The sequence below is a fragment of the Saccopteryx bilineata genome, chromosome 2, assembly GCF_036850765.1.
Source record: "Saccopteryx bilineata isolate mSacBil1 chromosome 2, mSacBil1_pri_phased_curated, whole genome shotgun sequence".
NCBI lineage: Eukaryota > Metazoa > Chordata > Mammalia > Chiroptera > Emballonuridae > Saccopteryx > Saccopteryx bilineata.
Genome location: NC_089491.1, coordinates 347,035,487 through 347,176,470, shown reverse-complemented (window position 1 = coordinate 347,176,470; position 140,984 = coordinate 347,035,487). Strand labels below are relative to the sequence as shown.

The following is a 140,984-nucleotide window of genomic DNA, read 5'->3' as shown; positions in this document are numbered from 1 at the left end:
ATGGAAGGGTGAACTTAAGAGCTGAGAGTCAATACATTGATAACTGTTGCACCACGTGACTTGTTTGGCCAACAAGATGTTAGCAGATATGCTACAAGCAGGGACTTGAGATCTACTTGCAGGGTTGGGTTTGCTCTCCACACTTCCACCATTACCATGAGATGCACTTACCCGGGAAGCTGCTCTCCTTCAACCTGTTCCCCGGCATGGAACATGGCTCAACCCTTAGCCCAGCTCCCCAAGAGGAGCCAAGGCCAGTCAGACCTGCAGCTTATAGCTGATTCACCCAGCCAAGCCCAGCCTAGGTCAGCTGACTCACATTCAACCTGCAAACCCAAGGGCATGAGAATAAATGCTTACTGTTGTATGCACAATTTTTGAAGGTTTAACTATACAACATTATTGTGAGTAAGACTGACAAATACTGAAATCGGTATGTCGAAAGGGCTCCTGCATAACAGAAGCCTAAAATACATGTAATAGCTTCATGATGAAGAGGTGGGGGCCAGGGAAGCTGTTGCCGTCAGCTGGGAAATAGCAAGGACATTCTTATTAAGGGTAAGAAAAATGGAGGCTCATGATTATCTGGAAGGCAGCAAGTATACTTGAACTTGTAGAGGTGGGGGAGGCTATTTCAAGGCAAAATGTTGAATGCATGAGCTAGCTATTTGTCACAGGATGCTTTTTGATAAGATACTATGAAAGATTCGAATTCAGAAGAGAATTTACTGGTTTGTAGTCAGAATATAGAAGCAATGTGGATAGCCCAGAAATTAACAGTTGGAAGAAATGAAACCATTCTGTTCAAAATAAAGGTGAAGCCATTGTTATATCATTTTAGGGAAAAGACTAAATCCAGAGCCTTTCAGTAAGACAGCCTCAGACCAAATCAAGCTTTAATGTACTCATAGCTTTGATGTGTTTTATTATGAGCACTAAAAGAATTAAGGTGATGCCAAGTATATCCTCTTAGTTGGACAAAAGTATACGTAGAAAGATTTGGGATGTGGTCTTGCAGAACTGCAATGTGCCCCAAATACTTATAAGTGAACTGGAGGGAGAGCATATGTCAAAAAAGAATTGTGGTTATGGCTTTTGAAACATGGAGTAAAACACATAGGAAACCCACACATTTCTTGAGAGAGTGCTATTGACAAAACGTCAACAGCCCAGACTAAAGGAGACTGAGACTGGGAGGTAGAAAGACCTCTGGGCCTCTAATACTCTACAGGTGGGAAGCAAGTTGAAAAAACTGCTTCACCGCCAAACAGGACAAATTTTCCAATAACCTCTCCAGAAATTGCAAAGGAAGATGATGGGAAAAGAAGACTTCTGAGAGGGTGGAGCCAAGAGCCGCATAAAACAATGGACTGGGAGCCAAGGTCACCAAAGAACATCCCTACTCCAGAAATGCTTATTGTGTGCTACTGACTTTTGAGGTGGTTTTGTTTTTATGTAGCATAATTGTGAAAAGGCTGTCAAATATTGAAATTGGCATCTAGAAGGAGGCTCTGGCTGTACCAAAAGGTAAAGGGGACATGGCACTTTCTTTTGCGTGCCCAGTTTCTATAACTGTGGGTGCTTCCCATTTTTTCCAACCTTAGAATGTAAATGTTGGTTGCAGTAAGTCTGCTCCTGTACCCTCACTGTATTTGGGGTGTGCGAGAGGTAGCTGACTTGTCTTTCAAGTTCCTAGGTCTCTGGAATCAAGAGAAACCTCGCCTGGATCCAATGTAGATCACAAGTTCCTGGTCATTACCTGATTGAGTGAGACTTTGGGGTTTTTGGATAAAGCTGTGTATATTTTGCAAGTAGGAGAGGTGGAGATGATTATGACCAGGAGGGCAGGCCGTGGTAGTTAAACTGTCAGCCCAGTCCTTCACTTATTCTGTCTGTGCCCTTTGCCACAGACTTTTCAGATTCTCCCAAAGTGTAATATGGCTCCCTGCCCTGGATGCAGGGCTTGGTCCTGTGACTCGCTCTGACTGATGGAATGTTAGCACACGTGATACAAGGAGAGGCTTGCACTCCACATGCATAGTTGGGCTTGCCTTCTTGCAGGTCTTCCAATGCCATGAGAAAAGCTTCCCCTGCTTAGCTGCTGCTCCTCCAACCCGACCCCAGAAGGAACCGATGTGGAGCAGATCCAGGTCCAGCTCACTAAGAGGAGCCAACCACAGCTTGAAGCAGGGCCACCAGTTCCTTCCAACCCAGCCTGGACTCGCCAATTGGCATCCATGCTGCTGACCTATGAACGTGAAGGTGAATGCTTACGATCATGTGCACCTGAAGTTTGAGAGGATTTGTTAGGAAGCGTTATTGTGGACATAGCTGAATAATACAGTGTGTCCGTAAAGTCATGGTGCACTTTAGACCGGTCACAGGAAAGCAACGAAAGATGAAAGAAATGTGAAATCTGCACCAAATAAAAGGAAAACTCTCCCAGTTTCATACCTATTCAGTGCAGTTCGATGTGGGCGCACGCACAGATTTTTTAGGGCTTCTTAGGTAGCTATCTCATATAGCCTCTACAGACTCATCACTGACTGATAGCCTACCAGAACGGGGTTTCTCCACCAAACTGCCAGTTTCCTTCAACTGCTTATCCCACCGAGTAATGTTATTCCTATGTGGTGGCGCTTTGTTATAAACGCGCTGATATTCACGTTGCACTTTGGTTACGGATTCTAATTTAGCAAGCCACAGAACACACTGAACTTTCCTCTGTACCGTCCACATCTCAACTGGCATGGCCATGGGCTGCTCCGCTGTATACACGGTGTTACATCATCATCTGCGCATGCGCACATGCTGCCACATCATCCTACAGAAATTGGGAGGGTTTTCCTTTTATTTGGTGCAGATTTCATATTTCTATCATCTAAAAGATCATATTTCTATCATCTTTTGTTGCTTTCCTGTGACCGGTCAAAAGTGCACCATGACTTTACGGACACACTGTATAACCACAATTTTTACACCGTGTCCCCCCTTCCCCTCTTGTACTGCCCACCAGGCACTGGGTGAGGGGAGAGGAAGAGACTTCCATTTATTAAAAAAATTCGAGGCCCTGGTCGGTTGGCTCAGCGGTAGAGCGTCGGCCTGGCGTGCGGGGGACCCAGGTTCGATTCCCGGCCAGGGCACATAGGAGAAGCGCCCATTTGCTTCTCCACCCCTCCCTTCCTCTCTGTCTCTCTCTTCCCCTCCCGCAGCCAAGGCTCCATTGGAGCAAAGATGGCCCGGGCGCTGGGGATGGCTCCTTGGCCTCTGCCCCAGGCGCTAGAGTGGCTCTGGTCGTGGCAGAGCGACCCCCCGGAGGGGCAGAGCATCGCCCCCTGGGGGGCAGAGCATCGCCCCTGGTGGGCGTGCCGGGTGGATCCCGGTCGGGCGCATGCGGGAGTCTGTCTGACTGTCTCTCCCCATTTCCAGCTTCAGAAGAATACAAAAAAAAAAAATTATAAAAAAAAAATTCGAGTTGTGCTTACAGAGTCAAAAATTGCCTATTAGACCAGGGAGGGCTGTCTAAGGAATGCAGGATGAACTTATGACCCGAAGAGTGGTCTCTAGACAATTGTTGATGGGTCTGCTTGTTTCCATAGGCTGGTTAGGAATAAACAGAATTTACAGTATGTTATGGAATCCTTGGGTGTGGCCACACTGGTGAAATAGGTTAAGGAGGACTCTTAGTTAGGCATGGGAGTATAGCTCAGGGGAAGAGCATTTATTTGACTGCAGATCAAGAGGACCCCAGTTCAAGTCTGGGTGCCCCCTGCTGGCAGCTTGTTTTATTGCTGAACACAGATAAATAAGGACCTTCTTGATTTAACTTCCTACTTCCAAGTGACCTTCATCACCACTCTTCCCTGGTCTGTCAGTTTCCTCAACGTAACTTCTGGTATCTGGCACAAGACATCACGCTGTCCTTAATGATCTGTGTGTTTCAGAGGTTTTTAATTAAGTGTTTACATTGTGAAGGAATGAATCAGACGATACCCAATATGCGTCAGAATTACTGGTGACCTTACTAAAAATACAGATTAAAATTTTGTCTTAGTAAGACTGAGAAGGAGCCTAGGGACTTTGGTTTTTTATTCTTTTTTGGGGGGGCACACTCCCCAGCTAGCCTCATCCTAACATCCAGTGATTCCAAGGTTGGAATATTATTTTGAAATTTACAATAGAAACAACAGTCTGGTGGTAAATACCCATAATTTTCAAGCTAGAGCCTTCAGCCCAGGAAGGGGGGGGAGGTCGGGTGCTGGGCTGTAGGCAGAGACAGTGACCGGGTGTGTAGAGGCAGAAAACACGGGAGAGGTGAGGAAGGCACAGGCACAACAGTGGTGACAGCTCGGCTCGTGAGCGTTAACTCGGCTCACTGCGTTACACAACACTAGTTGTTTCTGCATGAAGTGTTTGAGTGATGACGTAGAGGTCCCTGGTTCGAGTCCGGATGCCCCCTGAACTTGGTGGGAAGAGCGGCTGGGTGGGTCAGGCCATTTTCCCACCCCTGCAGCCATATGTGACCTCTCCAGACCAGCCTTCAGCCCTGACAGTCCCACTGTGTCTCACTTCTCTTTGCTGAGTGTTTCTTTTGTGTTGTGTTCCTCTTCCTTCCCCCAAAACCGTTGAACCCTTTTTGATTTGAGGATTCCCCCGTTGTGTGAGCCCTGGCGATGGCTCTGCTGGCTGCCACAGATGCCAAAATGGAAGATTACTTTCTCTCTCCGTCTTGCTGGCATTCTTAGGCAAACAAGTGCCCCGGACCCAGACAACTCTTAGAGACTGAGTGACCCAAATTCCAGGGTCTGGCATCGTCCAGTGGCTCCCTAACCAGTGTACATTGTCTGAGAGCCTGGGGCTCCCTTGGGTCATCCCGCTTCATGAGGCTGCATCTCCAACCTTTCCTTCAGTACCATGAGCTCCCTGACACCAGACAATGACTGTCTCATCTTTTCCAGTAGACAGAACCAGTTCCTGTGTCCGCAGCAAAGTACCTGGGCTTCTGCAACAACTGGAATGCTGTGTAGGCAAAGGACCTTAAAGGAGAGGCAGTGGGTGTGGGCTTGGCTTTCGCCCCTATTTGGGATGGAAGAGAGTGGAAACCCAGCTGATTCTTCGGGGCTGAGAATCTGGGAACTCCAGGCGCTCCGTGTAAAGTGACTGAGGTGCTGATCACGTAGATGCTCCTGGCCACCTGGATGGGAGGCAGTTTATTCATGTGGGAGGCATTCAGTGGATCATTGTGGCTGGCCTCCGTTCTGATTGGCCGATGTCTGTGCCACAGCCGTTGTTAAATATTTTGAGTATCATCATTTCTTCTTGGAATAAAGTTCCCAAAGCTTTCCCAGACAAACTGTTGTTATAGAACAGGACAAAGGACCAACCCAGTCTGACAGCATGGGGCAGCTCAGAGACATACAGCGGAAAGCTCAAGTGTCTACAGGTTCTCTGACAAAGATGGAAGTGGGCAGACTTCCCTGTGACCGCTGAATGACAGATTGTTGGGGAACAAAGGTGGAATTGTCAAACTGCAGTCCCAGTTGGGCTCGCAGTTCCCCCATCTCTTGTGTGAATGGCCACTCCAATGACAGCCACTCCAGTGAAATCACAGAGGGTGTCAGGACAGGTCCTCCAATGTGATAGAAAAGTTGCTACATGTTACTTTTACCTTAGTCTTTATTGGGAGTTTTTTCTGTCACCCAGGTAATAGGAGCAGGGATGATAAAATTCTTAGATGCGAAATGTCTCCCTGAGTAGTCAGGTAGAACGTGGGGAGTGGTGATTAGTTGCCAAGTTCTACCTACATGTTTACATGTTCTTATACTTGTAGTAATCCCCAAAGGTGAGAGAATAAGTGATTTTCATGCTGGTGTGCCAGCCAGAGACAGGAGGCTTCTGGGCGCTCAGATGAGGGGTCAGTGGGAAAGGGGAGGGAGCTGACAGGTGAGTCAGCCAGGACAGGACATGGGCTGACTGGGAATAATAAACAGAAACGTCTAGGTTACTGGGAGATCCCTCCCAGGGGAGGCCCCACTCATGAAACCCTGTCAATTAGAAAGCAGTTGGAGGCAGGCGCTGGCTCAGGGGAAGGCACTGTGACTGCAGGTACTGAGGTCTGTGGTCCAAATTCCCTGGTCCTATGAACTTGTCTCGTTCAGTACCAGATGTGGGGTAGGTGCTGAGGTCTGCGGTCCAAATTCCCTGGTCCTATGAACTTGTCTCGTTCAGTACCAGATGTGGGGTAGGTGCTGAGGTCTGCGGTCCAAATTCCCTGGTCCTATGAACTTGTCTCGTTCAGTACCAGATGTGGGGTAGAAGCCATGCAGGTCATTTGCTCGGAAGGTCTGTCTCCTCTGGCCCAGGGAGGGTGCAGGAGTGGGAGTAGGAGGCAGCCAAGGATGGTGGGCCAGGTCGTGCCTGCTCCCAGGGCTGGGGGCCGGGGGTGGGAAGAGCCCACAAGCATCCCTGTGGGATCTGGCTCCAACCCTGTTATTAATCAGGTGTGTGTGCGTCAGCATGTCTCTTCATTATGGCCTCTTTTCCAGTCCAAAACATGGGGCACCACGCTAAATTGGAGGTTCCTAGTTCAGACTCTCCACTGCGATCATCAGACAAGCTTGTTACAATGGAGCCCCTTGGCCCCACACCCACTCTCTGGTTCAGGGGACTGACTAGGCCTGTGAGTTTCATATCCGTGAGAGCACACTCGACCCTCATAACCTCTCACAGCAGGTGCAGCCCAGCCAGGGTCACCCACAGGCCTTCCGTTGACACAGCTTTACTCAGCAGTCCTTGGCCATGGATGGTGGGCTGCAGGCGGAGGGTTGTGCAGAAGTCGGTGGCAAGCAGGAGCGCCTTTGTGCTGGGCAAGCGGGCCTCATGGACGGACCAGACAGAGGGCTGGCTCAGTGTCGGGAGTTCTGTGTATAGTTAGAGTCCAAGTCCTCGTTAGACAACAAGGAGAGGGGCTTTTAAGGACAGATATTCCTTACCTGTTATTTTTTTAGTTTTCACTGATTTGGGGGTGTGCTTCCAGCTCTCTTTCCCTCTCTGGAGCCCAGATTTTGCACGCAGGAGGGAAAACAGACAAAGAGGGGTCAGATCAGTCCTCTCCTCCACCATCTCCTGCACTCTCTCAGTCCCTGCCCTGTTCACAGAGCCTCCTGGAAGCCTATGCTCCCCCAGGCTGAGGCCCAGGCAGGGCAGGGTGTGGGCTGGAGAGTCTGGAACAGGCCCCAGTGGGAACTCTAGGACTGGGGACATGGAGCCCCAGTCCAAGCCTCTGGCCTGCGGCCCAGTGTGCCTAGCTCAGAAGGCCAAGCAGCCTCCCCATTACAGGGGCACACGGTCCACCTGCTCCTGTGTGATAGCCCAGGTAAAGCTCTGGAGCACAGGGCAGGAGATGGAGACACACCAAGCCCTCTGTGCCCAGACAGGAGCAGGGATCTGTGCCTTGTACACTTTAATGTGCACACCAGTCACCTGAGGGAGAATCTTTAAATTTAGATTGATCTGCACTTCCTGAGGAGTTGTGGATCAAAGGTTGAATGGCTTCATCTTTTTTTCTCCAGGAGTTCTGCCTGAGGGGGAACCAGGCATAAAGGACCCACTGTGATTAAAAGTGAAATTGGGCAGGGGGCACCCGGATTTGAACCGGGGACCTCTTGATCTGCAGTCAAATGCTCTACCCCTGAGCTATACCCCCTCACCTGGAGGAGGAGTATAATTAATACCTTTTACCTGTATAGTCACACACAGGCCTGGTTGGGATGGCCTGCCCAATCTCTGGACTCCAGCCTCCCTCCTGGCAGGGACCAGCCCTTCTCCCCCCATCACTTCTCTATGCGCCTGGCTGAGAACGCCCTGGTAGCCTTGTTGACTTTGACAGATGGGGAGACCTTTAAAATCATCCAGGTAACCCTCTCTGTCAGTTACAGTTATTGAACATGTACTGCATGTCAGGCATACTGGGATGGGGACCTAGCTCTGACCGGGGACCGAGCCTGCCCTTGCACTGAAAGACGGCTCAGAGCCCATGTCGGAAGTTCTATTTAATGACATAGGAGAATGTTCATGATAATTCATCAAGTGCAAAGGCAAATTGAAAAACAGTGTGTCAGAGGAAGTCTAGATGATTTTAGCTTCTTAGGTGCTTTTATTTATTTATCTTTCAGCTTTTCAATCTTGAGCTTGTTGCCTTTGTAAAAAAAAAAAAAAAAAAAAGAAAAGTGTGTTGCCCCACCAGTTAACTCAGTTACAGTGTTGTCCTGAAACACCAAGTCTGCAGGTTCGATCCCCAGTCAGTGGCAGTGAGGTACAAAGAAAAGAAAACAAAACAAATAAAACAGTGCCAGTCCAAAGTGAATCGGAAAAGGTACTCCTGAAAGACCGAGCCGAGACTGAGAATGAACGTGACAGATGGTCAGGGAAGCCTTCCACAGGAGCAGCGGCAGAGAGGCGGAGCAGATGGAGAGGGGTGGGGGAGAGGGGGTGCTGTCCTGGGAGCCTTCCAAGAGCCTCGTGATAGGTGGGTCCCCCCCACCCACGTGCTGCTGCTATGCTGCGCACTGCAGTCACATCACATCACCATAATGGCCACGCCCTGTGCCTACAGGGCTCCTTGCATAGAGTGAGGGGGCCAATAAGTATATGAGCGTGTAAAAAATGTGCAAGCGAGGCCTGGCCAGTTGGCTCAGCAGAAGAGCATTAGCCAGGCATATGGAAGTCCTGGGTTCAATTCCCCCCAGGGCACATAGGAGAAGTGCCCATCTGCTTCTCCACCCTTCCCCCCTCTCCTTTCTTCTATCTCTCTCTTCCCCTCCTGCAGCCAAGGCTCCACTGGAGCAAGGTTGACCTGGGCACTGAGGATGGCTCTGTGGCCTCCGCCTCAGTTGCTTGAATGGCTCCGGTTGTAACAGAGCAACGCCCCAGATGGGCAGAGCATCGCCCCCTGGTGGGCATGCCTGGTGGATCTTGGTCAGGCGCATGTGGGAGTCTGTCTCTGCCTCCCTGCTTCTCACTTCAGAAAAGTTAAAAAAACAAAAACAAAAACATTTGAGCAAAAGAAGAGAGGCTGTGCCTGACCAGGCAGTGGCTCAGTGGATGGAGCCTCGGACTGGGATGCAGAGGACCCACGTTCGAGACCCCGAGGTCGCCAGCTTGAGCAGAGGGTCATCTGTTTGAGTAAAACTCACCAGCTTGGACCCAAGGTCGCTGACTTGAGCAAGGTGCTGCTCGGTCTGCTGAGGGCCCACAGTCAGGGCACATATGAGAAAGCAATCAATGAACAACTAAGGTGTCGCAATGAAAAACTGATGATCGATGCTTCTCATCTCCCTCCGTTCCTGTCTGTCTCTCCCTATCTGTCCCTCTCTCTGACTCTCTCTCTCTCTGTCTCTGTAAAAAAGAAGAAGAAGGAGGAGGGGCGGGGGGAGGAGGAGAAGGAAAAAAAGAAGAAGAAAGGCTGTAACTGACAGAACGAGATCCCAGGAAAAGCAGAGTAGAAAGACTTCTTTCATCTTATAGGCTGGAGGGGGTGCAGGCAGCATCAGGATGCTGAGTGACCTCACAGCCGATGGCCTTGGTCTTCTCAGTCAAGTGAGAAACAGGTCTTCTAAAGAGAAGGAAGGAAGCAGGGTGGCACTCACTACTTGAGAAGCAGGGCAGAATTTGCCTCAGATACTGTGTGGGCAATGCAGAAGAGGTGAATTAGAAAGGAAAGGAGTCACTGCTCCTTAGCAGAGATCTGCCAGTTGAGGTCAGACTGGCACAGGCTTGCAATGGGACCATTGCCTGGCTCCACAAATGACATCAGCAAACACTGGCAACCCTAGAGCAAAGATGGAGAAAGTCAGTGGTGTTGCGTATCCACAGAAGTGGAAGGACGCTGTGAAGAAGGCAGACGGAACACAGGCAAAGACCACACAGGGACTAGAATCGTGGTTTAGAGGCAGAGGAGAGTCGCGGGGTCTATATTGGGTCAGTAGGCAGGAGAGCCACAGCAGTTCTGGGAGCGCAGAAACACAGAACAGGTCAAAGTGATCAAGGTCCAAATGAGCATGATGTACAGTTTCAGTAACAGTAAAGACAAAATGAGGTGAAAACGAGAAGAGGCATCAGAGAGGACTTCTCAGATCTAAGACCTTGAGAGGGAATAGTTCTGAGTTATGGTCCAGTTTGGGTTGTGTGGTGGTGTAGACTTGGCCACGAGTGCAGAGCACACAAAAGAACAAAGGCTCAAAACGAAACAGAAACAAGCACATAAACCAGAAGTTTTCTTCTCTCTCATGTAAAGGGCCATGCTTAGATGGTCCTGGTTTGGCATCTGTCCCACCTGGTCTGGACCTGATTCCTTCTTCCTGGTCGTTCCAGCCTATTTGGTTTTCATTCCAAAGGTGTCCCCGTGGTCCCACATCTCCCAATTTAGCATAGTGTCTATCTCCTAGCCAGCAGGAAAGGGGAAGAGAAAAGACATCCTCTCCCTTTAAGAATACCCATCCCTCTCACCTACATCTCACTGGCCAGAGCGCACTTGGCCTCACTCCAAGGGAGTCTGGGAAATGTAGTTTTTCTTCTGCAAAGCCATGTCTGCAGCTAACCACGAAAAAGACAGAATGGACACTGGGGGAAACACTATAAAGAGACTTCACCATGCCTCTTTATAGCTGCCATGGGGTGCTATAAACCTGGGGTGGAATCTGTGAACACCATTAGAGCCAACGTGGAAACCTCACCAGGTATGAGCACTGGAAAGGTCATTACTGTGATATTGACACGACGAAAACTTGAGGAGGCAAGGGAAATATGATTGTTAGCCTGGTTCTAAAATCTTCCACTGAGCCTGGGGAGTCCCAGGTATGGCCACCTACATCAAGGAGGAGAGCACGGTGTACGGAGATGCAGACTGCTTTGAAGGAGGAGAGTTGAGGGATGGTTGAGGACCTGGACCTAGAAGGGGCGAAGTGAAGGATACAGAACAGGAAAGGGGAGAGGGTGCCCTCTCTGGAGGGGGAATGAAGGCATAGGGCCATCTTCAGGGGACTGCTGTAAAAAGGGGCATTAAGAGGAATGGTGGAGGCCCTGGCTGGTTGGCTCAGCGGTAGAGCGTCGGCCTAGCGTGCGGAGGACCTGGGTTCGATTCCCGGCCAGGGCACATAGGAGAAGCGCCCATTTTGCTTCTCCACCCCTCCGCCATGCTTTCCTCTCTGTCTCTCTCTTCCCCTCCCGCAGCCAAGGCTCCATTGGAGCAGGGATGGCCCGGGCGCTGGGGATGGCTCTGTGGCCTCTGCCTCAGGCGCTAGAGTGGCTCTGGTCGCAGCATGGCGACGCCCAGGATGGGCAGAGCATCGCCCCCTGGTGGGCAGAGCGTCGCCCCTGGTGGGTGTGCCGGGTGGATCCCGGTCGGGCGCATGCGGGAGTCTGTCTGACTGTCTCTCCCTGTTTCCAGCTTCAGAAAAATGCAAAAAAAAAAAAGAAGAAGAAGAAAGAGGAATGGTGGAGGACAAAGGAACTGTCCCCCAGTGAGCCCCCAGGGGGTTCCACAGCTGCAGGGCTGGAAGGATTGGGTTGCAGCACCTGAAGTAGTAAGGAGGAAGCAAGATGGAGGCTGCCACTCAAGAGGTCATTTTCAATATCAAAAGGTGTCCGTGGGGAAGGGGAGGGCAGGGACAGGTAAAGGGCAAGCCACCAGGTTCTGAGCCAAAGTTCCATAAGCCAAAGTTCCGAGTGTTTATGAAACTGGAATAACAAAAACCACCTCTTTGGGGAAAAAGTTCTAACTTAAAAATTTGCATCTCTTGTCAACCAAAAGCTTTACCAAAGGGGAAACTGAAGCACATCTCTGAAGATAAAAGAAGTTTTGTTTTTTCAGACACGTATGTCATATGCTGATAAGAGAACTCAGAGGATACCATATATTTATAACCTGGGGGAAAGGCTATCTGCCAGCCTATCTCGTTAGTCTCCAGGAAGACCCGACCTGCCTGTGCTTTGTCTTAAGTGGTTGTTTCTTTCAATGCTTAAAAGATTTAAGACTTGCTGGTTGTCAAATAGTTTTATTGTAAGAACCTGTTCTTAACCTATCTGAAATATAAACTCTTGGGTTTTTGTTTTGTTTTGTTTTAATAAACCTGAAGGATCATGCAATGTATTTTAGGTAGTTGTGAGAGAGGTTATAAAAGATTAGGGATACTAAAACTATGAATTGTACTTCTGCATTACATGCTGTCTCTCTGAACCCATACTGATTCTGAGATTGTCCACCAGATGCTCAGCTCTTTGTTCCCCACACCCTAGGAAGCCATCACATTCTTCAGTTTTGAGAAGGTTGATAACATTCACTGATTCCTTCTGCAGAAGTTCACTTCTAAAGTTCGAGTGAGGCACAACATTGTCTTTAATAGTTACACAGCCCAAGGTTAGACCGAAACAGGTTGATTGCTCACCTTGTGCACACTCCCAGCCCCACGAGGGGTTTGGCCGGGAAATAGACCTATTCCAGCCCGTCTCAGGCAGAAGACCTAGACTGAGAAGGAGAAATTAAGGAAACTAAGACATGCTAAAACAGCAACTGTGCCTGGAAGATGCTGTTCAGGTCAAGTTACAAATGATGGACACATAGGATGAATAAGAGGAAGTCCAGGACACAAGGTGCTGGGCACACGGAGTGGGATGAGGTAACCTGGGTCTGAGAGGGTCCCCAGGAAGCTCTAAAGCTGGCTCTCAGCTCAGATGTTGTCCAGGAGGCCTGGGGGAGCTTACACTAAATCTGGGATCCGCCCCAGACATTCTGATTTAACTGGTCTGGGGTGGGGCCTGGGAAATGGCACTTTTTTATCAACTCTTCTAGTGATGCTAATTTATATTTGGATTTCAGATCCACTGACTACCGCATTGATGTTTCACCATTTGCTGGTTCAAAAAAAAAAAAAAATCTTTACAGTGATGTCTAATGAGGAAGAAGAAATTGAAATCCAGCACCAATTTAAAAGGTCAAAATTAAGAAGAAATAAGGGGGCACCTGACCAGAGGTGGCACAGTGGATAGAAAGTCCACCCAGAACACTGATGTTGGTAGTTCGAAACCCCAGGTCACTGGCTTGAGCCCAAGGTAACAGGTTCCATCCCTGGTCAAGGCACGCATGAGAAGCAACCAATCACAACTATGTGGAGCAACAAGTTGATGTGTCTCTCTCTCCCTTTCTCTCTCTCTCCCTACCTCTCCCTCTCTCTTATCTTCCCTCTCAATCTCTCTCTCTAAAAAAAAAAGTGTAAAAATATATATGTATAAATAGGGGGCACCCAGATTTGAACTGGGGACCTCTTGATCTGCAGTCAAATGCTCTACCCCTGAGCTATACCCCCTCCTGCTATGGTATACCTTAATTAATACTTTTCATCTCTACAGCCACACCCAGACTACCTATAAATTTATGAGTTGCCACTTCAGGATGGACTGCTCTTGGGAGTTTCCAGGCCTGCCTCAGAGAAAACTCATCAACCTGCTGTACAACAGGAGACAGGCTCCCTCCTCCAAGGGCCTACAACCTGTGACCTGGCCCACTGTCCCTGGGTGTGGGCAGCACACATTGCCTTCAGCAGACACTCCCAAAAACATGCAGTTCAGTTAAAGGAGGACTCACACAGCCTCACCTGTTCATTTACCTGAGGACAGATCTGCAGCTAAGAGTAACAGCTGACATTGGAGTACTAGCTATTGTTCAAAGTGCTTTAAATTCTCTCTCACACAAAATCTCTGAGCTGGTACTATTATTATCCCCCTTTTTATAAATGCCGAAACTGAGGCACAAGAGAGATTGAGTAGTTTATCCAAGCTGACACTCTCTAACCCACCCCAGCAGGCATCTGGGAGGCTCTGACACTTGGAGTCAAAACCTGATGTTCCTGGGAAGTTTGCGGTGCTCAAGGTATGCTGGGAACAACCCATCTGCACAACTCCAGTTCTGCTGGCATTTAGTGCGTCCATCGGTGTGACTGGACTGCCACCCTGCCGCCATCCTCAGCCTCCAGAAATGCAGCTCAGCACTCAGCCAGCCTGAGACCAGTCACCATTTATTCTCGGCTGGAAACAAGGACTGGGAGGTGGGCTGTGAGGGGAGGTGGGAAGGTTATTCAAAACTGCACATAAATAAGGGGGCACCTGGATTTGAACCAGGGACCTCTTGATCTGCAGTCAAATGCTCTACCCCTGAGCTATACCCCCTCAGATGTTAGTGTAACCTAATGGATACCTTTCATCTGTGTGGTAACCCTCAGCTCTGCAAAATTGTTACTGCTCTACTCCAGGACTGACTTTTTAGAAGCTGCCAAACCAGCTCATAATAAGACACCTTCCCTCAGCTCTGCAGCTTACTAGGCATCAGTCCCCAGGTGGAGTCATCAGAGAGGAGAAAATGAGAGAAGCTGCCTGAAGGAACCCCAGATCCATTTCCCATTGCCTTTTTGTTTTAGCCCAAGAGGTGGCCGACCATTTCCAAAACTACCCACTGATCAAGACTCCCAGCCCTCCGCCTTACTTCCTTCAGTGAAGGCAGAAATGGGCTCTAATGCCAACAGTGTCATGGAGCTCCGGTCGTTGGGGTTTGTAGGAGCAATGCTGCACACTCCCTCTCTCCTGTTAGGATAGCTAAGCCTGGCTTTTGCCTCTGAGGTGGAAGCAAGCATGTGAGAGAGCTCTGGACATGGAGAACCCAGTTCCCCAGAGGGAAATGTCGACCTTGAATGAAGAAGAACCTGGGTGGGATGTGTCTCCCTCTGTAGGTCTGCCCACCACTCAACTGTGCCAGACTGTTTTGGTGGGAAGGTGAAGGTTATCATTTAGGGTTCCATTTACTGTTTGTTCCTGCCAAGTACAGCTCTCTTCTGCTGCCCTGGAAAAGCCTGGAAGAATTCTGCATGAGAGTACCTGCCTCCTCTTTGAGGACCCAACAGGTTGAAGAAATGAGATGCATATGGAAGGAGATGATTGGCGCAGATTAAAGGAAGCTAGAATATCAGCAATAGAGTAGGGGGCACCCGGATTTGAACCGGGGACCTCTTGATCTGCAGTCAAATGCTCTACCCCTGAGCTATACCCCCTTACCTGGTGTGTATGCCTAATTAAATGCCTTTACACTTGAGTTGCAACACCTTCATCTGGGCACTGAAATTTCTATGAATCTTTAGAAGGTTCTGGAGATGTGAAAAATGTGCCTTATAGCAAAATTATTCAATACCATTCGGCCCCTGGAAACCTCCTCTGCTCACAATTTTTTAGTCTCATCTTTCTTAGTATCATTTTATTTTATTTTATTAGTATTGTTTTAAAGGCACCTGTTTGGAAACTCATTGCTAGGACCTGGACTGTCCCCTCCTTCCTTCTTCCCCTGGCAAATTTCATCTTTAAACTTGCCCTGCGCAGCCCCCGCAGCCCCGCCTCCTCCCCCACGTCATTGGCTGGATTAGGGGCTTCGTAGCCTACCTTCTCTGCTCTGTTTCCCTCCCACCAAAGCTGCTTGGCTTTCTGCAGTGTCTTCACTGAACCCAGGAAGCCCTAACAAATTATTTGAATAATTTGGCCTGAGAGGTCATAACCCCCATTCTGGGTCCCAGGAAGCCACCCAGCTGTCCCAAGAGACCTTGGACCAGAAGGTTAGCATAGCTGGAGCAGAAGGAACCATGCGGAGGAACCACGACCAGGGATTCCTCTCCCGGGTGAAGGCTGGCCGGACACACGGCCCTGCAGACCTCGAAAATTAACCGAGCACTTTCCAACTGGCAGGGACATGGGAAGGCATCACCGAAAGAACTCAAAAGGCCACGTGGATCCCAATGGGCAGAGAAAAGACCTGCCCAAAGGGGCACATGAGGCCTACTGGCCCTGTCCATCAACAGTAGTGCAGCCACCAGGTACCTAGCTGAGGACCTTCGGATGTGGTAGCCCACAGAGCGGTAACTCTCCATCAGCTTTTTTACCATCCCCTTCGTGGTCCCACACCAGCACCAGATGTGCTTGGCTTCCCAGATTCCCGTGTCTCTGGCTTTTCACCACCTTGCCATGCTTTGGGAAGGCTGCTTAGTGACTGTTATCTGGTCCTCCAACTCCCCCTTCTGGACTGGTACTTCTCCCAGCTCATGATAGTGCAAGGTCTTATTTCTGTAACTCCTTCATTGAAACGTTCTCGGTGACAAGACTGCTCTGGTTGAACACAGACTGGCACATCCAGCCAGGTTCATTTCATTACCTTTTCCATTTGTGTATGAAACATACAAAAATTCACAAATCATAAGTGACCAGCTTTGCAACTACTAAAAAAATTAATATGCCTGTGTAACCCCACATCCAGATCAAGAAATGGAACATCGCTCAGAGGCGGATGGAGATGTGATAAGAGGCAGAGTAGGGAATGGCTCCTCTCTGTGTGTTCACATTTCTGTAGCCTCAACCTTCGCATCACTTTAATGTTTTACATTTCCAAAAATAAAGCAACAAGTATGAGGACATGAACATAAAAGTAAATATAAACAAAAACCCTAAAGTTGCCCTGGTCCGTTGGCTCAGTGGTAGAGCGTCGGCCTGGCATGCAGAAGTCCCGGGCTCGATTCCCGGCCAGGGCACAAAGGAGAAGCGCCCATCTGCTTCTCCCCCTCCCCCTCTCCTTCCTCTCTGTCTCTCTCTTCCCCTCCCGCAGCTGAGGCTCCATTGGAGCAAAGATGGCCCGGGCGCTGGGATGGCTAGAGTGGCTCTGGTCCGAACAGAGCGACGCCCCCGGAGGGGCAGAGCATCGCCCCCTGGTGGGCAAAGCGTCACCCCCTGGTGGGCGTGCCGGGTGGATCCCGGTCTGATGCATACGGGAGTCTGTCTGTCTCTCCCCATTTCTGGCTTCAGAAAAATACAGAAGAAAAAAAGCCCCTAAAGTTGATAACAGGACTCCAGAGAAGAAAACACCCTCAGTGGTATTTATTCTAAGGGGAGGGGGGTAAAGAGATTTTGAGGGTTTTTTTTTTTGGTATTTTTCTGCAGCTAGAAACGGGGAGAGACAGCCAGACAGACTCCCGCATGCGCCTGACCGGAATCCACCCAGCACGCCCACCAGGGGCAACGCTCTGCCCACCAGGGGGCGATGCTCTGCCCATCCTGGGCGTCGCCATGTTGCGACCAGAGCCACTCTAGCGCCTGGGACAGAGGCCAAGGAGCCATCCCCAGCGCCCGGGCCATCTTTGCTCCAATGGAGCCTTGGCTGCGGGAGGGGAAGAGAGAAACCGAGACCAAGGGGGGGGGGTGGAGAAGCAAATGGGCGCTTCTCCTATGTGCCCTGGCTGGGAATCGAACCCGGGTCCCCCGCACGCCAGGCCAACGCTCTACCGCTGAGCCAACGGGCCAGGGCGAGATTTTGAGTTTTATGAGAGATTGAATTTAGTAAGTTGTTTCATATAATTTTTTAAAACTTTTTTTTTTTTTGTATTTTTCTGAAGTGAGAAGCTGGGAGGCAGAGACAGACTCACCCATGCGCCTGACCGGGATCCACCCGGCACGCCCACTAGGGGGCGATGCTCTGCCCCTCTGGGGCATTGCTATGCTGCAACCCGAGCCATTCTAGTGCCTGAGGCAGAGGCCATATCGCCATCCTCAGCACCCAGGCCAACTTTGCTCCCATGGAGCCTTGGCTGTGGGAGGGGAAGAGAGAGATAGAAAGAAAGGAGAGGGGGAGGGGTGGAGAAGCAGATGGGCGCTTCTCCTGTGTGCCCTGGCCAGGAATCAAACTGACACTCTACCATGGAGCCAACTGGCCAGGGCCAAACCTATTTTTTGAGTAAATGAGTAGCTATATTGATATTTTGGGGAACCAGGGTTCTCACTGAGACAGGAAATATAAATATGGAATGTAGAGAAGGCAAAGAATGTGGAGTTGGACTGGAATCATAAGTAGCTGTATGAATACACGCGCACTATCACACACATGCGTGCACATTTCCTAACTCTGTCCTCTGATAGGGGCTAGAAGCAACAACTCAGTTGCAATGAGCACTTCTAACGCCCATTCAATGGTTACCAAATACCATTAAAAGGAACCAGGGACTCTTGAAGAAATCGCTGATTCCCGGGTAGAGCAAGAAACCTAAACGATGAACATTCCTCGTCCAGAAAGTGCTCAAAATCTGATGGGGACCTGCCCATCAGCCTGAAGAGGCTCACCACTAGCTAACTTTGGGACAACTTGGGAGAACAAAGAAAGATAAGAATTGTTATAGAATTCTTTATATAACATTAGGTTAAAGAATCCATGAATCTACATTAATAAGTTGGGTGTTTTTTTTAATTTTAGGTGGAGAAAGGGAAGCTCTTCTTTCCAAAGAAGTCAACTAGTAAATGGAAACGGAATGATAGAAATATAAAATCATCATATAACTATCATTGTAAAAAATTATGTAGGTAAGAATCATTCATGGATGCTAAATGTGTTCAGTGAAAATTCTTGGGGAAGGGGTACAGAAAAATCGGCCCAACGCCACTTTAATTGAATAATCACATACAACTTCGTCAATAGTAGAAGAGACTTGACTACCCAGCACTGAGAAGGACGTAACAGCAGTCATCTTGCTAGAATGTTGAACTTTAAATAACAAGGAAACCTTCTGACAACTCCTTTTCTCCCAAAGTAGCCACTCTCCTCAACTTTTTATTTTTCACTCTCAACTTTTAACACACATTTGTTGGCCTATTTTTTAATGCTTTCTCCCAATGTTCTGTTTGTGAGATCCAGCCAGTTGTGAGTACGTGGAACAGAGTTTATTCTTATATTTTTATTTATTAAGCTTTGAGGCTCTGTGACATGTTACCTCCTTCCAGAGATCTACTTTTCTATCCAGCCGGCAGGCAGGGTAGGAGCTGAGCTCAGTCTGGGAATGATATGATCTCAAACTGTACTTCAGTACTTATGAAGCTGGTCTAGCCCTACAAGGGTCCAAACTGAAGGTCTGGCATGTTTATTGTGGCCACTTTTTGGCAGTGGTGGCTCCAATATTTGTCCCCTCACGATGACTCACCTGGACTTTTGTGCTTACTTCTTGGCATCTGCCTCCCTCCTCTTAAAGCAACCATTTGTAGGTCTTCGAGGAATCTTTCCAAATGTCTGTTCCATTTTGTACTCTCTGCTGAGAACCTGTCAGTTACTCTCCTGTTCCCAAGTCAATGGTTTTCAGAGTGTGCCCTGTGAAAAGTCTTCAGAGACCTCCCCTGGAGATGCAGAAGAGGTCAAGTTCTGGAGGGGCTTGGGAAACCCCGCCACCCCCTTGTCCAGGCAGAGCACTTCCCCACTGATCTGACTTCTATTCTGCACTTCTCAGGTTTTCATGGGAAGAAAGGGGTTTGTAGCTAAAATTATTTGACAGCCCTTGACTTATAAATAGAACCCAAATTATGAACATGACATGAAGGATGATGTGTGCTCTGACCTTAATCTTCTCACCACTATCCCTATCCCATGATCAGCCACCACTGTAACCATAATGAACTTCTCGTCAATTCTCTACGCATGGCCTCCCACTCCCCCACACTGGAGACGTTCTGATTTCTGTCTGGCATGTCCCTTGCCCCACCCTGTCTGCCCAGCAAACCCCTGCTGACCCCTCACTGTTCAGTTCAGGTCATGTGTTTTAAGAAGCCTTCCTGACTCCCAGGTGAGACTCCTTCCGTCTGCTGAATGTCGTGCTCATACCCTCCCCGTACCCTTGTTGGTTTGCACAACCATCTCGCAATGGACAGTGAACTCCTCAAAGCAGCGACGACGTCTTTCACCACTGGGTTAACCCTGCACTGTTTTTGTTGAATAAATCGCCTTACAATGCTTGTTTTCCTAGGACAGTTATAATTTCAGCTACTCTCTTTTGTCCAGATGAATCTATAAATTGTCCCAGATTTTTCTCTATTTGGGGTCCAAATTATATCTTCCAGACTATCTCTTAGCACCAATAAGGGAACTTTATTATATTAAAAACCCTGGGTTTTTGTTTAGAAAACATGGTTACCTTGATTATATATTCTTCATGGCCATCACCAGGCTGAGGAGCTGGTAGGCATTCGGCAGGGACTTGTTGACTAATTTCTATGGCATTTTGTCCCTAGCTGAGCTAAAAGGGACTCAATGTTTCTATAAAATATTCCAATTTCATCTGACTTGCCTTCAATGTGACTGGTCTCTCCCACCCTGAAAGCCATAGGCAGTACTGTATTCATCACAAGTTCATCAAAAATTGATGACTCAAGGGTCAGCCTTATGAAACTTCAAAATCACTTGTAACTATGAGTCAGACTCTGAGTAATCAGCTTGTTTCTATTATAATGAATAATGTCATTGCCATGTTCAGCACAGTGAGTGTTCCTGAATGTACATGATGAGAAATCTAATTTTTGTAACTAAAACATTATTTTCAAAAACTGCAGAAAAGTTAGTTGTGGTCAGATTCAATAACTTTAGTTACTGAGTTTTTAAAAATAAACCTAAAGCAAACTTTGATGCTTGCTTTATATGCTGGGTTTTTCCACATCGGAGTTTGCTAGAAGTAAGACCCACCTAGGAATCTCTATTCCTCATGTATGCTTGCTCAAGGTGACCTCACTTCTGCCCCAGAGGGCCCAGGCCCAGAGCCTTCCCCTCTGCTGAGGGAGCCCTAATGCCCTGGAGCTCAATCCTTCATTCCTGAGGCTCAAAGCTCAGATCTCAGGTGAAGTTCATGGGCCCAGGGATGGGTCACTCTCTGAACTGCTGTCAGTCACAGACACTCTCAGTTTAGACAAGTTTTGACATCAGAACTAAGGCTATGGAAAGCCATCATGGATCCCCAGGGCATGGAAACTTCCTCCATACATCTGCCACATGGCCACCTTGCCATGGCTCTCTAAAGCCACATCAGGAGCTTCCCTGCAGGTTGGCTGAAGGTGATGTCATCCCAGTGGAAATCAGACTAAGGCATGGAACCCCCAGCATGGAGACCTGGGGGGAGGGGGCAGCAAAAGGGGGATCTTGAAGCATCAAACAGTCAACTTTTTTCCTAAGTCAAAACAACCTTTTAAAATGTAAACAAGCATGGAAGTATGACAATGGGAGTACAAGATTTACAAGGACCATTGAAGTATGACAACTTCTGGCTTGCTGAGGGCTATTTCAGGCAGTGTCACAGGACACACAGACACTTTTCTCTGTCCTTGAGTGTCTGCGAGTAACTGGTCCACAGCCAGCCGGTCCTAGAGACTTACAGAGTCTCCTGGACAAGAGCTGGAAAAGATGTCACTCCTAAGAGCCAGGGCCTGAAAACCAGCGCCCCCCGGAGCTTCCCCTGGGGGACCTGGGGCTAACCCTGCGGAGGAACCCCAGAGCCACTTCTCATTCCCTATTTGCTGCAGGGTAATGTCTTCTGGGAGCCCGCAGACAGTGCTTTCTTTACCCAGGGTGGGAGGAAGGCTTTTGTGAGGAGTCGGGCTTGAACAGACACCACCTGGAGTCCAGGACACCTGCCCCCATGCCAGGCCAACTTTCACCAAGCCTTGGTACCAGCAGGTTCAGCTGCCGTTACAGTGAACCCCACAGTCGCGGGGCTGATTACAGCAAGGGTCTCATGCTCATGCTATTGCTCATCAATGTTTCCTCCCTCCAGAATGCAGGAAAATAGAACAGCCACTTTCTCAAATATTGCTGGCCACCACAGTAGAGGGAAGAAAATCTTTGGAGGTCCCTAACCTATAATTAAAACCTTACCTTAGAAATGACAGCTCATTGGCCAGACCTATCCAGAAGAGACCAGGAAACACAATCCAGGCATATCCCTCAAGGGAAGCCAACTGGAAAATATCTGGTGAGCAGTAGCAGTGACTGCTGCAGCCTTTTTTTTTTTTTTTTGCATTTTGCATTTTGCATTTTTCTGAAGCTGAAACAGGGAGAGACAGTCAGACAGACTCCCTTATGCGCCCGACCGGGATCCACCCGGCACGCCCACCAGGGGCGAAGCTCTGCCCACCAGGGGGCGATGCTCTGCCCATCCTGGGCGTCGCCATGTTGCAACCAGAGCCACTCTAGCGCCTGAGGCAGAGGCCACAGAGCCATCCCCAGCGCCCGGGCCATCTTTGCTCCAATGGAGCCTTGGCTGCGGGAGGGGAAGAGAGAGACAGAGAGGAAGGTGCGGCGGAGGGGTGGAGAAGCAAATGGGCGCCTATCCTGTGTGCCCTGGCCGGGAATCGAACCCGGGTCCTCCGCACGCTAGGCCGACACTCTACCGCTGAGCCAACTGGCCAGGGCTGCTGCAGCCTTTTTGAAAGGCCTAAACCTTTAGGGCTGTATGCCTGATCCCCAGGGAAAACCTCAGGCCTAAGGGCGCAGCTGGAGAAATGGAGGTTCACGCATACTGCTGGAGCTGCCTGAGGAAGGACCCGCAGGGGCCCCAAGGTAGCTGCCCCTACATCTAAACCAGGGGTTGAGAACCTATGGCTCGCGAGCCAGATGTGGCTCTTTTGATGGCTGCATCTGGCTCGCAGACAAATCTTTAATAAAAAAAAATAACGTTGAAAATAGAAAACATTCTCATGTATTACAATCCATTCATTTCCTACCGCTCATGTTCATGGTTGTGGGTGGCTGGAGCCAATCACAGCTATCCTCCGGGACAACACCAAATTTTTATTGAATAATGCCTCACGTACATGGGTCGTTGTGAGGTCAGGAAGTAAACTTCTCTCCTTTTAATCAAGTAGTCAGCTAGCTAATTGCAGAAACCCTTTTGATGAAGAAGATGGCTAAAATAAAAAAAGAGGAGTATCGTACTTTTCAGCAGGAATGGACAGAGGAATTCACCTTTGTAGAGAGAGCAGTTCTGCAGTGTGTCTAAAATGCAATCATAAAATTGCATCGATGAAACGGTTAAATATAAAGTGGCACTTCAACACACACCATACTACATTTGCATCAAAATATCCAGCGAAGGACAGCAGGAAGAAAGCATGTCAAGAGCTACTGTGCAGAGTGCAAGCTAGTCAGCAGCAACTCCATGTTTGGACCCAACAAGGTGACTGAAATTCGACTAGCTTTGCTGGTGCTTTAGCAGTTGTGAGAAACAGAAAGCCATTCACAGATGGGGAGTATGCCAAAACATTCATGCTTGATGTTGCCAATGAACTTTTTGACGACTTTTCGGATAAAGACAAGATAATCAAACTAATAAAAGCCATGCCTCTTTTGGCAAGAACTGTTCACGATCGTACCATCATGATAGCAAATCAAATTGAGGCAACACAAGTGAAGGACATAAATGCAGCACCATTCTTTTCTCTCACTTTGGATAAGTCAACAGACGTAAGCCATTTATCCCAGTTCAGTGTGATTGCAAGGTATGCTGTCGGTGACACACTATGTGAGGGAAGTCTAGCTGTTTTGCCTATGAAAAAGACAACAAGAGGGGAGGATTTGTTCGTCTTTCACTGAGTTCACTAAAGAAAAAAATCTACCGATGGATAAACTTATTTCGGTGTGTACTGATGGTGTTCCGTGCATGGTGGGGAAAAACAGAGGATTCATAGCACTTCTTTGTGAACATGAAAAGAGACCCATCCTAAGTTTTCACTGCATCCTACATCAGGAGGCGCTTTGTGCTCAGATGTGTGGCGAGCAGCTTGGTGAGGTGATATCGCTGGTCATTCAGGTGGTCAACTTTATTGTTGCCCGAGCTTTAAATGATCACCAGTTTAAAACACAACTGGGGAGCCGAAATAGCTCAGTTAGGAGAACGTTAGACTGAAGAAAACACTGCTGGATGAAGTTGGGAATGATGATCCTGGTCTGCTTCTGCACAGCAATGTGCATTGGTTGTCAAGAGGGAAGGTGCTCAGCCGTTTTGTAGCTTGTCTGAGTAAAATTCGGACTTTTCTTTTCTTTCTTTTTTTTTTTTTTTGTATTTTTCTGAAGCTGGAAACGGGGAGGCAGTCAGACAGACTCCCTCATGCGCCTGACCGGGATCCACCCGGCACGCCCACCGGTTGGCTCAGCGGTAGAGCGTCGGCCTGGCGTGCAGGGGACCCGGGTTCGATTCCCGGCCAGGGCACATAGGAGAAGCGCCCATTTGCTTCTCCACACCCCCCTCCTTCCTCTCTGTCTCTCTCTTCCCCTCCCGCAGCCGAGGCTCCATTAGAGCAAAGATGGACCGGGCATTGGGGATGGCTCCTTGGCCTCTGCCCCAGGCGCTAGAGTGGCTCTGGTCGTGGCAGAGAGACGCCCCGGAGGGGCAGAGCATCGCCCCCTGGGGGGCAGAGCGTCGCCCCTGGTGGGCGTGCCGGGTGGATCCCGGTCGGGCGCATGCGGGAGTCTGTCTGACTGCCTCCCCATTTCCAGCTTCAGAAAAATACAAAAAAAAAAAGAAAAGAAGAAAATGCAAGGCATTGGAAAGACAGTCATATTCCTTCAACAAGCAGTGTTTGCATTTGAAAACAAGCTGGAACTCTTCATCATCGACACTGAAACAGGTCATTTACTACACTTTGAAAACCTGAGAGAGTTTAAAAATGCATGCACAGCAAGTGACCCTGCTCAACATCTTGATCTCCAGCAGCTAGCAGGCTTCACATCTAATCTCCTGCAGTCATTCAAAGCATGCTTTGGAGAATTTCGTGAGCGCACTCATCTTTTTATGTTCATCACCATCCATACGAGTGTGCAGTGGGCAGCGCTGACCTGAGTTACATCCCCAGTGTCTCCGTCAGAGATTTTGAGCAACAAGCTGCTGACCTGAAGGCCTCAGACATGTGGGTGAATAAGTTCAAGTCACTGAATGAAGATTTGGAAAGACTTGCACGACAGCAGGCAGAGTTGGCGAGCAAACACAAGTAGAGAGAAATGAAAAAACTTTAACTCGCGGACCAGCGGATTGTCAATATTTGGAATGCGCTTCCCGTCACATACCACACACTGCAGTGTGTGAGTATTGCTGTACTGACAATGTTTGGCTCTACATTTGCATGTGAGCAGTCTTTCTCACATCTAAAGAATGTTAAGACCAACCTACGATCACATTTAACGGATGAAAGTCTCAATGCCTGCATGAAGCTTAACCTCACCACGTATCAACCAGACTACAAAGCCATCAGCAAAACCATGCAGCACCAGAAGTCGCATTAATGGTAAGAAGTACTTTATTTATCATTGGTTAGCAACAGCATGTTATTAAAAAGAATTCAGAGTACTTTAAAAGTGTTGGTCTTACATAAAACGCACACATTTACTTGTATTTAGTGTTAAACATATTGTATGGCTCTCATGGAATTACATTTTAAAGTATGTGGCTTTCATGGCTCTCTCAGCCAAAAATGTTTCCAACCCTTCATCTAAACAGTCTCACCTCCTAGGTTGACTCCTGGTCTCAAGTTCACCGACCTACTCCCCAGGCCCATCTGGGTGAGCTGCAGACCCTCAATGACCACCCACTTTAGATTTTTCTAGGAGGGTGAAGGAGGTGGCAGCGGTAGTGGTAACAGACCAGAGGAGAGTGATGAATTCTTGGGAACCACAGTTCATCACACCACATATCACAGAGAGTTAAGATCTGTACAAAGTAATTACTTTATGCTCTGTAAACTTACCCTGTAAACACAGGTGCAGGGAACAGATCTCCCAAAACAGTTTGAATAAAGTGTAGCCCAGACCACAACTCCTGGGGGGAGAATGCATCCGGGGCGACCCCCTTGCTATAGGTTATGCCCAGGCTGAGGAAAACAAGGGCATGTTGAGATCCCGCTGCTAGACCCCTGCTGCTAGACCCGGGGACCCCGCTTAAGTCTGGAGCACGTGGGCCATGTTTCTCTTCAGGAAGGAGCCCCAGGCAGAGGAAACGGAAAGAAAATGCATCCTTGTGACCACGGGGGGGGGGGCCTCCGGGGGGGGGGGGGCCCTCCATATCAGCCGGCTCCTGGCTCCGCTCCACGGTAGGAGATTTTCTAATTTATTTATTTCCCTCGCCTTCTTGTTTAAAAATACCATTCCTGTTATTACAAAACTAGTATAAAATATTATTGTTATTACAAAATTTTTAAATTTGAAAAATTTAGAAAATGTGTTAAAATGGCCCGCGGTCTCACGGTTAAAGAAGACTCCTTGGACTGTGTGCCTCCAAACTTGTCATTTTTATATACATATATTCATTTTAAAAAGTACAAATAGGATCATTCTGGACCGCCGCCTGTAATAATAATTGGAACATCTTCCCATACCAAGTTCTTTACCAAAATAATTTTAAATGATGGCACTGTGTTCCACTGGTCATTCCATTAAAAATATTTATATTTTTAACAGGGTATAGGGAGTTCTGGGTGGCTGCCTTCCAAGGTTTACCGAACTACGTTCCTATTGTTAGGAGGATTTTTTCCTTTTCAAACCAAAGGTAGACGTGAGCTGCAGCTGCCAAATAAGCAACGACACAGTAAGAAGCGCAAATCGCCAAGCAGGATCTAAAGCTGCAGGTGCGACGTGGCGAGTTCCCTGGGGGTATCAAGGGGAGCGGCCGCGGTCACCGGGGCTGTCCGGCTGGTTCCTCGAGCGGAGCGATCGTTCTCGGCCACCGAGCCCTTCGGGTCACGGGACCCAAAGCCCGATCTCTGGCCAGCGGCAGGTCCGGCGTGGGGTCTAGGCAGTGACTCAGCGCGCGCCCGGCCGTTTCCGGGGGGTCGGTGTGGGCGGGGCGGGGCGGGGCTGGCGGGCGCCTGCCGTTCGCCTGTCGGGCTGCAGGTGGGGCTGTGCGGCCGCGCTGCCTCCAGGAAGCCTCACGGGCCTGCGCCGGCTCCCAGGATGCAGTGTGGACCGGCCGGGCGCTGACGGCGGCGGCGCGTCTGGACGGAGCGGCTCGGGCCGGCCAGCGAGGAGCGCGCGCGGCGGACGGAGACGGCCGGCGAGCAGGCGGCGCCTGCGGAGAGGCCGGGGCCGGCTTGCGTGGGGCCGCACGGCGGCAGCGACTTCCTCCGGGCCGGGCCGGCCCGGCCGGACAGCGCAGGGCCATGGCCGAGGCAGCCGCGGCTCCGGTAAGGGCGACTAGCAAGCGCGCACTCGGGGCCCGGACCCAGCACACGGCGCCGCAGGCCCTGGGGAGGAGCTCCGGGGGCTGCGCCGGGCCTCCGGGCCTGGGGCTGCGGCGAGCCGGGCGCGGGGTCCGCCGGGGCCTACGCGCCCGCCGGCCGGGCCCCCCATCCGGGCCGAGCCCGAGCCCGAGCGGGGCGGAACCTGCCGTCCCCGCCCTGGAGGCCGCCCCGCGCCGAGTTCCAGCGGCCCTCCGCGGCTTCCTGCTCCCGCCCCACCCGCGGGCCCCTTCATCGGGGCGCCCCCCACCCTCCCCGCGTCTCCTTTCTCTGCCCACCGCTCTGCCCTGCGTCCGCTACCCCCCAGCTCCCCCCAGCGGCCTGGTGGCACCTGGGAGGTGTCCGAAGCGGCTTGGATTCCGCAGACACCCAGCACCGCGTGCCCAGCTCGCTGGGGTCCAGGCGGAAGACAGCTGCCCCCGTGTGTAGAAACAGGCTCCTCACCAGCCCGGTGAGGCATGATTTTGTCCTCACAGCAAGCCTGGAGGGTAGGTACTCGCTCTCTCGATCGTACAAAAGGAAAACCTGAGGCCTAGAGAAGTTAACTTGCCCAGGATCGCACAGCTAGAAAGTGTGTGAAAAGACACGGCCGCCCTGTGTTCAGGAACACACGGCGTTGGGGGCAGCAGGCAGGTACACAGGCAGTAATAGTGCTAAACAGGCAGAGGTGCGTGCTTCCTGCATGGAGGTAGAAACATGCTTGGGAGGCAAGGGAAGGGAGAGGGCAGGGGCCTATGGCAGCAATCCGCACCCCTCCTGCCTCTGTGATTTGAGCTCTCAGGGAAGGCTAGGATTTCAGGTGCGGAGGACGGTTCGGGCACACAGAGAAACGGCAGTGCCAGCTTGTTCAAGGAACAGAGAAACGTCCTTGCACCTGAAAAAGATGGCTTTGGTCTGGAAGCTGCAGCAGAAGTAGAAGGGGTTTGAACACCTGGGCTTCCTTCCCTGGCAGGATTCTGGGGACAGGCTGCATTGTCCAGCCACCGTTTAGTAAGGAGCTGTATTTGAGCAGAGACAGTTGCCACCTCCCACCAGGTAGTGTGAAGGTCTTTCACAGGACTCCCTGGCCCTATTAAAGTAAGAAAAATTGGGTGCCTCATTGTTTATAAAGCAGGAGTTTACTCAGAGGCCCTTTCCTACAAAATACTCATGGCTGGCAGTCAGGTATACTTGGAGGCTGAATGAGTAGGACTTCAGTGGATGGAGAGCTGGGTGATGAAGTGAAAGGAGCACAAACTCTTGGAGGCTGAGATCACATGGCAGGGACTGACCAGGGGCAGGGAGAAGGTACCAGGCCCGCAATGCCAGCCCAACTGCAATCCCAGCAGCCTCAGGGCAGAATACCTGCCTCTGGAGAGCAGGGGTTTCATACACTTCCAGCTGTTGCAGCTCTGTCTGCCTTCCAGCTCCTATCCTTTGAGATGCAGCCAGAGCCCTTCCTTCTTCAGGTCAGAGGTCATCTGGTCCAGCCTTCCTGCAAACAACCAGATTCTCTGATGCTCCATCCTTGACAGTTTTTTCAGCTCCTGCTAAAACGCTTCCTTCTGTCACTGTTTTCTGAGGTGCCCACCCATGTTCTAGTGCTCGGTGACTTTCTCTAAGTAAGTCCACCCTGGTTTCTAGGGGTCACTTCTTTATTTTGCAAATAGTCACCAACCATTTGTTTAGGACTCATTTCCAGAATGTTATAAGGAACCATGGATACTCAGGCATGCCAGGAAGAGGCATGAATGGTTGGAGCCCCTCTCTGACACTTGGGTGTGACCTTCAGATGTAGGTGTGGGTGTGGTAGGTGATCCAGCCCCTAATGAAAGCCCCCCTTTCCTCAGTGTCTCCAACTGCCGATCATTCAAGCCACCGTGTGAACTTTGCAGAGGCAGGGAAGTCACTGCTGGGGGAAGCACCACGTCCGGGGTGGTTGCTGAACATGCAGAAGTCTAACATAATGACATATGTCTTACTTTCCCTCTCCAGTCTGTAAGGTGTGTCACTGATCCTGGGGTGGCCACAGGAATGTACAAAACCATAATTCTGCCCTCGAGAGGAGAAGTAGGAACAATGAGAGGAAAATGTCAGCATCTCAGGGGGCCTAGGGGACTCATGGTATAGCAAAAAAGTCTAACTCTTGGCTGGTGGAGATTTGCAATAGTGGTGATTTTTTAGTTTGGAGAGGGTGGCGATGGGGGAGGGAACAAAATCAAATTGTCCGGGGTAGGGGGAGTTAGCAATTAGATTTTTGTGTTTATTAAAAAGAGACACAAGCTGCTTTAAAAAAAGAAAAAAGAAAGGAAGCAATTGAGCAACGCTCTTGTTTGTGTCATTTCAGTGAACCAGCTGTTTTTTTTTGCTAGGTCATCATCAGTAGACAGTCCCTGTGTGATTATGATGGGAGTGCTGGTTGGGCTGTAGTAAATCTGCAGTTTACTGTCTCTCTACTAAAATGCCCGGCAGTGCACAGCCACTGTGTTTAGCAGAATGCACGGAGAGCCTGCTGTGGGCATGCGCAGTGCTGAGCAAAGGGGCAGTGCAGCTTTCTGAGGTCACACAGGCTGGTGCAGGAAGTGACTACAGGGCGGTGAATGCAGCCACAGGGGTCTGCACAATGTTCTGTAGAGGCCCAGAGGGACGGCAGCTGCCCATCCTTAGGTGATGTCTACGACCCCCAGAGGAGGTGATTGCTAGGCTGACACCTGGCATGTGGCACAGGGCATCCCCACTTTTCACATAGGGGCTCCCGCCCGCAGCCCAGCTCCACAACACCTAGGGCAGCCGGGCTCCCAGAACACGACTAGTGGAATGATTGATGCCAGTCTTCTCTCTTTGTTTCTGGAAGATTTCTCCCTGGACGATGGCAGCTACCATTCAGGCAATGGAGAGGAAGATCGAATCCCAGGCTGCCCGCTTGCTCTCCCTAGAAGGCCGAACAGGGATGGCTGAGAAGAAGCTGGCCGACTGCGAGAAGACGGCCTTGGAGTTTGGGAACCAGCTGGAGGGCAAGTGGGCCGTGTTGGGGACCCTGCTGCAGGAGTACGGGCTGCTGCAGAGGCGGCTGGAGAACATGGAGAACCTGCTGAGGAACAGGAACTTTTGGGTCCTGCGGCTGCCCCCGGGCAGCAAGGCGGAGGCCCCCAAGGTAACCCGGGCCCCTGCAATGGGACAGCCCGAGGGGCCATGCCTGTAAGTGCGGGTGCACGTGTGTGACACCTGTGGTTCCAGGTGCCCGTGACCTTTGATGACATGACTTTGTTTTTCGGAGCAGGAGTGGGGCAAGCTGGACGAGTGGCAGAAGGAGCTATACAAGCACGTGATGAGGGGCAACTACGAGACGCTGGTCTCCCTGGGTAAGGCCTGGCACGCCTTTCTCAGTTCAGGGTTATTTGGAGAGTCCTCAGGCCTCTCTTTTCACGCCAGTGGGTTTTATTGCAAGTATATATAAGTCACTAGAAACTTGGACTGTGCAAAGAGTTATCTCCAATTCCTAAAACTGAGTGCTGGGTGACTGAGTCGAAAGCTCCCTTCCACCTGGTGAAATTCGTGGGATGCCAGACTGAGGTGGGACGGCCCCTCCCATAACCAGGGCGGAGATGGCTATTTCCATTCTGCTGAGATGTGGCGTGGAGAAGGCTCCTACTACTCAGATCCAGGATATAACCCACCCACGTCTGAGATTATTTACTTTTGCCTTCTCCTGCTGAGCTATGTGGCCTTAACCATGGCAGTCCTCTGGGTGTGCGGGGAGTGTGGGCGGACCGGGCTTCCTGCAGCCAGCACTGCCTTAGTGCTCGACACCTCGCTGCCCCAGACCCTGGGGCTGCCGCCCGCTCCTTGTGTGACACCCCAGAAGGGCTGAGCCATTTCTTCCTGGGCTTACTTCCTCTTGGGGTGTTTCAGTGCGACCCCAGATCCTGAGGCACTAAGGTACCCTTGGTGAGATGGAGCGGGTGCAAGTGTGACGTTCTATTTCAGTTTGCAGAACCGTACCCCTTCTCAAGGTGGAGACAATACCACAGTTTTCTTTATTTTGGGCTAGATGATTCTGTGTTGTGGGGCAGCAGCACCCTGACCTCCAGCCCTCAATCATGACAACCAAAAATGTCTCCCTAGGGACAAAATTGCCTGGGTTGAGAACGCTGCTCTATACCAATCACAGAACTTAGTTTCTTGGCCATTGTTAGTTTTCCAGGCTTCCTGTCCCCAGCCCTGAATGGAACCAAATGGCAAACACTAACCTTTATGTCTTTCCTCAGACTATGCCATCTCCAAGCCCGAAGTCCTCTCCCAGACTGAGCAAGGGAAGGAGCCATGTGGCTGGCGCCGCCCAGCCCCCAAGGTTCCGGATGTTCCTGTGGACCCGAGTCCAGGTGAGGGGCTGGGTAGGGGATGAGGAGACACCAAAAACAGAGGTAAAAGTCCAGAGGTGTGGCCTTCTAAGTTTTGTTTTATAGTTGAGTTATAACCTATCCCCTATTCAGCGAACACTCAGGAATGCTTCCCAGTGTGGAAACAGGCAGCAAACCCAGTCTTTTAGGAAAAAGACAGAGCCAGGGGCACTGAACTGGGGAAGTGAGGGAAGGACATTGATAGGGAAGGCAGGAGTCTATTAAAGACAACATCTTACTCATCCTTAACGTCACGAAGAGTCAGCCTCTCCTCCATCCACGGACCACATCTCACTGAAATTCAGTAGTCACAGAACATGAACTCATTAGCCACTTGTTAACCACACGTTTCACTATGGCTTAGAACCACAGTTTGAATTAAGGTGAATTGGGATACTAGATGTCACTGTGTCAGATTTTCCTGGAGCCAGTCAGCATCTCTGAAAGTTAAGGAAAGGGCTGGTGGACGTATGAGACCTGCCACATGGCCAAAGCAAAGCCCTGAGTGGGTTGTGGGGTAAATGACAGTCTGTCCTTTGAGCAGGGAGACCCGCCGCCGCCTCTTCTGTAAGCCCTGCCTGGTTTCTTTTTCATCCAAACACCTGTTGCTAAAGAATATTACTGTGTGTAACTCAACTCGTGGTGAATGAAATGTTTCTCTGTGTCTGCTGTTTTCTGCGATCAGATACTCACTTTTCCGAGGGCAGACAGTGTTCGGAACCGGGCACATTGCCGTGGTTAGAGCACTCACCAGTTTATGGGCCGAGCACAGTGACAGCTACCGAACAATGTGATGGAAAGAGGGTTATGATACAGGGGCTTGCATGGTGGGCTTATGTGAGCCTCTCTGGTTCCCACACCATCATTAATAAGAGTGAATGGGGCCTGGAAATGGGGTGGCTGCTGGCCAGACCCCCACTGTGCCCTGTTCCCTATGCCCTGCCTGGAGCACATCATCAAGAATTCGTTTGTGGCCTTACTCCCTGTTGTCCCTGTCTCAGGAATCTGGACCACTCTCTCCCTCACCCCCTCTGGGCTCGGTGCAGCCCCTGTCAGACCACGCTTTGTGGAACTCAGGCCTCATGAATACCCCCCAGCCCTCGGGCTTGTCCTCAGTGTCCCTGCCCGCCATTCTTGCTCAGATGAGACTGGATCCCCTGGGGACTCTGCATTTCCTGCAGCCCTCCCCTTCCTCACATCTCTCTGCCAGCCTCCCACCTCCCTAGAAACTCAATCCATGAATCCCATGCTGCCCTCCGCACAGCCTCCTGCAGACCACCCTCGCTCTCACCTCTGAGCCTGCTGTCACCCTAGGCAATGGCAGGCCTCTGCGCACCCTGCCTCTCTGTTCCTTTGCCCCCTGTCCCTCTCCGCCTCCCACCCCGTGGTCATCCCCCTGAATGTTGAAAACGGTCGTACCCCTTTCATCCCCTTGATCCAGCGCACCCTCCCCATCCTGCTGTTCTGGAGGACTGCTACCCTTGTGCCCCAAATTTAGCAGCTCCCCCATCCTCGGCTCCCACAAGCCCCTGAGCCTGCTGCTTTTCACTGCCCGGCTTGGCCGCATTTCCCTCGTGGCCCCGTGTGGTTCTGGGCCACCATCATCACCCTTGCACACACCCTCAAGTCCCTCGCCCCTCTTGTTCATTGTGTTCGCCTGGCAAAACCATAATCCTGGTTAAACCTGTCTGCTGTTCTGCCCTGGCTCCCCAGCGGCCGCACGTGCTCATGTTCCTCCCCTGTGGGCAGGTGTCCCCTTAGTCCACTCAGGAGTAGCCCAGAGGTCGGCCAGCTGTGGCCCACAGGCCTAGTCGCCCACCATCTGTTTTTGTGGCCCATAAGTTTAGAATAGCTTTTATATTGAAGACATTAATTAATTCTGTGTTTTGAAAAATTACATAGATGTCGTCTTTGTCGCTCATTGTCCTGTTTCAGGTTTATCTCTTGTCAATTGCGTAGATGAAATTCAATCCTTTTTGCATGTTCCAAAAGAAGCTATCTTACCGTTTGTCATCCACCCCTCCTCTGAGCTCTCGGTCTCACGCACAGTGCTGCAGTGAACATCCTTGAACACCCCTCTTTGTGTCTCCGTGGGGAATAGACCCAGAGCTGGAATCCTCTACCTCTGCCATGGCCATGTTGCTCTCCCGTGGGCACACGAGCTTGTATTGCTGCCGAGCACTTAGGGAGTACCTGGTTTTTTTACACCTCTGCCCACTTTTCAGAATTAGATGTTTGCCAACCCCATGGAAGTGAAATCATATCCTGTTTTAGTTTGGATTAAAAATTGAGCATTGTCTTCATAGGTTTATTTGGTTTCTCCTGCAATGACATGTCTTTTTCTGTTTTTCTACTGTTGTTTTCTTTTTCTTATTGATTGAGGACTTCTTTCTCTAGGTCCCAGACCTGAACCCTTTCTCTGCATTGCAAGTACCATGTCCCAGTCTGCGGTCTGTCTTTTTTTTTTTTTTTTGTATTTTTCTGAAGCTGGAAACGGGGAGAGACAGTCAGACTGACTCCCACATGCGCCTGACCGGGATCCACCCGGCACGCCCACCAGGGGCGAAGCTCTGCCCACCAGGGGGGTGATGCTCTGCCCCTCCGGGGCGTAGCTCTGCTGTGACCAGAGCCACTCTGGTGCCTGGGGCAGAGGCCAAGGAGCCATCCCCAGCGCCTGGGCCATCTTTGCTCCAATGGAGCCTTGGCTGCGGGAGGGGAAGAGAGAGACAGAGAGGAAGGGGGGTGGGTGGAGAAGCAAATGGGCGCTTCTCCTATGTGCCCTGGCCGGGAATCTAACCTAGGTCCCCCGCACGCCAGGCCGACGCTCTACCGCTGAGCCAACCGGCCAGGGCCAAGCGGTCTGTCTTTTCACCATGAAGTTCTCGCGCAGAAGTTTTCATTTTGGGCAGAGTCAGTATATCAGTCTTTTCTTTTATGAGTTGTGCTTTTGTGTCTTAAGATGACCTTCCCTGCCTCAGCTCAGCTCAGCTCAGAAGGACATCCTCTAGTATTTTCTAATAAAACTTCTAAAGTTTTGCCTTTCTCATTTAAATCTCCAATCCATCTAGAATTAATATTTGTGTAGATTGCAGGGGAGAATTAACCCCTCTCCCCACAAGGATGTCTGATTTTCCAGTCAAGTTTGCTGAATATTCTGTCTTTTCTGCAATGATTTGTGATGCCAGCCCCATCATGTACCAGGTTTCCACAGAGGCATGGGTGGTTTCTGGGCTCTGTCTTCTGTTTCTTGGTCTCTGTCCACCTCTGCACCCCCTTGGACCATTTGAGCTTCCTGGGAAGCCTTGATTCTAGCAGAGCAAGCCTTCCCTACTCACTTTTCAAAACTTTTCTTGGCTCTTCTTGGACCTTTGTTCTATATGAATTTCAGAATCTTCATGTCAAGTTCTTAGAAAATCCTGTAGGAATTTTGTTAGAAATTGCACTTTATAATTTTGTTTCTGGAGAATTACCCTCATTCCAACACTGAGCCCCTCTCTCCATGGGAAGACTTATCTCCTGAAGGCTTCCGTGTGTGCTTTCATAAGTTTTTAGTTTTCTCCTGAGAGTTGTTATTTGTATTGTGAATGGCATTTTTAAATCAATGACATATTTTAAATAGTTATTGCAGGTGAATGGCTCTGCTGTTGGCTTTGTTTAATGAAAGAGCAATTTGCTTAACTCTGCTATAAGGTCTAATGACTTGTCTATTTAGATTATCTTGGATTTTTTTTTTTTTTTTTTTGTATTTTTCTGAAGCTGGAAACGGGGAGGCAGTGCCTGGGGCAAAGGCCAAGGAGCCATCCCCAGCGCCTGGGCCATCTTTTGCTCCAATGGAACCTCAGCTGCGGGAGGGGAAAAGAGAGACAGAGAGGAAGGAGGGGGAGGGGGAGAAGCAGATGGGCGCCTCTCCTGTGTGCCCTGGCCAGGAATCGAACCTGGGACTTCCGCACGCCAGACCAACGCTCTACCACTGAGCCAACTGGCCAGGGCCTCTCTTGGATTTTTTTTATGTGGACAATGGTACCCTCCACAGATAACCCTTTTTAAATGTTTATAACTTTATTTTTCTTGTTTAGCAGTTTGGCTAAGACCTCATCGAACAGAGGTGGTGGTAGCAGGCATCTTTGCTTGTGAGTGCTTCTAGAGTTTCAACAGCAAGGATAATTTTTGCCATAGACTTTTGAATAGCCTGACCTGTGGCAGCGCAGTGAATAAAGTGTCAACCTGGAACACTGAGGTCGCTGGTTCGAAACCCTGGGCTTGCCCAGCCAAGGCACATATAAGAGGCAACTGCTATGAGTTGGTGCCTTCTCTTTCTCTCTCTCTCTCTCTCTCTCCCTCTCTCCTCTCTCTAATATCAGTAAATAAAATCTTTTAAAAAAAACCCACATAAACTTTTGAAGATTCTCTTAAACAGGTTTTCTTCCACTGTTAAAGTTTTTGCAAACAAGTGTCACATTGGATCAACTGGATTTTTTAAAAATATATATTTACTGCACATAACAAACAAAATCACCTACAGAACAAAATTAAGGTAAAGTTTAGAGAAAGACAGTAAGAGCCCATATTCATAACACCCCAGCATAAGAAATAGATCACAGACCCTTTCCAAGACCCCATGGTCCCTCCCTGGACCCATGCTCCTCCTTTCCTCTTACAGATACACAAGAAATTTAGAAACAGATATGATTCATCTCTTGTTTTTCTATGTATGTATTGCTGAATAACGTTTAGTTGTGACTGATTCTGAACTATATATGTGTGTGTGTGAATAAGATCATATCATATATATTCTTCTCTAACTTGCTTTTCTCACTTAACATTATGTTTTTGAAACTCCTCCATGTTGATGTAGTGTAGCGTAGTTCATCCATTGTCCCAACCTTCGCCATGTTAAGTTTTTATATTTTTACGGATGTAACACAATGCATTTATTCCTGTTTTTGATGGACATTTGTTTTATTTCTAACTTTTTTTCTTTTAAGAGCAATGCTTTTGTGAAAATTGTTATGCATGTGTACAAGTTTCTTTAAGTATAGACCCGGGAGTGGAAGTGCTGGGTCGTAGGAAGCACACATGCCCGACTTTTCCAGGTAACTTCCACATGCTCTCTGCAGTGGGGGGGAGGGGGGTACGCTCAGTGCGCAACTGCAGGGCGAGCAGCTCTGCCCACCTCTTCCTCACCTGTGCTGGAAATCCCTTACATTTCCACTCCTCCCCATCGGGTGGGAGTGATACTTTATAAAATTTGTAATTTAAAACGTTCATTTATCCTGATCAATGAGATTGAACATTATATCCTGTTTATGGGCCACTTCTCTTCCAAGAAGTACCTGTTTTATCTTTTTTCCATTTTTCTTTTCAGTTGTCTTCTCTTGACTTGCAGATTTTTACGAGTTCTCTGTATATTCTGAAAATTAGTCTTTTTGTTGGGTGTGTGACTGGCTGATTTCTTCATTTATGGTATGTCTTTAAGAATGGAAGCTTTTAATTTTAATATACTCAGGTTTACTGGTTTTTACCTTCATGGTTTCTCCATCCTAGATCATAAAAATTAAGAAATTTCCCCTCAACTCGAGGTGATAATACACCATCTCATATTTTCTACTAAAAGTTTGCCTTTCATGTTCAAATTGTGAATCCATCTGGAATGGATTTCTGTGGCCGTGGGGGGTTCGGGACCCTGCTTCTCTCTCACGAGCCCCTTGGGTATTTCCCTGTGTTCTTTCAGGACAACTTTGGTAAATGACTTTAAGTTCCATGAGAAGCCAGGTGGGATTGTAGTTGGAATTGCATTCATTCTATTAATCATTTTGGGTTGAATTGGCCCCTTTACTCTAATGAGGCTTCTTGTCTGTGAATATTGTAAGTCACTCCGTTTAGCTCATCTGTAATGCCTCAATGAAGTTTTATAATTTGCTCCTAAAAGGTCCCGTACATTTCCTTGTTGGACATAGTCCTAGGTTCCTCATCGGGGAGTTTGGGAGCAAGGGTTGGACAAGTCTAGTCCTGCCACCCTTTCTCCCTGGGGCAGCTGGCCACCCCTCGGGACAGGCGGTCTGTGCTGCTCTGCTAGGGACAGCCTTCCTGACCATGGTCCAGTGGGTGACTTCCTGATATCAGGGTCAGTATGGGAACCACTTTTCACCCACAGATAAAAGCTGATGCTCTCAATTATCAGTAATAAACATAGTTTACCCTCACCTGCCTTCCTTTTTTTGTTTTACATCTCTTAAAATCTGTGACGGGGTGGGGGGGGTGTAGAAAAGAGTAAGGGGGGATAAATGGTGATGGAAGGAGACTTGGCATCGGGTGGTGAATACAATACAGTGTACAGATGATGGCTTTTAGACTTGTACACCTGAAACCTATATAATTGCATTAACCAGTATCACCCCAATAAATTCAATAAAAAAAGAAAAAGAAGATGTATGACAAAAATAATAGTAATTGATGGGCTCCCTTAAAACCCGAGTAGTGCACAAAAATGCAATTTTCTTCCACTTTTTGAAATTTCTTTCTAGGAATCTTGCTAAAATTTTCATTGATGTTAATAACTTTTCTAATAACTGATGCTTCTCAAATTTCCAAAAGGATATATCATCTATGAGTCATAAGCCTTTTTTGTTTCTTTTCAAATTTTTATGGTTTATTTTTCTTTTGTTTTCTTGTGCTGGCTAAGGACTCCCAGAAAATCCTTAAATAGAAGTGATGATAACAAGTATCCTATTAATTCATGATTTTAAAGAGAACGCTTTTTAAATTTTTACATGGAATATAATATATGCTAAAGGTTTTATCAGTGCCCTTTATCAAGTTAAAGAAATTTTCTATATTTCTAGTTGACTAAATATTTCTAAGGAATAGCTGTTGAATTATTTAGAATGCTCTTTGGATACTTCTTGAGAATATGGTATAATTTTTCTCCTTAATCCTGCTAGTATGGTAAATTATGTTATGGTTTTAGGTTTTTTTGTTTGTTTGTTTTGTTTTGTTTTGTTATGAAGTGAGAGACAGGGAGGCAGAGACAGACTACTTCATGTACCCTGACCAGGATCCACCCCGCAACCCCACTAGGGGGTGATGCTCCACCCATTTCAGGCTGCTGCTCTGCTGCTCAGCAGCCAAGCTATTTTAGCACCTCTGGAGCCATCATCAATGCCCTGGGGGGCCAGCTTTGCTCTAGCCTTTGGAGCCATGGCTGCAGGATGGAAAGAGAGAGAGAAGGGGGAGAGATAGAGAAGCAGATGGTCACTTCTCCTGTGTGCCCTGACTGGGAATCCGATTCAGGACTTCCACACACCAGGCCTATGCTCTACCTTTTGTTATGTTCTAATATTGAACCAACCTTGCAATTGTGGAATAAGCCTTCCTTTGTTAAGACCCTTTACCTACATTGCTGCATTTAGTACTAATTATTTTGTTTAGAATTCCTGAGTCTTTGTATCTCTTCTGGTTTGTAAGTTTACTTTTTTTAGTAAGGGCCCTTGTGGATCAGGTTTGCCTCTACCTGTGCTGGGCCTTCTGGGTTGCCGTAGTTCACAGTCAAGCTTTCTGTGAATTTCTCAGGTTAAGGCCTCTACTGCGTGGGTAGCACGAATTCAGTGTGGGCACGGATTCTGATTTCTATGGGTGGCTTTCCCACCCATGGCCTGGACAAAGAGGGCACCTACCTGACAGGCCCCTCAGATGGAGTTTTCCTAGTCCCCATCTCACAGCTGGGACAGAACCTTATGGGTCCTGGCTTCACGCAGGCAGTTAGTTCAGCTCTGCTCCCGCCTTGCTTGGACACCCAAGCCTCGGCCCCTAAGGGGTATCTTGTCCCAACAATTTCCAGGGTCACTTGAACTCTTAATTTGACTTGGTGTTTTCTCTTTGACTCTCATGTTGAGAATCTTGTATGCCTGCTAAAATATGTGCGTGTGTTTAAGTGAGAGCAAGACCCTCCCGAGGGCAGCTTGGTCCTCCCACGAGCTCAGTGCTGTGTGCACAGTGCCATGCTTTTCCCTGGGGCCCTGCAGACCCTGTTTGACCTCGCTTTCCCTTCCTACCAGGCTCTTGCTGTGCGGCCTTTGTGAGGTCCATTACCTCTGCTGGCTGTGTGCCCCCCCCCCCCGGTGCCGAAGGCCCCTGATGCTCTGTACTCACACACTCTCCCTTCCTTAGGCTCGGGACCCCCGGTTCCTGCCCCTGACCTCTTAATGCAGATCAAGCAGGAGGGTGAGCTCCAGCTGCAGGAGCAGCAGACCCTGGGCGTTGAGGCATGGGCAGCCGGACAGCCAGACATCGGGGAGGAACCCTGGGGTCTCAGCCAGCTGGATTCCGGATCAGGAGACGTCTCTACAGATGCTGCTTCTGGTGAGCAGCTCGGGTGGGGAGCGGGTACCAGGAGTGCGTGGCAGGGACCGGGGCAGGCCGTGAGGAAAGTTCCTGGGAGCCTGCAGTGTGAGAGCTACGGGCCCCCTCGAGCATCTGGCGCGACTAGCTTAGAAGTTTCCCCACCTTAAGATGGGATCTGTGCCAAAGGGAACCTGTGTGCCCCTCTGGGTTTCATGATGCTCTTGTCCTGGTAATTTCTCTGCTCACCTTGGTTAGCCGCACTTCTGTTCCTGTCCCCAGCATTGGGCATTTAAATCATCAGTTGCCTCATATTAAGGAGAGGCTGTATGAAATAAGCCAGCACTGTTGGAGCCTCCTCTTGCCTCCAAGGGGGAGCAAAAGAAAGCTGGGTTCAGGAGTGGTGAGGTCTTTATATTTGTGCAGAAAGCCCAGGGTGGGGTCTCAGTCTGGCCACTCTTCCTGTCCCGTGGGGCTGTGTTCTCTAACCCACAGGCTCTGCTCTCTTCATTGCAGGCGTCCACTCCAACTTCTCAACCACTATTCCCCCCACGTCCTGGCAGGCAGACCTCCCTCCCCACCACCCGTCTTCCGCATGCTCAGACGGGACCCTGAAGCTCAACACAGCAGCCTCCACAGAAGGTATGGGTGGCAGAGAGGGCGGAAAAGGGTCCCGTGTATCCTGGAGGCAGCCTCAGCCCAGGCCTCGTTCTAATTGGCGGACTGCCCTGGCCTTCCAGCCTGCGGGCATTCAGGTGTCTGTGATGTTAGGACTCTACAGTCTGTCTCTTATCCCCGTCCAGATGCTTAGTCTCGGACAGCCTTCCTCGAGTGTGGCCACATTTCTGACTGTTCATTTCTCATGTTAGCCAGTCAGTCCTCATAAATCGGTCCCTTGATAGGATATTCTCCGAACCTGCCTCCTCTCTGGCATGGAAACAACCAAGCCTGGCCAGAAGTGCTTCTTAGATATTAGCACTGCCAGAGATACATGTCCAAAGGCCAGAAGCGGGAAGGAAGCTTCCAAATTTTATATGTTACTTTTCTATTGACTTCTGTTTTGAAGGCCCATCATCTGTTACTTTAATAATTTCTGTTCTATCTTAGCACTCCAAAAATGTGCTGAAAGCCTGGAACCCTGATAAAAAAAAACCTCAACAGGTGAAATTCAAGTACACTTAACATAAAGTCACATTTTTCTGAAGTGAGAAGCAGGGAGGCAGAGAGACAAACTCCTGCATGCACCTGACCGGATCCACCCAGCACACCCACTAGGGGGTGATGCTCTGCCCATCTGGGCTGTTGCTCCATTGCAACTGGAGCCATTCTAGCACCTGAGGCGGAGGCCATGGAGCCGTCCTCAGCGCCTGGGCCAACTTTGCTCCAGTGGAGCCTTGGCTGTGAGAGGGGAAGAAAGAGAGAGAAAGAAAGGAGAGGGGGAAAGGTGGAGAAACAGACAGGCACTTCTGTATGCCCTGGCTGGAAATCAAACCCGGGACTTTTACACACCAAGCCAATGCTCTACCACTGAGCCAACCAACCAGGGCCTGTTTGACTAATATTTTTATCATCAGCGAGCTAGCCACATGAACTGGATGCTTGCTGCGTGCCAAATAGCGTGCAAGGTGCATCAGATACGGTATCTGGTGTAATCTTCACACAGCCCTGTGACCAGGGTGGTCACAGAGGTGCTGTTGGTTAAGAAGTTATCCCGCAGTCCACAGCTGGTCTGTGGGTGCATTCAGTGTCACCTGAGCCCCAGCCCAGTGCCTTTGCCCCTCAGGTACATTGCCCCTGGTGGTCAGAGTTCCTTCCTCAAGATAAATTCTTGATTAACCTTAACAGCCAAAAGTAGAAATGAGCAGATGCGATGGTGGTTTTACTTGTGGGGGTAGTTCTAGAGCAAGAGTCTTCACATAGGGTTTGAAGCAGCGGCATGATCACCCGGGAGTGCCCTGCTGAGCTGGCCCTGCAGCTTGGAGACCAGGGCCCAGCGTTGTTAAAGGGGCTGAGGAGCTACCCAGTGTCCGGGTGAACGTGTCAGGTCTTCGCTCTAAGCGGTCAAGGGGACAGAATGATAGCTAGTCTTTCTGTCTTTCTCAGCAGATGTAAAAATTGTGATAAAAACTGAAGTCCAGGAAGAGGAGGTGGTGGCCACACCAGTGCACCCTACTGACCTAGAGGCCCACGGGACCCTTTTCGGACCAGGCCAAGTCGCTAGGTTTTTCCCTAGTCCTGTGCAGGAAGGCGCCTGGGAGAGCCAGGCCAGCTCCTTCCCCAGCCAGGACCCTGTGCTGGGGCTCAGGGAGCCCGCCCGGCCGGAGCGGGACATGGGGGAGCCCAGCCCTGCCGTGACCCAGGACGAGACCCCGCCAGGGGACTGGCTCCTTGGCGGGGTTCGGTGGGGCTGGAATTTCAGGTGTAAACCTCCTGTGGGCCTGAACCCGAGGACTGGGCCGGAGGGGCTGCCCTACTCATCCCCTGACAACGGAGAGGCGGTGCTGGACCCAGGCCAGGCCCCGAGACCCTTTAGTGATCCCTGTAAATACCCTGGCCGGACCAAAGGCTTCGGCCATAAGCCAGGCCTGAAGAAGCACCCAGCCGCACCCCCAGGGGCACGCCCCTTCACTTGTGCCACTTGCGGGAAGAGCTTCCAGCTACAGGTGAGCCTCAGTGCGCACCAGCGCAGCTGTGGGCTGCCAGATGGGGCAGCGGGGGCTGCAGGGACCTCTCGGGACGGCAGTGCCCTGCGGTGCGGGGAGTGCGGGCGCTGCTTCACGCGGCCGGCCCACCTCATCCGGCACCGCATGCTGCACACGGGGGAGCGGCCCTTCCCCTGCACCGAGTGCGAGAAGCGCTTCACCGAGCGCTCCAAGCTCATCGACCACTATCGAACCCACACGGGCGTGCGGCCCTTCACCTGCACTGTCTGTGGCAAGAGCTTCATCCGCAAGGACCACCTCCGCAAGCACCAGCGCAACCATGCAGCAGGGGCCAAGGGCCCAGCCCGCGGTCAGCCTCTGCCTCCCCTCCCAGCCGGGCCCCCAGACCCCTTCAAGACCCCTGCCTCCAAAGGACCCTTGGCCTCCACAGACCTTGTGACCGACTGGACTTGTGGCCTGAGTGTCCTGGGACCCACCGATGGCGGGGACCTGTGAAGGCGCCCCAGGATGGCCGGGTCTGCCTCTGCCCTCCGACCCCTGCGGGCTGCCAGTGCAGACAGTCCAGTTTCCAGACATCGGGTGGTGGCAGGGGCCGGGCGGAGACTGGGAGACCAAACCCCCAAGTTGCTGAACCCATCACTGGAAGGAGAGAAAATGTCAGCACGGCTCCCACCTCTAAACAAAGTAGAATTCCCCGATTGTAAAACTGAGCATCATAGAATTTTAAGTAATTTAATTACGAAGCTTTTTTTTTTTTTAATTCTTGAAGAAGCTGGAAAATAGTCGTAGGTACCAGTTTAAAGTTTCTAGTGTACCTTTGGTTTCCGGAGCGTGTGTTTATGTGGGCTGTGTCCTTCCCAAGTCTGACGGTGAGTGTGCTGGAAGGTTGGTGGGGCTGGGGACACTGAGGAGGGACCGTGGCCGCCCCTGTCCCCAGTGATATCTAGGCATGGGGTGGTCTTCGCACAGGGTCCTGGGGGCGTTGAGGCCCTGCTATACCCAAGGCTGGGCTGTTCTGGCCTAGGGCTGTAAGCCTCCTGGGAACTGAGGCCCGCCTGGTGCTGGGGAACCCCTACCCCATCTCCACAGGGACAAGGACTTGCCCCGGAGCAGCCAGCACCATTGCCAACTTGCCTCTCCATCTGAGGGTCAGCAGTGCAGCCCTCCTTGTGTTTCCCTTTCAGGCCACTGGCCACCCCGTCAGAAGGGGGCTTGACAGTATCGCCCTATGGTGTGACTCCAGGGCCTCAGAAAAGAGGGTTGTCTGGAAACACAGGGTCAGGGCTGCAGAGGTGAGCAGGCAGGGGTAGTGGGCACTGTCAGCATCTAGGTACCTGCAGAGCCAGGAACAAGGCCTGGCCTGCTGACCCCCCTGGGCTGCCTTCCACTCCAGCAAGATGCTCCTGTGTCCTCTTTGTGTAGCGTGTTTTCATTGAACGCTTGCACATCACATCTCATTTGATTGTTACTGTGACCTTGTGAAACATGCAGGGCAGGTCTTCTTCCATGTTAGAGATGAGGAAATAAATTACTCAAAGGGGACACATCCCAGCCTGGCCCTGCCTGGGCTGTTGAGTGTAGCAGTTGGGAAGAGCCTCAGGTTAGACACAGCTTATCCTCCCAGAACCTCAGTTTGGGGAAAGAAAGCTTGCCATTTTTGCCCTCTTAGAAGATGTGTCCTGCATGCGCATGAGCAAAGGTGTCAGGCCCTGGGCTTTAGTGGACCCAGGCCTCCCTGGTGTGCGCTCCCAGCAGGTCCCAGCTCCCAGCAGGTCCGGATGGCCGAGTGCAGGTGAGGTTTGCTCCTCTGCTGACACCCTAACGGTGGCATCAGACCCGTTGGGCCCCAGCTTCTTGATTCTGCTGCAGTGCTGTCCCGGCCACACAAGTAACCATTCCTGTTTTGTTGAAGCTGCCCCTGGGTCCCTTATCCAAAACGGGTGACTTGTTCCCCCTGCAGAGGAGAGGCCAGGGCTGCTGTTCACTGAGCTCCCCTCCCCCCATATGTACTTTTTGTTAGGCAATAGAATAGTTGAGAAAATTGTTTCTATGTACTGTATATTTTGTACCTGTTTACACCTTTAATTGATATAACTGATATTTTGAAAAACAAATGAAGAGGAAATGCCCCATTAAAATAAAATCTAACCCGCACCGAGGCGGTTTGGTGGATTCTGTTCTTACACCTTCATCTCTGGTGCTGATGCCTCTCTGGCGCTGACCCTCACCCCAAGACTGTGGTCAGCTTTCAGGATCCTCCCTAGACACTTGGTCACCTTGGACCCAGGGAGGCATCAGTCCTTAAAAGCTAGGAGGGGAAGATTCCAGAGAAGTTTGGCTCAGTGGAGGTAAACTGACATTTGGAGGGGAAACCAAAACACTTCTCATGCTCTGCTTCAGATAATCATGGTTTATGTAATTCAGTCTTGCATAATTTGATATGATGCACACGAGGCTAGGAAGGTCAGGATAAAAGTGCAGCACATCAAAGCAAAGTGGGTACAGGGTGTTTTCTCTTTGCATCTTCTGGCTGGGCCATGGCGAGGAAAGGTCGGGTAATGCCCACAAATGTTGGAGTGAGGTCCACCCCCGTGGCATTAGACCCGGGCTGATACCCACATTCTCACCAACCAGAGTTAACAAAGAGTTACCACATTTTTGTCTCTATCACCATCACCCTCTTCCTAGTCCTCGTGCCTTCTCTCACTTCCTCTCACCCGTGTGCCCTGTGTGCAGGACCCTTTTCATGCCAGAAATCTCTACCATGTAGTGGTTCACTAAGTGGACAGCTTGGGAGCTTCAGGATCAGCTGCACTCTCCAAGCCAGAGAACATGGGAGGGGAGGGTTCAGTTTCTGACGACCAGAAGAGGGGTACCGAACACTGCTGCCAAGCTTCTGGGAACCCTGCTCTGAAGTGTCCCACTTAGGCCAAAGCACAGGGGTCCCTTCCTATGTTAGTTTTCTATTGAGGCTGTGACAGGTTATCACAAACCTTGTAGCTTAAGCCAACACAGATTTCTCCTACCATTCTGGAGGCCAGAATGAGTCTCATGGAGCTAATAATACCAAGGTGTTGGCCTGGCTGGGTCCTCTGGAGACTCCTGGGGAGAATGTCTCCTTGTCCCTTTCAATTTGCAGAGGAACCTGCACGTTAGCACAGGACATCGTACCCTTGTGAGGTCAGGCTCCTTCCTGGTCCTCACCTCCAGCTGCTCCTGCATCTCACCCTCCTCCAGGTGAATGGAAGTGCCTGCCCTCCCCTGAGTGCTGTGCTGTCCCATGTCTCTACACATGTTCCTGCTGCACACAGTGTCACATCCCTTCGTCCCCAGCCACCTGGTATACCCCTCAAGGCATGGCTTAGTGTCACCCACCTGCACCCAGTCTCTGCAGGTAAAACTGCCGCCTCCCACGTTTCCCATGACCATTGCTCAGACCCTTATCATTTTGTTGGATCCCCCTCCAACTTTGTGTATATAACATGTTTCTGGGAATGTGTATAGAGGTATATGTATAAAATGAGGCAACTGACTCAGACCACAGGAAGTCTTTATTCCTTCAGAGCTATAAAATGAAGTTCCTGATCTGGCATGATTGTCAAATTCCTTTCAACCCGAGTATTGTATAATTTATATATGAGTATTTAAAAATATTAAAAGCACAATTAGACATTAAATATATACAATTAAATAATTTGTCTTTAAATTTTTTTTTTTCAAAAAGTTTAAAAATGTACATCTTGGCCTGACCTGTGGTGGCGCAGTGGATAAAGCGTCGACCTGGAGACGCTAAGATTGCCGGTTCAAAACCCTGGGCTTCTAAAAAAAAAACAAAAAACCTGGGCTTGCCTGGTCAAGGCACATATGGGAGTTGATGCTTCCTGCTCCTCCCCCCTTCTCTCTCTCTCTCTCTCTCTCCCCCTCTCTGTAATGAATAAATAAAATCTTTAAAAAAAATTTTTAAAAAAATGTACATCTTGTGGATTGTATACCCTGGACATACTCCTGATAGAAACATCTGGAAATTTCAAATGGGATATAATAAACATAAGTATAGAGCTAGGACAGAAAGAATAGAAAAGAAGACGGGGAACCCTCGTGTGCCAAAAATGAAGACAATGAATGCCCACGGCAAGCCTTTGAGCAGATGCTGCCCCTGCTGGGGCTAAGGAAGAGAGCACCCAGCCTTGGGCCCATGAAGGTTAGAAGTTAGAGCTGACACCTCCAGGTGAAGCCCCTTGAAGGCTCCATCTTCAGAATACACACAGTTCAGTAAAAGTGCAACCCAACACCAAAAGATGTCTCCTTCAGAACTAGATGCTGGTGCAGAAGCCCGAGAGGTTTACTGGGGACCAATGCCTTTGAAAGGGAGGAGGAGGAGGAAGTGGGGTTTTGCAGGTGAAGTCTCAGACCAGGGTGCAGATCCAACATCTGTGAAAGGAAAGGAGAGGGAACAGGTATGGGCAGCGGGAACAGAACATGAGAAGGCTGGGCAGTTTCAGCCAATCGGACACAGGGTTCTAGAGCAAATATTGCCTATTAGAGGAGTCTTGTGCTGGGTAGAAACAACCAGGACCTGGAACCCCACCCATTCAAGAAAAATATGGCCATTACTTGAAAGCCAAGGTATTTCCTGAAGGCATTAATAACTGGAACTGTCACTTGACTCCTTGGAGCTTAAGTTCTTAAATAGAGCTAGCTCCAAGTGGTATAACTCCATGGCTACCAGAATGGAAAAAAGCCTACCTGTCTCAGGCTAGGCTCTGGAGGATGGTAGTAGATGGCGCAGTATCTTCCTTGACAATCCCAAACCACAACTATAGCCTCAAGGAGGTTAGGATTCAAATTTACATTACCCACAGGGCTGATAAATGGACATAAATTGAATTTGGGCCAATGGTAGCACTTGAGGTTTCTGGCTGAAGGTAACTCAGAAACAGGAGGGACTCTTCCACAATCCACACCACAAGCCTGGCTCAATATAAGCTCACAAACAGAAACTGCTAAACCCACAAGGAAATAGTCCACCATTAGTGAGAACACAACAAAGAGCAGGATCAAAAATCCAAGAAGCTGAAGTCATGTAAAAATCTTCCAGAACAGAACATAAATAGTTTCATAAGGTATAAAACGAACAAGGCATAACCTGTGGTGGTGCAGTGGATAGAGTGTTGACCTGGAATGCTGGGGTTGCTGATTTGAAACCCTGGGCTTGCTGGGTCAAGGCACATATGAGAAGCAACTAGGAGTTGATGCTTCTCACTCCCCCTCCTCGCCTTTCTCTCTCCTCTCTCTAAAATCAATAAAAAAAAAATTTTAAACTAACTGGTGAAAGAAGCAGCATGGAAAAAAGCGTGGCAAATAAAATCACCAAACCTTAAGATAAATCAAGATACTATTAAAAAATATTTGAAATTTTTTTTTTTCTAAAAATAGTCACTGAAATTCTTATAAAACCTCAATGGACTGTTAAACAGCAGACCTACACACTGCTGAAAAGCGTTAGTTACATGAAAGATGAGAAAAGGAGGCAGAATGAAGGACAGAGAAAAATGACAGATGGAAACATGATACATTAAGAGCATAGCCTAGGAACACCATACAGCGAATCAGATTTTCTCATCTAGAAAGAGATAATTAGGAAATTAGGAGAAAATAAATACTTTAAAAGAATAGATGACAATATTCAAGAAATTATGAAAAACAAAAATAAAAGCCTCAAATTCAAGGGAAAAAGATTGACATCAAAGGAAAAACTATTAGATTGGCAATAGATTTTTTAAAATGTTTATTTTATTGATTTTAGAGAGAGAGAACGAGAGACAGGAGCATCGATCTGTTCCTGTATGTGGTCTGACCAGGGATTGAATCCACAACCTCTGCACTGTGGACAATGCTCTAACCAACTGAGCTATCGGCCAGGGTGACAATAGATTTCTATGATAAAAACAAATAATAATAGAAGTCAGAAGACAGTGGGCTATCATCTACAAAGCAGTGAGGGAAAATAACCTTGATTTTATACCCTGATCAGTTATCATACACAAACAAAACCAAATAAAGACATTTTCAGAAAATAAAAACAGAGTGTACCATTCCCTGAAAAACTACTGAAGACTATCCTTTGGGAAAAAGAAAGAAGGACGTAAGGAGCATGGTCAGCAAAATAATTTAATGAACATGAGTAAATCTTTAACATGCATTGACTTTAAAAGACAATATTAAAGACAAATTTGGGGGATACAAAACAAAGTGGAACTAAAATACTAGACAACAATCTCATGTAAGAAGGATGGAGCATCATGTCAATGGAAGCATCTTACGGTCCTTGTGATTTAAAGGGATGGGCAGAGATATCAATTCATTTAAACTTTGTAACTCAAACGTACATGTTTAAAATGTTCATCATTGTTGCTAAAGGAGCAGAAGCAGAATGGCTCCCAGCAGAAGGAGAAAAGAGGAGTAAAGGAAACGCTGTTAATAGAAGGTAGGAAATGGAGGAAAGAAGCAAAGAAAAGTTATGGTAAATAAAGATCACAAAATAAGACAGAAAAAAAACCCTAGTATATCTACATTCGCCATAAATGGGGAGAATTAAGCTCTCTATTCGAAAGACAAATTGTCAGATTATAAAACTAAGCAAAAATCCAACTCTGTGCTCTGAAGTTTTCGTGAGAATCACTAGGTCATTGTGATGGTTGCACAAGCTCTGAACACACTAAAGCCAATGAACTGTACACTTTAAATGGATGGTTTATATGAGGCAAAATATATCTTGGTAAAGATGCAGTTTATTAAAAGCTGGAAAAGTCAATTCTAGATTAAATACTTAACTGTAAAAAAACTAAATTATACAGGTTTTAGAATAAGATATTGAGAATAAAATTCTTACAGCACTCAGGGAGGGAAGATAACAAACAAAAAAGACAGAAAAAGAAAGTATGATAAAAACTCTTAAAAAAGAAAAGTACTAGATTTGATTATATTTAAATACAAATGTTGGTTTAACACCTACCATGAAAAGTGTTGAGAAGATATGTACAAACAACAGCATATTGTGCATAGTATGACACTTAGAAACATCAAATGTAAGCTAACACCAGCACAACGCAGTGGATAACCTGCTGTAATGTTAATGCACCATAGGTGAAGAGGTAGAATTTATATGAAGTAGGCTGTTAAAAATTAGAAGTGTAGCCTGACCTGTGGTGGCGCAGTGGGTAAATCGTCGACCTGGGATGCTGAGGTCACCGGTTCTAAACCCTGGGCTTGCCCGGTCAAGGCACATATGGGAGTTGATGCTTCCTGCTCCTCCCCACTTTCTCTCTCTCTCTCACTCTCTCTCCTCTCTAAAATGAATAAATAAATTAAAAAAAATTTTTTTTAAAAATTAGAAGTGTATATTATAAAACTTAGGTCCACCATCCTGGCCAGGTAACTCAACCGGTCAGAGCATTGTCCTGATACACACCAAGGTTGCAGGTTCAATCCCCTGTCGGGGCACATCCAAGAATTAACCAATGAAGGCATAAATAAGTTGAACAACAAATCAGTGTTTCTCTCTCTCTCCCACTCTCTAAAATCAATCAATATATATATATTTTTTAAATTAACTAAAAAATCCTTAGGGCAACCATTAAAAATAAGATGTAACTAATAAGTGAATAGTGAAAAAAATAGAATTACTTTAAAAATAATTCAAAAGCAGACAAAAAAGGGGGAAGGTATCATTGAATACTTGGAACACATAGAGAACCACTAGTAAGATGGTAGAGTTAAATGCAATCATACCAGTAATTACATTAAGGGTTTGATGATAAAAATTAATATCCAGAGTGTTTTTTTAAACAAACAAACAGCCTAACCTGTGGTGGCACAGTGGATAAAGAATCGACCTGGGCCTGACCTGTGGTAGCACAGTGGATCAAGCATCGATTTATCGATTTGGAATGCTGAGGTTGCTGGTTCAAAACCCTGGGCTTGCCTGGTCAAGGCACATATGGGAAGGAGTTGATGCTTTCTCCTCCTCCCCCCTTCTCTCTCTCTCTCTCTCTCTCTCCTCTAAAATAAATAAAAATTTAAAAAAATAAAAATAATTTAAGAATCGACCTGGAACTCTGAGGTTGCCGGTTCAAAACCCTGGGCTTGCTGGTTAAGGCACATATGGGAGTTGATGCTTCCTGCTCCTCCCCCTTTCTCTCTCTCTCTCTCTCTCCTCTCTAAAATGAATAAATAAAATAAAATAACTTTATTTTTTTCTGAAGTTGGAAACGGGTAGGCAGTCAGACAGACTCCCGCATGCACCCGACCAGGATCCACCTGGCACACCCACCAGGGGGCGATGCTGTGCCGCAACCAGAGCCATTCTAGCGCCTGAGGCAGAGGCCATAGAGCCACCTCCAGTGCCCGGGCCAACTTTGCTCCAATGGAGCCTTGGCTGCCGGAGGGGAAGAAAGAGACAGAGAGGAAGGAGAGGGGGAGGGGTGGAGAAGCAGATGGACACCTCTCCTGTGTGCCCTGGCCGGGAATCGAACCTGGGACACCTGCACACCAGGCCGACGCTCTACCACTGAGCAACCGGCCACGGCCTAAAGTAACTCTTATAAACCACCATGACTTCGTAACAGAAATGTTGGCAAAGGCTACGAAGAAGAAATTCATAGAGCAGGGATCGGGAATCTTTTTGGCTGAGAGAGCCATGAACGCCACATCTTTTAAAATGTAATTCCGTGAGAGCCATACAACAACCCCTGTACTTTACACATTATCCAGTAAAAATTTGGTGTTGTCCCGGAGGACAGCTGTGATTGGCTCTAGCCACCCACAACCATGAACATGAGCAGTAGGAAATGAATGGATTGTAATACATGAGAATGTTTTATATATATATATATATATATATATATATATATATATTTTTTTTTTTTTTTTTTTTTTAGAGGCAGAGATAGACAGGGACAGACAGACAGGAACAGAGAGAGATGAGAAGCATCAATCATCAGTTTCTCGTTGCGCCTTGCGACTTCTTAGTTGTTCATTGATTGCTTTCTCACACGTGCCTTGACCACGGGCCTTCAGCAGACCGAGTAACCCCCTGCTGGAGCCAGCGACCTTGGGTCCAAGCTGGCGAGCTCTTTGCTCAAGCCAGATGAGCCCGCGCGCGACCTCTGGGGTCTCGAACCTGGGTACTTCCGCATCCCAGTCCGACGCTCTATCCACTGCGCCACCGCCTGGTCAGGCAAGAATGTTTTATATTTTTAACATTATTTTTTTTATTAAAGATTTGTCTGCAAGCCAGATGCAGCCATCAAAAGAGCCACATCTGACTCGCGAGCCATAGGTTCCCAACCCCTGTCATAGAGGAAGAAAACAAATGTCTAGTAAGTATGAAAAGATGTTCAACTTTCTTAATAATCCGGTAAATACAAATGTAGATACCAAGGAAAGGCATGAGCTTACAGTCCTTGTAATGGCTTCTGAATCCATTATCAGTGAGTATTGATGAAAATGTGAAAACAGGGCCCCACACATTGCTGGTGGGAGTGTCACCAGGCACCCTGTTGCTGTTGAGCAGTCTGGTAATCCCAGGGAAGATGGAGGCATTCCTATCACCCAGGGTGCCCTGTCTCAGTGTCTCTGCCAGATCAAGCCCCGCAGGGTACACAGTGAGACACGTGGGCAGATGTTCCACGTAGCAGGTCTGTTTTCATTCCTCTTGAGGGCACGGAAAGTAAACTAGAGTTTACTTATTCAATGAAATACTATATAGTGGTTAAGATGAATGAACCAGACATGCTTGTTTAAAAATGCCTTGTATCTCCAAAACATAATGACAAATGGAAAAAAAAAATTCCAACAGGATATGGACTGGATTGCATCACTCACACAAAATTGTAAAATACTCAAACCAGTGGAATGCAGTGTTTACTGAGAGAGGGTAGGAAAGGCAGCAAGACAAGTGGGAAGTCTGACCTCTGGGAAGGGAAGGGAAGGGAAGGGAAAAGACTGGGTAGAACTGGCCTTATTTTCTATTTTTAAAGAGAGATCTGAGCCAACAGTGCACAGTGTCCTGCTCCTGTTGCCTTCCATGCAGCTCTACCCCTGACCTCTCTGGGGTTCTCATTAGGTGAACAAATATATTCTTCTCCCCTACCCCCCTTTAAGTTAGTTCCAGTTGGATTTTTGTTACTTGTAACCAGGAGGCCTGCCTATACTTTTTCTTTTCTTTCTTCTTTTTCTTTTAAATTTCATTATCAGTACATGCCACCTTGTAGGTAGATATTCCATAATATGTGAGTGAACCTGTCCAGGTGAAGGAGTCGCCAACTCCAAACTTGACAGTGGCTTTGGGGGGAGGGGTGTCTCTCATTGGTAGAGCATTCACACAGGGGACCTACATTGCAGCTTAGGGTAAACAAGTCACTTCCCATTCGGCCTCAGTTTCCTCTCAAATGACGGGTCTGGCCCCTGCTGACCCCAGCCCTCTATGATTCTCGTTCTTCTGTCCTTTTAGGTCACAAACAACACTCGGGCATTTCACAAAAGCACCCAACCCCCTGGCTACCCCTTGGAACCACAGCCCGCTTCCCTGGAACCCGGGCTGCACAGAGCTGGTCACATGAACTGGGGCTGTCTTTGGTGTGACGGGTTTCTTAGATCCCTTTGTGAGCGCAGGTTTGAAAGGGTTCTGGGTTTGAGAGGAGCAGGGGATCTGGCGGGGGAAGGCTGTCGGAGCCAATCAAGCCGCCTCCAGACCCCACCACGTCGCCCCGCTGCGCGCTCGCATTTCTTCGCGGTGCTCCCGCCTCCCCGTCTCGCCCTAGGGTGCCGGGCGGGCGCGGACCCCAGGTGAGAGGCCCGGGGGGCCCGGGGGTGGAAGGCCCGGGCGGTTCGGCCCGGGCTGCACGACGGGCTGGCCCGGGGCTCAGGGCGTGTCCGTCGCCGCCTGGCTGCTCGCTCCACACTGTTTGCTCCTACCGGCTGTAGATGGAGCTGTCTGGGTTCCTGCAGCCTCCGACGAGCCTCGGAGTGTTTCTCTTTAAACGGCCCGAGAGGGACATGCCTCCCAGGATGCAGTTTGTATCAACATGGCAGCTGCGGTGCAGCTCCCCTGCTGAAGCGGCGCCGGGACGGCAGCGCAGCTCGCAGCCGGGGCCGGGGCCGGAGCCGGGGTCGCAGCCGCGGCCGCAGAGGGGCCGCGCGCGGGCCGGGGGCTGGTGCTGAGGGCCGGGGCCCAGCTCGCGGCCGGGGCGCAGCCGGCCGGGCCGCCCGCCGCCACTGCCGCGCGCCCCGCTCCGACGCCGCCGCCGGGCTCGGCCGCTCCGTCTCCGCCCGCCCCGCGCTCCCGGAGCAGACCGGGCCCGACGGCCGCGCGAGCCCGGGCAGGGGAGGCCGGGCGGGCGGGCGGGCGGCGCCTGCGGAGAGGCCGGGGCCGGCCTGCGTGGGGCCGCGCGGCGGCGGCGGCAGCGGCGGCGGCTCGGGGCCGGGCCGGACAGCGCAGGGCCATGGCCGAGGCGGTGAGGGCGGCCCGCGCGCGCACGGACGCGCGGACTCGGGGCCCTGGGGACGGCCTGCGCGTCCCGGGCTCGGCGGCCCGGCCTGGGGTCTCGGTAAGGAACAGAAGCGCTGCGACGTTGGGGACGGGGGGGGGGGGAGGGACGCGCGCCCCTGAGCAGGAGGGGGGGCTGCGGGACGAGCGCGGGGCCGAGGCGCCGTCCGCCGTCCGGGCGAGGCTGCGGGGACGCGCCGGGCCAGGCACGCACGCGGACCGGCGGTAGGCGACGGGGCGGCGCGCCTCGCTCCCCACGGAGCCGGCGCTGCGTCCGTCGGGGTGGTCGCCGCACGTTTTCCGCAGAGCTCGGCCCCGCGGAGCCTCCCGCCGCCGGCGCGCGGCGCTGACGCGGCTCTCCCCATTTCGCAGAGCGGAGACACTGAGGCGCAGACACCTGGCGGCGACCTGCCCCGCCTGCCCCAAGGTCACGTAGCGAGTCGTCCGTGGCTCGGTGCCCGCGTCCCCAGAAACGCCAGCCTCCCGCGCTGCGGCCTGGACGGGGTGGGGGCGGCTGTGGCGGCGGCCTCCCTGGGGGACGGGCCTGGGCCGGGTGCGCGGTGGACGCGGCCCGTCGGGGTGGGGGAGGGGTGGCGGCCGGTGGCGGCCGGGGAGGTGGGGGCCCGGCGCTGGGGAGCAGGTGACCCTCGGGCTTGGCGCCTTGGCCTCCAGCCTCTGCGTGGGGAGGGCCCCAGGACGTACTTATGGCGTCTAGACGGATGGGAACTGGGGAACGGGCTCCCAAGGGCTCAGGGACTTTTGTGTCTCTTCAGTGGGCCATTGAAAAAAAATCTGTGTGAAAATGTCCGCCGTAGAGCTCCTCTCGGAGATGCAGCGGTCGTTCTGGGAGCACTGCTGCATGGGGGTCAGTGCCTCTGAGCCTCAGTTTCCTGTTGTGCCCAGGAAGTGGTCCGGATAGATGGCTTTCTACAGAGCCTATCAGTTCTTTAATAATAGTATTTTTTATTATTATCATTATAGTGAAACTCTTAGGAAAATAGAATAAAGTGGAGATTTTAAAATGTTTAACCTCCAGGCTTAGGTCTGCAGGGCTCTATATAATTCTGGGTGTACCACACTGGGTCATCCATGAAAATGGCACAGCTTTCTTTATAAATCAAATATGCATGGTTATGTATTTTTCTGCTAATGTGGCATGAATCTTGAAGACCCCATTCACTTACCGGCTGTCAGGTAGGGAGATGCAGTGAAATCTTGTAAAATACAGTTCAGAAGAAATCTATTCCCCCTCACAACAGTTGGAGAATATAGCTTATTAATCTTAAATGTAATATTTACATCCTTCTCTTGCGCCACTTCTCTCTGCTGAGGGTGGTGAGAAAACCATTAGGAAATGATAGCAAGGGGATTTTATTTGGGGGCAGGGGAGGGGACATGCTCCTGTGGCCCCTCATCCCTCCATAGTCCTCCAAATCCGGAAATGGAGAGAGACAGCCTAATAATAGCCAGCCAAGAAATGGTATTTTCCCTTGAGCTCTGATTAGACTAGTTTGTAACCATGTCTTATTCTCCTGGCTTTATTTACTGTACTGGAGCTTGTTTTCATTGTTTCGGATAAACCCCTGAATTACTCAGGGAGACTAACTTGGCCCCAGGGGATTTTTCACTTCTTGCTATGAGTTGTAGGCAAATACCCTAATCCCCTCTAAGGATGGGGCCATAATGTGCCTATTATGTTGCATTATGCTAGTAGTCACTTTCCCTATGTCTGGGGTTCCCATCCCAGGGGGGGCCATCCAATCTTGCCCTCACCTGTGAAGAGTTGGGAGGTGGCTTTGTTGTTGAGTCTTCAGGTTTAGGGGTCCACGAACCCCTTGTACATGTTTGCAGAATTTTGTATATGTATGTGCCTGTGTGTGTGTTTAATATTTTATTTATTGGTTTTACTGGGGGTGAAGGGGTGGGGGCAAGAAGTATCAACTCATAGTTGCTTCACTTTAGCTGTTCATTGCTTACTTGTTGCATGCCTGTATGAGCTTTAACTGGGCAAGCCCAGGGCCTTGAACTGGTGACCTCAGCGTTCCAGGTCGACGCTGTTTCCATTGTGCCACCACAGGCCAGGCCCCATGTGCACTTTTTTGAGCAAGAGAATCCATAACTTTCATTGGGTTTTTAAAGGGATTCCAGACCCCAGCTTTAAATGGAAATATCTTTTCAGGCAGGGCCCTCCACCTCCCCCACAATAGAACCTCCCACAGATCTTTGTTTAACCTCCAAGCATCTCAGTTTTAGAGGTAAAAAGAATTCAGCGCACCAACCAGCTGCCTCAGTTGATATATGAGGCCAGGAGGTGACCCACACTGAGCTGAAATTGGGGCGCAGGAGCCAGACCACTTTTGTGGCCTTGTGCAGTTCCTTAGCCTCTCCTGCCTCAGTGTGTATGTGCTGTGTGTGGATAATAATTCTAGTAGTTCCGTTTCGTTGGGTTTCATGAAGAGTAAATGAAATAACCCTTTAAAATGTTTAACACTGTTAGTGGCATACATGCTGAAGAATTGTTAGCTATCTCCTCACTGGCCAGCTGTAGAGCTGTCGGACCATGCTACCGCCACATTGTTTTGCCTGGAAAAAGGTCTTAAATCTTTTATCTTTGGCTTAAAAATGTAATGGTAGTGGCTTAATGAGTAGACCACAAGTTAATGAATAAACGAAGAAGAGAAAGAAGATAATAGAAATGTAAATAGGTCTAGATCGTCTTTGGTAAAAGACTGACGGAACTTCATTATTTACCCTAATAATTTTTTTCTCATAACTCTATAGTTTATATATTATTCATTCTTTCATCAGCCATTTATTGAGCACATACTATGTATCAGATGACACATGGGATATGTTCATTTTCAAATGAAGAAAATGGGAATTTCAGTTCCTTGAAAGATCACTAGAACATGATGCGTAGTAATTGGCATTGAGTAAAATCTGCAGGAAGCCTATGAGGAAGTGGGCGAACATTGTCATGGAAGAGACTCTGTTCAGTTCCAATTAATGCTGTTGCTTGGTTGGATAGGTAAATACAGAACTCGTCATGCAGATGTTGGCCTTCACATCCCTGATGACAAAAGAATTCTCTGAACATGGATGTGTCAAGGTGGGGAACAGGGAGAGGAGTGTGACTAATTGAAATCCCCAAAGGAGTCAGTCTTTGTTTTGGTTCTGGTCCCTTTCAGCGTTGACACGAGTCACAGAAATGGCAAATGTCATCTCTGCTTCTAGCCCTTCGAGGCCTTTTTCCTCACTTGCCACCGCACAAACCATAGGGAGGAACCCAGACCATGCAGTACACCATCTGTCAGGGGACCTCCCGGGGAGTCAGTGAATTGCCATGCCGTGCCTGTCCCAGGGTCTGTCCTCTCTGTGCTTAGAGCCAATGCCAGCTTGGAATGCCCAGACGACCATTTGGCTGCTCCAGTAGGGACTGGGTCCATAGAATATGTGTCAAAGCCAGCCCACACCATAAAGCTCTTTGAGGGGAATTTTATTGATAAGTCAACAGTTTAGCTTTTATCAAAAAGTTGTGGAATTTAAGATCAGTGTGTGTCTTCACTATTGGATAAAGTGAGAGAAAGAAGTCATGGGCACTGTGAATGCCTGGTAATGCAAATCGAAGAAGTTGGGCCACATGACTTACCTGTGAGGTAGGTCTGTGGGTAGCACCAGCCTCCCCCACCCCATCCTCTTCCACTTGTCTGGGGATAGGAACCATGCCTGGCATTGACAATATTCTGCTTGTGGCTCTTCAGAGTTCTCTTTTATTTAATGCTTGAACAACTCAGTGAAGGATCAGGGTATGCCAGATGGCTGTCCTTATTTCATGGATGAGAATGCTGAGAACAGAGGGTTCGAGTGACCGGGCCAGGGCGACACAGGCAGCAATAGGTGTGGACAGGCCTGAGAACCAAGTGTTCTAATTCACAGTCAGCACCCTTTCTCCTCTCTGACGCTACGACTCCTAGGATGGTGCCCATGCAGAGAATATTGTAGAAAAGGAATGGGCTCCATAAAGGGCAGAAGGCAGCATCACTGTATATCTTTTATCTGTTGTTAATAATGCTTTGGTAGTTGATGTCTGAATGAATGCTTGGCTCTCAAGAAAAGATGACTGTCCCCAGAACACATTGCTACCAATACCCTTTTCATGTGGGTGCTTATCTTTGGCGTTTATTTTGCCGGTTGGAGACTGTGGCCCTCACTCCTGCCCTTCTCTTGAACACAGGTCCAGCAGCTGGACATGGAGACCCAGCGCTCATCGCCTCTGTCATTTCCCAGTGTCCTGCAGGAAGAAACTCCACGGCAAGCCCCCGCTGGACTCTCCCAAGAAGCTCTGTTCCAGTCCCGTGTTCTTCCCCCCAAAGAAGTTCCTTCTTTGTCTCCCTCTGGTCCCCGGCAAGGCTCCTTGCCCCTCACTCCCAAGCAAGAGACCTCCAGCAGGATGCCGCACAACCTCCAGAAGGGACCCTCACTCCTGTACTCGGCCACCTCTGAGCAAGAGACGCAGCTCCAGGGCCCCCTGCCTTCCCAGGAAGAGACCCAGTATCCACCCCCAGCTGCTGCCGATCAAGAATTCTCACTTCTCTCTCACTCCACTCACCACCAGGAAGCCCCACTCCACTCCCCTGAAGTTCCCGAGAAGGACCCCCTCAGCCTCTCCCCCACAGTCTCTGAAGCCGACATGGACCCCCTGCTCCAGAGCCCAGTTTCCCAAAAGGAGACCTCCTTCCACGTCTCTTCTGAGGCCCAGAAGGACGCGCCACTCCCGATGGCGGAGATCACCCGCTTGGCCATGTGGGCTGCCGTCCAAGCGGTAGAGAGGAAACTGGAGGCCCAGGCCATGCGGCTGCTGACACTGGAGGGACGGACAGGGACAAACGAAAAAAAGATAGCTGACTGTGAGAAGACGGCCGTGGAGTTTGCGAACCATCTGGAGAGCAAGTGGGTCGTGCTGGGGACCCTGCTGCAGGAGTACGGGCTGCTGCAGAGGCGGCTGGAGAACATGGAGAACCTGCTGAAAAACAGAAATTTCTGGATCCTGCGGCTGCCCCCCGGCAGCAACGGCGAAGTTCCCAAGGTAACCCTGTCCCAACTGGGGCTCCCAAGGAATGATCTGAATTAGAATGTGTTTTAGGAATTTAGTTAAATAGAAAAGAAAGGAGGAAAGCGATGGTTGAGAAGGAAAAAAAAAAACATAACGATATCTGGCTGCCAACATGGATGTGCCACAGTCAAACTCTTCCTCATGTTGATAAGAGCATAGGTTAATAGATGAGGAGAAGGCCCTAGCGCTAGCGCTCGGGGATTTCGAAGGCCGTTCAGTCTGTGATGTCTGAGAGGACAAGAAAGCAGGCCGAAGGTCCAGTGATAGGTACTGAGGCTTTATTTCCCTGCGAGTGTGAGTTAGCGGCTCACGCCTGGGGGAGGGAGACTGCAGAGAAGTATTAGGAGGCTCTGTCAGGCTCAATGTTTTTGTTTTGTTTTTTTTAAATACTTTATTTATTGGTTTTACAGAGACAGGAGAGAAAGGGGAGCATGGAATGGGAAGTATCAACTCATAGTTGCTTCATGTTAGTTGTTCATTGCTTGCTGTTGTATGTGCCTTGACCAGGGAAGCCCAGGGTTTGTTTGTTTTTTTCCTTTCTTTTTTTTTTTTTCTCCTGTATTCCTCTGAAGCTGGAAACGGGGAGAGACAGTCAGACAGACTCCCGCATGCACCCGACCGGGATCCACCCGGCACGCCCACCAGGGGTGAGGCTCTGCCCACCAGGGGGCGATGCTCTGCCCCTCCGGGGCGTCGCTCCATCGCAACCAGAGCCACTCTAGCGCCTGGGGCAGAGGCCAAGGAGCCATCCCCAGTGCCTGGGCCATCTCTGCTCCAATGGAGCCTCGGCTGCGGGAGGGGAAGAGAGACAGAGAGGAAGGAGAGGGGGAGGGGTGGAGAAGCAGATGGGCGCCTCTCCTGTGCGCCCTGGCCAGGAATCGAACCCGGGACCTCTGCATGCCAGGCCGACGCTCCACCACTGAGCCAACCGGCCAGGGCCAAGCCCAGGGTTTTGAACTGGCAACCTTGGCATTCAAGGCCGAAGGTTTATCCACTGCACCACCACCACAGGCCAGGCGGGGCTCAATGTTTTTATCAGTTGCCTTATGAACCATGTTAATGCCAGTTAAAATGTGATCTCAAGAGGGACCCTAAAACAAACTAGAGAACATTGGGTTTTAATATGATTTTCCCGAAGAGTCTATAAGAATCTGCACTGTGGACCAGATTTCTTTCTTTCGTGCCTCTGCACCTTTTCCCAGCCTTTAGAAAAGAACTTGGACTGTGTTCTCTAGGCCAGCCCTTGTCCAATTTTATTGTGTACATGAGTCCCCTGAGGAGCTTACTAAAGGCAGAATCTGATGTAGTGGGTCTAGAGCAGGGGTCCCTACGGCCCGCAGGCCACATGCGGCCCCCTGAGGCCATTTATCCGGCCCCCGCCACACTTCTGGAAGGGTACCTCTTTCATTGGTGGTCAGTGAGAGGAGCATAGTTCCCATTGAAATATTGGTCAGTTTGTTGATTTAAATTTACTTGTTCTTTATTTTAAATATTGTATTTGTTCCCGTTTTGTTTTTTTACTTTAAAATAAGATGTGCAGCCTGACCTGTGGTGGCGCAGTGGATAAAGCATCGACCTGGAATGCTGAGGTCGCCGGTTCGAAACCCTGGGCTTGCCTGGTCAAGGCACATATGGGAGTTGATGCTTCCAGCTCCTCCCCCCTTCTCTCTCTCTCTCTTTCTCTCTCTCTCTCCCTCTCTCTCTCCTCTCTAAAATGAATAAATAAATAAAAAAAAAATTAAAAAAAAAAATAAGATGTGCAGTGTGCATAGGAATTTGTTCATAGTTTTTTTTTTTATAGTCTGGCCCTCCAACGGTCTGAGAGACAGTGAACTGGCCCCCTGTGTAAAAAGTTTGGGGACCCCTGGTCTGGAGCCTGTGTTTCTAGCAAATTCCCTGGTTGCGCTCTTTCTGCTGGTCTGCACACCATGCTTTACCGCAGCGAGGATTATCCTGCTAGAAAGGAGGAGGACCAGGCAAGACAAGGTCCTTACTCTGTGGAGTTGGTTAGGACCAGGGTCCCCAAACTACAGCCCCGCGGGCCACATGCGGCCCCCTGAGGCCACTTATCCAACCCCAGCCGCACTTCTGGAAGGGGCACCTCTTTCATTGGTGGTCAGTGAGAGGAGCATAGTTCCCATTGAAATACTGGTCAGTTTGTTGATTTAAATTTACTTGTTCTTTATTTTAAATATTGTATTTGTTCCCGTTTTGGTTTTTTTTACTTTAAAAAAAGATATGTGCAATGTGCATAGGGATTTGTTCATAGTTTTTTTTATAGTCTGGCCCTCCAATGGTCTGAGGGACAGTGAACTGGCCCCCTGTGTAAAAAGTTTGGGGATCCTTGGTTAGGACAATGGCCTAAGCCTGGCCAGACTCCTTAGTGACACCCCACGACTGTGCTTTTGGGCCTTGCCTACCTGGTCCTAAGGAGAGGTATTTGAGCCAGGCCAGGGCAGGTAAAGGGCCATTTGTTTCGTTGGGACTTGGCAGGCAAGGGCCTGTGACAGCCCTCCTGTGGGTCCCAGCTGAGCTTATTGTGTTCCCTCCAGGTCCCTGTCACGTTCGATGACGTCGCCGTCCATTTCTCAGAGCAGGAGTGGGGGAACCTGTCCGAGTGGCAGAAGGAGCTGTACAAGAACGTGATGAGGGGCAACTACGAGTCTCTGGTTTCCATGGGTAAGGAGAGGGCTTCCCTTGTCGGGGCAGCCTTGACACTGGCTCAAGGTTCACTTGGAACTGTTGGGGTTTCTGAACTCCGGTCCTATGGAGAGTTGAGAGCAAGGGAAACCGAATGTTTGAGAACACCACAGGTTAGAAGAACGCTCTCATATACTGACACACATCGGTGCAGGACCGCTTGTGAAGGGAGGCACCGCTCCATGGAGAAGCCACTGGTCCAAGGGGAGAAGGCGGACTCAGATATCAGGATCTCTGCCTTTATATTATTTTCTCTGTGGACATATTTATACATATTTAAGTTAGTTTGTCCAGCACACTATGAAGCAAGTGTGAAGCACTTGACAAGAATTCTATTTGATAATCATTCCTCTAAATTAGGGAGCTAGGACAGGGGTGGGCACTCCTGTTTCACTGTTGAGGTAACAAACCGAACAGTATCATCTGTTGAGGGCCACATCCCCTAGTTTCCTGTTCCTTCTTGTGTAGAGAGGACGCTGTGACCCAGAGACATCCCAGGTCCCCACCAGGAGGTCACAGTGTCACTAAGATCTCTCTTACCCCAAAGTCTCTTGATTATTTCTGTCTTCATTAAATAGGAGTATTGAAGGATGAAAACCTGGGAAAACTATACTTTTATATGTATCCTTTTTCTCTGATGTGGTGAACTCTTTGGGCACACACAAAAAAGTTTAAAAGTTATTAAATACACTGTTGTATAGAAATGTTGATTCTTGCTTGAATGTTAATTTTATACACACATGTATCTCTTCATAGGGATAACTTTTTATATTTTTTATTTTTTCTTTCCTTTTCTTTCTTTCTTTCTTTTTTTTTGTATTTCTCTGAAGCCGGAAACGGGGAGAGACAGTCAGACAGACTCCCGCATGCGCCCAACCGGGATCCACCCAGCACGCCCACCAGGGGGCGGTGCTCTGCCCACCAGGGGGCGATGCTCTGCCCCTCTGGGGCGTTGCTCCATTGCGACCAGAGCCAGTCTAGCGCCTGGGGCAGAGGCCGAGGAGCCATCCCCAGCACCCGGGCCATCTTTGCTCCAGTGGAGCCTCGGCTGCGGGAGGGGAAGAGAGAGACAGAGAGGAAGGAGAGGGGGAGGGGTGGAGAAGTAGATGGGCGCTTCTCCTGTGTGCCCTGGCTGGGAATCGAACCCGGGACCTCTGCACGCCAGGCCGACGCTCCACCACTGAGCCAACTTGCCAGGGCCTTTTCTTTTCTTTTTGAAGTACATGCATAATTGTGGAAAGTTACCAATTTAGATTTATATAATACAGAGCAGCCCTTGTCCCCCAGAGGCAACCACCATGAACCTGTTGGCCTGTGTGGTTTCTCATATTTTTTGTATGTATACATGCTAACATACACATGATGCTTGCACTTGTGCACACGCAGTTTGTACTTTGCACCAACAGGATAGTTCCCTTATTTTGCCTAACGGTGGGTCTCAGGCAGTTTTCCATGTTGAACCACTGGGCATTTAACCAACAGCAGCTGGAGTCTGTCTTCTGACTGTTGCAGCATTGCCATAAACACCTCTGTGTGTCTGTGCACTTAGGTGATTATTTTAGCTGACGGATTCCCAGAAGTGGGTTTTTGGAGTAGAGGGTGCACATTTACAATAATATCACAGCCATTGCTGTGGCGCCCCCCAGAGGCCGTGTATGTTTATGCAGTGGTGTGTAACAAGGCCTTTTCCCTACACCCTGGCCCCAACTGATGTTCTTCAATTTTAAATAGATGAGTAAACTATGACACCTTGTTATGATTAGTGAACTTGTTTATCTTTTCTTGTGTTTATTGGCCACTTGCATTTCTTCTATGAATTGCGTATTCTTATCTTTGCTTTTTTTAGTAATTGTAGAGACTGTTTATGTGTAATTATGAATATTCACTCTTTGCCTTACATATGACAAATGTGTGCATGTAATAATGTTTCCTCCAAATTTCTTCACCCTTTAACTTTATTTCCAAAGAACTTTAAACGTTTTGAATGTAAGGAAATCTGTCAGTATTTTGTGTTATGACGTGTAGGTTTGATCAGGATTAATTTTGTACTTTATAAAAATTTTAAATGTCTGGTGCCTTTGTCATGAAAACCCTGAGCAACAGGGAGCGACAGGTGACGAAAGGGCCAGTTTGCATTGGTAGCAGCCAGCGCCCCACCACTGGTCCCTGCATGGGAGGATATAGTGCGTGGTTAACACACACATTCGTGTGCACACGCACACATGCATGCACACACACACAGTGGGTCCAAGGAAAAGGGCTAGAGATGTGGCTCCCTTTTTTTCCAACATTGTCAGCCGCCATCAGGGGAGCTAGCTGTTCCTGGTGTCACACTCGCCCAGGTGTGACACCTTTGCAGCATCCGGTGCGACCTCGCCCCATAGTGTGTTTTCTTTCCTTCCTTCTGCCCAGACTATGCAATTTCCAAGCCAGACCTCATGTCCCAGATGGAGCGCGGGGAGAGGCCAACCATGCAGGAGCAGGAAGACTCGGAGGAGGGCGAGCCGCCTGCAGACCCCAGTGCTGGTGAGTGGCTTCCGGGCAGCCTGCAGCTCAGCCCTCTAGATCTCTCAGCGTTATAATCCAGGGTGGGCCCTGGACGGATGTGTCAGCCCGCGTGTGCAAGAAGGTGGTCTATCTGCAGGTGCTGGGACTCCACTGATAAATAGGTCTGCTGTTGGGTTCCTTGTCTCAGTGAGTTCTGAGTGTCACCTCACTCTGCAGGTAACAAAACAATTGAACGGAAGATAATCACTTGTCAGATTGCTTGTGCATGCATGCTGGAGCTGCTGGAGTAGGGCCACGTCTGGGTCCTACCACCGGTCAGTAGGTTAGGGACAGATGTAGACTATACCTGAAACGCCCTCCAGTGTGCAGGACAGTATCTATCTAGATGAGGTGTGAGGTGGAGGCAGCAGAGAGGCGGCAGGTAGGACTGGCTCAGGTGCTGGCTCAAGCATCTGGTGATTTGAATCCCAGCTTGTCTGCTAACTACAGTGTGACTTCAGTTACTCGGCCTCTTTTGGAGGCTTCCTTTTTCTTATCGATTAAAATAGGACTAGTCCTAATATCGAAGGCCTGGTGTGGTGACGAGCTCGTAGCGATGACTAGCTGTGGTCATCCTGCATGGAGTGTTGTCCCTTCCACACCGGCCATTCAGTAGCCTGGACACTTAAGCTGCAGTGCTGTCAGGGTGTGTAGTCTGTTTCGGGAGCTCATAGTTGGGACTTGCCTTTGGACTTGTATTCCTTACCTCTGACAAAGGTCTTCAGTGGAAGGAGATCCTTGTCCTTTGTAGCCAGGCGTCATTAGTGATCGTGGAGGTGGGATAACCCCACCGGGGCCAACAGTCAAGTCTTGTGATGAGGAAACGTCACTGATTCTGGGACCTACAAACTGGCTCCAAAGATGAACCGTATGGAGCGATGTCAGCCCCATGGACTGAGAGCAAAGGGAACTTAGGAAAGAGACAGAACCCAGTGGGACAGTGAATGTGGTATATTTCAAAGGGATTTGGTGCATTACTCTCTGGAGATTTAAATCAAAAGAAGAGGCAGACCCTGACTTTGTCTGGCAGACAAGAAAAGACAGATTGGAGAGTAGATGAGACGGCGGGGGGGGGGGGGGTGTTGTGGCAAACGTGGTGTGGCAAAGATCACAAAGAGTGATCTTTGGTTTGGAGGAAAGTAAGTCTGTATCTGAAAGGTTTGAGTGGTCACATCCAAACACTGGGGCTGCATGGGAATAGGGAATTTCAGAGAAGAAGTGAGGAAGAAGGCTGGCAAGGGGAAAAATGACAATATGGGATAGGTGACTCGTGGTTGAAATCCTAAAATCCAGCCTAATGTCTCAGTGTGGCTTTGAGGTCCAGGTGCTGCTCTCGTAGCATCTGTTTGGGAGGGCTGGAATGAGGCTACCGGTCCCCCTCCTCTGTCCCCTTGTCACACTCTCAGTGCCGATGGGCCTCCCACAGATGGGGGCCGAAATTGAAAAGCAAATAACCCCCACCCACTGGGTTGGTTTGTTCTGGCACACACACACACACGTCCACAGCCAGAGCTTCCGATTGGAGTGGTGGTCTCCCAGAGGCTGCCTTGTGTGCTGGAATGTGCCATTTGTCCCCCTGACCATCTCCAGCCACTTGGAGCCTGAGTCGAGAGGGAGACAGAGGACATGGGAACTGCTGCTCCAGGGCTGCCCTTGAACTCGTACCTGTGCATGAACCAAGGGCCCTGGCCTCTGGAGAGTGGCCATTCTAGGATCTGCAGTCACCGGAGCCCCAAACATGCCCATGGCAACCCATCTGTCTGTGAGTCTTCTCCCTTATGAGGGCAGCTGCAAATCAACCTTGAGCCAGAGCCCCCACTGGTGTGATGCCAAGTGGGGGGACAGTCTAGCAAACTAAGAATGTTCATAGTATTTTTTTTTTTTTGTATTTTTTTGAAGTGAGAAGCAGAGAAGCAGGGAGGTAGAGAGACAGGCTCCTACATGTGCCCTACCGGGATCCACCCGGCATGCCAACTAGGGGGTGATGCTCTGCCATCTGGGCTGTTGCTCTGTGGCCACTGGAGCCATTCTAGCACCTGAGGCAGAGGCCATGGAGCCATCCTCAGCGCCTGGGCCAGCTTTGCTCCAATGGCGCCTTGGCTGCGGGAGGAGAAGAGAGAGAAAGAGGAAGGAGAGGGGGAGGGTGGAGAAGCAGATGGTCGCCTCTCCTGTGTGCCCTGGCTGAGAATCGAACCCGGGACTTCCACATGCTGGGCTGATGCTCTATTGCTGAGCCAACTGGCCAGAGCTTGTGGATAGTATTTCTATCGTTGTTTGCTTAAGGTAGGGATTTCTAAAGTCCATTGGAAATGTTTATAGGAAAGTTAATAAGGTAGAATTGGAAAATGTCAATATGCTATGAAGTCAATGATATAAAGAAAAGAGAAAAAAAATTGAGTGCAGCCATACCAAAATCATATTTCTCAGTGCTTTGCATAATTTTCTGATGTGAGCATGTATTACTTCTTATCTAAAATAATTGTTTAAAAGGAAAAAAAAAGAGCAATGCATGAAGAATGACTTAGATTTGATGATGGCAGATTGAGCCTGTATTATTCCATTCCCCCCAAATCTTTCTAAAATAAGAGTGAAGGGACTTTCGAAAGAATGGACAAGGAGACTGCAGCCACCAGATGGCGGGAGCCTGAAAGCAAGTGGCTGGACGATGACGGATTAAGGAAGTGGCATCCACCCCTGGGCCGGGGGCCGGGGGACTGAGCGGAAATCCGACGTGCTCCCCACCCACCCCACCCATGCTCAGCGCTCAGCAGCTAGTGCCAGAGATGCTGCTTATCTTTAGAAATGGGGTAAAGGTGAGGCTGAAACAGAGGATTCATGGAACATCTTTTAAAGAAACCTTTAAAGGCACGGCCCCCTCCACAGTCTCCCCCAACCCAACCCTGGCATCAGCCTCTCCTGGCCCTAGTAGAGGGCCAAGACTTATTCTCTGGAGAAGGTGAACAGGAAGATCTGTGGATGTGGGCACCAGGCACAATGAGAGTGGGGTACCCTGTTAAGAAGAAGGGAATAAGTGAGAGTTGACATATAGATACTGAGATCTGCAGCCTTCTTCCCTGACTTGACTCCCAAAATGACATCCAGGATTAAAGCCCCAGGGCAGGATACTGTAAGAGTTTTAATCAGGAGAGTTTTGGGACCAGCTAAGTTATTTCCCCATGAAATGACCCTAAGGAATCATCCTACTGGGAGATGCATGGATGGCAATGCACCGAACTTTCGATGCTCTTCTGACGGTACCACTTTAATGTAAATGGACAGTCAAGAACTGCAAGACATTCAGGAAAGGCCTCTGATATACAAAGATAAAAAAAAAAAAAAAAAAAAAAAAGGTAAAAAAATAAATAAATTTGAGCCTAACCAGGCAGTGGCACAGTGGATAGAGTGTTGGACTGGGACGCAGAGGACCCAGGTTTGAAATCCCAAGGTCTCTGGCTTGAGCGCGGGCTCACCAGCTTGAACATGGAGCCGTTGGCTTGAGCATGGGATCATGGACATGAGCCCATGGTCACTGGCTTGAGCCCAAAGGTGTCTGACTTGAAGCCCAAGGTCGCTGGCTTGAGCAAGGGGTCACTCATTCTGCTGTAGCACCTGGTAAAGGCGCATATAAGAAAGCAATCAATGAACAACTAAAGAGCCACAACAAAGAATTGATGCTTCTCATCTCCTTCCCTTCCTGCCTATCTGTCCCTATCTATCCCTCTGACTCTCTGTCTCTGTCAAATTAATTAAATATAATAATAGAAACTGTAAGCTCAGTAGCAGTGTTAAAAGATAACACTGAGCACACATCTCAAAAAATAAAGCAAAAGGGCAAAAAAGAAACCAGAGAAACAATAATAAAATTAAAGGATGGAAGTCCAATGTCCAGAAGATGAGACTATCAGGGGAAAAAAGAATAGCAATACCAGGAAGTAGGGAATTAGCAACAAAATAATTCAAAAAAAATGTTCAGCTATGCCTGAAACAAACACTATATGTCAACAATGTTTGGAAAACAAAAATAATAAAAGTAAAAAATAAAATTTACACTAAACAAATAAAAAATTCCCAGCACCAAAGACATGGTTTTCTGTATTGAAAGCAACCACCAACCGTCCAGGATGATGGATGGAAATAGGCCCACCCTGCAGCTACCACAGCAAGAAATCTCAGAGCCGCTGAGGACAAGGGAGGTTCGGCAAGCTTCTGGAGAGAAAAATATGGTCTACACAGAGGAACAAAAATTAGAATGGCTTCGGACTTTCTAAGCAGTATTGGAAGCTCCACATCAGCAGGGCAGTGCCTTTAAAAATTCTCGTAACTTTTAAAATTGGAAAATATCATCCAACTATTCTAGAACGTGATGGACCCAGCCAGACTAATTAAATACAGGATGCAGCAAAAGTAGGTTTACCGTGGTGAGCACACAAACAGAGTTTATTCTTGTATCATTATGTATTCATTATTGCACTATTTTCCGTGCAAACAGTTGTAGACCTGCTTTTACCCCACCTTGTATGGGAGTGAAATCGAGATAGTTTGAGGTGTTCACCATCTTCCATGCCCCCGTTCTCAAAATGGGGAGGGAAACCCAGGAAGGGTGTTAGGAGCTCCGCACACGAGAGGTGAAGGGAATCCCAGGTGTTGTCGGAGCCCAAGAAGACAGCTGTGCACCTGGAGGCAACCAGACCAGACTGGAGCACCTGAGAAGGTTCCAGAAATTTTTTTCTTCCAGTAGATGAAATTGAGAAATACCTAATATGTCTGCATGTTTTGAGAGGAGAGCTACAGAGCAGGGTTTGAGGGAGAGTTCATAATAATTAATAGTAAGCCACGCAAAAGAAAAAATTACTAGCTCCAGGGAAAAGCAAAAAGCTTTACAGGCATAGAACAATGCTTATAATAAATGGCATTGTTTAATTTTAAATCATATTCACATAATTTACTCATGCCAATATTGATCCAGTCAGAATCACAAACCAAACTGCAAGGATTAGGGATTTGAAAGAAATACCGAATGGACACGGAAAAGCCTAGTCCGCATCTGTAGCTCTTGGAAGTCCATAGATTACACTTAAAACAGAAACTTCAAGGAGTAGCAACATAAGTATGTTACTTAGAACTACACACCTCACTGGGAGAGGGGAGGGGCACAAAGAAAACCAGTTAGAAGGTGACGGAAGACAATTGGACTTTGGGTGATGGGAATGCAGCATAATCAAATGTCAAAATAACCTGGAGATGTTTTCTTTGAACATATGTACCCTGATTTATCAATATCACCTCATTAAAATTAATTTTAAAAAAAGAACTACACACCTCACAAAAATTGGGGAATATTTTACAGCTTCATATTCATTTTGAAATATCCCCTAATTTTTGTGAGCGATATATATAGATGAACAAAAAAAAAACATCCAGAACTAGAAGTGGTTGCCTCTGGGAAGCCGGTCATAAGGGGTTGGGGGTGAGGAGAGCTCTTTAAAAAAAAGTTTGGAAGAACTATTCAGTCCTCTGGCCTGTGTACATGTGTAACTTTTAAAAAAGATTTAAAAAGCTAATATACCGAAATTTTTAAAAATCTAACAGGAAGTGCAACTACGAGAAGGTTGGAGAACTACTAGTCTGAGCTTTCATTTCTTTGCTTCTTGCGGGTAGAGAAAGTTAATGTGGCAACTCTACTTGTTCACTTTCTGATAAAATGTCACCTCAAAAAAGAAAAAAAATACAGAGAGTAAAAGCCCCACATAATTCTCCTGCAAGAGTCAAGTTTATTCCTTCCAATTTGTGTGCAGATAGTAACATGCACGGCCTTAATTTTATAAATACATACTCATTATTTAAAAAATCCAAACAGTGTAGAAGTATATTGTTTGGCAACTTGTTTGTTTCAATATTTCTTTGACATCTTTACATGTTAAAACATATAAATGCATCTTGCTTTTTTTTTTTTAAATAGCAGACTGTAGTATTCTGTGCATTGATTTAATCATTTATTTAAATAAACTCTCATCCTTGCACATTTAGAACATTTATAAGTTTCCGTGCCTTTATTAAAGGTCTTTTATAAGTACATCTTTGTGCACTTGTCTGAAAATTTAATAGACACAGGAAATAAATTAATAGATATTAGCAAATGCCCTTCAAAACAATTGTTCCAGCCCTGGCTGATTGGCTCAGTGGTAGAGCGTCAGCCTGGCGTGCAGGAGCCCCGGGTTCGATTCCCAGCCAGGGCACACAGGAGAAGCGCCCATCTGCTTCTCCACCCCTCCCCCTCTCCTTCCTCTCTGTCTCTCTCTTCCCCTCCCACAGCCAAGGCTCCACTGGAGCAGGTTGGCCGGGCGCTGGGGATGGCTCCGTGGCCTCTGCCTCAGGTACTAGAATGGCTCTGGTTGCAACAGAGCGATGCCCCAGATGGGCAGAGCATCACCCCCTGGTGTACGTGCCGGGTGGATCCCGGTTGGGCGCATGCAGGAGTCTGTCTGACTGCCTCCCCGTTTCCAACTTCAGAAAAATACAAAAAACCAACAACAAAACACAAAAAAACAATTGTTCCAATTTCTACACATTCATCTATGCATGGAACTACCTGCTTTCCCATATCCTTGGCAGTAGTAGTTATTATTTATCTTTTCACCTGTCAAAATGATGGGTAAAAAGGACAATAGTTTGGTATTTTCATTCAGTTTCTCTAGGGGTGGAGTATAGTTTTATACCTTTATAGATCGCTAGTATGTCTTATTTTATGAATTGCCTTCTGCTTATTGTTCTTTTGAACTATTCATCTTTATATTATTGATTTGTAAAAGCTTCTTAAAGGTTAACATAACTCTTTTATGTATGTGAACATGCTTCTGAGTTTATGCTTTACCTTTGTATAGTATTTGTGTGTGGTGTTGCTGTCAAACTTACCAGTAATTTTCTTTATGGTGTCTGGGTTTCACATCAAGCGTGGAAATACTTACTTGGTCCATTTTATTCAGTAAACCTTATGATCACAGATCTTACACCTAGAAGCTTTTCAGAACTCTATAAAAATATTTGAAACCTGGAATAAAATACTTTTTGTTCCAGAAAACAAAAATAAAATTGCAGAATATAAATTATTAAATGATTAACTGTCTACAAATATAATCTTACATCAGCTTCATTAATTATTAAATTCGGTGTTCACAAACATTTAATATTTTTGAAAACAAGTCATGGGACAGATATTTCCCATTTCACAAGAGTTCTTATGAAGAAATGTGATTACAGAGATTAAAAAGCAATCAGAACTTCAATTAAGTTTTCTATAGCCAAACAATATCAAGACAAAGCTATAAAGATTATTTCCAGAAAGTTATGGTTGGTGTGGGTTGGGCACATCAGATCTGTTTGGGTGACTGACCAGCCAGCCTCCAGAGGGAACATCTGAGGTCCTATGTCTTGGAATCTCCTATTCCTCGGCTCAAAGTTAGAAACAACTAACTTTGTTTATTGGGGAAACAACTGGCTTCCCTACTATCTAACAAATGGGAGGTGAAAATATGTAAATAGATGTTTCAAGAGAAAAAGAATTAACTGTCATAGAAAGGAATGGAAGAGTGCTTGGGGTTCAGAGAAGAGCACGCTGTGCTCAGCCGAGAGCATTGTGAGAAGCCTGGTGGTGTGGGGGACATTGGAGTGGGGTCTTGAAGTAGGAGCTGGTGTTGGAAAGCAGTGGTCTCCAAGCTGGGGTATTATCCATGCCCTTGACAGTGCAGAGTCCAAAAGAGACACAACAGATGGCATTGAAGGTTCAATTTCCAGGTCTTTCAGTCCATGTGTTCTCGTTCACAAAACCCATCAGTGAGGGTGCACAGCACATGAGGATCCTTGAAATGCTGGTCCTCATCCCCTATATTCCCCACAATTAAAAGAGAGAGAGCAGGCACCTCCCATCCATCCCTATATCATTACGGAATGTTTCTCTGAAGTATAGGAAGCCCTCTGGGTCACGGAACAAAGGGACAACCCCAGATATTGGGGTACATGACCAGAAATTCATCGCTCTGGGGCCTAGATGGTGAATTCTCTTACAAGTGAGATGTTTTTGCAGTACTTTGCTTTCAACAAAATTGAAAGAGAAACTGAGTTGTCAGCTAATGGGTCCTTAAAAACAGGTTTGTTTTTTTGTTTTGTTTTTTGGATTTTTTTTTGTATTTTCCTGAAGCTGGAAATGGGGAGAGACAGTCAGACAGACTCCCACATGCTCCCGACCGGGATCCACCTGGCATGCCCACCAGGGGGTGACGCTCTGCCCACCAGGGGGTGATGCTTTGCCCCTCCGGGGCGTCGCTCTGTTGCGACCAGAGCCACTCTAGCACCTGGGGCAGAGGCCAAGGAGCCATCCCCAGCGCCCGGGCCATCTTTGCTCCAGTGGAGCCTCGGCTGTGGGAGGGGAAGAGAGAGACAGAGAGGAAGGAGAAGGGGAGGGGTGGAGAAGCAGATGGGCACTTCTCCTGTGTGCCCTGGCCGGGAATCGAACCCGGGACTTCTACACGCCAGGCCGACGCTTTACCACTGAGCCAACCGGCCAGGGCCAAAAACAGTTTTTGATACATTCACCATGCGCTCTGGTACCGTTATAATTCAGAAGTCCAAAGAATGGAGTGATGACTCCATAGCAAAGCTCCTGCTAGCTAGGTACGTATCTGTGTAAATGAGCTTCCCAAGCTTGTATTAGATCAGGGGTAGTCAACCTTTTTATACCTACCACCCACTTTTGTATATCTGTTAGTAGTAAAATTTTCTAACCGCCCACCAGTTCCACAGTAATGGTGATTTATAAAGTAGGGAAGTAACTTTACTTTATAAAATTTATAAAGCAGAGTTACAGCAAGTTAAAGCATATAATAATAATTACCAAGTACTTTATGTAGGATTTTCACTAAGTTTGGCAGAATAAATCAACTTATAAAACAACTTACTATAGTTAAATCTATCTTTTTATTTATACTTTGGTTGCTCCGCTACCGCCCACCATGAAAGCTGGAACGCCCACTAGTGGGCAGTAGGGACTAGGTTGACTACCACTGCATTAGATAAATGAAAAACAGGAAGATTGGATTCGGAACTCTGTCTTGTTCAAACCATGAGAATATTCATTCTCAGGTAAGTGAACTAATTGGAGGAAAAACATCCTTATCCATCCTTGTAAGAGATACATTTCCAAGCAGGTTTTGTTTTTGTTCTTGTTTTCTATCTTGAATTTATCATTCTACAGTAGTAATAACTAAGGGGAACACACGCCCAGGAGGTCTACAGGGGGACTGAACACTTAGAGACCTGTGGTTGTTAGAAATGAAAGCAGAATTAATCTTGCAATTTAAATACACATTTCTGGCCCTGGCCGTTGGCTCAGTGGTAGAACGTTGGCCTGGTGTGCAGGAGTCCCAGGTTTGATTCCCGGCCAGGCACACAGGAGAAGAGCCCATCTGCTTCTCCACCCCTCCCCCTCTCCTTCCTCTCTGTCTCTCTCTTCCCTTCCCACAGCCAAGGCTCCATTGGAGCAAAGTTGGCCCAGGCACTGAGGATGGCTCTATGGCCTCTGCCTCAGGCGCTAGAGTGGCTCTGGTTGCCTCAGAGCGACGCCCCAGATGGACAGAGCATCACCCCCTGGTGGGCATGCCGGGTGGATCCTAGTCGGGCGCATGCGGGAGTCTGTCTGACTGCCTCCCGGTTTCCAACTTCAGAAAAATACAAAAAAACAAAAATAAATAAATAAATACACATTTTTGTGGCTGAGTGGTAGTTGAAGTGATCAGTAAAAGGCTTCTAAGCATGAAAATATGTTCTATGAGGATAAAATTCTGTGGGCAAAGTGGGAATGGAAGTACACATGCAAGGTGGAAAGGAATGGTATAAAAAAATTCAACTATCAAAGAAGATCTAGTAAATAATGGTGGGTTTTTAATTGGTAGGGTTCTTAGATTCCATTGGCGACATTAAAGGGTGATGGAAGAGTTTATTTTAAAATATCAGTATTTACAGTACTCCGGAAATGACATCTTTTTGCCGTTGTTGAAGCATATCACATTTATTCCAAAAGGTGCAAAGGGTCCATAGTTCTAAAAACATATTTTAGGGAGGAGGCGAGCAGCAAAATATATAAGGAGTTTGTCATGAAGATCTTTTCTAATGCTGCAGTCGTGGTGGTTGTGGATTGAGTACAGAGAAGAAAAGGGACACAGCTGGTAGAGCAGAAGTCCAGGGGTAACATGGGCAGAACTAAGGAAGCAAGCAGAGCATTAGGTGAGAAGAGGAGAGAGGACACTGCTTTTCCTGAGACTGGGGAAGGGGGTGGGGTCAAGATGATGACCTTGAGTTAGAGCAGGGGGAAGTCCAAAGGTTATGTGTGGGTAGAGAATTTGGACAGTGAGAAGAGATTGTTGGAGACTCAGCTCTGAGGGACGGTAGCCAGGGTCTACATTTCAGGCTAGGGGAGGGGATGCACCCTGGGAGTATTAAAGCTGCTATATGTTCTGTTTTTTCCTAAATGGGTTGAGCTGGCCAATCAGAGAAGAATTAAAGGGTTGCCAGACATTAGAAAGAACCCATTTGAGGTCATCAGGCATAGTTATGGCATACTTCGTTGGTGCTCTTGCAGCAATGTAGTCCACTAACTGGGGAACAACTAGGGGATTTGGCGGAAGAACAAAGAGGAGGCTTCGCAGGGGCAGGGACCATTGGCTTTGTCCTCTGGTTTTTCTGGTTTCCTTCTCTTTTGGCCATAGCACTGACTAGCTTCTAACATACCGTAGAATTTATTAGTTATGTTTATTGCCTTATGTAAGCTAGATGAGGCAGGGAGCTCTGCTTTGTCCACTGGTGTATCTCAAGCCATTAGAACACCACATAGCACAGAGTTTGTGCTTAGTAAAGAGCTGTTGAGTAAGCGTCCAGTGAATGAACGGATATGTTTATGCATTATACATTTATAATTTCCTTAACTAACAAAGTAATTTTCAGCCTGTTCAGGGGATTTATGTTGACACAACTCAACCAACAGGGAAGAAAATAAAGTAGAACCCCTACCTCACACCATACACAAAACAGATATAAATTTCAGGTGCAGTAAAGACCTAAGGGTACATAATTGAACAATGAAAACCTTGGAATAAAATCTTGGCAACCAGAGGAACCATCTAGAATGGGGGAGACCCTTTTAACTAAGAAAAACCCGCAAGCCGTAAATGGAGAGGGACACATTTGAAAATGTGAAGGAATTTGTGTGATAGAAGGAAACAGAGCCAGCAAAATGATAGATTTGGGGTATTGTTCTCTTGGTGGGCTGGTGGAACTATGAATTCTCTCAGCCTTGTGGAAAAACTGTCTGGTGGCAGTCATCACAATTAAAAATACAGACAGCATTTGACTTTGCAGCCCCAGTCCTGGGACTCTTGTTAAAATAAAACCACAGTTGGCCCTGGCCGTTTGGCTCAGCGGTAGAGCGTCGGCCTAGCATGTGGAGGACCTGGGTTCGATTCCCAGCCAGGGCACACAGGAGAAGTGCCCATTTGCTTCTCCACCCCTCCGCCACGCTTTCCTCTCTGTCTCTCTCTTCCCCTCCTGCAGCCAAGGCTCCATTGGAGCAAAGATGGCCCGGGCGCTGGGGATGGCTCTGTGGCCTCTGCCTCAGGCGCTAGAGTGGTTCTGGTCGCAACATGGCGACGCCCAGGATGGGCAGAGCGTCGCCCCATGGTGGGCGTGCCAGGTGGATCCCGGTCGGGCACATGCGGGAGTCTGTCTGACTGTCTCTCCCTGTTTCCAGCTTCAGAAAAAAGAGAAAAAAAAACAAAAAACCACAGTTTAGTAGTTATAGTTATAATTAAGTAAATGCCTGCTGCAGTATTGTTCACCATGGCAAAAGACTGGGAAGAAAAAGTGAGTGTTGTTGAGTAAGGGACTGGTTGAACACGTTACAGTATCGTCCTCACTGTGCTTTGAATGGGAATGCGTAGCCTCCGACAGAATGGTTGGAAGGGATTTCGACAAGACATATGAGTGAGAAATAGAACATAGAAGACTATGTACAAAGCAATTTTATTTTTTTAAACCAATAATGGCCAGAAGATAAAAACATATCAATGTAAATGTGTTATGGCAAATAATTATATAGCTGTAGAGAAAACACTGAGTTAGTTACAGGAGATACCTGGGCAGGTCACTGCCGTGAAAGGAGAAGTGAGGGGAAAAGGAAGGCAAATTAAAAAGAAAAAAAATACTGCACTAAAGGACAAAAGTGCATGCTATAAATCCATTTATAGAAAACGATGCCTGTGTGGGTGATGACATTTGAAATGACAGCCTACAGACCTATAGGAAAGTTAAAAAAAAGAAGTCAGGGAAGTATGTCCAGAAAACTCTGTCTAATCAACACCAACTCAGTGTTATGTGTCTTTAGGATCTCTAAAATAAGAATTGCTGAAATCAAATTCTCAGGCAGGTGGAATGAACATGTTCTGGGTTCTTCTGTCTCCCTCCTCCCCTTCCCTCCGCCTTCTCTCAGCCCACGATGGCATCGTGATTAAGATCGAGGTGCAGACCAACGACGAGGGCTCCGAGAGCTTGGAGACGCCGGAGCCCCTGATGGGACAGGTGGAGGAGCACGGCTTCCAGGACTCGGAGCTGGGTGACCCATGTGGGGAGCAGCCAGATCTGGACATGCAGGAGCAGGACAACGCGCTGGAGGAGTCCACAGAAGTCTCCGGCGAGTTCAGCGAGCTGAAGCAGATGCTGGTGCAGCAGAGAAACTGCACAGGTCAGTCAGGGCAGGGTCGCTAATGGTCGGACAGGTGTGACGGAACCCCAAGCACGGCCGCAGGTGCAGGTTTCCTGCCTCGGAGTTTATGAGCATCTGTGTCTGGACTAGGGAAGGAGGTAAGACAGCCAAACACTAGGGCAAACAAGGACCTCTCCTTCTACAGGTATGAGAAGGTCAAATCAATGGCCCAAGGTAGTGGCAAAGCTTGAACTTCCTTGTCCTGATGTGTCCTTGAATGTTCTCGTGTCTCACTAGAAGTCTCACCCGACTTGAAGATTTCAACCCTTGGACAGTACATTCTTTTAATGACTATCCTTTTTCTGGTAGAATCTAGCCATCATTTTTCTTTAATTACAAAATCTCAGGGTCACATTCTGAACACCTTGTAAGTGCGAGGAGAACAGTAAGGAAATGGGTTCGCATGGCCTCATCCCAGGACATCTTTTGTGGTCATTTTCAGATGCTGAACCATTCTTACATTCCTGAGAAAAGCCCTTCCTGACCGTCATGGTCTAAGGTCTCTTTGTTTCTTTTCTTCTTTCTCTCTTTTTTTTTTTACTTATTTATTTATATTTTTTGGTGGTCTCGTTCCTAAACACACTGTTAGACCTGGTTAGTGACTATACAGGAGCTTTACAACTACCGTACTTCCCCATATTATAAGACGCTCCCATGTATAAGACGCACCTTAATTTTGGGGCTTGAAATTTGAAAAAAAATGTATTACATAAAGTTATTGAACTCATGTTTTAGTCATCATGAAAACCATACAACTCCTCATTACTGTCAAAACTCCCATCCATTATCTTGTCCTCATTTGTGTCTGATGACGAATCACTGTCTTCAACAATGAGCGCAAAAACAAGCGCGAAAAAACTTGTTTGACCTACAGTCACTGTATAAGACGCACCAAGATTTTAGACCCCCAATTTTTCAAAACGGTATGTCTTATACATGGGGAAATATGGTATATTCCTAAATGAAATGAACCTGAACTTTTCTTGAATCAGCCTCATCTAATGTTGGAAATAAGATTGTACTGGATTTATCAAATGGCCTGGGAAAGTTTTGCTCTTTTTTTTTTTTTCCTATATCCTGAAGATAATATATAAGATAGGAATTTTGCTCCTCAAAAATTTGATAAGCCCTGGCTGGTTGGCTCAGCGGTAGAGCGTCGGCCTAGCGTGCGGAGGACCCGGGTTCGATTCCCGGCCAGGGCACACAGGAGAAGCGCCCATTTGCTTCTCCACCCCTCTGCCGCACTTTCCTCTCTGTCTCTCTCTTCCCCTTCCGCAGCCAAGGCTCCATTGGAGCAAAGATGGCCCGGGCACTGGGGATGGCTCTGTGGCCTCTGCCTCAGGCGCTAGATAGAGTGGCTCTGGTCGCAATATGGCGACGCCCAGGATGGGCAGAGCATCGCCCCCTGGTGGGCAGAGCGTCGCCCCATGGTGGGCGTGCCAGGTGGATCCCGGTCGGGCGCATGCGGGAGTCTGTCTGACTGTCTCTCCCTGTTTCCAGCTTCAGAAAAAAATGAAAAAAAAAAAAAAATTTTTGATAAAACTCACTTTGGTTTCGGGGTTTTTTTGTTTGTTTTTGGTTTTATTTTTTGTTTTTTGGGTTTTTTTTTTCATTTTTCCGAAGCTGGAAATAGAGAGGCAGTCAGACAGACTCCCGCATGCGCCCGACTGGGATCCACCCGGCATGCCCACCAGGGGGTGATGCTTTGCCCCTCTGGGGCGTCGCTCTGTTGCATCCAGAGCCACTCTAGTGCCTGAGGCAGAGGCCACAGAGCCATCCCAGCGCCGGGCCATCTTTGCTCCAGTGGAGCCTCGCTGGGGAGGGGAAGAGAGAGACAGAAAGGAAGGAGAGGGGGAGGGGTGGAGAAGCAAATGGATGCTTCTCCTGTGTGCCCTGGCCGGGAATCGAACCCGGGACTCCTGCACGCCAGGCCGATGCTCTACCGCTGAGCCAACCGGCCAGGGCCTGGTTTTGTTTTTTTTACAAGGACAGAGAGAGGGATAAACAGGGACAGACAGGAACAGAGAGAGATGAGAAGCATCAATCACCAGTTTTTCATTGTGAGACCTTGGTTGTTCATTGATTGCTTTTTCATATGTGCCTTGACCGCGGGCCTTCAGCAGACCGAGTAACCCCTTGCTCGAGCCAGCGACCTTGGGTCCACTGGTGAGCTTTTGCTCAAACCAGATGAGCCCGCGCTCAATCTGACGACCTTGGGGTCTCAAACCGGGGTCCTCTGCATCCCAGTCCGACGCTCTATCCACTGCGCCACTGCCTGGTTAGGCAGGGTTTCGGTTTTTGTTTGGATTTTTTTTTAAAAATTTTATTTATTTTAGTGAGAGAGAGAGAGAGAGAGAGAGAAGGGAGGAGCAGGAAGCATCAATTCCCATATATGCCTTGACCAGGCAGGCCCAGGTTTTGAACCGGCGACCTCAGCATTCCAGGCCGACACTTTACCCAGTGAGCCACCACAGGTCAGGCTGTTTGGATGTTTTGTTTGTGTGTGGAAGTCTTTAACCATCATACCAATTTACACATTGTATTTATTTGGAAATATGTCCACATCCATTTTAGTTAGATTTTTTTTAAAGTATTGTGTTGATTTTTAGAAATTTTATTTTTCATTTTATCTGTAGATAATTCCTCTGCAACTTGCCTTTTTGCCCTTAAATAATAAAATATGGCCTGACCTGTGGTGGCGCAGTGGATAAAGCATCGACCTGGAAATGCTGAGGTCGCCGGTTCGAAACCCTTGGCTTGCCTGGTCAAGGCACATACAGGAGTTGATGCTTCCAGCTCCTCCCCCTTCTCTCTCTCTCTCTCTCTCTCTCTCTCTCTCTCTCCCTCTCCTCACTAAAATGAATAAATTTAAAAAAATTTAAAAAAAAATAATAATAATAATAAAATATGGACACCCTTCTTAGTCCAAAGGTGTGGATCTAGCTCCTTATTTTTAAATAATTGCATGATATTTCAGAAGTCTTTTTAATATACCATGCTGCCTTTCATAAAAGAATAGTGAAAGGTACAAGGCAAATTGTGAGTAGATGCTAAATTAGAACTTCGGAAGTAATATTCCAGATCGTCTTTTGAACAGACCTCATTAATTCGAGTCAGATTTTAGAAAATTGCTAAGCAGTTTTTTGGGGATTTTGAGCCCTGAATTTCAGGGCCAGATGTCCCATTCTTATTGCATTAAGAAGAAACAGCTCTGACGTTCAAGGAGAGTCTGAATCTTCCATGGCATACTTCCCCTTCTGTCTTTCATAAACAGTGCCAGAGAAAACCAGGGCAACTGGTCACCAACCTCAGAAGCTGCCTCCGTCTTCCCAATCTTTTAAGCATTGTGTTCCTAGGACCTTCCAGAACCCTAACTGCCGAGAATCCTAACAGTCCCAAGGCAGTGTTGTCTTACAGGGAGAGCCTGTGCTAGGGGATTCAGCATGCCTATGTTCTGACTTTAACACTGCATTTTATTGACCTAGAAGTTACTACAAACTTACAAGACTGGCCAGACACTGCAGGGTCTGGTTTCCCTGTCAGTTGAGAAGAGAGAATAGTGGTCCCCAGCTTGCAGGCTCTGGAAAGGTCTACAATTTCACTGATTTTATTTGGAAACCTCACTTCATCTCTCCAGGCTGGGATGTCCATGTCTGTGAAATGGGGTTAATTCTCGCTTGACTTAACCCTAGGCTAAGATATTTGTGAATATGAAAAGAGAAGACAGGTATGAAGTGCTTTGAAAAAGTTCCCATTAGTTTGCTTTTAGGAATTCCACAAATGTGGACTGTTACCACATCTTCCATCTCACAGGTGGGCTCAGAAAAGTGAGCAACTTTCTCCTGTTGCACAAAGTTGGTCAGTGCAACTAAAATAGAGTCCCCCTGTTAACAGTGTTTAGGGAGTACCAAATAAGTAGAAGGCACTTGAGAAAACTCGGACAGGCGTGGGAGGCCACTCATCTTTAGGATTTATATCCTCACGGGCCACAAGAACACAGCCTTATTTATATCTTAAAGGGACAGACTGGAGCAGGGGTCGGGAACCTATGGCTCGTGAGCCAGATTTGCCTCTTTTGATGGCTGCATCTGGCTCGCAGACAAATCTTTAATAAAAATAATAATAACGTTAAAAATATAAAACATTCTCATGTATTACCATCCATTCATTTCCTACGGCTCATGTTCATGGTTGCGGGTAGCTGGAGTCAATCACAGCTCCTCCGGGACAACACCAAATTTTTATTGGATAATGCGTAACGTACACAGGTCATTGTATGGCTCTCATGGAATTACATTTTAAAATATGTGGCGTTCATGGCTCTCTCAGCCAAAAAGGTTCCCAACCCCTGGACTAGAGGGAGGTGGGGAAGGCCATCTGTTAGTGGAAGTGTCTGGCATTCACACCAGGGCTTGTGAGACAGGCAGAGGAAACCCCCGACCCCAGCCTCAGGGTTGGTAGAGTCTGACTGTGTAGGTGACTCATCCCACCAGGTGAGATGCTGCATGGGAAGGCCAAGTTCTTCATCCTGGGGAGGTGCACCAGCACATGCTGGGGGCTCAGGAGGGGTTGAGGGCTGCAGGTGGGGATGGTCAGGGAAGGTTGGAGTTGGGTGTTCTGTGATGGGCACGATTTGTAGAGATGAAAAGGAGGGTCAATAAAGGCACCTGAGGAGAAATCTCCAACTGAGTCTAGAAAAGATGTAACCCATTGGGCTGAGCTGAGTACAGGCAGAGGAGACCATAGAGAGGAAAGCTTGACAATTCTGATGAGTCAGACCCTTCTGATACAGGAGGAAGAAACCCAGCCCTTAAGTAGCGTAAATGAAAAATGGGTGTTTATGGGCCTGGGTAACTGGTAGGTTTATATGTATACCAACCTCAGGCCCCTGGGGGGCCTCCCAGGAGGGCTCACACGCTAGTGTCCTTACCACTCCTGACTGCTCACTAGCAGCTTGGGAAATGGGCACTAGCAATGACAGCTTCCCATCACTGATCTTCCCTGCTTCCTCTGCGTCAAGTTCCAAGAGAGAATCTGGGCTCATTCCTGAAGCAAATGGGTATGTTATTTATCCAGCCCCGTGGGGTGGGGCCACAGGCAGCAGGGAGTGGACGGACTCTCCTCCCAAGGGAGGGAATCCAGGTGATGGTATCTATGCAGCGCTTATTGGGGAGGCGGAATGTTTCCTACCTAGATCCAGGCTACCAGCGCTAGGCAACAGCTAACGTCTTCTTGCTCTCTCTCCCTCCCTGTCCCGGGAGCAGAGGGGATCGTGATAAAAACCGAAGAACAGGAGGAGGAGGAGGAAGAGGAGGAGGAGGATGAGCTGCCGCAGCACTTGCAGGACCTCGGGGAGCTGTCCGGGAGGTACGAGGCCAGCCTGTACCAGACCCCCCTGCCGGAAGAGCTGTCCCCCGAGGGCGAGGAAAGCCCCCCGCCCCTGCAGCTGGGAAACCCAGCGGTGAAGAGGCTGGCGCCCGTGCCCCACGGCGACCGGCACATGAGCGACAACCGGAGCTCCTCAAGCCAGCAGCAGCGGAACCGGCGCGGCGAGCGGCCCTTCACCTGCATGGAGTGCGGCAAGAGCTTCCGGCTGAAGATCAACCTCATCATCCACCAGCGCAACCACATCAAGGAGGGGCCCTATGAGTGCGCCGAGTGTGAGATCAGCTTCCGGCACAAGCAGCAGCTCACGCTGCACCAGCGCATCCACCGCGTCCGAGGAGGCTACGTGTCGCCCGAGCGTGGCCCCGGCTTCACCTCCAAGCACTCGCTCAAGCCGCGACCTAAGTCGCCCAGCTCTGGCAGTGGCGGCGGCCCCAAGCCCTACAAGTGCCCCGAGTGCGACAGCAGCTTCAGCCACAAGTCAAGCCTGACCAAGCACCAGATCACGCACACGGGTGAGCGGCCCTACACGTGCCCCGAGTGTAAGAAGAGCTTCCGCCTCCACATCAGCCTGGTCATCCACCAGCGTGTGCACGCAGGCAAGCATGAAGTCTCCTTCATTTGCAGCCTGTGCGGCAAGAGCTTCAGCCGCCCGTCGCACCTGCTGCGCCACCAGCGGACTCACACAGGTGAGCGGCCCTTCAAGTGCCCTGAGTGCGAGAAGAGCTTCAGCGAGAAGTCCAAGCTCACCAACCATTGCCGTGTGCACTCGCGCGAGCGCCCGCATGCCTGTCCCGAGTGCGGCAAGAGCTTCATCCGCAAGCACCACCTGCTGGAGCACCGGCGCATCCACACGGGCGAGCGGCCCTACCACTGCGCCGAGTGCGGCAAGCGCTTCACGCAAAAGCACCACCTGCTGGAGCACCAGCGCGCACACACCGGCGAGCGGCCCTACCCCTGCACGCACTGCGCCAAGTGCTTCCGCTACAAGCAGTCACTCAAGTACCACCTGCGGACCCACACGGGCGAGTGAGCACATCCCCCCCGCTGCTGCCACCACCGCAGCCGATGCCTCTTGGCCTGGTGCGCGGCCCAGCCCACCCCCCACACGACACTTACCCGGCTGCTGCGAGGCCTGAGCCCAGCGGGCAGGGCATCCCCCAGCCCCTTTGCTGTGAGCCCCCCTCTCCTTTCTTTCATCCCTCTTCCCAAGGACACAGGGGTCCTGAAACCAGGTCGCTTGCTGCCGTGTTTACCCGGGGCTCAAGGGGGGGGAGAGCTGGACCTGGGGAACCCCTTCGGGCTGTTAATTTCCTTGACAATAAAATGGATGAAACCAATCAACACGGGGGGAGTGATTTGGCCGCCGGCCACTCGGAGGGGCGGTGCAGGACCACTTAGTAGGGGATAGAACTTTATAATTACCTTTTGGATACTGTGGTTCTATTTGATAATAATAGAGTAATTTTTAAAAGACGAGCGTTTCTTGTTTGCCGTTTTTGTTTGGTTTTGAAGGGGAGGGGTTGAGAAGGTGGCCAAGGGACTTCCTGTGCCCAGTGGCAGTGGACAGGTTGCCTTGAGCCCCTTTTATGTGCTCATTCCCTATGTTGGGTGATGAAGGGGCACAGACCCCACCCATTATAAAATCAAAAAGACCAGATTGGGGAGCTTGAAATAGTAAGGGAGACTGTGAGCGCGTAGGCAGCCGCCTGGCACCCTGCTGTTGGAGGACAGAGGGGGTTCTGGAGGGAGGCAGGAAGAAGGACGAGCCTGGATGGGATGGGCTGCAAAGATGGTCCCTATAGCAAAAGCTGGGCACTTCCCTTGGGACCAAGCGGCTTTTCTGTGGAGCTTGTCAAGTGGCTGGTGGAGGGCGACGTGGCCAGTAGAGGGCAGCAGGGCCAGCCAGTCAGCCAGTGGAGGGAGGTGTGGCTGGTGGCTGGTGGTGGTGGCATAGCCAGAGGCAGGGAGGTATAGGGAAGGGAGAAGAAGCCCCTTGTGCCCGTCTTTGGGGAAACCAAAAAAGGCACCATTCTGAAAAAGTTTGTATTTGTATGTTGCACCAGAGGTATTCTCTAGATTTGTTACATGCACAAATGCACCCTGGTTTCGCTAGATGTTCATTTCTAATCCTATACAGTGAGGTCTAGAAAAAGTGCAGGCACATTGCTTTGCCAACAGAGCAATTGACTCTCACTCTGCTCCTGGGTTTGGCAGGGACCCAGAAGAATTCGGTCAGTGTGAAGGGACACTTCATGGGGACCAGTAGAGTGCCTGACTCAGCCACAGTAGCTGGGGAGGCTGGACTTCTGCTGAAGGCAGAGAGACTGACCTGAGAGACAAGAAGGTAGGCAGACTGAGTCGTGATTCTGGGGGCGGGAGGAGGGAACAAGACACTTACAGGAGACTTCAAGGGAGGAGATGCCACATTATTGCATGAAAGGACCATACAGGTCATCAGCCCCCCACCCCCTTATAAAGATGCAGAAACTGAAGCACAGAGAAGGGAGGTGATGCCCGATAGCTCACACCTGAAAGGATGTGACTTACCTGTTTGCACTGAAAATTTCTGAAAGGCTGGTGGGAGGGACATCAGGACAGGCAGCCAGAGGAGGGGCAGAGGCTTGGATGGGCACGAAGGGCTGCTGAGGTGGCCCATCTCATCTCGGAATCGCAGACCCAGCTGCAGAATACAGCCACATGCAGGTGCAGAGATTTATGCAAATGCCAAGCATATCCGTATCCTGCCGACTACAGGAGGAGGAGCCCGGAGAAGTCAGGACAGCTTCTCCATGGAGGTGGATCTGTGGGCTGGGAGGATTCCATAGATGAGGACAAGGAGGATGGCCCTTTGGTGGGGGTATTTAAAAGCAGAAGTGGGGTGCCCTGGACAGATAGCTTGGTTAGAGCGTCATCCCGATAAGTATAGGTTGTTGGTTCAATCCCCAGTCAGAGCAGAAACAGGTTGTTTCTGTCTCCCATCCTCTCTCTTTAAAATCAAACACATTTTTAAAAAGTGAAATAAAAAAGAAGTGTGGAAAGTGGACTCCAATTGATGAGGGAGCAATGATTGGTTTGGAGAGAGCTTGTGGAGGGAACAACAGGATCACCAAGTTAGCTTGGAGTTGATTGGGGGAGGGGTGGAGGGAGCCTTGAGTCGAGGACTTTAAGGCTGGAGTTTGAATTTGATCTTGTGTGAGAAACCATTGAAAATTGCTGATCAGGAAAGAACGTTGACGCAAATAGGTAACAAGAGGCATGGGAGAACCAGCCGTGTTCCGTGGGCAGGTCACGATGACACTGCAGGATGGAAGTTGAAGGATGGCAGAGGAAGTGGCTCTTTTGAACACTAGAATATTTGAAGCCTCAAAGAGATGGAAGCAGAGATATTTTGGAAATATTTGGTGGAGGGCCACTGCTGCTCCAAATCTTGACTAGTCCTGAAATTTGAGGACCACAGAGTGCTAGGGATGTTGTGACTCAAGTGAAACTCAATGATGTTTTGGGGTGAAATCCAAGGCAGAAACTCCCAGAGTAACTTTGTTACATAGTTACCAAGAATGGTGCTTAGTACCTTTGATTTCCTACTTATTCAGTTTTTAAAGAAGTCAATATAGGCCCTTGGGTTGGCTTAGTGGTAGAGGGTCAGCCCAGGGTGTGGATGTCCCAGGTTCATTTTAATTTTTTTTTTTTATTCATTTTAGAGAGGGGGGGGGAGAGAGAGAGAGAGAGAGAGAGAGAGAGAGGAGAGACAGAGAAAGAGTAAGGGGGGAGGAGCTGGAAGCATCAACTCCCATATGTGCCTTGACCAGGCAAGCCCAGGGTTTCAAACTGGCGACCTCAACATTTCCAGGTCGACACTTTTACCCACTGCGCCACCACAGGTCAGGCGATGTCCCAGGTTCGATTCCCGGCCAGGGCACACAGGAGAAGCGCCCATCTGCTTCTCCACCCCTCCCCCTCTCGTTTCTCTCTCTCTCCCTCTCTCTCTCTTTCTGTCTCTTTCTTCCTCTCCTGTAGCCATGGCTTGGTTAGAGTGAGTTGACCCTGGGCACTGAGGCGCTGAGGATGGCTCCATGGCCTCCACCTCAAGAGCTGAGAGCTCAGTTGCTATGCAACAGAGAAACACTCCAGATGTGCAGAACATCACCCCCTAGGGGGCTTGCCAGGTGGATCCCAGTTGAGGTGCATGTGGGAGTCTGTGTCTGCCTCCCCTGCTCTCAATAAAATAAATAAGGAAAAAACTGGTACTTCTTATGTGGAACTGGGCTGTTAAGGGGTCTCTGTGCCTCTCTCTCCCCTTCCTGGGCTCTAACCCTCTCTTCAGGCCTCTTCCTTCGAGGAGCTCAGGACTCTCTACTCCATAGTTGTCCCTCCCTTCATCCTGACTTCTGTTACCATCACAATTCTCGCCTTCCACCTGCCGTGAAGTTCCACAATGGTCCAAGGCCAACATCCATGGGCTGGTCACTAAAGTGTGGATGGCCTCTGTAGTCAAGAAGATATGAATTTCAGTGGTAGAGCGTGGGCCAGCATGTGGAAGTCCTGGGTTTGATTCCCGGTCAGGGCACACAGGAGAAGCACCCATCTGCTTCTCCACCCTTCCACCTCCTTTCTCTCTATCTCTCTCTTCCCCTCCTGTAGCCAAGGCTCCACTGGAGCAAAGTTGGCTTGGGTACTGAGGATGGCTCCATGGCCTCCACCTCAAGCACTAGAATGGCTCAGGCTGCAATGGAGCAGCAGCCCAGAGGGGCAGAGCATCGCCCCCTGGTGGGCATGCCAGGTGGATCCCCGTACAGTGCATGCGAGAGTCTGTCTCTCTGCCTCCCTGCTTCTCACTTCAAAAATACAAAAAAGCCTGACCAGGTGGTGGCGCAGTGGATAGAGCGTCGGACTGGGATGCGGAAGGACCCAGGTTCAAGACCCCGAGGTAGCCAGCTTGAGCGCGGGCTCATCTGGCTTGAACAAAGAGCTCACCAGCTTAGACCCAAGGTCGCTGGCTCCAGCAGGGGGTTACTCGGTCTGCTGAAGGCCCGCGGTCAAGGCACATGTGAGAAGCAATCAATGAACAACTAAGAAGTCGCAACACACAACGAGAAACTGATGATTGATGCTTCTCATCTCTCTCCGTTCCTGTCTGTCTGTCCCTGTCTATCTCTGCCTCTGTAAAAAAAAACAAAAAAAACAAAAAAACAAACAAACAAAAAAAAGGCCCTGGCCAGTTGGCTCAGTGGTAGAGCATTGGCCTGGCGTGCAGGAGTCCTAGGTTCGATTCCTGGCCAGGGCACACAGGAGAAGCGCCCATCTGCTTCTCCACCCTTCCCCCTCTCCTTCCTCTCTGTCTCTCTCTTCCCTTCCCACAGCCAAGGCTCCATTGGAGCAAAGTTGACCTAGGTACTGAGGATGGCTCTGTGGCCTCTGCCTCAGATGCTAGAATGGCTCTGGTTGCAACAGAGCGACACCCCAGATGGGCAGAGCATCATCCCCTGGTGGGTGTGCCAGGTGGATCCCGGTTGGGCACATGCAGGAGTCTGTCTGACTGCCTCCCCGTTTCCAACTTCAGAAAAATACAAAAAAAAAAAACCACAGAAAAATATTAAAAAAAGGTATGAATTTCATCTTAGTTGTATGACCTTGCCTAGATTAATTAACAGAATACCAACTTCCTCATCTGTTCAACGAGGGGGTGTTATTCCCGCTGTCCTCAGGCATAAATAACATAAAGAATAAATACAGAACAAAAGCACTGACATCTTCTAAGGTTTTGATAAAGGCTAGCCGGAAGCTAAAATTTCATTATAAGTTTCTGGCTTATGACGGCTTAACTTAGTAAAAACAGAAGTTCACATAGGTTGTAGGCTAGCAGTGTGTTTTAAAAGAACAAATCTCTGAAAAGGAAATTTCCCCAGGAGGCAGAAGTGGAAAATTATTTTCATATGAGGACAAGTTCAAATCAAACCACATAGGCAACGACACTTGGTTATGATGTCAGAGTAGATGGGGGTCTCAACTCACTTTGGAGCCTGGCAGCAGAGTTTGCAGTGGGCAGTACCCTCCCTACCACGGGTATCTGGCACTCTCACAGAGCTTTCTGAGGGTGCCTTACTTTAATTAGAAAGCCAGGCTTTGCCTGACCTGTGGTGGCGCAGTGGATAAAGCGTCGACCTGGAAATGCTGAGGTCGCCGGTTCGAAACCCTGGGCTTGCCTGGTCAAGGCACATATGGGAGTTGATGCTTCCAGCTCCTCCCCCCTGTCTCTTTCTCCTCTCTCTCCTCTCTCTCCTCTCTCTCTCTCCCCCCCTCTCCTCTCTAAAATGAATAAATAAATAAAAATTTAAAAAAAAAAAAAAAAAAAAAGAAAGCCAGGCTTCAAACTCCTAAATTGCCAGTTGCCACTGGCCCCATGGTACTGTGGGTCGAAGGGAATCACTGCCATTTATTGGGCACGTGTTACTTTTGACCACTTTGCATACATCACCTCATATCTCTGCTGGATGCACCCTTTTACTGGTTTCATCGGCATAGAGCTTGAAGTTCAGAGAGATGAAATAGACCCAAAACTACACAGCAACCAAATGGGAGAGCCAGGATTTGAACTCATATCTTTTTTATTCCAAAGACCATGTGCTTTGCCCACAAAGTTCTTTACCTGGGACACAAATGATTATTGAAAAAAAGGAAAGCCAGCCCCTCGTTGGCATTATTCCATTTTATTCTCAGATTTTAAAATTTAAGACAAAATTAAGGGAAACAGAATATCTCAAACAGAACAGGCTTTGTGCCATATGTTTGTCAAAATTATGAATAGTAAGGAATTTTTTTTTTAAACTAGAGGCGAAAAAGGCCTTGGGGTCCAGCGTATGGTTTGACCACTAGGGAAATTGAGACAGGAGGAGCTGGTGGCCTGGGCTGGCTTGCTCCTGGGGTCAGTAAATGAAACTGGCACCTGCGGGGATGCTCATTGTCATAAAGCTGTCATATTTATTAATGTGTGCATGCAAGGCATCATGCTCAGCTCCGAGGAGAAACACAAAAAGATTAAGAAGCCATCCACTGTCAGGACCACACTTAGAACCTGGGAGAGGGTCTGTGGCCTAATTCTCTACTCTCAGCCTTTGGAGGGTCTGGAGAGCCGAGACCATCACGATGACCCATAGGTGGCTATCTTTGCAGAAAGAGCCCCACCTCCACCTCTTCTCTTTCCATCCTGCTAGGTAGCTTTACCTAGCCAGGTGTCTGTGGGGACCTTTCCTGAGGCAATGTGGTAGCTGGCTCCTCAGATTAAGGGATCAGGGCCCAAGGCCTCTGGGCCCTTCTGTTGCCAGGGCAACGGTGAGTCAGGCCAAGGTCTCCAGCTTTCTGGAAAGCATTTTGGCCACTGAAGCCTCTTGCTGCTTCCCAGGCATAGTGGGAACTCCTAGATTTAAATTTTAAAAATCAGTTCTGCATTTGCCACTTCTGGTTGGATTCCTTGAAATGAGTATTTAAAAAAAATAATAATAGAATCTAACCCTTTTATTTTTATTTTCTACAAAAGATTAACTCCAGGCCAAAATAATTTTTTTTTTTTTTTTACAACGACAGAGAGAGGGTCAGAGAGAGAGAGAGACAGACAGGAATGGAGAGATGAGAAGCATCAATCATTAGTTTTTTGTTGCTCATTGTGACACCTTAGTTGTTTATTGATTGCTTTCTCATATGTGCCTTGACCGCAGGCTTTCAGCAGACTGAGTAACCCCTTGCTTGAGCCAGCGACCTTGGGTTCAAGCTGGTGAGCTTTTGCTCAAACCAGATGAGCCCGCGCTCAAGCTGGCGACCTCAGGATCTCGAACCTGGGTCCTTGGCATCCTAGTCCGAAGCTTTATCCACTGTGCCACAGCCTGGTCAGGCCGAAAGAATTCTTTTTAAAAAGGAAAGAGAAGGAAGGAAGAAAGGAAGGGAGGGAGGGAGGGAGGGAAAAAAAATTAAAGCGAGTAGGCCCTGACTGGTTGGCTCAGTGGTAGAGCGTCGGCTTCACGTGCAGGAGTCCCGAGTTCAATTCCCAGCCAGGGCACACAGGAGAAGCACCCAACTGCTTTTCCACCCCTCCCCCTCTCCTTCCTCTCTGTCTCTCTCTTCCCCTCCCGCAGCTAAGGCTCCATTGGAGCAAAGCTGGCCCGGGCGCTGAGGATGACTCTGTGGCCTCTGCCTCAGGCGCTAGAATGGCTCTGGTTGCAACAGAGAGATGCCCCAGATGGGCAGAGCATCACCCCCTGGTGGGCGTGCCGGATGGATCCTGGTCAGGTGCATGCGGGAGTCTGTCTGACTGCCTCCCCATTTCCAAATTCAGAAAAATACAAACAAACAAAAAAAATTACTTAGCCTGACCAGGCAGTGGCACAGTGGATAGAGCATCAGACTGGGATGCCGAGGACCCAGGTTTGAGGCCCCGAGGTTGCAGCTTGAACGTGGGCTCATCTGGTTTAAGCAAAAGCTCACCAACTTGGACCCAAGGTTGCTGGCTCGAGCAAGGGGTTACTCGGTCTGCTGAAGGCCCACGGTCAAGGCACATATGAGAAAGCAATCAATGAACAACTAAGGTGTCGCAATGCGCAATGAAAAACTAATGATTGATGCTTCTCTTCTCTCCCGTTACTATATGTCCCTGTCTATCCCTCTCTCTGACTGTCTCTCTGTCTCTGTTAAAAAAAAAAAAAATTAAAGCGAGTAATTCTGATAGTGGTCTTACGTGAAAACTTCTGGTAAGCAGTCAGACCCTAGTCTTGAGTTTATTAGGTATAATATTAATCATCATTACGATTCATTGGGTCTTACCGTGTTCCAGGCACTGTGCTGAGTAAATGCTCTCATATCATTTTACCTTGTGACAACCAGTGAAATGGTATTTGTATCGCCTTTTACAGATGAAGTTCGGCGAGATGAAGCAATTAGCCTGAGATCACTTGGTGTGTGCTGTTAACTGCTATTATATACTGCCTCCCAATTTCTTCAACATGGATCCTTCATTTTTTTTTTTTTTTTTTTTGTATTTTTCTGAAGCTGGAAACGGGGAGGCAGTCAGACAGACTCCCACATGCACCCAACCGGGATCCACCCAGTATGCCCACCAGGGGGCGATGCTCTGCCCATCCGGGTGTCGCTTTGTCGCAACCAGAGCCACTCTAGCGCCTGGGGCAGAGGCCAAGGAGCCATCCCCAGCGCCCGGGCCATCTTTTGCTCCAATGGAGCCTCGGCTGCGGGAGGGGAAGAGAGAGACAGAGAGGAAGGAGAGGGGGAGGGGTGGAGAAGCAGATGGGCGCTTCTCCTGTGTGCCCTGGCCGGGAATCAAACCCGGGACTTCTGCACGCCAGGCCGACGCTCTACCACTGAGCCAACCGGCCAGGGCCAGATCCTTCATTTTTAAAAAAGGCAAAATGGTACTATTTGTCCAGTGGCCACTGTATCTGAGTCCTGGACCCGGCTGAAAGCGAGCAGCTTGCTGGCTGGCCAGTCCGGCAACACTGGGGCGGTGACCCAGCTCTCAACCAGGACAGAATAGATGTGGGTGGGTGCCACACTAGCCCCTGTTTTATTTATTTACTTTTTTAGATTTTATTTATTCATTTTTATTAGAGAGAGAGGAAAGAGAACAGGAGGAGGAACAGGAAGCATCAACTCCCATAGTGCCTTGACCAGGCAAGCCCAGGGTTCTGAACCGGCGACCTCAGCGTTCCAGGTCGACCCTTTATCCACTGCACCACCACAGGTCAGGCCACTAGCCCCTGTTTTAAACTGAGACCCTCTCTTCTGGGGGGACTTTGGGAAAAGTTTCCCTTTCTGTGTTTGCCTCTGATGTGGGACCTAAGAAGCCATTTGTTTAACAGAGGAGTTGAGTGAAGGAGATTATAAGGAAAACACACTTGCCCCCTAATAAAGTACCATCCACACCCTGACTCTAATCTTTCAAGCTATACTACCTCTTTGGGTTCTCTCCATTCCCCTGCCACCACTACCACATGACTGAAACACACTGCATCTCTTTATAAAACAATATCCAAGTTCTCAAACTAAATAAGACTATATAAGACAGAAGCATCACCACTGTCTATTAACTAGGGTAATAGAAAGTTGAATTTTTAAAGTTTTTTTTGAAAGTTGAATTTTAATGACAAAATGCACCAGTGAAAATTACCCTCACTAGTAATGCTTAAATCATGGCTATCAGGATAACAAAGTCTTTCCTTTTAGAATCAATATAGTAGTCTAAAAGGTTTAATACAACCTTTTAATGGACTATCTTCAATCAGTTCTTTATTTTCAGGATACACAAATACTCAAGTTATGACCTCCAAGGATTGAAATCGATTGGATTCAATTGAGAAAATTAAACAGGTTATGGAATGTGATATTTACCGCTTTTCTACGGAACACACAACACAAGGACCACAAGGTTCCATGATCAAATTTTCTGCTGTAGACTATTTATGCCAATTCTAAAATCTAAGATATAATTTTAGGTCTGTATCATCTTCATTGCATCAACTGTCATCCTGGAAAGTCACCACATTTTGTCCAAAAGTAAAGGCTGTAAGTTGGTTGGCATAGTTACCCCCTGAGCAGTTTAATAACAAATATCCCACTAAAATTATTGTTTCTTTCCCATTTTAACCCAGTAGTTTATTTTGAAGTAGCAATGCCTTACCAAGCCAAAGGTTCGAGATACACCTCGAAATAAGTTTAGAAAAAACTTATATCTCAAACGTTTCAGAGTTCCACTAAAAAAGCAAGTTAATATCCAGATTGAATCACACCAATCTCCAGTATATTGAATTCAAACGGTAGACATATTGCAAAGAAATAGACATGTTTTGGGGGGCTTTTTTGCTCATATATCTGCCAGTTCTTCAGGGTCTTGGACCAACAAACTATATACAAACATGCTTAGGTGTTCACTTTACCAAAGATTAACTCAGTAATTGCATCACAGAATTTTCAGAATTAATTTTTTTTTCAGAATTAATTTAAAACCCTTTTCCCCCCAAATGAAAATGCCATTGTTGTTGGTTTTTTCTCACTGTAAAGGAATTTATGAGTCTCAAACAATAAAAACTCACCTTAGGATTGAATGAGTCCCTTATTTCTCTAAGAGAAATTCATGTGGTTTCATATCAAGTCTTGTCCATAAATGTTGCAGAAGAAATCATTTTACTTCCCATTCAGTATGAGGACTTTTAACCATCTCCACACCTGTGAAATTAAGTGGCTTACTTACAGTTCAACGCCTCTTTAGAAACCAAATCTCTAATATATCAATATTTTAAAATCTCTTTCAGATTCAGGACACAGACATCATCAAGTTTATCACTACTGGGCAAATTTTCTGTGCTTCATGGGTGTTTTCAAGCTTTAGTTTTTAGCCTCAAAATCCCTTGTTTAAACAAAACTATTTTCAGAAGTTACATATGTAATAAAAGAGTTGTAGGCAGAAGGGCAGAGATTGGAGTGGGTGGTAGCTAAACCCACCTGCCTGCCCCTCCCCTGGGCCTGGGTGCTGCACTGAGGGGCCTCTGAAGAGGAAGCTGCTTCATGCCTCCTATCCTGGGCAAGTCCTGCCTATCCTTCTCCCTTGCTTTAACTTTTCCCAGTCTAAATCCAAACTCCGTATGTTCAATCTATGCTTAATTCTTTGATAGGACAGAGGGTTTCTTAAGTTTATTTCCTCCTGTTAGGGTATACCTGCATGTCTATGCTCTATAACCTTCACAGGACTGGGCAAATGGTGTCAGCAGACGGTGGGGAGTCCCTATAACCACGCCTGTGATTCTAGCGTGCAGACGCCCACCAAGAATCCCTGGAAGGCAGGAGAAATCACAGCACAGATGTCCAGAAAAGCCCTGTCAGAAGCTACAAGGATCCCCAAACAAAGTTATTTTTATAGCAAACGCCTACACTGTGAAGGCAAGGGAAGATGCAGCAGGCCAGTTACAGTCCCTTGGGACCCTGGGTTACACAACCTGACTGCGGGCAGCTTTGCCCCCACCCCCACCCCCGCACACTTTCCTAGGCTCAGTGGGCACATTCGGTGGCATGTGTGCTTGATGTTCCCAAGGGCGGGCCTCTGCTTCAGTGCTTGCTCCTGGGTCTGGCCCTGCAAGGTACTCAAACACGTGAAATGAATGGACAAAACAAACAAACAAACAAAAAAAACACCCAGATAACAATGCAGTAAGAAACACAAGTAAAACCCCAAATCTCTGCCCGGTTGGCATGCAGATGAGTTTCTTCATTATAGCTAAGCTAATGCAAAAGCTTTAAAAGATGCTAATAAAAATGTATGTCATCATTCCCTTTGATCTTTCAGCCCAAATATTAGGTAGAGCCCCGGGGTCACTACCCAATCCTCTTACCACGGTCGCAGAGTGCCAGGGGTGACCACAGAAATCCTCTGGGCTGCCAGGCCTTGGAAGGAATGTCACCCAGCCCCCTGAGAAGGAGTCCAGGGGCGCGAAGGCGGGCAGCAGAGCTAGACTGCGGGGAGATGGAGCCGTTAGAAGCTTCCTGGCTTTCAGGGCGCCCTCCCACCCTTCCTCGGCTGTGAGCTGTCACATTGTCACTGATCTGTTTGCACAGGTTCTGTTGGCTTAAATCGCCTCGCTGTGCTGTGCTTCCCTGCTCACTGCAGCAGCGACATACACACATACAACACAATGCTGAGGCATCGGGACCCCCGGGAAGCGGCCTCTGCCAATCCAAAGTCCCCAACCCCTTGAGGACGTCCCTGGAGTCCCACAGAGCCAGGTCTCAACCTCCCTGGCCGACCTCCTGGCTCCATCTCTTCCCGCCTGAGACCCCATCGACCCACTCAGTATGGGCCCGAGTGAGCACCTGTGAAATGGGACAGTGTCTGTCTCAGAGGGGCGCTGTAGGCGATGCTGCCGGGCGATGGCGGCAAGGATGAATAAAATCCAGCATATATATTTTTAATGCATTTCTATAGATTTATATTTTAAATAAATGTCTATGTGTTTTGTCTATTTAATTTTTAATGACTTCAATGTTTTGAATTCCTTGAGCCGACTCTCTGCTGGTCAACCAAAGCGAACCCGCAGAGCGCGCCCGGGATCCCAAGCCTCGCTCCGGGCGCCCCGGCCACGTGGGGCCGCCGGGACGTGCTGCCCCCTGCCGGTCGGAGCGGGGAACCTCGAGGCCGGCTCCGCACCTGGCCGCCCGCGGCCGCTCTAGGAACGCGGGCCTCTCGGTGGTGGCGTGGGGCCGCCGTCGCGCGCCCAGGAAGAGGCGGTCCTCCAAGCCCCCAGGTGGGCCGTGCGGTGGCCCATCCTCCGGGGCCGTCTCGGAACCGCCCTGTTGCACCCTGACACCACCCCTTTTTCCTGGGTTTTCTCGTTTCCTTCCACGCCCAGTTCGGTGGTGCCCGTGCTTTGTAAAGATAGGGGTCTAGGGACCAGGTGGGGACACAAAGGGCAGGCCTCAGGGCTGTGTGTGACGCTGCAGAGCCGAGACGAGCCCCGCCCTGGGGCGGAGGGCAGGGGTTCAATGGCAGTACTGGGGTCGCGGAGACCGAGGAGGGAGGGACGGCCCCTGGAACGTCGAGGTTTATAAAACCCTTTCCCGGGCCGCAGTTCATTTTAACCACTGTCCTCAAGTCCAGGTCCGTGAAGCTGGTGGCAGACGCATTTACAGCATGTGCAGGTGCATGGGCCTTGTGAAGGAGCGCTCTGGTGATGGTTGGGCTGGACCTTTTCTGGTCCTTGAAATCTTTTCAAATATCCGTCTAGTTATTTCCAAGAGGTGGACTTGTCCTATCAAAGAGTATGAACTTTATTATTTTTTTAAAGGCTTTTGATGCGTGTTGCCAAACCAGTTTATAGAAGGCCCACCAGTTCACTTTTTTTTTTTTGCATTTTCCCAAAGCTGGAAATGAGGAGGCAGTCAGACAGACTCCCGCATGTGCCCGACCTGGATCCACCCAGCATGCCCACCAGGGGGCGATGCTCTGCCCCTCTGGGGTGTCGCTCTGTTGCATCCAGAGCCATCCCAGCGCCTGAGGCAGAGGCCACAGAGCCATCCTCAGCGCCCGGGCCATCTTTGCTCCAATGGTGCCTTGGCTGTGGGAGGGGAAGAGAGAGACAGAGAGGAAGGAGAGGGGGAGGGGTGGAGAAGCAGATGGGCGCTTCTCCTGTGTGCCCTGGCCGGGAATTGAACCCGGGACTCCTGCACGCCAGGCCGACGCTCTACCACTGAGCCAACCAGCCAGGGCCCAGTTCACTTTTGTTCTCTGGTGGGAACCAACAGACAGAGGTGAGACTCGGAAAGGCTCTTGAGCCCTGGCAGGTTGGCTCAGTGAATAGAGTGTCTGCCCAGCATGTGGAAAGGCTCTTGAGAGAGACTCACCTGGTTCCGTATTAGTGGTGACCAAAGGGGCAATGGCATTAACACAGTGGCCTGGGGCATATTGTGGGGCCTGACCCTCTGTGGATTTGGATGCTTTAGGAACATTAGGCAGTCAGAGGAATCCTTTGAAAATGCACATTTGATCATTGCGTTCTCTTGCTTACCTCCCTAAGAGTAGTGGTTCCCCTTGCTCTTGGGGTAAAATCCAGAATTTCTTGAGGACCCACCAAGCCCTGCCTGCCTCTCCAGCCCTATCTTGGGCTGTGTATAAGTTTATTAGCTAGTTTCCAAAGGCTGCCACCACAAACTGGTTGGTCTTATACAACAGAAATGTATTGGCTAGAAATCCAAAATCAAGGTGCCATCGGGGTTGATTCTCACTAGAGGCTCTCAGGGTGAATCTGTTCCGTGCCTCCCACCCAGCTTCTGGTGCTGGCTGGTAATCTTTGGCTTCCTTTGGCTTGGAGACACATCACTCCAGTGTGTGCCTTTGTTGTCACCTGGTTTTCTCTTTGTGTGTCTCTATCTCTGTGTCTCTTCTTATAAGGACAATGGTCATATTGCATTAAAGGCCCTCCTACTCCGGTATGACTTCCCTATTTCCAAGTACAGTCACTTGCTGGGGTTCCTGGGAGGAAGTGAGTGGGAAGACACTATGCAACCCACAAGAGCTGTGTCGCGGACTTCAACACCTGGGCCTTCTCTCCACAGTTCTGGCTCAGGCTGCGCCCACGCTGTCCGGGCCTCTTGGACCACTCACGTCCTAACAACTTCCCTTCCTCCTGGGAGGTGTGGGAATGTCACTTCCTCAGAAAAGCTCTCCTGAACCCCACAGACTAGAGTTACCTTGCCCTGTTCTGGGAGCTCATGGGCACTCTTCATATGGTAATTGAAGTGTCTGAGTGACAGTGTGTCACATTCACATGTGTTCCCTCTGCTAGAATGTTGCCTCCATGAGGGCAGGAACAAGGCCAACAGGGTGAATAATAACTAACCGACATTTGCGGCCAAATAGGCTTACAGACTGGCTTGGGGAGCCTGTCATGATAGGACAAGCCAGAGATGACAGTTCCTGGTCAACCCTCTGCAGAGAGCCCATCAGGAGGGCCTCATAGCGGTGGCCCTGGGCAGGGGAGATAGATAGGTCTGCATTCAGTCCAGGCTCCACCTCTCCCTAGGTGAGACATGAAATAAAACCCACCCCTGAACTTGGCTCACAAGGCCCTATAAATTGTGACCTGCCCCACCTCCCTGACATCTGCTCGATTCTGTCCTGCTCTGTCCCTTTTCTGCAACCACACTGGCACTATCTATACCCATGATCCTGCCTAGCTACTTTTCACCTTAGGACCTCCAGTCATTCTACCCACTGCCTGGAATGTTCTGCCTCCACATCTTCACATATTGACTTCTTATCAGTCAGACTTCAGCTCAAATTGCCACCTCCCTGAGCTCCCCACCTTACCCCTGCCATCTCCCGGCACACACACCACCCTGCTTGATTTTCCGGTGTGTTTTCAGTGTCTGCGGTGATCTCATGCATGCATTTGTTTGCTTGTCTGCCATCTTACACCTCTCAGGATAGAGGCTTATGAGGGCAGGGACCTGGTTTGTTTGTCTTGTTCACTGCTGAGCCCTCAGGGCCTAGAACAAACTTTGGATGCAGTGGGTGCTTACTGTTCATTAAATGAATGAAAGTTCATTAACCCCTCTGAGTGTCTGTTAAATGGGGGTAATCTTAGCTACTTCATGGAAGACAACAATTTTACCCGCTTCAAAGAGTTCTCAGGAGGAAGTGGTCCATGCAGTGCCTCCAATGTAGTAAACACTCAATGTATCTGAGCCTTTATTAATAGCTTAGACTGACACCCATCCTAACCTGGAGGGGGACCAGATGGCAGATGAAGCTATAAGGCTGTGTCCTCATCGGCAAAAATGGAAATAAGTATTCCTTTAAAACAGGGGTAGTGAGCCCTGGCCGGTTGGCTCAGCGGTAGAGCGTCGGCCTAGCGTGCGGAGGACCCGGGTTCGATTCCCGGCCAGGGCACACAGGAGAAGCGCCCATTTGCTTCTCCACCCCTCCGCCATGCTTTCCTCTCTGTCTCTCTCTTCCCCTCCCGCAACCAAGGCTCCATTGGAGCAAAGATGGCCCGGGCGCTGGGGATGGCTCTGTGGCCTCTGCCTCAGGCGCTAGAGTGGCTCTGGTCGCAACATGGCGACGCCCAGGATGGGCAGAGCATCGCCCCCTGGTGGGCAGAGCGTCGCCCCTAGTGGGCGTGCTGGGTGGATCCCGGTCGGGCGCATGCGGGAGTCTGTCTGACTGTCTCTCCCTGTTTCCAGCTTCAGAAAAATGAAAAAAAAAAAAAAAAAACAGGGGTAGTGGCCCTGGCTGGTTGGCTCAGTGGTAGAGCATTGGCCTGGCATGCAGGAGTCCCGGGTTCGATTCCCGGCCAGGGCATACAGGAGAGGCGCCCGTCTGCTTCTCCACCCCTCCCCCTCTCCTTCCTCTCTGTCTCTCTCTTCCCCTTCCGCAGCCAAGGCTCCATTGGAGCAAAGTTGGCCTGGGCACTGAAGATGGCTCTGTGGCCTCTGCCTCAGGCGCTAGAATGGCTCTGGTTGCAACAGAGCGTCGCCCCAGATGGGCAGAGCATCACCCCCTGATGGGCATGCCGGGTGGATCCTGGTCGGGCGCATGCAGAAGTCTGTCTGACTGCCTCCCCGTTTCCAACTTCAGAAAAATACAAAAAAAAAAAACAAAAAAAAAACAACCAGGGGTAGTCAGCCTGACCAGACGGTGGTGCAGTGGATAGAGTGTCGGAATGGGATATGGAGGACCCAGATTCGAGACCCTGAGGTCTCCAGCTTGAGCACGGGCTTATCTGGCTCGAACAAAGCTCACTAGCTTAGACCCAAGGTCGCTGGCTCAAGCAAGGGGTTACTTGGTCTGCTGTAGCCCCATGGTCAAGGCACATATGAGAAAGCAATCAATGAACAACTACAACAAAAAACTAATAATTGATGCTTCTCATCTCTCTCTATTCCTGTCTGTCTGTCCCTATCTATCCCTCTCTTTGACTCTCTGTCTCTGTAAAAAAAAAGAAAAAAAGCACAGGGGTAGTCAACCTTTTTATACCTACCACCCACTTTTGTATCTCTGTTAGTAGTAAAACTTTCAAACCGCCCACCAGTTCCACAGTAATGGTAATTTATAAAGTAGAGAAGTAACTTTATAAAATTTATAAAGCAGAGTTACAGCAAGTTAAAGCATATAATAATAATTACTTACCAAGTACTTTATGTCGGATTTCACTAAGTTTGGCAGAATAAATCTTTATAAAACAACTTACTATAGTTAAATCTATCTTATTATTTATACTTTGCTTGCTCTGCTACCGCCCACCATGAAAGCTGGAGCGCCCCCTAGTGGGAAGTAGGGACCAGGTTTACTACCACTGCTTTAAAAGCTTAAATGAGTTCTAGGTAACTCAAGGATCAAGCATTCCCTTGATCCTTTCTGTCATAAAGCATTTATTAACATGTCATTAGGAAATGGTATATTGCTTGCCATTACTAGAAGAGACTATGCTTAAATTTGTAGCAGTTATTGCTTTTTCTGATTTTGAAAGGAATACATTAGGTGCAAAAAATTTGGAGACTTTAGAGGAATAAAAAGAAGAAAGTTCAAGTCACCCACAACCACCTTATTTATTTTGTAGCCCACACCTTTATGACATGGAGTCAACAAAGCCAATGTAAGGGTATCAGAGAAGAACTGGATGCCCGCAGGCCGGGGCACGGGGTAGCCAAGCAGGTAGGTTGTGATTCTCTTTCATTAAATCTGCACATATACTGTGGTGTGCTCCCAGGTCTGGCTTTCCTTGCTCTGTCCCTGGGGCTGTTTTCAGTCCTATGTTTTAGTAGATGTCCAAATATTTACTAGGACAAGTCCTCCAGTGCTGCTCTGTCGTTTTCACCATTTTCTTAGATTCCGACATCTATTTCATTTTGGAGAGTGAATTGTCCACCTTTTGTTCACTGGGCCTGTCTTCCAGTTTAAAAAAGATAACACTGGAACTAGATAAAGGACTAAGGAGGTCTGGGTGGTGAGAAGAGAGGAGTTGGTGGGGAGGAGGGCAGTGGAGAAAGGATGGATGAAGAAAAGATGACAGGTAGAGAGCGACTGACGAGTAGACAGGTGGGCCGGGACCTCAGACCCAGAGCTTGGTGTGGGGAAAGGGCTCCAGACCGTCTGGAGTTCGCTCATCTAGGTAACGAGAGGGTCCCTGGAACCCCTGCTGTCTCCCACAGCAAGCAAAAGATTGTGACCAAATCACTGATTCACCAAACTTGGGGCAGAAAGTAGGTTGGGGACTCACCAAACTTGGGGCAGAAAGTAGGTTGGGGACTCACCAAACTTGGGGCAGAAAGTAGGTTGGGGACTCACCAAACTTGGGGCAGAAAATAGGTTGGGGTTCAGAGCAGAAAGACCAGTTTGAAGTGACTATGAAACGCGAAGCTGAGGACGCTGCAGCTGTGATAGTTTAAAACAGGGGTCCCCAAACTTTAACAGGGGGCCAGTTCACTGTTCCTCAGACCATTGGAGGGCCAGACTATAAAAAAAAAACTATAAGCAAATCCCTATGCACACTGCACATATCTTATTTTAAAGTAAAAAAAAAAAAAAAAAAACGGGAACAAATACAATATTTAAAATAAAGAACAAGTAAATTTAAATAAACAAACTGACCAGTATTTCAATGGGAATTATGGGCCTGCTTTTGGCTAATGAGATGGTCAATGTCCGGTTCCATATTTGTCACTGCTAGCCTTAATAAGTGATATGATGCGTGCTTCCCACGTCACCAGAAGTAGTACTGTACGTGAGCAACGCCTTTGCGGCATCCGCATCCTGTGCTCCTCTCACTGACCACCAATGAAAGAGGTGCTCCTTCCGAAGTGCGGCGGGGGCCAGATAAATGGCCTCAGGGGGCCGCATGCGGCCCGTGGGCCGTAGTTTGGGGACCCCTGGTTTATAGAGTCTGGGTATGGCTGTGTGAGTATCAGGGTATGAGTGAGAACTAGCACATATCTGGGGGTATAGCTCAGGGGTAGAGCATTTGACTACAGATCAAGAGGTTCCTGGTTCAAATCCAAGTGCTCCCTACATATCACTTTTTCCAGGATTCCAGGCTCCCACCAGCCTTCCCTGGTCTCTGTAGAGCCAGTATCCCTTCTAGAATAAAGTTAGGACCCACCCTGTCCTGCTGCTCTCCCCTCCTGACTCTCTGCCCTCTTTTGAGAGATGTCTTCACATTCTTATTTCATCTTCACAGAAAGCCTTTAGGATTGGTGTTTTTATCAGTAGTCCCCACTTCAAAAAGGAGGAAACCAAGGCAGTTATAGGATAAGTGACTCCTGGGATGCAACATGCAACCTAGTGGCTATGGTTAATAATACTGCATTGTGTATTTGAAAGTTGCTGAGAGAGTAGATCATCGAAGTTCTCATCACAAGGGAAAAACGTTGTAACTATGTATGGTGATGGATGTCAACGAAACTAAGTGAATTCTTTTTACTTTATTAAATGTTTTCCAGTTTTATTGTGATGTGATTGACACATAGCATTGTAAACGTTTAGGTGTATGGCATCGTGATTTCATATATGTATGTGCAAAGTGATCACAATAGTAATGAGCCTTAATTTTTCTCTGTGTGCTATTTTGTACGTTCTCAATTTTGTGCCACATGAAAGCGTTACTCATACAAAAACTAATGAATTTGCAGATATAGGAAACCTCAGTTCATGTGCTGTGACTGCCAGAAGCCTCTGTTGGGACCTCTCAAGGCTCTGGCTTAGGTCCACTCTCTGCTTTTCTGGGAAGCCCCACGATGAAGCAGAAGAGTCTGCAGAGAGGCAGGGGAAAAGGGACAGCTGGTTGTCACAGGGCGGGGAGAAGGGTTGGTGCTGGGGCAGCAAAGCCCGAACACCCGTCCTCAATGGGCGCTGAGTCAAGGCAGGATGAAGTGGTGGTCACGTAGCTCTTGATTCCATCACTTACTCTTTGTGATTTGGGGCAGGTGGCTTCAAATCACCATCATCCACGATAAGGATGGTGATGGTAGTGGTGGTCAAGATAGTACAATCACAAATAATTTTTAAAATCATATATATGAAGCTCTTAGAACATTTTTGTCTAACACATTATAAGGCGCTCAATAACATTAGGTCTTATAGTTCTTACACATGTCTCGAGTGTGGCTACCCACCACATGGAGGAGTCCTGAGGAGGCCCATTTGTCCCAACAGGGGGTATAGCTCAGGGGTAGAGCATTTGACTGCAGATCAAGAGGTCCCCAGTTCAAATCTGGGTGCCCCCTGTAATTATCCCAAATTTCCCTTTTCTCTGCTGGGCTTCCTGGTTTTGTGTCTTCTCCTGTGTAACCGGTCTGGGTACCTTCCTACAGCTAGAGGGACCTTGAATGTCTGTACCCCTGCCCACCCTTTGGGATTGCACTTCTCATGGGACTAAGGAGGGTAGTTCTGCCTTTGTTTATATAATATTACGATAGATGAAAAAAAAAACCAAGATGCAGTACAGTACATAGGTTAGGCTTCCATTTGGGTTTATATAAAATGAGTCATAGAAAGCCTATGCATTAATTACTCATATGCACAGACCATCTGTGGAAGAATACATGAGAAACTGTTAAGTGGGTTTCCTCCAGGGGAAGCTGGTTAGATGAGGGAGAGGGTGAATTCTTATTGTATACTATTTTTGTTCCACTTTATTCTTTAAATTTATGTATTCTTTAAGATTTTTTGTTTGTTTGTTTTAGCTTTACAAAAAATTAAGAGGAAGATAGAGAGATTTCCCAGATACCACTGCACCCACACATACACTTTCTCCGCCATTATCAACATCCCTCACCAGAGCGGCACATTTGTTACAATGGATGAACCATTGACAAATCTGTATCACCCAGAGTCCAAGTTTACATGAAGGTTCACTGTAGGTGTTAGACCAGGGGTCGGGAAACTTTTTGGCTGAGAGAGCCATGAACGCCATATATTTTAAAATGTAATTCTGTGAGAGCCATACAACGACCCGTGTACTTTACGCATTATCCAATAAAAATTTGGTGTTGTCCCGGAGGACAGCTGTGATTAACTCCAGCCACCAGCAACCATGAACATGAGCAGTAGGAAACTAATGGATTGTAATACATGAGAATGTTTTATATTTTTAACGTTATTATTTTTTTTTATTAAAGATTTGTCTGCGAGCCAGATGCAGCCATCAAAAGAGCCACATCTGGCTCACGAGCCATAGGTTCCCAACCCCTGTGTTAGACATTCCATGGGTTTGGACCAATGTACAATGATGTGTATCCCTCATTATAGTATCATATGATGTAGTTTCATTGCCCTAAAAATCCTATGTGCTCTGCCTGTTTAACTCCCTCAACCCCCAAACCCCTGGCAACCACTGATCTTTACACTGTCTTTATAGTTTTGCCTTTTCTAGATTGTCATATAGTTGCCTTTTCCAGAATGTCATACAATATGACATACTCTTTTCAGATTGGCTTTTTTCATTTAATAATATACAATGAAGTGTCCTCCATGTCTTTTCATGGCTGGTTAGCTCGCTTATTTTTCAGTGCTGAGTAATATTCCATTGTCTGGATAAGGAACAATTTTTTTTATCCATCACCCATTGAGGGATGGTTGCTTCCAGCTGCATACTTTTGTACCTTTTGAACATTGTACTATGTGAGTTCTGTGATTTCAGTATTTATCTTTCACAAATACAATGAAAAATTTAAAATAACCAAATTAAGTGAGGCCTCACTCACTGAAAGTGGGGGGGGGGTAATCCAGCACGGGTCTGTTTGGTCTGCGTCCCCCCTTTCTGCTGTGTCCCGAGTCTGGGCAGTCTGTGATGGGCACTCAGCCTCACTCCTCACTCAGGTCTGCTCAGGCCACGTCCAGGTTAGCAGTCCCCACAGGGCTCCATACCCCTGTGGCTGAGCTCAGGACCTTCACCCAGACACTTTCTGGTTCTGCAGGAGGCCTCCTCAAAGACTCTCTGTTCTGTTGAGGGGGTCTACCTCCTACAAAACCTGGACCTTCCCTTCCCATCTTGGAGGCTCCCGCCAACACTTCTCCAAAAGGCCCGCCTCCCTCCACCCCGCAGACACAATGCACGTCAGTCTCCACGATTGGGTTTGACATCCCAGCCGGGCAACTTCATTTTACTTGCGCAAACGCCCACTCACATCTTGCAGAAAACAAGGAAATTCTCAAAGATTACTAGAGCCATGTTAAGTGGACATAGGAGCCAACTGAACGGGCTCCCACTAGCCAAAGGTGGGAACAATTTGAGGGTCAAAATGAAGAGTGAGTACACTTGACTGAAACACATAACATGCATTAATTCAGCCTGACCTGTGGTGGTGCAGTGGATAAAGCATCAACCTGGAACACTGAGGTTACTGCTTCGAAGCCCTGGGCTTGCCTGGTCAAGGCAAGGAGTTGTTGCTTCCTGCTCCTCCCCCCCTCCCCTCTTTCTCTCATTCTCTCTCTCTCTCTCTTCTCTAAAATGAATAAATAAAATTTTTTAAAAATCCATTAATTCATTATGATGTGTTTTTTAAAGCCCCCACTGGTCAGGCTTGAAGGTTGCTAACGCATCAATTTATCATTCTGAAAACCCACAAATAGAAGAAAAGAATCAAGCATTTATTTTACACTTTCTGTATTAACTATATTCCAACAGAATCACAAAGCCAATAAAAGAAATTCTTTCTTATCCAAAAAACTCGAGTTCATAAGAGATCAGGAATTAGAATGAAACCATTTGCAACTCCTAATAAAAGATAACAAATGTAAACAAGTATCACCAGTGCTTGCTAAAACTAGGCGATGTGTGTTTGATAGGGAAATTTATAATGAGGTTAACAAAACCTCCACGCACCAGTTAATTATAAATTTCACACACAAAAAAAGAGAAATAAGCAGTGGTGAGCATCCTTATACAAAGAAAAAACAGTGACATCTTCTTGCCAACAAATTGAACCTGAATTTTATCAAGCCTCTCGATCTAACAAGCATGGCCATGTTGTAAATTGTTAAAGCTAAATATGGTGGTTAATTTTACGTGTCAGCTTTACTGGGTCATAGGGCACACAGATATTTTGTTAAACATTATTTTGGGGTGTGTTTGTGAGGATGCTTCTACATGAGATTAGCATTTGAATCAGAAAAATTAAAAAGTAAAAACAGATCACCCTCCCCAATGCTGGAGGGTGTCATCCAATTCACTGAGAACACTCTCCTGTGAGAGCTATGTCTGGTTCTTGAAAAGAGCACTCCAAGTAATACACCCCTTGAGTTCAGTAACTGAGTCTTTCAGTGACCTTCCAGGTGGTGTGCCAACAAGGGATGGTGCCCTTTTGGGAAAAGAGAATAGTTATGGCGTAAGGGTTGCAAGTACAGTTGAGCAGGACTAGCAGCTCTCTGCTGAATCAGAATCAACAGCCCACGTATGAGTGGAAGAATAAAGAATGTTATTAACTACATATCATTAATAAGAGGGGGTATAGCTCAGGGGTAGAGCATTTGACTGCAGATCAAGAGGTCCCCGGTTCAAATCCGGGTGCCCCCTTTGAGAGTACTCTTTTCCTTCTTGAGCTGGATTGACAAAATCAATTCTATGACGACCATACTCTAGTTCCCTTACAGGCAGAGGCTTGCCTTTGAAGTGGTACCTGTATGGCTGTCCCTTCTGTTAGGCTCCAGGTAGGTACTGGCCCCGGCCTTGATGACTAGACAAGACCAAATCCATCCTCAATACCCTTTTTGGAGAGTCTGTTTCCTGGGACCCCAGTGGTACCAATTTCAGTATCATCCATGGTCCAGTCCAGAGACAAAAATTGAGCCAGTTATTTTAAAAGGATTTAATATAAATAATTGTTAACCAGAATGTCAATTTCCTATAGCTTCTGTAACAAAGCACCACAACATGAGTGACATAAACAACAGATATTTATTGTCCAAGTTCTGGAGGCCAGAGTCTGAAATCAAGGTGTCAGGTGGGCCATGCTCTCTCCAAAGGCTCTAGAGGAGGGTCCTTCCTTGCCTCTGTCCAGCTTCCGGGGTTGCTGGCATTCCTTGGCTTGTAGACGCATCACTCCAACCCTTGCCTCTGTCTTCACATGGCCGGCTTGTGACACAGTCTCTTCTCTTCTTATGACACCAGTCACATTGGATTAGGTGTCCGTGCTACTCCACGGTGAGCTCATCATAACTATTGATAATTCCATCTTTGAAGACCTTCTCCAAAAATGACATTGGGAGCTAGGAATTCACCATATCTTTTAGGGGCACACATTTCAACCCACAACAACCAGGAATTAGAACTGAATGGGCAGAAAGGGAAGACTAAGAGTCACAAAGGTAGTTTCGGTACAGCAGCCACCACTCCAGGGCTGGGGGACAAATAGAAGAGGACAAACATGTTAAATCTTACAAGCTCAGGGAGTATCTCTGGTCATCAGGGACGCAGATCTCAAAGGTGGTGCTACTGCATGTGGTCATTATTATTGCTACTGGGATGGACTGTCACTGCCAAGGGACACTGACAGGAACCCAAAGTGGGCAGGAAGGAACAAGTGTTTCCTTCTGCTCCAGCCTTCTGAAACCCTATTGACCGGATCAACCAGCAAGCCGCCTGGCAAAGGAGAAGCCTGGTTTACAGAGGCCCAGACCAGCACCGCAGAGCAGAGGACAGAAAGGTGGACCCGGAGACAATCATTTCTTCAAATGTTTCCTCATCTCCTCCAGCAGTTAAAGGGTCGACTATACAGAGATTTGGGGCACAGGAGAGTGGTCAGCCCGCATGCTCATGTGTGGCTTTGTGCAGAGCTCTGATCCGTGTCCAGTCGATGGGTGTTCTGTCTCTGAGGTGCCCCATACGTGGTCAGGCCATCGGGCATTCTGAGTCTGGTCTCAGATGCTCAACATCAAAACTACAACAGAGACATGACTGCAGCTCCTTCCAGCTGTCAGGGGTGCTCCCCAGGTTATGCCCTCCTCCAGGGACTAGGGGTGAGAGGCTGTGGAACTGTGGGAGGAGGGCACCTGTTGCTCCCTTTGATGTGGGGACAAGTTTGCAGTAAAGCAGGTCTGGCAGCTCAGCCAAGCCATGCGGAAGGGGCATCTGGGACAGAAGCTCTGGGTGTGGCCAAACAGTAAAAGGTGTTCATTGAGCCTTAATGGTATGGCAGGGGGTATAGCTCAGCGGTAGAGCATTTGACTGCAGATCAAGAGGTCCCTAGTTCAAATCTGGGTGCCCCCTAATATTTTAGTCCCTAAAGGTTGGGAAGAAATTCCAGTTTCCTTCTTCTTTCTGAATCTGATCTCTGAGTCTTCTTGCAAAGGGCGAAGAAGCTAAGGAGGCCCTTCCCACCCAGAGCAGGGCAGCTCTGCTCAGGTGATGAGTTTGTCCCCTTTCTCTGATCTTCCCACTCTCCCCTCACCGGGTCACCTTTCTCCAGTGTGGACTTGATCTCCTGGATGAGGTTGAGGACTTTGACTTTTGAAGGTAGCCAGAGAGAAATCTGAGATCACCTACAAATGAACAATAATTGCAAAGGAGGCCAGAAGACAGTGCAATGGCACATTCCATAGGTTGAGAGGAAATAACAGATGGGATGATAAAAATGAAAGTGTTTATGTAATTTGAGAGGAGGGTGCAGATATTTATTAACTTAGAATTTCAAAATTTGCACACAGAAATTTCTAGGGTATCATTTTAAAGGTTGTGGTTTTGCCAAACTAAAAGCAAGGGAATGTGGGCTTAATCTAGTATTAGATTAAGAGGGCTAACACTAGATTAGGTGGGCTAAACACTCATTAATTCTAATAATTTGTTGATTCTTTTAGATTTCCTGTGTATATGATCATATCATCTAAAAAATGTAAATATTTTCTTTCCTTTATCCAATCCTTAGATTTTTTTTTTTTTTTGCATTTTTCTGAAGCTGGAAACAGGGAGAGACAGTCAGACAGACTCCCGCATGCGCCCGACCGGGATCCACCCGGCACGCCCACCAGGGGCGACGCTCTGCCCACCAGGGGGCGATGCTCTGCCCATCCTGGGCGTCGCCATGTTGCGACCCTCCTGGGTGTCGCCATGTTGCGACCAGAGACACTCTAGCGCCTGGGGCAGAGGCCAAGGAGCCATCCCCAGCGCCCGGGCCATCTTTGCTCCAATGGAGCCTTGGCTGCGGGAGGGGAAGAGAGAGACAGAGAGGAAGGCGCGGCGGAGGGGTGGAGAAGCAAATGGGCGCTTCTCCTATGTGCCCTGGCCGGGAATCGAACCCGGGTCCTCCGCACGCTAGGCCGACGCTCTACCGCTGAGCCAACCGGCCAGGGCCAATCCTTAGATATTTTGTTTCCTTTTCTTACCTTATTACACTGACTAGGACCTCCAGTATAGTGTTGAATAAAGGCAGGTATTGTCTCATTTTGATTTCACATGAAAAGCTTTTAAAATTTCCCCATTAAGTACTGTATTTTTTGCTCCATAAGACGCAGCTGACTATTAGACACACATAGGGTTTTAAGGAGGAAAAGAAGAAAAAAAATATTCTGAACCAAATGGTGTGTTAAAATATTTAATAAAATACTGTTTTTCACTCCATAAGATGCATAGGCATTTCCCCCTCCACTTTTTTTTTTTTTTTTTTTTACAGAGACAAAGAGTGAGAGAGTCAGAGAGAGGGATAGACAGGGACAGACAGACAGGAATGAAGAGAGATGAGAAGCATCAATCATAAGTTTTTCGTTGGGACACCTTAGTTGTTCATTGATTGCTTTCTCATATGTGCCTTGACCGTGGGCCTTCAGCAGACTGAGTAACCCCTTGCTCAAGCCAGTGACCTTGGGTCCAAGCTGGTGAGCCTTTGCTCAAACCAGATGAGCCTGTGCTCAAGCTGGCGACCTCGGGGTCTCGAACCTGGGTCCTCCCCATCCCAGTTCGATGCTCTATCCACTGCGCCACTGCCTGGCCAGGTTCCCCCTCCACTTTTGAGGGGAAAAAAGTGCGTCTTATGGAGCGAAAAATATGGTATGTGTTGTGAACTATATTGCTTATAAATGGTCTCTACCAAATTAAAGAATTTTTCTTCTAGTTTGCAAAAATAAAATTGTCATGGATGAATGTGGAATTTTATCAAAACCCACTTTTTTATTTATTTTTATTTTTTTATTTTTTATTTTTTTCTGTATTTTTCTGAAGCCGGAAACGGGGAGAGACAGTCAGACAGACTCCCACATGCGCCCCACCGGGATCCACCCAGCACGCCCACCAGGGGGCGACACTCTGCCCACCAGGGGGCGATGCTCTGCCCCTCCGGGGGTTGCTCTGTTGCGACCAGAGCTACTCTAGCGCCTGGGGCAGAGGCCGAGGAGCCATCCTCAGCGCCCGGGCCATCTTTGCTCCAATGGAGCCTTGGCTGCGGGAGGGGAAGAGAGAGACAGAGAGGAAGGAGAGGGAGAGGGGTGGAGAAGCAAATGGGCGCTTCTCCTGTGTGCCCTGGCCGGGAATCGGACCCGGGACTTCTGCACGCCAGGCCGATGCTCTACCACTGAGCCAACCGGCCAGGGCCAAAACCCACTTTTTTGAAGTTAAGATCATCAGATGCTCCTTTTCATTTAGCCTGTTAATATGGTGCATTACATATATTACATTTTATAAAAGTAAACACACTTTTCATTCTGGATGTAACTCCAATGTGGTCATGAAGTTCTGTCCTTTTTATACAGGGCGGGGCAGAAGAGGGCTTACAGCCGTGAGTATGCAAAACACAGTTTATCTTGTATCATTATTTATTAATTATTGTATTATTTTCCATATGAACAACTGTAAACCTATTTTTCCCTATCCCTGTGTATTTGTAGATTCACTTAGATAATAATTTATTTAATTTCATACTAATATTATGAGTGACATTGGCCTGTACACTTATTTTTTTGGACTGTCCCTGTTGGGTTTTGGTATCAAGGTTGTGTTTTAGATGTATCTTTTGTAAATAGGACATAGTTGGTAGTATTTTAACCCAATATTACAATCTTTGTCTTTTAATCTGAGGCATTTATTTTTTACTTTTAATGGAAATGCAGATGTATTTGTTTTGTTTTGTTTTGTTTTGTATTTTTCTGAAGCTGGAAACAGAGAGAGACAGTCAGACAGACTCCCGCATGCGCCCGACCAGGATCCACCCGGCATGCCCACCAGGGGGCGACGCTCTGCCCACCAGGGGGCGACACTCTGCCCCTCCGGGGCATCGCTCTGTTGCGACCAGAGCCACTCTAGCACCTGGGGCAGAGGCCAAGGAGCCATCCCCAGCGCCTGGGCCATCTTTGCTCCAATGGAGCCTCGGCTGCAGGAGAGGAAGAGAGAGACAGAGAGGAAGGAGGAGGGGGGTGGAGAAGCAAATGGGTGCCTCTCCTATGTGCCCTGGCCGGGAATCGAACCCGGGTCCCCCGCACACCAGGCCGACGCTCTACCGCTGAGCCAACCGGCCAGGGCCGAAATGCAGATGTATTTGTATTCACACCTCCCACCTTATTTTTATGCTGCCAATGTTAATCACTTATTTATGTTTTTCTCTCTATTTTTGTTAGATTGATTGAGATTCTTTCAAATAATGCTATTATTTCCCCCTGCTAGTTTGAAATATATAAATGCTATTTCTTCTCTTTCAGTGTTTACACTATGAACTCCATAAGCCTGTGGTTAACCAAAAACTTCACCCACCACTCAGATAATATAGGCTTCTTAGTGCACTTTAACTCCATTTATTTCCCTCCCAATTTACCGTAGTTCTTAAGATTCTGATACCTGTAGTGGTACCACTTGACCACACTTTGTTCTGTCACAGAGAAATTCTCCACAGGCCCTTAACTAGGAGTGTTCATGAGCCTTCAAAGCCACTGGGTTCCCTCCCTCTTCATCAGTGTCTGGGGGCCTCATGGACTTCCTGGGCGGTTTGTGTAGTCTCTCTAGGGCTTCCCCTCTGCCTTGTCCCAGACAGCCAGTCAGCATTCTCTCCAGTGTCCACTGTTGTTGTGGCCAGTGGCTATTTCTCCTAAAACTTCTACTGGGTCTTCAAAGTTGGGGACATTTTTCTCATATATATATATATATTATATATATATATTCAATTCCAGTTTGCATTCAATATTATTCTGATTAGTTTCAGATGTACAGCATAGTGGTTAGAAAACCATGTACTTTTTTTTTAAGTTTGTACTTATTATATATATAGGGATCAAACCAGCAACCTTTGTGCTTAGGGACAATGCTCTAACCCAGATGAACTCTCTGCCAGGGCAGAAAACCATGTGCTTTACGGAGTGGCCCCCCTCCCAATGTTTCAAGTACCCACTTGGCACTATACACACTTATTATGATATTATTCACTCTATTTCCTATGCTGTACTTTACATCCGTGTGACTGTTTTGTAACTACCAGGCTGTACTTCTTAATCCCTTCCCCTTTTTCACCCAGTCCCTCAGCCCCGCCCCTCTGGCAATTGTCATTCTGCTCTCTGTATCTGTGAGTCTGTTACTGTGGACAGAGACTGAGTTTTTGTTTTTTGGGTTTTTTTTTTTTTTTTACAGAAACAGAGAGAGTCAGGAACAGAGAGAGATGAGACATCTTAATTTTTCATTGCGACATCTTAGTCGTTCATTAATTGCTTTCTCATATGTGCCTTTACCGTGGGCCTTCAGCAGACCGAGTAACCCCTTGCTCGAGCCAGCGACCTTGGGTCCAAGCTGGTGAGCTTTTGCTCAAACCAGATGAGCCTGTGCTCAAGCTGGTAACTTTGGGGTCTCGAACCTGAGCCTCCACATTCCAGTCCGACGCTCTGTCCACTGCGCCACCGCCAGGTCAGGCCAGAGCCTGAGTTTTATAGTGAGAAAGATGTGGGTTTGGATTTTGCTCTAACGTCTGCCATCTTTTTTTTTTTTTTTTTTTTTTTTTCCCCCGAAGCTGGAAACGGGGAAGCAGACAGACTCCGCATGCGCCCAACCGGGATCCACCCGGCATGCCCACCAGGGGACGATGCTCTGCCCATCTGGGGCGTCACTCTGTTGCATTCAGAGCCATTCTAGCGCCTGAGGCAGAGGCCACAGAACCATCCTCAGCGCCCGGGCAATCTTTGCTTCAATGGAGCCTCGGCTGCGGGAGGGGAAGAGAGAGACAGAGAGGAAGGAGAGGGGGAGGGGTGGAGAAGCAGTTGGGTGCTTCTCCTGTGTGCCCTGGCTGGGAATCAAACCCGGGACTCCTGCACACCAGGCCGACGCTGTACCGCTGAGCCAACCGGCCAGGGCCTATGTCTGCCATCTTTGTGACACCAAGTGAGTCCTTTGGACTCTTGGAATCTTAGTTTCCACATCTGAAACATTAGTGTGTCTAAGAATTACCGTATAGCCTTGGCTATAAATTCTAAATATTGATTTCCTTTAGAAAAATTTCTGAAAACTTTTTCCTGATTTATAATATGTGGTGTGTGAAAGATTAATGAAATTATTAAATATGCTGTCACAATATATGGTATATGTGACATTTGGACATGAAGAATAAGCCTTAATTTTTTTTAGGTTTGACAACATAGAGGAATAATGATTAATTCAGCTATGTTACCACTTTCCTTACTTGGAAGATTCCTGGGTTCACTCACATAGTGAACCTGACTTCAAGTAATATTTGTGGCACATAAAATCAGTGAAGAGAAATGCATGAAATTATCATTGACTATGGAACAAATATGTGAAGGCTACAAGCACAAACAGACTATAATTTGTTTACACCTTTTAGTTTATATTCAGGGATGATTATAGGTTTAAAAAATATAATAGGAAATGACTAGCTTCAGGCAGAAAGATTGTCAACCACTTCCTCCAGTAACAAATTAGGTGATACACAATAGATTTGGAAATTGTCATTACATATACAAAATATTGGAACAAGATGAGACAGCAGCTCTTAGGTCCTTCCAAGGCTTATAGAATAAAGAAGACCTTAGTTTTGTATTTTCCAGAGGCCATTGACTTACTAATAACCTCTGGTTGCTTGCAAAGAAAGCAGTGTGTAGGAACTTGCTGAATACATTGTCATGCCTCCATGATTCCTGCTGAAAAGGTTTCCCTTTGATTCTACTCTGGGGAAGATGCTACAGTTGGTGGGCCTACAAGGAAAGCTAAGATGCAGGCAGAACCCTCAATTATTTTCTTAACTTTAAAATCAACTCAATTGCTCCATTGTTACATTTCTAGATCCAAACTTTAAGAACAAATCTTTCTCTAGTGATTGTGTATAGCAACAACAACAGGTGAAAATATGAGAAATGGGAAATTTTTAAAAAAGAGTAAAACAATCTTAAATCTACTTCTGACAATATCTATCTTCCTGAAACAGTGTGCAAAACTTTAGTCCGTGAAATTGCTTCCAAAAAATGCCATCACCATCCAAAAAATTTTCAAGACCAAGAGTTAAAAAGAAATAAAGTATTTTTAATTTTTTTAAAGTGAGGGAAGAGGCAGAGAGACAGACTCCCACATGCGTGGGGACTGGGATCTACCTGGCAAGCCCCTTACCTGGAGATGCTCTGGCCATCTGGGGCTGCTGCTCCATTGCTCGGCAACCAAGCTATTTTAGTGCCTCAGGTGGAGGCCACAAGGGCCATCCTCAACACCCAACGCCAACTTGCTCAAACCAATCAAGCCATGGCTGCAGAAGAAGAAGAGGGAGGGGGTGTGGAGAAGCAGTTGGTCACTTCTCCTGTGTGCCCTGACCAGGAATGAACCCGGGACTTCCACACGCCAGGCCGATGCTCGCTGAGCCAACCGATCAGGGCTAGAAATAAAGTCTTTATCTTAATAAGTTTCTGTTAGAGGAAGGACTATTTAATAAATTGGTGGAAATGTTACCATATATATTGGCAGAACTACCCTTGCTGCCTCAGTTGAAAGTATCTTACTTAGTAATGTCACTGTTTAATGGCCGTAGAAGTATCCAGCAGTTGACAGGGCTGTGAAATTACTGTTCTTGCAGGTAAGTCAAACTTTAAAATTTTACTATCTACATTTTAAAATGAACTACAAAAATTAATTTCCTTACCAGAAAAATTTAGATATTATTTTCTTTTTTTCCCTAGAAATTCATTGTCATGGTGATATTCTGATTCAGAGAATTGCAATTTTTAATTGCCAAACATTCCATTTGACCAAAATACATATTAAGGTAGACCTCAGTTTACATCCTGCAGGGTGTAGTTACTGTCTAAAAATACTTTAGTATGCAGGTGTCCCAACAGGATGGGTCTCATACTGTTGTGATTAATGTACTCTGTTATGGACATTGGCTTGATTCGGTGGTTGAATTACAGGTTTGAGTAGACTTTTTTTTATTTTATTTTATTTTTTATTTATTTATTTATTCATTTTAGAGAGCAGAGAGAGAGCGAGAGAGCGAGAGCGAGAGCGAGAGCGAGAGAGAGAGAGAGAGAGAGAGAGAGGAGGAGGAAGCATCAACTCCCATATGTGCCTTGACCAGGCAAGCCCAGGGTTTGGAACTGGTGACCTCAGCGTTCCAGGTCAACGCTTTTATCCACTGCGCCACCACAGGTCAGGCTTGTGTGGACTTTGATTCATGTTCATAATATTTTAAATGAGGACCGTACCACAAACCCTGGTTTGCGACTGAGCCTTAAGCTTCAAACCTGTTGAGGGCTCTTGGTGTGAGAAAACAGCACGCTTGGTTCCCAGAGCAACCACCCACCACGCACCAGCAGAGCCGACGCAGCCGCGGCGCGGAACTGGCCGCCGGCCGGCAGGGGGTGCGCTGCGCGGCGTGCAGGCGGGTGGCGCGTCTAGGCGGCAGCCGTGCCCGGCGTGCGCTCGGTGCCCACAAAGCGCCAGCTGAGGGGCCGCTGCGGATTGGGGTTTGAAGTACTGCTGAGCTTCCCCGCCACCTGAGGTCCTGCGACCGGCCGCCCGTGCTTCTGTCGCGTCTCCCCGCGCCCCGAGCAGCTGGGCCCGACGGCCGCGCGAGCCCAGGCGCGGAAGTCAGGCCGGACGAGTGCCGCCTGCGGGGGGCCGTGCGGCGGCAGTGGCGGGCCGGACAGCGTAGCACCATGGCCGAGGCGGCCCCGGCTCCGGTAAGGGCGGCCCGCGCGCGGGGGGCTGCGCTCCCGGCGGTGTCGGAGTCCCTTGGGCTCGGGCCCTGCGCCCGCGGGACTGGGGGAGGGCGGGAAGCCGGGCCTGTCAGACGCAGCCCGGGCTGCCGAGCGGCGAGCGAGCGGCCTGGGTGTCGGGGCGGCCCGTCCCCTCCCGCATGGCGAGGCCCGCCCTCGGGGGGAGGCCCCGCTCTCCGTAACCTCTCCGGGGTGCCCGGCGCGTGCAGGGTGGGGGACGCTTGGTGTGGCGTTGTCATCGGCCACTCTACAGCGCTGGGCACAAAACGGCTGTCAGCGCGGCCCAGAATAGCCTGGCGCAGCCACAGAGGTAGCGTGACGGCGACACAGGCGTGTCGGAAGACTGCGTGGGGAAGCGGGTCCCCAGGGCTCGGCACGCGGCGGTGCGGACCCGCGGGAGCCCCTCCGTCGGTGCCCGCGGTGCGCGTCCCGTTCCTGTTTATTCATTTGGGGGGCATGCTCATGGCAGGCCCGCGGGCGCCGAGCCCCCCGCAGATGCTGGGCTGCAGGGGACCAGACAGGTAACGTGGCTGAAAAGTGTGGCGTGCGTTTGCCAGCGAAGCTAGACCCCCCCAGGGAGAGACAGACTGGGCTACCGAGGAGCGACTGGAAAGCAAGAAAGAGTAGAGGAAGAAGAGGGAGCAGAAGGGGGGGGGGGCACACACACAGAGTAGAGGGGAATGCCTTCTCTGCCATTGAACCTCCTTTTTATTTTCCAGTTTTTTTCTTTAATATGATAGAGGTGATATGTGTCTGTGCCATCCCTGGCCAACAGAAAGATCACCGGAGCCACCTATATCACTTGGCGTTTGCTAATGGTCTCCTTTGAAAAAGCAAAAACAAACAAGAAATTAATCTTAACGACCTATTTTATTTAACCCAATGCCTACACACTTCTGTCAACGGGTGGTCAAAATTAAGAAACAAATCGAGATTTGCATTTTTCCTCCCCACCCCCATGCTAAGTGTTCAAAATCAGGTCTGTGTTTTATACTCACAGCACATGTCAAAGTAGCCACAGTTCAAGTGCTCAGGAGCTACATGTGGGCACCGTATTGAACAGTGTAGGTCTGTCCTATGGAGAAGCAGCATGAGAGATTGAATAAAGGGGGGAGGGGAGAAGAGCAATGAATGTACCTAAAAATGTGGAAGGAGTTGGCATGCAGAGCATGAATGGAGAGATGCATTTGAAATAGGATAAACCCTTTTCCTGTGGGAAGGAAAGAAGAAAGCATGGGTTGGTTACCTTATTAATGAGACTGAAGTGGGAAGAAAAGAAAAAGTCGACAGAGTTTTGGTCTAATTACTGTAATTTTTTTTTCTCCTTGGCATCTGAAAATGAGGGGCCCTGCAGTGGCCACCTCTTCCTTCTCAACCTGTGCTCCCTGCACCAGCAGCCTCCACATCATGTCACCCAGGAGCTTGTTAAAAATGCAAAATCTGTTTTCCTCCCAGACCTACTGATTCAAAGTTTGCATTTTAACGAGACCTCCAGACGATTCTTATGTACATTAGTTTGAACCACGCTATAGTAAAAGTGTAAGAAGAGGGCTTGGGGGTTGCAGTGGCCACTGAATGGAATGAGGGGCACCAAGCCATGCTGAGTCCCCGCTGAGCTTAAAGACTACTGTGTAGTGATGCCAGTTTACCCGGTTGTGTGGCTTACCAGAGATGGATCAGACTGATTCAGACCTGGAGGTTAGCTGAGCAGGTGAGGCGGAAAGACAGGGTTGAAGGTGACTGAAGTTATCAGCTGAAGAGGAAAGCAAAACTTGGAGCAGGCTGGTAAACCAGCAGCACATGGAAAGGTTTAGTGGGACTGTAGAGCAGGTGAAATGAAAATGGGTGGCTGAGCTGGAGAGGTGGGAGGGTGTGGCCAGAGGACTGGTTACCATAGTGTCAGAAGTCTTTGTAGAGTTCACGTTGTCCACCCTCCTGTTTGTTGTAGGAATTTCTTTTTTTAAATATGCTGTTTCAATGAACATTTAGTGATGGAACGGCCTGTTATTTTCTTGGAAGATCTAGTTCAAAAGTTACTTATAAAAGCCAAAGTTTGCCTGCCTAAAAATACCACCATTGGTTCTAATGGTGGAGTAAGACAGTATAAGAGTAAACAAATCTGTTCTGTTTTCTGCATTCACCTTCAAAGCTTACTCAGCTGTTCCTGACTGCTGTGGTTGTGGTTTGTAAGCAGGGTGGTGGACAGGGCCAGAGCATAAGTCAGTGAGGGGAAAGTTCCTGGGGTCTGTAGGCCTTTCCCACACACAGACAGAGAACACCGCAGCAGCCTGAGCGAGTGGATGATTGGCTGATGTCCCTTGCCTCTAGAGAATATTCCAGGCTGGTTCTTGATCCAGTTTCACTCACTGTCTTAACCTAATCCATCCCTGACCCAGCAAAGCTGTTCTCTTTGCTTTTGATGCCAATGAGCTCCATGAAGATGAGGCTGATGCAGGCATTACTAAAACTGTATTTAGATGAATCTCAGGTGGCCAGTTACACAGTCCTTATCTCATCTGAGTTTGGTTCAGGGCTCTTTCTAACACTAAATGTCTTGTCTCATCTCTCCACTGCACACAGACTTCTGAATGGGACTCCGAATGCCTTACATCCCTTCAGCCCCTTCCTCTTCCCACGCCCCCAGCAGCAAACGAGGCCCACCTGCAGACTGCAGCCATCTCCCTGTGGACAGTGGTGGCAGCTGTGCAGGCTATTGAGAGAAAGGTCGAGGTCCACAGCCGGCGACTCCTGCACCTAGAGGGACGGACAGGGACAGCCGAAAAGAAGCTGGCCAGCTGTGAAAAGACAGTGGCTGATCTCGGGAACCAGCTGGAGGGCAAGTGGGCTGTGCTGGGGACCCTGCTACAGGAGTACGGGCTCCTGCAGAGGCGACTGGAGAATTTGGAGAACCTGCTGAGGAACAGGAACTTCTGGATCCTGCGCCTGCCTCCGGGTATTAAAGGAGATATCCCAAAGGTAGTACTTCACTTCTAGATGGAAAGTCCTTAGTATGGGATAGTCTTGGGAACCATAAAGTTGTTCTGTGTTTATCTATATGGGAAGCATTTCATGTTCAATTTAGCAATCATTTGAAGTGTCAATTTTCAGATTGGAAAACTTTCTAATACGAAGGTGGCGATCTGGTAGGTGGATTTTTTTCTCTTTTGCTTTCTCCCACTCATTTACCCCTAAGTCACTTTTTTCTTTGTTAACCTGTCTGCCATAGTCTTGGTGTAGAAAGTAAGTTAAATATCATTGAACTCCGTCAATTTGAAGTAATTGGCAATTCTGGTGAAGAAGACAGAGGGAGGACAAGGGAAGGGTTGTAGAGTAAACGGTCAATGTAAGGGTTCGGGTGGTCGCTAGGTCTAGGATTGACATCGACCCTGTCCTTCAGCCCCTTTACAGAAGTGTACTGCAATGCCAGGGCCCAGCCTTTCTGGAGGGAATAGCCTTTGAAACGATAGGAAATAACTGTCATACTTAAGTTGTGGAAGAGGCTGCTGGTTTCCAACCATGCCTGTTCGTTCGTTCGTTCATTCATTCATTCAACAAAAATTTTTGGACACTTACTGTTTTGTTTGATACCTGAGTTCTGAAGGTCTAGCAGTAAACAATTCATGTAAACTCTCCTAGAGCTTAAATTTTAGTGGGGGAAGAAAGATAATATAAACTAACAAGAGAATTGATACATTTAAGTGGCTTTGATAAGAATGAGGTGCTCGCTGGTGATTTGTTTTAGACTGGCTGTCAGAGAAGGTCTCCTAAAGGAGCTAATATTTAGGCTGAGACCAATTGACAGGGAGGACCCAGCTGGGAGAAGATCTGAGCAAGAGCTTTCTGGCAGGAAGAATACCTAGTGCAAAGTCCCTAAGGCACAAATGAACTTGGAGCATGGAGGGGAAGGGAAAAGGCCAGGTAAACAGGAGTATGACTGGAAAAACAAGTAGGGTCATGTCATTTAGGGCAGTGGTTTTCAACCTTTTTCACTTGGGGACCGGAGTAAACAGAATTATGTCAGGAACTGCTAAGGCAGAAATCACCCTGACCATAAGCAAATTGGACAGAGATTATTTGGTCTATAATCTTCATACAGTACAAGAGTAGTTAACTTTTGCGAATGGGCACAAAATTTCTGGTGGACCGGTGGTTGAAAAACACTGATTTTAGGCAGTTTTCAGCCCTGCCTGTACACAGGCATCACCGAGAGGGTTTTGAAATTTTGATTGAGAGTTTGCAGCAGGCACTGAGGATAGCTTGGTTGGTCCTAGCGCATCAGCCTAAGGCACTAAAAATACCTCGATTGATTCAAGCATCAGCCCCAGACAGGGGTTGTTAGGGTGGATCCCAGTCAGGGCACATAGGGGAGTCTGTCTCACTATCTTCCCCTCCTCTCATTTGGAAAAAGAAAAAGAAAAAAAAATTTTTTTAAAGCTATGCTAAAACAGGCCCTGGCCGGTTGGCTCAGCGGTAGAGCGTCGGCCTAGCGTGCGGAGGACCCGGGTTCGATTCCCGGCCAGGGCACACAGGAGAAGCGCCCATTTGCTTCTCCACCCCTCCGCCGCGCTTTCCTCTCTGTCTCTCTCTTCCCCTCCCGCAGCCAAGGCTCCATTGGAGCAGAGATGGCCCGGGTGCTGGGGATGGCTCTGTGGCCTCTGCCTCAGGCGCTAGAGTGGCTCTGGTTGCAATATGGCGACGCCCAGGATGGGCAGAGCATCGCCCCCTGGTGGGCAGAGCATCGCCCCTGGTGGGCGTGCCGGGTGGATCCCGGTCGGGCGCATGCGGGAGTCTGTCTGACTGTCTCTCCCCGTTTCCAGCTTCAGAAAAATGAAAAAATGAAAAAAAAAAAAAAAAGCTATGCTAAAACATATAAAAATTTACCATTTTAACCCTGTTTAATTGTACAGTTCAGTGGCATTAAGTACCATTTACCTTGTGCAACCATCACCACCATCCATCTCCAGAACTTCCCAAACTGAAACTGTCCCGTTATTTCTCTTCATTCCCCTTAACCCTACCCAGGGTCCCCCCTTTCTACTTTATTTCTCTCTGAATTTTATGACTCGCATACAATATTTGTCCTCGTGTGACTGGCTTATTTTACTGTATAACATCTCCAGGTTCACCCATGTTGTGGCATATCAGAATTTCTTTCCATTTTAAGGAATAATATTCCGTTTTTCTCACAATTTTAAAGGCATTGGTCCTTTGTCTCACAACATCGAATGCCATTGATGAAAAGTTTGCTACCAAATCCATTCTCATTTGTTTGTAAGAAATCTATTTTTCCCCTCTGGAAGTTTTTATCTTCTATTCATACTAGCTGTTCTAAAATTTATTGAGGATATGCCTGGGTATGGGTCTGTCTAAATTTGTGTTGGGCAGTTGGTGTGACCTTTCCATCCAAAAACTGGTGTCTTTTTAGCTCTGGGAAGTTTTCCTCTATGAGTATATTTGTAACATTTCATCCCCATGTATTAGAGGTTTGATTTTCAGTTTATTGTTTTTTTTCCTCTAGGATCACTTGTGTTTGTTCATCTTGGTGCTATTAGTTTTTTGTATTTTTTCTTAATATTGAGTAATCCTTGCTTGTATATCCATATCTGTTAAGTGGAGGAGTTGATTAATAAGTTAATTATAGAAAGCTGGCATGTCTTGGCCACTGCATAAGTCTGTTTAGCTAAAGGGCTAAAGGCTCTTCCCTTTGCAGGAGAGGGCTAGTTCTGTAGGTGCTCAATGCAGATGGACTTCATTTTAAGGTGCCGTGGCAGGGAGCAAGTAGGCAGTGCAGGGACCACTCGAGGCCGGGAGTAAGGTGGTATTCCTAGTTCTCAGCACCCATTTTAGAGTCCTGTGCTGTCTCCAGGCAGGTGGGTAAATTTCTTTACAGAAGAGGTTTGTGGTTTCAGCTTTGTGGGAAATGCTGTTGCTACCTGACTCTGCTAGAGCTGATGGGGATAACATTTGGGGCTCTGTTATTTTAAAGACAGACATTCAAATTGCAGTTTATAGCCACTCATTGTATCTGCTAGCTTTGAACTTGGAATTCTCTGGGTTCTCTACCTGCAGTTCTTTCCTGTACACAGGGAGGTGCTGCTTCCTCATGGTCCTTGGGCCTCTGCTCGTGCCCATCTGCTGGGTCTCAGTGAGAAACTCGTCTTTCTCATTCTTGGTACTGTTCTAGGTACAGACTCTCTCAATCTTACGAATCGTCGTTTCAGTGGAACTCTGGGGAGAACGGGAAGTACGTGTGTGCTTAGTTCACCTTGAGCCAGAAGCCCATCCTGACCCTTTATTTTTGTCATTATTTTATCATCTGCATTTTTGTTGTAAGCTATCATAAATCTTTTATGTAGTGAGGTTAGATAGCTATTGTTACCTACATTTGCCCTGAGACCAGTTTTAGGTGCTGAGCAAAATGTTAATGAGCAATGAGCAATATATGGTTCTAGCCTGTTTAACCTACCTGTCCAGCTATTTCCAAAATTTCTTGTCTGTCATTAATTTGAATACAGCCATGCACTCCTTTTGGGCAAAACGCTTATCTTTAGAATCCTGATTGCTTAGGATCAGCGTTGTACTTAGTGGACATTCAGAACATGTCATGTGAATTGAATATTGCTTCTCATTTGTTCCTGTCTCTGTGAGTGACTGTAGCCCTGAAGCTTATCAGCTTTCTCCTTGAAAACATTGTCAATTCCTGGAGGTTGGATCTGTGTCTTAATTTTTTTTTCTGTATCTTTTCAGCAGCTCACATAGTTTTTTATAACTGGAAGGCACTTAGTATAGATTTACTGAATGATTGAATTATAATGGGAGGGACTGACCCCAGTGTCATTGTAATTTCAGGTGCCTGTGACATTTGATGATATCTCCATCTACTTTTCCACTCCAGAGTGGGAAAAGTTAGAAGAATGGCAAAAGGAACTTTACAAGAATATCATGAAGGGCAACTACGAGTCTCTCATCTCCATGGGTGAGGCTAAGTTGGCACCTTGTGAGGTGACAGCAGCCCCAGGAGGGCTCAGGGGTCCTCCAGTGGTCCTCATGTTCATGCTGTCCTTACACACTTCAGATTCTGGTTCCAAGCCAGAGATCTCCTGTTCACTCTGGATAAGTAGGAACTACAATTTCTCCTTGTGCCAGTCACAGGAGAGAATGAAGCTCAAGGTTGTGAGTATGCCAGCTCCGGTCGTTTCCGTGGGTAGCCTTCACATTGAGAGGGACTTGATCCCTCCCCTTGAGACTCACTGTCACTCCTACTCAGTGAGAACAGCAGGCAGGCTGTGCTAAAGTAGCATGTGTGCTTTTCCCACAGTACCTCTCGCCTTACCTGCTTCCCTGACAGATATCATCCATAGTTGGAGGTGACTGCATAGGGGGAAGTGATGTAGAATCTAAAAGAAATCCCCTTGGACTGTGGACCTCAAAGCCTTTAGCTCAGACTTATTGGCAGTTAGTTGTCATTGTCATTGATCTCTTTGTCATACCCACTCTCCCTTCTCCCTCCTAGATTATGCCATGAATCAACCTGATGTCTTATCTCAGATTCAGCCGGAAGGCGCACAGAATACGGAGGAGCAGGCGAGGCCGGAGGAAAGTGAGATTCCTACCGACCCCAGTGAAGGTAAGTGGGAGGAGACAGTCACTACTCCCTGTCTTTCTTTCCTGGTCCAAAATGGTGGCTCAGAACTAAGGAAGCAGGGCTAGTGGCGTCCAGAGCTGCTCAACACTCCAGCAGCTAGACTGGGTCAGTAGGGGTGCAGGATCACAGATCACCTTGTCCCATGCCATCACTATTATGCAGCTGAAGGCTACTAACTGCATTCCGTGAGGAAGGTTGCGAGCCCCAGTTATTTAGAAAACAAACATGTCCCTGGACGGTAGCGCAAGCAGCAGTGCTCGTCGAGAAGGAAGTGACTCCTGGGAATGGAAACCTGGTCATTGAGAGGTGCTGGAGGGACTAGGAGTCTGCACGGTCCCGCAGAGCTGCACTCAGCCGGAGGACTCCAAAGCAGGTGTTGCCTGGTGTGGGAGCCAGCCGTCATTAATAACCCTCCCTGATAGTTTTGATTGACAGCTACTTGATATTGTATGGAAAAGACAGCTAGCCAACGTCCAGTTGTCTCATTTCTTTCAAGTCCAGCCTCTGCTAGCAGGAAAATCTCATACCATGTTTGCTCTTTGCGGGATAGAAGGCTCAGAGAAGGTTTATCCTCCAGATGTCTCTACCAGAACAAGATGAAAAAATTATTTAAAGGGTTAGAATTAAGTGGAGAATAATCTATTAAAAAGATATTTTATTAGTTCTGTCACTGAAGTGGCCTAGAATTATTCTCTTCCTAGTATTCATGTGAGACGATCTGTTGTGCACCAAACAGTTTAATACCATTCTCCACTGAAAAAAACCCAGGACTTTTTAATATGTAAGGAGAACGTAAATCTACGCAGGCCTGTGTTATAAAGGCCTGCTTGCAGGGTTGGCGCCTGTCTGACAAACAGTTGCCTATGCTGATATAAATCCTCCCCTAAATGTTAAGAGTGCCGCATGGGGCCTACATTTTCCTTCTAGGAGTCTGGAAATTTGGTATGTGCTTGGCAGAGGGTGCCTATGTGACCAACTCTTATGAGCACCTTGGGCAGTGGGTCTCTAATAAGCTCCTGTGGGAGACAGAACCCTGCAAATCTAGTCACAAAGAGGGCTCTGGAGGCGCCTCTCCTTTTTCCAGACTTTGCTTTGTTCCTTTTATCTTTGCTGTTTTGCCCTGTATCCTTTTGCTGCAATAAACCTTAGCCCTGAGGGTGACTATACGCTGAGTCCTTTATGTCCTCCTAGTGAATTACTGAACCTGAAGGTGGTCTTGGGACCCCACACACAGCTACCTATGCAGGGAGAGAGAGACTAGAGGTGGAAGCTAGAGCTCTCTGAAGGTATTATCTTTTATAGTTTCAATTTTGGAGACTAGTAGAAGACCAGGAAGCAATGACAACCTATTAGCAATTAGCATCTTTATCCAGACTGTGGTCTCTACATTCCATTTATCAGAGATCACTGATTGTGTGCTTAGAGCAGGAAATGTCCAAGGTGAACCTGGGATAGTTTGTCATATCAGAAATAGAAAAAAACCAGATGTTTGATAATGTGAAATGACATAGGCAGGTCTGAGGGACTCCTATTGGCCAAAGGGACAGTTTGAGCATTAAAAAGAATAATGATTACAGTGGATTGAAACTCATCAAATATATAACATTCTAGGAGTTCATAATAATAAACCCCACAAAATGTCAAAACCACTTGAATCACTTTGGAAGTTTCTAGAGCACCAAGTAGTTATTCAGAAAATTGATGCAGAGAAGCAATTAAACATTTTTAAATTCTCATATTTTTGAGTAGATAGTTCATCCTCTATCTGTTAAAAGATCCTTTACCTTATACTTACACTTTCCCCTCCCGCTTTGTGTGTGTATGCGTGCGTGTGAGAGAGAGAGAGAGAAAGAAAGCTGAAAGAGAAAAACTTAGGTTTGACTGTTCAATACATTTCCGCCTTATAGCTCAAAGTAGGAAGTTGGAAAGGCAACCTGCTGCACGTGCTAAGTCCTATGTCTCTCCAGTCTCTCTGCGTGACCTGACAGTCTCCGAGGCCTTAGTCTTGTCCAGCCTCTTAATTTCCGCTTTGGGTATACCTTTAGATTTCAGTGGTCTCTGGTTGACTTAAAGGCGTTGGGAAAACCAGTGAGTTCTCATTTGCTAGGAATAAAGCCCTAACCTGCCTACAAGGCTTTTCTGAGATATAATAGAGAGTGCATGAATTTACTCTCTGGACCTTGTTGGCTTGCCATCTTGCCCTTTTAGGCCATTTTAAAAAAGGTTATATAGACCTCAGTTGGATTGGTAAGCGCAGCTCTCTCTGCACTGACCAAATGAGGCATGTTATGTGCAGAGCCTTTGGGGGCTGTTCTTTCTTCTTTCTTTCCTGTGGCCTGAGGGGCTTACAAAAACTGTCTCCCCCTCCCAGTGTTAGGAAACAATGACTTGTATCATTTAATAGACAAAGGTAATATGATTTCTTAGATAGAGCCTAGAGCTGGGAACCAGAAAAGTATGTTTCTGAGGAGTCAGGTCTGTATTTAAACTGACCTGACTTTGTAATTCTGAAAGTTTATTTTTTAATTAACATTTAAGAAAAAAAAATTTGGTCAGCCTCACTTCTTTGCTTTTATTGTGTGCTGTATTTTTAAAGTAAACTTTTAATAATGTGTTTTACCATAAATACCTGTCTATTTATTTAACATCTGTGGGGTCCTCTCTACTTAAATGGAGAAGATATTTCTGATTTTATTATTTCATAAAAATACTATGAAACAAAAAAATGAAAAGATGTTTAAAGTAGTTGTGCTAATAAAAGGAAAGGTTCTATTGATTTTAGGTTATTTCAGGGTGTCACCTCCAAAATAAAAATTGATTTGTTTTAAAATGGGTTCACTGAAAATAGTGACTTAAATTGAGTACATTATATAAAATAAATTTGGTTTCATTTTGAATCAGTTCTCTAGGTATTGTATGCATTTTTTTAAAGGCTGACTCAGTTTTTATTTATTTATTTATTTTTTTGTATTTTTCTGAAGCTGGAAACGGGGAGGCAGTCAGACAGACTCCTGCATGCACCCAACCGGGATCCACCCGGCATGCCCACCAGGGGGCGATGCTTTGCCGCAACCAGAGCCATTCTAGCGCCTGAGGCAGAGGCCATAGAGCCATCCTCAGCACCGGGGCCAACTTTGCTCCAATGGAGCCTTGGCTGCGGGAGGGGAAGAGAGAGACAGAGAGGAAGGAGAGGGGGAGGGGTGGAGAAGCAGATGGGCGCTTCTCCTGTGTGCCCTGGCCAGGAATCGAACCCAGGACTCCTGCACGCCAGGCCGACGCTCTACCACTGAGCCAACTGGCCAGGGCCTGACTCAGTTTTGTTATAGCTAGAGTTCAATTATTTAGGCAAAACGTAGTATTCAGCAAACCAACAGGATTATTTTCACTTTGTGATTCGTCCCTGAAGGCCATTCTCTTTCCCCCACATACAGAGCCCAGCATCTCAACGTCAGATATTCTGTCTTGGATTAAACAAGAGGAAGAGCCCCAGATTGGGGCCCCACCAGAGTCCAGGCAGAGTGACATATACAAGGGTACCTATGCTGGTGAGTAATGAATGGAAAAGACCCTCCTGCTCAGGTCCAGCTCACCGCAGGGCTGACGGGAAACACAGCAGGTGAACAGGGCTGTGGAGACAAGGAAGTGGGAGAAGAGTGGGGGGAAAGACAAGCTCAAGTCAGTCAGAAATGAAACCAAAACCAAACTAAGGTAAATGTAAAGTGAGAAAACACACTCTTTTAATAAGTTTTATTTATTTATTTATTTATTTTACAGAGACCGAGAGTGAGTCAGAGAGAGGGATAGACAGGGACAGACAGACAGGAACGGAGAGAGATGAGAAGCATCAATCATCAGTTTCTCGTTGCGCATTGCGACTTCTTAGTTGTTCATTGATTGCTTTCTCACATGTGCCCTGACCATGGGCCTTCAGCAGACCGAGTAACCCCCTGCTGGAGCCAGCGACCTTGGGTCCAAGCTGGTGAGCTCTTTGCTCAAGCCAGATGAGCCGGCGCTCAAGCTGGCGACCTCGGGGTCTCGAACCTGGGTCCTTCCGCATCCCAGTCCGACGCTCTATCCACTGCGCCACCACCTGGTCAGGCGAGAAAACACACTCTTAAGTGTAGAGACAAATTAGAATTGTCAGAGAAGGTAAAGTAAGTGTGGACAGATAGACCAGAAATTTGAGGATAGGGAAAGACAGGAGAACATTTAAAGACCACGGAGAAAGTATAGAACAGAGTGGGGGCACAACAAGCAGTGGAGATAGACAGGCCATTGGGAAGGCACAAATGGGACATCAGCAAAGAGCTGGCCCTCAGGAGAAGTGATGGGAAGTGATGGGTCAGACACCTACCTCTAAGGTAGCTAGCACCATCTTTATTTTGGAAGGGGACCTCAAGGGCAGAAGGGACCCGATTGTTTATGTAACATAATGTAACCTGACTTTTTTTTTTTTTTTTTTAAATTTTATTTATTCATTTTTTTTAGAGAGGAGAGAGAAAGGGAGAGAGAGAGACAGAGAGGGAGAGAGAGGAGAGAGAGAGAGAGAAGGTGAGGAGGAGCTGGAAGCATCAACTCCCATATGTGCCTTGACCAGGCAAGCCCAGGGTTTCGAACCGGCAACCTCAGCATTTCCAGGTCGACGCTTTATCCACTGCGCCACCACAGGTCAGGCTGTAACCTGACTTTTAATATCTTTTATGGCTATGCCCAATATACTTTTAGACTCTAGGAAATAAATAAGACAGTTTCTGCTCTTTGAGATATTTCTATTGGGAACACATCTGTCAATACTAGGCGTGCCTATTGTTAAGTGCCAAGGGTGACTGGGATGGGTGACTTATATATAAGGAAGGAGAAGTTTGGAGAACATATATTTTAGTTTATGTTCTTTGATAAGATCTGAGGAAGAATGTAAAGCCAGAACTGGCCTGGGAAGATTGCCGTGATCTGGCTGGGTGTCATTCGGAAGAGGGGATGCATTCTATAGAAGTGAAGACAGACTAAGCAAAGATGGGAAACAGGAATGTGGGCTTCATTTTCAGGGGCAGTAAAGAGAGACCTAGCAACTGTGATGGATTTATCTGGCAGAATAAAGAGAAATAGGGGTAGCCTGACCAGGCAGTAGTGCAGTGGATAGAGCATCGGACTGGGATGCAGAGGGCCCAGGTTCAAAACCCCGAGGTTGCTGGCTTGAGCATGGGCTCATCTGGTTTGGGCAAGGCTCACCAGCTTGAGCCCAAGGTCGCTGGCTTGAGCAAGGAGGGGGTCACTTGGTCTGCTGTAAGCCCCCTGGTCAAGGCACATATGAGAAAGCAGTCAGTGAACAACTAAGGTGCTGCAATGAAGAATTGATGCTTCTCATCTCTCTCCCTTCCTGTCTGTCCCTCTCTCTGACTCTGTCACACACACACACACACACACACACACACAGAGGAATAGGGGTAAATTAATGCATAAATATAGGCCATGTCACAACAAGCAACAGAGACTCTTCTAAACTTTGTGAGCAGAGGAGGAACATACTGAAAGTAATGCTAGGAAAATTGATGTGAGGTTGTTCTTTTTGCAAACAGGTAGCACTGGCACTTCAGCAGTAAATTCTGAAGTGTGATGATTTGGCACAGGGACAGTGGCCAGCCTGCTGACTATCTCAGCCCCCTGCGAGTTTCTCACTGGAGCCTATTGAGAGCTCAGGGTGGTCTGTTGGAGCTGGGGAGGGATGCTCAGAGTTGCTGTGTGACCTTTGTTGATGGGTGTGACTCTGAGTCCTTTTTTTCAGATGAACAGCTTGTCATCAAAGCCGAAGGCCTGGCCAGAACCAACTTGTGCACGGAGGCTCCAGTCACTTTCTCTTCCCCGCCAGCAGCAGCAAAGGACACTTTCTCAGATGTGGCTTTCAAAAGCCAGCCGTCTGCATCGATGGCGCCTTTCGGACGCCCAGCCACTGACCTGGCAGAAGCCTCTGAGGGACAAGTGACTTTCACACAGTTGGGTAGCTACCCCCTGCCGCCTCCAGCTGGGGAGCAGATGTTCTCATGCCACCACTGTGGCAAGAGCCTCAGCCAAGAGATGTTGCTGACCCACCAATGCAGCCACACTGGGGAGCACCCCCTACCCTGTGCCCAGTGCCCCAAGCACTTTCCTCAGCAAGCAGAGCTCAGCAGCAACCCCCAGGCCCACTCCAGTGAGACTCCCCCAACCTGCCCACACTGCGCCAGGACTTTCACGCACCCGTCTAGACTCACCTACCACCTCCGGGTCCATAACAGCACTGAGCGCCCTTTCCCCTGTCCGGACTGCCCCAAGCGCTTCGCAGACCAGGCCCGCCTCACCAGCCACCGGCGAGCACACGCCAGTGAGAGGCCCTTTCGCTGCGCGCAGTGTGGCCGGAGCTTCAGCCTGAAAATCAGCCTCCTGCTCCACCAGCGTGGGCATGCGCAGGAGCGGCCTTTCTCCTGCCCCCAGTGCGGCATTGACTTCAATGGCCACTCGGCCCTGATCCGCCATCAGATGATCCACACGGGCGAGCGCCCTTACCCGTGCACAGACTGCAGTAAGAGCTTCATGCGCAAGGAGCACCTGCTCAACCACCGGCGGCTGCACACGGGCGAGCGGCCCTTCCAGTGTGCACACTGCGGCAAGAGCTTCATTCGCAAGCACCACCTCATGAAGCACCAGCGCATCCACACGGGCGAGCGGCCCTACCCCTGCACCTACTGCGGCAGGAGCTTCCGCTACAAACAGACACTCAAGGACCACCTGCGTTCGGGCCACAGTGGAGGCTGTGGGGGTGAGAGTGACCCGTCTGGACAGCCACCTGACCCCCCAGGTCCACTCCTAACTGGGCTGGAAACCTCTGGCCTAGGCGTTAACACTGAAGGTCTAGAGGCCAATCAGTGGTATGGGGAGGGGAGTGGAGGGGCAGTTTTGTGAACATCCGTGAGCACCCAGGGTAACAGAAAGGCCCTCCACCCCCGCAGTAATCACAGTTGGCACATTGATGCGTTTGGGGTCCTATGCACTTGACTAGACACATGCTTGAGTCTGGGAACTTCACAGCATTATAAGAATACCACATTTTTAAAACTGGAAAGCCCTGGGAAGGAGCCCAGCTTCCCCATCTTTTAAAAAATGTGACCTAAGCAGAAGTTGCAGAGAGATAGGAAAGCAAGATTTGGCCTCTGGTAATTCATTGTAGGGTGGTAGGTTGAGTATGATTGCAGCTCTAGGTAGAGACAGGTGCATGGGGAGAGCCTCGAAAGCTTGAAGCCCATCAGAGGCAGAGCACGCTTCACTGAGCCTTTCATTAGTTTCCTGATGGAGAGACAGTTGTTAGGAGAAAGTGCTCAAGCCTCAGTCCATGTTCCTAACTCCTCCGGACACCATCTAAAGTCTGCTCATGTGCTAAAGGATTGCCTCTCTCCAAATGATAGTGAAATACGACCTTCCTAGGTTGCCTAGACTAATTCTTTTAAGTACATTTTAAATACTGGGTAAGCAAGAAATATGACTTTAAAATATTCTTAAGGACAACAGTTCTTAACTTTCATCAGCTTGATTTGCAGCCTTCAGCCTCTCACTGGATTTAAACTGCTAGAAAGCTCTGCCCAGGTCCTGGCTAAAAAGTTGGGAGCAGTGTTCTCAATCCCAGCTTTAAAAGCTAGAGATCCTAGAGAAATGACCAACAGCCTAACATTTGGGTGTGTTTGAACCATGTTTCTTAGAGTTATTTACTTCAAACTCTTCCTTATTATTTACAAGCCAGTAAGACAGCTTTTCCGTTTCTGGTGTTTGATATTTTTGACAATTCTCAGCAGAAATTACCACTTTCCAGAAGCATTATGGAATTTCAGAAAGTGCCTTGGGACACCCAGCTTTCATTTGCTCAGTAGTGAGGTACTAGTGTGATAACGCAGCCTTCTTGAGCCATCAAGAGAGAGGGTGTTCACCCCTCTGACTGTTCCCGCATTGTGGGTAGACAGATTGAGGAACTTCATAGATCCCCGAGAACTAAGCACCAGATACAGATAGGATGGCCTCTTCCTGTTTGTTTTGCTTTTCGAGACCTTGACTACCGTGTGTCCTTTTGTCGGGGTCATTTGGTCACTTGGGAGCATCTGAGCTTTGTTCTGTTCCTAAGTGGCTTTGCATTAGGGCATAAGTCCCTTTCTTTCCCTTTGCAGATCTCAGATTTTTATCTGCAAATTGAGGCTAGTGAAAGGGAAAAAGTGAGCTTCTAAGAACACTTTTTAAAAAATCTTGTGATACATTCCTTCTGCCCAAATCCTCTCTCTGTCTCTGGCTTCCATCCAGGCAAAGCCAAATAAGCAGAAAAAGCAAAGCAGAGACATTCCTGCTGAAACTTGACTGAAGTCAGTTTGATTTATTGTTTTACTTGTGCGTGGAGCCTGAGGTGGAAGACAGAATGTAGAAGCCCTAAATCTTGGACAGAAAAGCTGTTTATACCCACACTCAGGTTTGTTTCCCCTGAGTTTCCCTGAAATGCCTGGAAAGGGAGGTCTGCCAGCAGTTAGGACATGTTGCTGATGAAACTAGGAAGAGAAGGACCCATCTTTTCCTTGTCACCTAGCCCAACCTTTATCCTGCCTGGTTGTGTGTATCCACACTGGGGAAAAGCGTTACCCAGCCAGCTCTGCTCCCGGGAAGGCTCTATCTGAACAGGCTGCTCTTCGGGATACTCAAAGTTACAGCATCTGCTCTGTGACATTCACAGTACCAGTGATTGTGGGAGACCTAAGGGATGTTTGTGAGTCGATAACTTAGTCTGAAGCCAATGAAGAAACTCAAGGTGTAGAACAAACCGAGTCAGATGGGAACAGAACACTGGCACATTGGGAGCTTTCCAGCTAGGATCTAGACTCATGCTATGAGAAAATGAGAGGGCTCTGGGAATTCCAGTTTCATGGGTGACCCACTAGGAACTTGAGTTGAGATCCAGCTCTGGTTTGCATCTTGATCTCCCTAAAGGAAAGAAGAACCAAAGTGCTATCTTTAGGTGATGCATTCCCTTTTCTGAACAGATTTAAAGAGACCTGTGGGCTAAAATGCTGCAAATTGCTCCTCAGCCCCTTCTTCAAGGAACTGGAGTCAGCAAGGTCCCAAACTTTGGCAAGAAGTGAACACAGTTCAGATACCAGGGAAGCAGGGGCCATGCCAGAAAGATGGAGGGGGCTGCTGCCCTAATCTTTGGCCCTGGTACAGACTAGGAGGTCAGCTATGGTGCATTCAGTCTCCTTTCCTACCAGATAGAAGTCCAGGCCAGCTCCAAATAATTTGCCCAAGATTCAAGAATGGATAAGTGGAATGGATTGGTAGAAAAGATCAAGTCCATCGGAAAAGTTTTGGGTTGTGGAGAAACTTATTCCATCAAGGGCCTGCAACTCAGCAATTAAAGAAGTACCTGAAGGTTGGTTGTCCTGAGCAGACGTGATAAGAAGGAGGAAAAGCCAGAGATGTGCTCTTCAGTCTGCCCCCTGGACTAAGAAGCCTGTACTAGCACATAAACAGGCACTATCTCGCTGTGGTGGATCCAAGTGTTGACCGTGACCAGATTCACTCTTTGCCTACTAGGTTTTTTATTGGCATCATAAGATGAAACTCTGGTTTAGCTACAGATGTGAAAATAAATGGAGGTTGACTGTCAAGTGAGGGCTGATGGTTGATCCTTTCCGCTGGATATGTGATCCTGGCAATACCACAGCTGGGTTCTCACTAGAATAGTGCTTTACATAACTTCCCTCACCAGAAACTATCTGCAGAGTTCCCATTGTGGGTCTCTGCTGTGCTGGTGTTTTTGGAGCATTTTTGACAGATTTGAATGTCCATGCCTATCTCAATAGGACCAGACCCTGTGGCTTACTGGGGAATAACAAATGCTCACTGTCTGTCTGCAGAAGCCGTGTTGATATAAAAGGAGCGGATTCCATTATCTATTCATTCCAAATGGTGTGGGGAACCTGAATTCTGCTCAGATTCCCTCATTTCCTCATTTTGTAGCTTCCCCCAGTAGGTAGCTGTCCAAGAGCCACTCAGTAGAAGTGAATTACAGTAGGTCTTTCCCACAGGCCTCTTACAGACCAGGAACTGTTATCTTCAGATTCGTGTTTTGTCTGTATGCTTGGTGGATACCTTTGACCCTGTTCTCTTCACTCTACAAAGCAAACAGGGTTTGCACACAGAGGACAGTTTTTGACTAGCGAAGTGTTGGGTTCTTACAAGCTAAGTCAAGTCGGGGGGGTGGGGCAGTGCACAGGGCCTTAACGTGAGACCGCATCATATGGTTAATATAGCTTCATTGTTTAGAGCATGGACTCAGACCTAGATTCAAGTCATTACCAGCTGAAGTAATGTAATGTACATGTATTATTTATCATGAGCCTAGTTTTCTCACCTGTGAAATAGGGAGAATGGTACCTCTGTCTCCAAAGTGTTAGGGGAAACCTTGACACGTAGAAGGTATCAAGATGGCAGCCATCAAGAGGACTGTAGGACCAACAGAGCTGGAAAGCTGTGGAGCTGGGAGCGTTGCTCAGCCGAGGCCTCTCTGCATAATCACGTGATTCTTGCTGTCTCTGTTTTTTGTTTCCGTGCAGTCTGTTCTCTACCTGTTGTGTAATCCTGGCTCCCACAGCTTCTGTGTACTGTTCCTTTGGTTTTTCTTAGTTCACATTCCAAGCTGTGGGGTCTGGCCCTGCTCCTCTGTCTATACCAGGCCATAGAAGTTTCTGTCCAACCCCTAGATTGGCTGCCCACGGGTTACATGCTCATCTTGGTTCAGTCAGCTATTGTTGGGAGGGAAGGTCCTGTGGTCCCCACACCAGGATCTGTGACACTTGGGAATAGGCAAATGGTGGCACAAGAGGGCATTTCTAGTACTACCAGGATGGAAGAGAATTTACTGTACCTGCATCAGGGTTTCTGAAGACTTCTACTTCATTAGCACTGTCAAGAAACCAGAGCTCATTGTCCCTTGCATAAGGAACCTGGAAGGGGAAGTTTATCTTGAAAAAGGAGTAATTGGTTACTTTCTAGGGTGTCATTCCTTCCTGTCTGGCCCTGCTCCAGTATTTTTAAGTGTAACTCTGGCCAAAATTTTATACACACACACATGTAAACATCACACATACACATACATATACACAATGACTTTCATCAACTTGGTCAGATTGTCTGTTCAAAACAAAAAGTTCACCCCTGAGACCACCCATCCACTAAATACAGAAAGATACAGTCTCATCAGAAAACCCTCAGAAGCAGTGTGCTGCAATGCTTTGGAAATTGCCAGGTTACATTTCAAATAAAATATTGGATAAAACTTCACCAGGACTACGTGACTTTGTGTTTATTAGCAAAGCCAGTATTTGCTGTAAAATCTTGAAACTAGTCTAAAAAACCATCCAAGAATGGAGGCTATGTCTTATTTTATGTCCCTCAGTGTCCCCTGCTGTTAGGGGTGTGGATGCTCCATGAATCTGTGTAATAGGAAGACCACTTGTGCGCCAGGGGGTGGGGGTGGCGTGGAAAACGATTCTGGTCCTAGCTTAACATTCTCTACCTTCTTGATAGGGAGCAAGCCACTTAATTTGTGGAGATTCATTTTCCTAATTCAAATGTGCACATTGAACAGGATGGTAATATGAAGTCACTTTCAATTCGAACATCATAGACTTCAAGATTTTACTTGCCGGTCCTGTTGTCCTTTGTCTGGTTTCTCTCCAGATTGTTCCCTGAGTGATGGCCTCGCCTCAGCAGAACGAACGCGGTGGAGAGGTGAGCATCCTAACTGAATGGAGTGTCTCATGCTACTCATATTACGATTGCGCCAAAGCCACACAAACTGACAAAATTTCAGCAAAACTAAAATTTTATTTTAGATACAGAGGATGCAGTTGATTGCATTTTTTAAGGATAGGAAAACACACCAAAATAACAATGGTTGTTCTAGGGCCCTGTAAACTCTGTGCAATGTAAAATATCTTGTGTATAGATAGCATCCTTAATGGTTTTATAAGAACAGGGGTTATTTTAATGAGAATGGCCCTGGAAAGAAAGTCAGGAGGCCCGAGTTTTAATCCTGCTTTGGTGTGCAGTGAGAGGGTAATGTGCACCTTACCAAGTTTACATAGGTATTGTGAGGCTCAGAAGAGAGACGGTCTCAGGAAGTGCTCTGAAACACATTACAGGCTTAAGAAGAAAGTGTTGATATGTAGGTGCAGGAGAAATACTTGTTGACCAGGGAAACAGTTTCTGTGATGTGGGTGCTTTTTGTTCAGGACTGGGCAGTGCTTATTGATTTGCTTCCAGCTGGTTTGCCTGTGCTAGGTGCTGGAGAGAAGCTGCCTAAGACTGCATTTGGGAAGCAGTGGGAGAATAGAGGTATATGTGGGCAGAAATCGAATACAAAGTGGGATTCAGAAAACACCAGGTTGACCTATATAATGTGTTGACTTCTACCAGCAACTTGTGCAAAATAACCAGTTATGTATACAGGGAATTATAACAAATCAGGAAAAGGCACATTACTGGAGATTGGGTTAAACAAGCAGAATTCAAAATTGAGGATGTACATAAAGCTATGTTGGGGTTTTTTTAAGTCCCCCTAAGTGACTCTAATGTGCCTGTGAGTTTAGAAGATCATGGAAACAGTGAATTATTAAACTGGAAGTGACCAGTTAGCCTGCCTTACTGGTGTGGGGAGCTGTTCACCAGAGATTGATGAAAGGTCTTTGAATCCACAGTGGGAAGTCATAATTTGATTCTAGAGGCAGAGCTCAGAAGCGAACATGGCTATGGGAATGACTGTTGAGAAAGTCCTGACATCTCGGTCAGCAGCCCCGGGGCCCGTGGGAGGGCAGCCATTCACCTGAGCTGTGCCCACTGCAGGTGCTGTGTCCAGAGACCTGGCACATTGAATACCGTCAGGATACCGGGTGAGCACAGATGGGAATGGTCCCAGGGTCTGCACCCAGCCTTCCTAACCTCTGTGGCTGGGAGGCCAGTACCTCCTTGTCAGAGCAGTTTGCTGAAGAACAAAGAGACCTCGGTGATGTCATTACTTACCAACTCAGATTTAATAGTAATACCTGGTTTTAATACCTTATCTGTTGCTTTTAGAAAAAGCAGTATTATTCTGCTTGAACACTAGACTTTATTTTGTTTTGGGGTTGTTTTTTTTTAGGCTTCATTTTTAAAGATTTTTGACCATTTATAGTAATCAAATCCGCACTTAAAAGTTGAAGGGTTGCCCGTGGATTCAAGAGAACATACTGCAATTATTCCCAATATAAAACATGTCTTCTGCCTGACCTGGTGGTGTCGCAGTGGATAGAGCGTCGGACTGGGATGCGGAAGGACCCAGGTTCGAGACCCCGAGGTCGCCAGCTTGAGTGCGGGCTCATCTGGTTTGAGCGAGGCTCACCAGCTTGGACCCAAGGTTGCTGGCCCCAGCAAGAGGTTGTTCGGCCTGCTGAAGGCCCGTGGTCAAGGCACATGTGAGAAAGCAATCAATGAACAACTAAGGTGTTGCAACGCGCAATGAAAAACTAATGATTGAGCCTGACCAGGCGGTGGCGCAGTGGATAGAGCGTCGGACTGGGATGCGGAAGTACCCAGGTTCGAGACCCCAGAGGTCGCGCGCGGGCTCATCTGGCTTGAGCAAAGAGCTCGCCAGCTTGGACCCAAGGTCGCTGGCTCCAGCAGGGGGTTACTCGGTCTGCTGAAGGCCCGCGGTCAGGGCACGTGTGAGAAAGCAATCAATGAACAACTAAGAAGTCGCAACGCGCAACGAGAAACTGATGATTGATGCTTCTCATCTCTCTCTGTTCCTGTCTGTCTGTCCCTGTCTATCTCTGCCTCTGTAAAAAAAAAACAACAAAAAAAACCCTAATGATTGATGCTTCTCATCTCTCTCCGTTCCTGTCTGTCTGTCCCTGTCTATCCCTCTCTCTGACTCACTCTCTGTCTCTGTAAAAATAAATAAATAAATAAATAATAAAAAAAAACAAAAAAACCCATGTCTTCTGCATAAAGGGTTTTAAGCTGTAGGTGCCTGTTGGATTAGAACTGTTAAGTAGCATACTCAATTACCCCAGTGATTACACATTTGTTAAGACTGAGGAAAGAGGCCCTGGCTGGTTGGCTCAGTGGTAGAGCGTCGGCCTGGCGTGCAGGTGTCCTGGGTTCAATTTCCAGCCAGGGCACACAAGAGAAGCGCCCATCTGCTTCTCCACCCCTCCCCCTCTCCTTCCTCTCTGTCTCTCTCTTCCCCTCCTGCAGCCAAGGCTCCATTGGAGCAAAGTTGGCCCGGGCGCTGGGGGTGGCTCTATGGCCTCTGCCTCAGGCGCAGAGCATCGCCCCCTGGTGGGCATGCCAGGTGGATCCCAGTTGGGCACATGCGGGAGTCTGTCTGACTGCCTCCCCATTTCCAACTTCAGAAAAAAAAAAAAAAAAAAGGACTGAGGAAAGAGCCCTGGCTGGTTGACTCAGCGGTAGAGTGTTGGCCCGGCATGTGGAAGTCCCCAGTTCTATTCCTGGCCAGGGCTACAGGAGAAGCGCCCATCTGCTTCCCTACCCTTCCCCTCTCCTTTATCTCTGTCTCTCTCTTCCCCTCCTGCAGCCAAGGCTCCACTGGAGCAAAATTGGCCTGAGTTCTGAGGATAGCTCCATGGCCTCCACCTCAGGCACTAAAATGGCTCAGGTTGTAACAGAGCAATGCCCCAGATGGGCATGCCAGGTTGATCCAGGTCGGGAGCATGTGGGAGTCTGACTGCCTCCCGCTTCTAACTTTGGAAAAAGACTGAGGAAAGTACCATAGAGCCATTAAGAACTGAAGAAAGGCCCTGGCCGGTTGGCTCAGGGGTAGAGCGTCGGCCTGGCGTGCGGGGGACCCGAGTTCGATTCCCGGCCAGGGCACACAGGAGAAGCGCCCATTTGCTTCTCCACCCCCACCCCCTCCTTCCTCTCTGTCTCTCTCTTCCCCTCCCGCAGCCAAGGCTCCATTGGCTCCATTGGAGCAGGGATGGCCCAGGCGCTGGAGATGGCTCCTTGGCCTCTGCCCCAGGCGCTAGAGTGGCTCTGGTTGCAGCAGAGCGATGCCCCGGAGGGGCAGAGCATCGCCCCCTGGTGGGCAGAGCGTCGCCCCTGGTGGGCGAGCCGGGTGGATCCCGGTCAGGCGAATGCGGGAGTCTGTCTGACTGTCTCTCCCCATTTCCAGCTTCAGAAAAAAAAAAAAAAACTGAAGAAAAAAAAACAAACAACTGAAGACAGAAGCCAGTGAACTTCACTACCATGTCAAGACTTGTAAGGAAGGTGATGAAATGCCTATTTGAAGAAGGCTGAGAATAAATGGAAGGAAAAGGTAACATTTTCTCTGAACTTTACACAGATATAAAGCAGAGATGTTCAAAAGTTAGAAGGAGGGAGAGGGAGTGAGAATGCACATGTATGTGTGTGTGTTTGGCATAAGTTTGAATAAAAATGGTGGCTAAAAAAATGGTGGATCAGAAGAAAACTATTGAAGACTCATTAGCAAGAGCAAATTGACCTTAAAACTGTATAACACAAAATATTTGACTGTGATCCCTACATTAGCACTAGGTGCCTGTTCTGAGTCGTCTTGGAGCTTTACAACCTCGCCCACAGCGCCCTTCCCTTCCATAAAGCTCTGCCTCTGATTTGTAGTCACACTTAGGATGTCAGGGACTTTGACACCTAAGAAGTTACCCTTCCTTGGAGGTTGGCATAAGGGACGATTGTCCTAACGTGGAGACAGATTGTAACCATGGTCATGCCAGCAGGCAAGGGGAGCTTGAAGACTCCAGACCGCCATCATCTTTTCTTCATCCCATCAATTATTGGGTTGGGGAATAAGTTCGTAGCATTTTTATATTTTCTTTTATTTTACAACGATTTGTTTGCTGTTTGGCAAAGGGTAAGTATTCATTCGATAAAACTCTTTCTGCTCTACAAAACTATGTTAATTGTATTTTTGAGTTATTTAATTTTTTATTAGTTTTGAGGCTTAGAAATGGAATACCCAGGAGGCAAAAATCAACATTTTCGACAACTGCTCTTCTTTGCTTTTCATCGAGGTCAAAAAGCTGCCGAAGCAGCCCAGGACATTTGCGACGTGTATGGAGAAGGTGTCATAGGCGAGTCTACAGCACGGAAATGGTTTGCAAAGTTCAAAAATGGTGACTTTGACGTCGATGACACGTGCTGCAGTGGAAGGCCTCCTGAATTTGATGAAGAACTGGGAAATGCTCGAAAAGAATGCCACGGTCAACAAGGAGCTCTACATTGCCCAGCTACACCGCGTGAATGAGGCTATTCGACTGAAAAGACCTGATCGACATGGTCAAACCATACTCCTTCACGACAACGCCAGGCCCCATGTTGCACAAGTCGTCAAAGCCGCACTCCAAGAGCTCGAATGGGAGGTCCTTCAGCATCCGCCGTATTCTCCGGACCTTGCAACAACTTCTTTGACACCAGACCAGGCGATTTTTGGCAGAACGGCATCAACAAAGTGGTCGAGAGGTGGGAAGAGGTTGTAAACAGCAACGCCGAATATATAATTGATTAACTTATTGATATAATTATTGTTTTTTGTTTAAATAAGTCTTAGGTAAAAATGCTACGAACTTATTCCCCAACCCAACACATTGTAGTCCTTAAGCCAACTTGTGAAATTAGGCATGGGAGACGCCAAGATAGAAGTGCAAATCTGGTTACTTCCTCTTCCCTCGGCTAAGAGTAAAGAGAGGTTTTTGTCCTCAAATAAAGCTTGTAGTTGTTGGAAAGGCTTGGAGTACACAGGGAGCAGCGAGGAATCTTAGGAAATGGTAGAGGTCTCCAGAGAAACAGAACCAAAAGGCTAAGAGGTGATTTATTACAGGAATTAGCTCCTGCAGTTATGGAAGCCAAAAAGTCCCACCATCTGCCATCTGCAAGCTGGAAAACCAGGGGAGCCAGTGGGGTAATTTATTCTAGCCAGGAGCACCGCTGTCCAAACACAGGAGGGATAAAATGTCCCAGCTCAGGAAAATAGCAAGTTCACCCTTCCTCTGCCTTCTATCCCA

General features: G+C 48.2%; 3 protein-coding genes, 1 long non-coding RNA gene and 9 other non-coding genes across 14 annotated transcripts; 9 read left to right on the top strand and 4 right to left on the bottom strand.

The window, feature by feature from the left end:
• Window positions 1-3,695: 3,695 nt before the first annotated feature.
• Window positions 3,696-3,771, top strand: TRNAC-GCA (transfer RNA cysteine (anticodon GCA)). The gene has a single exon. It is a non-coding gene; the product is annotated as a tRNA-Cys (tRNA).
• A 3,862-nt stretch (window positions 3,772-7,633) lies between these two features.
• Window positions 7,634-7,705, bottom strand: TRNAC-GCA (transfer RNA cysteine (anticodon GCA)). The gene has a single exon. It is a non-coding gene; the product is annotated as a tRNA-Cys (tRNA).
• Window positions 7,706-10,580: 2,875 nt separating this feature from the next.
• Window positions 10,581-15,090, top strand: LOC136323465 (uncharacterized). The gene is made up of 3 exons (XR_010728974.1): window positions 10,581-10,736; window positions 12,875-13,107; window positions 13,405-15,090. It is a non-coding gene; the product is annotated as an uncharacterized lncRNA (long non-coding RNA).
• Window positions 13,290-13,361, bottom strand: TRNAC-GCA (transfer RNA cysteine (anticodon GCA)). The gene has a single exon. It is a non-coding gene; the product is annotated as a tRNA-Cys (tRNA).
• TRNAC-GCA (transfer RNA cysteine (anticodon GCA)) lies at window positions 14,149-14,220 on the bottom strand. The gene has a single exon. It is a non-coding gene; the product is annotated as a tRNA-Cys (tRNA).
• Window positions 15,024-15,095, bottom strand: TRNAC-GCA (transfer RNA cysteine (anticodon GCA)). The gene has a single exon. It is a non-coding gene; the product is annotated as a tRNA-Cys (tRNA).
• Window positions 15,096-26,751: 11,656 nt separating this feature from the next.
• Window positions 26,752-46,121, top strand: ZNF746 (zinc finger protein 746). 2 transcript variants are annotated; one of them, XM_066262548.1, is made up of 7 exons: window positions 26,752-27,045; window positions 29,933-30,232; window positions 30,359-30,440; window positions 31,347-31,460; window positions 39,645-39,836; window positions 40,332-40,457; window positions 41,922-46,121. In XM_066262548.1, exons 1-7 carry the CDS (start codon window positions 27,022-27,024, stop codon window positions 42,971-42,973), a joined length of 1,890 nt encoding a protein of 629 aa, XP_066118645.1. In that variant the 5' UTR covers window positions 26,752-27,021; the 3' UTR covers window positions 42,974-46,121. The 2 variants fall into 2 exon arrangements, with proteins under 2 accessions (XP_066118645.1, XP_066118646.1); XM_066262549.1 differs by having other exon boundaries at window positions 26,755-27,045; window positions 41,919-46,121.
• Window positions 46,122-53,435: 7,314 nt separating this feature from the next.
• ZNF777 (zinc finger protein 777) lies at window positions 53,436-84,052 on the top strand. The gene is made up of 6 exons (XM_066262542.1): window positions 53,436-54,087; window positions 58,261-59,112; window positions 61,692-61,818; window positions 64,252-64,365; window positions 76,919-77,170; window positions 82,456-84,052. The coding sequence occupies exons 1-6, from the start codon at window positions 53,983-53,985 to the stop codon at window positions 83,607-83,609; spliced, it is 2,604 nt and encodes an 867-aa protein (XP_066118639.1). The 5' UTR covers window positions 53,436-53,982; the 3' UTR covers window positions 83,610-84,052.
• Window positions 84,053-102,058: 18,006 nt separating this feature from the next.
• TRNAC-ACA (transfer RNA cysteine (anticodon ACA)) lies at window positions 102,059-102,130 on the top strand. Its single transcript has one exon. It is a non-coding gene; the product is annotated as a tRNA-Cys (tRNA).
• Window positions 102,131-103,273: 1,143 nt separating this feature from the next.
• TRNAC-GCA (transfer RNA cysteine (anticodon GCA)) lies at window positions 103,274-103,345 on the top strand. The gene has a single exon. It is a non-coding gene; the product is annotated as a tRNA-Cys (tRNA).
• A 3,218-nt stretch (window positions 103,346-106,563) lies between these two features.
• TRNAC-GCA (transfer RNA cysteine (anticodon GCA)) lies at window positions 106,564-106,635 on the top strand. Its single transcript has one exon. It is a non-coding gene; the product is annotated as a tRNA-Cys (tRNA).
• A 1,620-nt stretch (window positions 106,636-108,255) lies between these two features.
• On the top strand, window positions 108,256-108,327 carry TRNAC-GCA (transfer RNA cysteine (anticodon GCA)). Its single transcript has one exon. It is a non-coding gene; the product is annotated as a tRNA-Cys (tRNA).
• Window positions 108,328-115,952: 7,625 nt separating this feature from the next.
• Window positions 115,953-135,225, top strand: ZNF398 (zinc finger protein 398). The gene is made up of 6 exons (XM_066262547.1): window positions 115,953-116,201; window positions 118,818-119,213; window positions 123,087-123,213; window positions 123,751-123,864; window positions 127,314-127,427; window positions 129,665-135,225. Exons 1-6 carry the CDS (start codon window positions 116,178-116,180, stop codon window positions 130,816-130,818), a joined length of 1,929 nt encoding a protein of 642 aa, XP_066118644.1. The 5' UTR covers window positions 115,953-116,177; the 3' UTR covers window positions 130,819-135,225.
• Window positions 135,226-140,984: the final 5,759 nt, after the last annotated feature.

What these genes read in the sequence shown, in the direction of transcription:
- ZNF398 (XM_066262547.1), top strand. Translation starts at nt 116,178, where the DNA reads ATGGCCGAGGCGGCCCCGGCTCCG. An exon ending in TCCTACCGACCCCAGTGAAG is followed by an intron (nt 123,865 to 127,313) that starts GTAAGTGGGAGG and finishes CCCCACATACAG; the next exon opens with AGCCCAGCATCTCAACGTCA. An exon ending in ATACAAGGGTACCTATGCTG is followed by an intron (nt 127,428 to 129,664) that starts GTGAGTAATGAA and finishes CCTTTTTTTCAG; the next exon opens with ATGAACAGCTTGTCATCAAA.
- ZNF746 (XM_066262549.1), top strand. Translation starts at nt 27,022, where the DNA reads ATGGCCGAGGCAGCCGCGGCTCCG. An exon ending in TCCTGTGGACCCGAGTCCAG is followed by an intron (nt 31,461 to 39,644) that starts GTGAGGGGCTGG and finishes TCCCTTCCTTAG; the next exon opens with GCTCGGGACCCCCGGTTCCT. An exon ending in CACAGCAGCCTCCACAGAAG is followed by an intron (nt 40,458 to 41,918) that starts GTATGGGTGGCA and finishes TGTCTTTCTCAG; the next exon opens with CAGATGTAAAAATTGTGATA.
- ZNF777 (XM_066262542.1), top strand. Translation starts at nt 53,983, where the DNA reads ATGGCCGAGGCGGTGAGGGCGGCCCGCGCGCGCACGGACGCGCGGACT. An exon ending in CGGCCCGGCCTGGGGTCTCG is followed by an intron (nt 54,088 to 58,260) that starts GTAAGGAACAGA and finishes TCTTGAACACAG; the next exon opens with GTCCAGCAGCTGGACATGGA. An exon ending in CGAGTCTCTGGTTTCCATGG is followed by an intron (nt 61,819 to 64,251) that starts GTAAGGAGAGGG and finishes CCTTCTGCCCAG; the next exon opens with ACTATGCAATTTCCAAGCCA.